The sequence below is a fragment of the Trachemys scripta genome, chromosome 12 (assembly GCF_013100865.1).
Source record: "Trachemys scripta elegans isolate TJP31775 chromosome 12, CAS_Tse_1.0, whole genome shotgun sequence".
Taxonomy (NCBI): Eukaryota; Metazoa; Chordata; order Testudines; family Emydidae; genus Trachemys; species Trachemys scripta.
Genome location: NC_048309.1, coordinates 4,831,481 through 4,975,659, shown reverse-complemented (window position 1 = coordinate 4,975,659; position 144,179 = coordinate 4,831,481). Strand labels below are relative to the sequence as shown.

General features: G+C 45.0%; 2 protein-coding genes across 2 annotated transcripts; one reads left to right on the top strand and one right to left on the bottom strand.

Moving 5' to 3' along the window:
• Nucleotides 1-13,632: 13,632 nt before the first annotated feature.
• Nucleotides 13,633-17,083, top strand: NPBWR2 (neuropeptides B and W receptor 2). Its single transcript, XM_034788038.1, has 2 exons — nucleotides 13,633-14,053; nucleotides 14,579-17,083. The coding sequence occupies exon 2, from the start codon at nucleotides 15,192-15,194 to the stop codon at nucleotides 16,227-16,229; it is 1,038 nt and encodes a 345-aa protein (XP_034643929.1). The 5' UTR covers nucleotides 13,633-14,053; nucleotides 14,579-15,191; the 3' UTR covers nucleotides 16,230-17,083.
• A 26,921-nt stretch (nucleotides 17,084-44,004) lies between these two features.
• Nucleotides 44,005-78,504, bottom strand: OPRL1 (opioid related nociceptin receptor 1). The gene is made up of 4 exons (XM_034787878.1): nucleotides 77,913-78,504; nucleotides 77,087-77,339; nucleotides 47,980-48,335; nucleotides 44,005-45,261 (listed from the first exon to the last, which is right to left on the bottom strand). Exons 2-4 carry the CDS (start codon nucleotides 77,308-77,310, stop codon nucleotides 44,738-44,740), a joined length of 1,104 nt encoding a protein of 367 aa, XP_034643769.1. The 5' UTR covers nucleotides 77,311-77,339; nucleotides 77,913-78,504; the 3' UTR covers nucleotides 44,005-44,737.
• Between the last annotated feature and the right edge of the window lie 65,675 nt (nucleotides 78,505-144,179).

The window sequence follows — 144,179 nt, the reverse complement described above, 5'->3', positions numbered from 1 at the left end:
TAAGTAAAATACCCCGGTTGGGTTCACTGTGCCTGAGTCCTGCCTCTTGTCTGTCACAAGGGGCATGATCATGTGGAAGATTCATTTCAAAACCGTAAGGGCTAGAAACACAATTTGAGAATGGCTTCGTGGTATCACCTAGATTAAGCCTCACTGATTAGGCCCCCATTGTGCTAGATGCTGTACTAACAGTGAGAGACAGTCCCTGCAATCTAAACAGTCCTGACAGACTAAGGTGAGAAGGGAAACAGAGGCACGGGGTGGTGAAGTGACTTGCTTAAGGTCCAACAGCAGGTCAGAGCCAGGAACAGAAACCAGATCTCCAGACGTCCAGCCCAATGCCTTATCCATTAGATTACACTGCCTCCCTTCTAGTCCATTTCTATTTATGGAAAGCCTTGGCTGTGAGCATGAAAACAGCAGGGGAGAAAAAACATGGCAGAAAGGAAATGGGGTTTGATTTAACTCTTCCAGGAGGTTGTCTGAAGAACTATGAAAAGTACATTTCTGACTGCATCCTTTTAATCATAAGTATATTTTGAGACTGTAGCGAGATTGACAACTCTTTGCAGTAAAGACCATGTCTTTTTATGTAAATTACTGGGTACATTTACAGAGCTCTATTAATTAATAACAACATTTTCTGCTTGAAGTGAAATATCTCTGACAACACTCCCTCATTGTTGAGTTGCAGATGGCTGCATACAGAAACTGAATACGTTGAAACACCCAGCATTATCTGGAGTCCAGATTTCTTCTTGACAAATGTTTGGACCAGAGATTAGAAAAATGGTGTAGAATCCCTGGGATTAGCTGGTCAACTGTAGCCACAGAGGTGACCTATAGAATTACAGGCCCGTCTCTTTGCTGCACATGTTGTTAGCAACCCATTCCAGGTCTTGGACTGATCATTCTGCAGCTAAGCGAAATAGAATGAGTAAAGGAATCACTGTCTGATGATATTAATAAGCACTTAGCTTTCTCACAAGAGTTACATGGAGGCCACTGCTCTGTAGACTGCAAATGGACAGGACCAGGCTCACACAGGTCATAATATTGGATGCAGACATTCTCATACCTTGTTTGTATAAAAAGAATAAACAAAGCTAGCCAGCCACCTGTCTATACTTGTATATATCATTTATTTTCAACATGCTAGTCTGAAATACATACCAAAAAGAAATACAGAATTTCTTTTCATAGAATCATAGAATATCAGGGTTGGAAGGGACCTCAGGAGGTCATCTAGTNAGAATCATAGAATATCAGGGTTGGAAGGGACCTCAGGAGGTCATCTAGTCCAACCCCCTGCTCAAAGCAGGACCAATCCCCAACTAAATCATCCCAGCCAGGGCTTTGTCAAGCCTGACCTTAAAAAGCTCTAAGGAAGGAGATTTCACCACCTCCCTAGGTGACCCATTCCAGTGCTTCACCACCCTCCTAGTGAAAAAGTTTTTCCTAAGATCCTTCCCCACCGCAACTTGAGATCATTACTTCTCATTCTGTCATCTGGTACCACTGAGAACAGTCTAGGTCCATCCTCTTTGGATTCCTCTTTCAGGTAGTTGAATGCAGCTATCAAATCCCCCCTCATTCTTCTCTTCTGCAGACTAAATAATCCCAGTTCCCTCAGCCTTTTAATTGTTTGCAGCAGGAAAGATGGGGTCAGCTCTGGCAGAATCAGTTGCCTGACACATGCAAGGCCATGAATCGAGCTGTGTGACTAACAGGTTTTTTGATTCAGTGCCTGAAGTGTAAGATCAAATCATAGAATATCAGGGTTGGAAGGGACCTCAGGAGGTCATCTAGTCCAACCCCCTTGAGTCAGCCTGAAAGAAAATAGTTTTAAATATTTTGGCAAACCAAACAAGTTTAAAACAATAGTTTTGGGGCAAACAAAATATTTTGTTTGACCCAAAATGACAGGTTGCATTTAATTTTTGTGGTCTTTTTACCTTTTTAATTGTATTAAATGCAACCAAAACAAAGTTCAAAATGAAAAGTTATTTCAAATTGAAAAGTCAAATCATTTTGTTTCAAAAATGAAACCTTTCCACTTTTTCTGATTTTATTTTTAACCAAAACAATTCTGCGAATTTGACACAGAAATGTTTCAGTCTACCCGAATCTGCATTTTGGGGGCAAAAAAAGAAGCGTTGTCTGAAAACTTTTGCCCAGCTGTAGCCATGAACAAACGGGTACGCTCCATGACTCAGCTTTTCTTTTAAGTGCCTTCAAACCGAGGCCTTGTCCACTTCGGCTGGTGATTTCAATATAGGATGATTGATTGTGTTCCAGGCTGCTGGGTCTATTACAAAATACCTTTTCCATCTGGAAGCAGTATTTCACCCATAGGGGATTGTTCATCAATTTCTGGATTAAGCATGAAGCCAAACCTCTCTACTGAAGCAATGTGTGATCTAATGGAGTTTCGTCCTTCCTTGTACTTCATTCCCAGTGTGATATTTTATAGACATCACCCTGTTAGGGTGGTGTGGAAACAAACAGCCCCACGGGAAGCTCTGGGAGGCACCATGCCCCAGGAAAACCTATGACTTCCAAGAGCCGCTAGGAAAAGCAACAGCCTTAATGCGGAGCAGCATGCCTCCCCTTGCACCCAGCCATCTTCTCTGGTTGGTAACGATGGGTGGGTTCATGGCCCCACCTCCTTTGGGTAACAGCAGCAGCATGGAGCTGGGCATTCACTCTCAAACCGAAAGCAGTGCAATGCGTGACCAGGCAATGCGTGGGGGCGGGGGCATGCACAGGAATAAAAATGTGGCTGTTTTGGGAAGGGCATTTTCTGTGCCCCCCGCAGCTGAAGGAGCTGGCTCTCCCCTGCCCCCCACGCCTCCATGGCTGGAGGAACTGGCTGTCCCCTACCTCACCCCCCTCCAATGGCCAGAGGAGATGGCTCTTCCCACCGCAGCCCTGGGGCCAATGGAGCTCACTCTCCCACCCCAGCTCCAGAGGAGTTCTCTGCCCCCACTGCTTGGGAGGGGCCATGCCCCTGTTTGCCCACCCTTGCGCACTCCCCTGCGTGGGAGCAAAACAGGGAGGACATGGGCCCACTTAGGGAACAAATCAGGCCCAAAGATGAGGCTCTGCAGAGGGTGGTATAAAACCTGTTTCGATCAAACCCATGTATGACAAGCCCCCTCTTGCCCTCTATCTCATCTCTATTCATCTCACCTGGCGTTAATTCTATAGGACAGATCTGGAGCTAAATCTGAACAGCTAATCCCAATCCATTTTAGGGTATGTCTACACTGTACACTGAGCCCTGGCCTGTGAGACCAAGGTTTGAGGAGTTGGGTGTTTCCAAGCATTGTAAACCTGACCTTACAGTTGCTGGACCCAGGTCTCCCAGTTCTTCTAACATGTCTACAAGTTCACTGCTCCAACATTCTGACTCAGGTCTGCAGTTTGCGTGGTGTCCACACTGCAGAATGTGAAGCAGTGTCCACACTGCTTGGACCTGAGCCCCAGTGGGACTCGGGCCTGACTCACCCCTTGGCAGGGTCCTAGCACCAGGTCTTGAGTGCTTGCTGATTGCTGTGTGTGTGGACGGAAGGGGGATTGGGCTCAAACCAGAATCAGAGCCCAGGCTTAGTTTGCAGTGTAGACATATCCTTCAGTATTTATATGGGCCCCGTGACTATAGTATCTGAGCATCTCTCAAGCTTTTAATGGATTTATCCTGCTGGAGGCAAGGAAGTGCCATTATCCTGATTATACAGATGAGGAATCGAGGCCCAGCAAGGCTAAGTAACTTGTCTAAGTTCACACAAGAAGGCTTTGCCAGAGTAGGGAACCCCCCCCCCACCCTCCCAAATCCCACTGGATCATCTTTGTCATCTGCATCCAGCACTGCAGGTGAGGCAGAGTTCTCCCAGACCCTGGTGAATTGTGGGCACCGAATCCCTGCCCAGGTGACTCACTGCACAACCTAAAGTCTGACTACCAAATATTCCAATTACAAAACAAACCAACAGGTTGAAAATGTTTGGGTGAAACATTTGGCAAATGTTTATACATACACTGGCAGGAATCAGCGCTGGTGTAGGAATAAACCCCTCACTAAGGCAGGGGGCAACATTTCTAATGGCTTGACTGGCCACACTTGGTCCTTTTATTCTGTTTTTCAGGATATAACATTTTCAATCCGTTTGCTAGATCGGTTCTGGATATTAAGCACTGCATGTAAAGATGGCTATTGACACGCCTGGACATCTCCTAGAAATAAATTACCCTGATGGTCTGTGATTGCAAAGTAGCCCTCGGGGTACATTATGTTCAGTGAGAAGAATGTATTGATTGCGTGTCTTGAAACGAGCTTGGCTCTTTGACGTCAATAACAGCCAAATAAACTAGGATTCTCGCACCTAGTTCATTACCTGCAGGATGTTTGGGTCTACGCGGCACTCATCAAAGAGCAGCCAGTTACAAATCTCCCTTTCTGACTATCACTTGGACTTCCAAATCATGGATTGAATCAGTGACATAGACTATTTTGGGCTGGTGCTGCTTAGATTGGCTGATAGAGTGACGTTGACTCCCTTGTCTAGGGAAGCTGCATATACCTTCCTCCAAGACTGGGGAAACGAAGCAGTGGGGACCAGCAGCAGGGGGAAAAATCCCATAATGAATCAGATGGACAAGGAGAGAGTCTCTGAGCATAATCCAGGAAAGCAGGAAACAGTCGTAGAATGAAGGGCATAGGGAGGTCTCTGACGTATGGAGTGTGTGCGGTTGCACAGGATGTTACCACAGGCCATGCCTTACTGTCATGCATACCTGATTAGTGGCTGCTTTCCTGTCAAGCTGGCCCTCCCACTAGGTTGTTTTTTTCAGATCTTCTCATAAATCAGAAGCCCTGCTCTGATGAAGAGTTGAGCAGTCCTAACACACACGCACCGAGGAGCGAAACCTAATGTGGAAAAGTGCAGGGGGGAGGACAAATTATGATCGATGAATCCTTTGGCTGAAAGCCAGTCTGCTCATCTCTCCATAGCCAGAACCAAAGTGAGACTGGCTCTCTGGTACCGACCCCTTAAACAGAGAGGGAGCAACATCCATTTTGCTTTATTTGATGCTCTTCTTGGTATCTCATTAGTCCCTGGAGGAAGGTAAAAAGACAGACATCTCTTTCAAATGGGGAGAAAACTCCCTGATGAGCAGAGTCTGTCGGCACTGTCTAGCCTGCATGTCATTCCTTTCCCTGTCAGAGAATGTCCTTCAAATGCTAAATTATTTCATTGATATAGAAAACTGTGATAAGCTCTGTAATGATGAGCCACTCAGGGGGAACCAGAGGACAGCTTGTTACTACTTGAAAGGGAGATTATGGGTGGGGGGGAGCTATAAATTCCCCACTCGCCTTCTGGAGCTCAGTGATGGCACTGCCTTTGTACATTTCTGAGTAGAGTGGAGCTATTTTATTACTTATTCATTTATTTTTCCATTTTCCTTTAATGATCTGATTTATTGTAATTGGTGAGCTTCTATCAGGCTCTGGTGGCTTTTGCTTACTAGCTGCTTCGTCAAAGTAAGGTGCCCCCCCTTGTGATAAAATGAGGGGACACCCATAGGTGCCAACTCCGTGGGTGCTCCGGGGCTGGAGCACCCATGGGAAAAAATTAGTGGGTGCTCTGCACCCACGGGCAGCCAAGCTCCCTGTCCCGCCACCCCACCTCACCTCCTCCTTCTCCCCTGAGTACGCTGCGTCCCAGCTCCTCCCCACTCCCTCCCAGCGCTTGCCGCCTCCAAACAGCTGTAGCAAGATCCGGGAGGGAGAGAGGAAGAGCGGGAACATGGCACACTCAGGGGAGGAGGGGAGGCCAGGGCGGGGATTTGGGGAAGGAGTCAAATAGGGGCAGGGAGGGGATGGAGTTGAGGCAGGGACTTTGAGGAAAGGGTTGGAATGGGGGCAGGGCAGGGGTGGTCGAGCACCCACCGGCACCATTAGAAGTTGGCACCTATGTGGACACCTGGTAAATGCGCAGCTGGGGCAGGATCTACGGGCTGTGAGCCATTTCTATTGTCTATAGATACTCTGCATTAGAGAAAGGTGTCACACACCGCATGCTTTTGGTGTCAGGTAATGATGACTATCCTGCATCACTGTGCATGGCCTCCCCAGGGGAAAGTGACAAGTAATGTTGGCAGTAGATGATAAGCCCTGGGATACATCACATCATGCCAACCCCAAAATCACACCAGGCATTGCCATGGATGTAGGTTTCATGGAATCATGTAATAGAATATCAAGGTTGGAAGGGGCCTCAGGAGGTCATCTAGTCCAACCCCCTGCTCAAAGCAGGACCAATGCCCAGACAGATTTTTACCCCAGTTCCCTAAATGGCCCCCTCAGGGTCTGAACTCACAAACCCTGGGTTTAACAGGCCAATGCTCAAACCACTGAGCTATTCCCTTCCCCCAAAAGACAGACATTTTAAAGAACTTAGTGAATAGTTTATCACCTGACCAGGCACATGAACCCTGGACCCTCAGATGAAAAGTCTGATGCTCTACCAACTGAGCTAGCCAGTAAAGTGCCCCCCCCCCACCCTTGTGCCAGTTTGTTTTGCCTTTATGCCCTGGTGAACAGTGTGAAACTGATACTTCTTGCCAATCATAGGACTGGTACAGAGCAGTCAGCAACACCCGTGCAAGCTTCCCCAACCCACCCGGTCAATGGTCCCTAGACCCTTGATTTGGCAGAACCACTACAGTTTGGTCTCCATGTCCCATTCAATTCTTGGCCTCACTTCTGAGCCTTCCAATAAGGGTGCAGATTAGTGCCAGTTATCATGATGGTTCCGGGAGCTGTCATCCAAGTGTATTTCTATCAGGGAAGACTGTGGTTCCTTTGCTAACAAATGAACAATTGATATTTCAGCACAAAAGATAGTTTCATGGAATGAAGCCAATCATCTCACAGACTTAGAAAAGCCACACACCTGGAACTTCGCTCAAGCTGTCTTAAACCCTCTGAGACCACTCAGCACATGACATCCCCCTTCACATCTTTAGAGAGAAAAGGGAGTGAAAATAGAGGTGAAAGGGGAAAAAAAGGGTTGCTTAGATTGAAGATGGTGGAGATGAAGAGAGAAGACCAGGAATGAAAAAGGCACGAATACAGAGTTCAATGGATGATTTAATGAGCTATCACTTGAGGAAGCAGATTGCAAGATGACCCTCTGGCCCAAAGGTCAAATTTCTGAAATAGATGTTGGGTTTTCTTTGGCTCACCAGCGGTGAAGTTTCAGAAATGAAGAGGATCCATCAATCTGCTAACTCCTGCCTCCAGTGAACATCCAAGAGGGTTGGAATAAACTGGGTAATCTGGACGTTTAACACGATGATTCTTTCAAAATCTCATTAAGGTGATTGAAAGTTCCTTCAAGAGACAGCCCCACAGCTAACACAGTGGCACTTTACGGTCCGGATTCTCTTAGCACCCATCACAAGATGCAAGAAGGGTGAAGAAAGTGGACACCATCACTGGCCTAAGAGAACATGCTGGCGTAGATATGCTGCTTGTGTGCTATTTCAGCGTGCAGGCTGAGTGCCAGGGTAGCAAGAGTGAGGAGCTGGCACATTGAGGGTCTGCTCAGTTACACCTTTCCTCCATAGGCCCATTAAAGACCCGAAGCCAGCACTGGAATTTAAAGCTGCCTGTCGTGTTGTGTCGTTCTTTGAAAATTTGGCTTTGAATGTTTAACTAAAAGCAACAAAATGCCAGTTTCCCTCCTTATCTCTCTGCATAGGCCCTCCCCTATTGTGTCAAGGTATTGCAAGGCTCTTGGAACATGGCTGATACCACACCGTTTACCCGACGTGGTTATACACAGGCACGGGGGGCTGAGCAGAAGTAGCACTTTCCGCCTTCCATTTGACAGCCTAATTTTCAGAAACCGAACTCCACTTTTGCATGCACGGTTGTGTGCAACCATTTTGTGCACGTGCATGCTCCATTGACAGAGAACCCATTCATTGAAAGAAAGAGAGAGAGAAAAAACAAAGGAAAATGGAGAGCGGGAGAGAGAGAGTAAAAGGAGAGTAAAAAAGGAGAAGTGAATTGAGTTGCAATTTTCTACTGGCACATTCTGCCTGTTTTGAATGCAGTTCTCACACACAGCTTAAATGCAGGCACCAATCAGATGAATTATCCCTCTGCCAATTTAACTGCAAGCACAAGTCAGACAGTTATTTTTGTTCACAATCAATTTTGCTGGAATAAAACCCTTCGTCATTTTGCAGGTGCAGATTGTTCCCAGCAGGAGTCTTTGGAAATTGTAGCCCTTGAAAACTCCATCCTTTCGTGAGCTGTTGGCTGGAGGGCTAGAGGGGAAGCTGTGCAGACATTTGTGGTTTCAGTTCACAGGGGGGCTTGCAAACATTTTCTTTGGTTTTGACCTGTGTGGGATTTGCACCTCCTAAGTTTGGCCCTGAGTTTTGGCTTTGAAAGAACCTGAGATTTACAGCACACCATCATCAGAACGGATTAGTTTTTCACCCCTTCCGTGGGAAGGATAAATCAGTTAATCGGTTCCCTCAAAGCTGGGCCAAAGTCCCCGGGGAAAGTTTGCAAACTTCAGCTGACCTTTCAATGATGCTGCACTATGGTTTACATTTGTAATAAAACCCTAACCCTCCCTGTGCACATTTCACAATGCTCTCCAAATCTAAGCTGTCCCAAGGCAGCTGCTTGGCACCACCATCTTAACCCTTGTCTCTGCTCTAACGATGTCTGTGTTCTTGCTGTGGAACTCGAGTCTGGCCATCTGTCTCGGTTTCAGACTGTCTCCCAGCCAGCCAGCACGGCAAGCAGAACCTTTTGTGTCTGTCTGTCTGGAGCACAGTGCTAGATGGGAGTTGATAGCACACGCCAGGCTTATGGAGGTAATAAAATGCAATTGATTTTGGCATCACAACAGCTTTCCCCTTCCTTAAACAAATGAATTTTGTTTCTTAACCTGAATAAAGCCGAGCTGTACTAGTGTGGGTTGCAGGAAGTAAAACCTGGCTCTGACAAAGGATTTTCCAGGGATAAAATAAGTGTCAAACCTTTATTTTAACTTGTATCACAATAATAACATGGGGTATTCAAAAGAATGGGTCAGAACAGTTTTAAATAGTTTAAAATCAAAACAGTCTGTATGTTTTGTCACATCTGCAGCCTTTCTCCTCCTTCAGTCCCTTCCCTCACTCACTACAAATAAGGCCAGGGTCTTACAGACAAAGTCTCCTTCACAAGACACCCCTGATTCACGCTCTACACTGAATGAGGTCTGTGCTCTGTGGGAAAAATAATCTGTAGTCATGTAATCAATGACCGTGTCATAATGCATACACACAAGAGGGGCAAATTAAAGTTGCACAGGATTTAGTCTAGATTTAGACATTCAATTTCAGCAACACCCAATCTGTCTGTATGTCAGTCTCAGCAGAAGGGTAGATAGAGGGCAATGGAAAACAGGTGCATTTAGTTTATATAGCTGGTATCAGCTTGGCCATGCATACAGGAGAGGTTGGAGGGTTTTTCAATGCACCCCTGTAGAGACCATTTTGCCTCTAGAGCACTGCCACGCTTGACAGTGCTGTCTCAGACCTTCAGGGGCAATGAGCAACATCTATTGTCCCTATACCTCTCCGTGTCACTCTAGAGCAAATGACTCGTTAGGAAAGAGAGATCTTGTTTTAATGCAGAGGTCTTTAGTGATCGGGGAGGAGAAATGCAGAAGGCAAACAATATAAGCATCTGCTTCTAAAGTTCTTCTCCACACTGCCTGCCTGTCTTTACAGAAATGCAGTGAGAAAGAACAAGTAACCAGCTCACACAGAAAGACTTAGACAGTCCTTATTTGATAAAACAGCGGGGCTTAGTACATTTCAGATGCCTCTTAGGCAGGCTCTTTTCCTCTATGATGAACGCACCAACACCAAAGGACACGAATTCAAAATGGTCATGGACAGCTCGCATTGTGGATGAGCTCCCACGTACACATTGCCAGGACCCGGTGTGAACTAGCTACCTGTCAGCCTACAAACTCTCCTCTAACTTTCAGAAACAGCTAATTGGGCTCTCTTCTGCCTTCACTGACAGGGCGAATGTGCTTGGAGAGCAGACAGTGATGTGAGAAAAGCCAGGCTGGAGACGCGTGAAGTATGTAATTTCTATGGACATGGATGCAAATTCGTCCTTGGTGTATTTCCATTCCTACTGATGAAGGATAAATATAATCAAATGGGATTAATTTTCTAAGTGCGTGAGTCTAAATTGCTGCTGACAAGTTTGTGTGCAAATCTGTTGCACCTGCAATCAGGAAGCTGCATGCACAAGTACTGGTATGCATTACTGTTGACCATTTGCATTAACAGTTGTCCATTTGCATGTGCAAAATTGGGATTTGGAGGTTTATCTTGGCTAGTCACATTTCATCGCTCCTTAGATATGTTTTCCATATGAGATTGATCCTTTGAACAGTAAATTCAGTGGTATGTATCTCTGAAATATGCCTTATACTCCATATCTGTTTCTCTGCATCAGATCTAGAAAGTAGTTTCCAAACACCACATTTTCACAAAGCAGTTTAAATCACATAATACATTGCCTGAATCCAGGCTCCTACCTCTAACTGGATCTTGGGTGCAAGCTCTGTTGCCTAAAATGAACACTATTGCAGGTAGTGAATACTATAGCTAATAGAAATAATTATAATTGTTTAGCAAGTAACTGTTATACATTTTTGTCTGTACTTTAACTGGGGGAGGGGGTAAGTAAGGGGACATCATAGAAATGGAAGAAGACAGAAGAGGAGGAGCACAAATAGGTGAATGGAATCACAACAGTGTGAAAAGCGTGTGAGTGAGGTCGTGTCTACACAGGAACATCCAGGAAAGTTAATTGGAATGAACCAAAGGTGGGAATTTGAAGTGGATCGGTTAAACTGCATTAAATCCGAGAGTGAACACCCTCATTCAGAATTAAAGTGACATTAATTCAGTTCACTTTAATTCACTTCCAAAGTGAATTAAGCTAAACCTAATTAAGGCAACTTTATTTCTGAATAACGACGTTCACAGAGGGATTTAATGTGATCTAACTAATACACTTCAAATACACACCTTTAGTTAATTCATATTATCTTTCCTGGATATCCCTGTGTAGACAAGCCCTGAAAGGAGACTCAGGCCTCAAGGCTCCCTTTCTCGTCCTTTTTCTACCACTTGAACCCCCCAAGAAGGTTCAGTTCCTTGTAGGATTGCCAACCCTCCAGGATAGGCCTGGAGTCTCCGGGAATTAAAGTTTAATCTTTCATTAAAGATTATGTCATGTGATGAAATCTCCAGCAATTCAGCCAACCAAAATGGGCAACCCTAGTGCCTTGGGGCAGGAATCAATATTTTAGTCCATGTTTGTACCATGCCTAGCACAATGGGGTACTGGTCCATGACGTGCTATCCTAAAACAAAAAATAAATCATCTTCTTCTTCTTCTTGCCCACTTCTCATCTCTTCTCCTCTTCCTCAGGGCTGGGATGGTCAATTTCCTAGTATGAAGTTTTTCCAGGGAATGCTGATGATCTTCCGAACCCCAGGAAATTATTTTCCAGAAAGTTTAACTGCCCACTGAATACGCAACCTTGTGACTGATACAGGGCTCTCGTTTGCACGTAAACATTTTATGTGGCGCCTCCATGCTTGTCTACACTAAGCACTTTTGCACCACTGTAGATAAATCAGTTTAGCCCTATTGGCGTACGCCCCAAATTTCCAAATTAAAGTAACATTGTAAATCTTTGTATCAGGCTAGAGCATCTATATTAGGGGGTTGAAGAGGTGTAACTACAGCAAGCAATAGTTACACCAGAGTATATTTTTTAACATAGGCAAAGCCCTTGTAAGTTTTCATAGATGATGTGGTTTATAAAGCCAGAAGCAAAAGTATTGTGAGCCTCTAGTCTGAGCTCCTGCATAACACAGGCCAAAAGCCTTCTCCAAATTAATTCCTGTTGAACCAGAGCAAATTTTTTAGGAAAAAAAAATCCAATTGTCAGTCAAAAATTGTGAGTAATGGAGAATCTATTACAGCTCTTGATGAATTGTTCCAATGGTTAATTACACTTACCATTAAAAATTTGTGCTTTTTTTCTAGTCTAAAAAACATCCATTGGATCTTTTTATAGCCATTGGATCTTTTTATACTTTTGTTTCCTAGACAGAAGAGCTCTCTGTTATCAAATTTCAGTTCCCCATGTAGGCTCTTATAGGCTGTGATCCAGTCACCCCTTGGCCTTCTCTTCGACAAGCTAAATAGATTGCGTTTCTTGAGTCTTTTCCTAGCAGGCATGTTTTCCAGTCTGTTAATCATTCTCGCGACTCTTCTCTGTACCCTCTCCAATTTAAGTTCAATTTAGTTCAGTCTCAATGGCTGCCTGGATTGCTGCCCAGAAATGAATCTTCTTTTCCCCCAGTGTACTCTTTATTTGTTTCTTCATGACCTTGAGCTTCAGTGTTCAGCAGAGAAATAAAAAGTTACCTTCAGGATTTCTACATGGTGCATGGAACTTCAATATCAGCCAGAAAGACAATTACCCCTGATGGCCTCAGGGCGTTACCTTCATGTCTACAGTATAACATTGCAATGCACATTCGTGACTCCATTTGTGCTCAGTTACTGGAATGAACTCGAACTTTGTCACGTCAGGAAAGTACAAATTTAAGAAACATGCACAAAAACAGCTGCCCGACTGGGGTTAAACCTGCTCTCTGATACGTGGGGGCGATTCCTGGCTCATGTAAACATGCACGACATTGGTCTGAGCCCAAGTCTGCAAGAAGTGGTGGCATCATCCCACTGCCCACAGGTGTTAGCACACACCTGGCCTCAGAGAATCAAATGATATTTTGACGGGTGATTAAAATACTTTTTGAACTGGCATCAGAAAAAAGGGCAGGCAATTTGGGTCTGGCTGGTCCATTTTTAATAGACTAGAGACCTTTTTCACGCACAGCGGTGTCAATCAGAGGCAATGCCATGCACATCAATGGTGTTACACCAGAATAAAATCAACTGACGGAGAATGAGTCATTGCTTTTAACACAGCTGGCGCCCCCTGGAGGGGAATGGCCCATGTCCCAGCCCCGTGCCAGTCAGTCCCTGTCCCCCACCTGGCCCGGGGCCGATGGGAGCTGGCACCCCCTGGAGGGGAACGGCCCCGTGTCCCAGCCCCGAGCCAGCCAGTCCCCGTCCCCCCCCCGTCCCGGGGCCGATGGGAGCTGGCGCCCCCTGGAGGGGAACGGCCCCGTGTCCCAGCCCCCGAGCCAGCCAGTCCCCCCAGGGGCTGATTGGAGCTGGCGCCAAGTAAAGGGATCGCATATTTTTACATTGAGGGGCAGTTATGCTGCATTCTACACCCAGAAGGGACCCTCCTTCGTTTTGCATTGGCTTGCACCTCTCTCTGATGAAGGATTTCGCTGTGTTTCCGTGCCAAGGCCAGATCCCTAGGTGATGTAAATCAGCTGAGATCCACTGAAGTCAATTTATAGCCGCTGACCATCGGGCAGAGCGCCTCACTGAGAGATCTGTAATGTGTCTATTGCCCTCACATCTGGACGCCTTACCCCAGTGAGAACCACCAAGCGACTGCTTCCGAGTGAGACAGTTAAAATCTCCCACAGTCTAACAGTCGCAGCCTGACAGCTCTGGTGCTGCTTGTGCATTTCAACATCCCCTTCCTTCCTAAAAAGAAGTGCCCTGTTGTATCATCTGTGGGGTTGTTGCTTGTTGTTCTTTTTGTTGTTGTTTTTTGCAGCATCAAGGCTGCTTGTTATTTAAATAGCCCAGTGTGGATATCACCATTTTTTTCCCAATGTGATAAATTTTATTGATCGAACACCACCACCAAATAGATCTGATTGCAAGGACTGGTAACGTCAGCATAGCTTAGAGACCCTCCTCCAACTCAGATTAAAGAGAGAAGAGACTCAACAGTGGAAGGCAGCAAGTGCTGGAGAAAACAGCAAGATCCCCTGTCTTCTGCAGGTAAGAGGAACATACAGCTTTAGCTTTGTATGTTAAAGATTCTAGCTTGGGCAGGTCTTTTATGATGTTTTTGTCCTGGCAAAACGCAGCTGGTGTCTGACACTTTTTTTTTTTTTTTAAAGCCTGCAGACTAGTTGGGGAACCTTTGCTCTTCGTGGTTTTGTTTCTCTGCAGAGGAATTTTTGAAAGTGCCTAGGACAAATCATAGCAACAGAGAAAGCACCAGATAGAAAGATGTAAATAGAAGGAACTGTTCCTGCTATGACTATACGCGGCTCGTTTGTTGGCAGGTGCTTCTTTTTCTTTTGTCTGTATAAATATTGAACTTTTGGGACTAGAAGTTTCATGCATCTCGGTGTGTGCTTAGTGTCACATATTATAAGACTGCTCTTTTTCATAGGGATGTTCTTGCTATTGAATAAGGTCCTAAATGACTCTGGGGCTAAAATTAGTTGCACTTGAGTTCTTTTCCTTTTCAAAAATGCCCATTCAATCACATTGGTTTTTTTTTTTTCCTTTTTGCAGGGGTGATGGGGATGCATGCGATGACCAGACTCCAGCTGGACTGGGCTAGAAAACAGACTCATTATCAGTGAATTCGCTGGTGGGGAAAAGATTCTGGAAGCCCCTTGACCTGGAGGAACACAGTAACTAAAAACTAAAATGCTCCCGCTCTCTGGTGTGGAAAAGTAAGCGGCTGCCTGTGTAAGTAAAGACAAGAGAACTTCCCATGAATCCTCAGCCTGTTGTAAATAGTTTGCTGGGCACAAAACTTGCCCCGTCTGCCGTGTTTTGCTTTCGACTAACCCAAGAGGGATCTTTGCTCCAGCCAATTCATCCGGAACTGCCTGACTTTTCTAGCACCGCAAAGCTCCCACTCAGATTGATGTGCATAAGACTGAAGAGCTCTTGTGTGTTTTATTTCCCTCTCTCGTTTGGTTTCACCAGCAGCGGGATGGTTGAATGGCATTTTTTTCCACTGCAGAGTTAAAATTTTGAACTTTTACAAGGGAACTAGACATCCAATTCCTGCCACGGTTCCCACCTCCCTTCGGAAAATAACCAGTGTCCAGCTGAAATGTGAGCCTCTTTTCACCATCAGTGTGGTGCTCTCCCTGTCAAGCTGTAAAGATCTGCAATGAAATCTGAATACAGTTCGTTATCCCTGAAAGCAGGCATGGAAAATAATTTCAGGGTAAGCTATGTGAATACCACCTACAATGATACAAGCGATGGCAGGTACTTGGACAATGGCACGAGGTCCAACTTCACCTTCCATGAACAGTCTCCTGACTTCTACGTGGTCCTCCCAGTGATTTACTCTGTGATCTGTGCAGTGGGGCTCACAGGCAATACCGCTGTCATCTACGTGATCCTCAAGGCCCCTAAGATGAAGACAGTGACCAACATGTTCATCCTGAACCTAGCTATAGCTGATGACTTGTTCACTTTGGTTCTTCCCATTAACATTGCTGAGCATCTCTTGCACTACTGGCCCTTTGGAGAAATCCTCTGCAAGATCATCCTGTCCATAGACCACTACAACATCTTCTCTAGCATCTATTTCCTCACGGTGATGAGCATAGACAGGTACCTGGTTGTCCTGGCCACTGTCCGGTCCAAAAGGATGCCCCATCGTACCTACCGCGCAGCCAGAATTGTCAGTCTATGCATCTGGGCCCTGGTCACCATCATAGTTCTCCCTTTCATCATCTTTGCCAACGTCTACGTAGATGGCCTGGAGATCAAGAGCTGTGGTCTAAATTTCCCCAAACCTGAGAGGTTTTGGTTCAAGGCCAGCAGAATCTATACTCTAATCCTTGGCTTTGCCATTCCTGTATCCACCATCTGCATTCTCTATACCATGATGCTGTATAAACTGAGGAACATGCACTTGAATTCAAATGCTAAAGCCCTGGACAAAGCCAAGAAGAAGGTCACCATTATGGTCTTCATCGTCCTGGCTGTGTGCCTCTTCTGCTGGACCCCTTTCCACCTGGCCACCATCGTGGCTTTGACCACTGACTTAGCGCAGACCTCTGTGGTCATAGGTATCTCCTACTTCATCACCAGTTTGAGCTATGCCAATTCATGCTTGAATCCTTTCTTGTATGCTTTCTTGGATGACAGTTTTCGGAAAAGTTTCAGAAAGATGCTGGAATGCAGAGCTGCTTAAAAGATGGACCATGCCTCTCTATTCCCTTCCCTCTCATGGCTTTGCAGGGGCAACCTTACAAACTTTTCAGTGTATGACTGAGGAACAGACGAGCTTTATGCTTTCTGTTTAACTAGGCTTCTCGTTTATTTAATTATATGTATGTGTGTATGTATGTATGTGTTTCTTTTGCATTTTTCACAATTCTAATCATAAATCTTTCATGTTCCTTGTATGAATCTCACAATCACTTAAAGTTGCGGGGTTGGTTTGTTGTTTTTTTGCTTGATTGTGTCTTGTTTAGGGGGAAAATCCTGAAATATTAAAGAATGACAACCTTTTCATAAAGTGTATTCTTGTCCTCTCATGGTCTTGCATTGCCACCTGCTGTACAATTACAGAACTGGGTCTCTTAAAGGGTTGACGCTATAATGCTACTGGAAGAGACCAGCCTTTTAAAGATGGATGTAACTAAGTTATTAATCTATATGTTGTGTGCAGAATTGTTATAATGGAGCAGGTTGAGCTACCAGATACAGTTATACATTGTAAAAATGGATTTTAATGATGAGATAAAATGGTGCATTTGAGAAAAAAATTGCATCCCGGTCTGTGTGCGTATGTGTCTTGGATATAGTTTGATTTCTGACGGGAGTCTGTTTTCCCCCAAGATTTCTCCTTTCCTGAATTGCTACCGTGATTCACATTGAAACCAAAATTTTAAAAAGCGTCTGAAAGTTACACTATCCAAACAAGACGATATACAAATATTGTGGTGATTGTAGAAAAAATATTTTTTGTATTATCAATGCCAAGATTTTACTTTTCATTTTTTAATGTTTAAAAAGACAGAGACTTTAAAGTGTTTGATGAAATAAATCACATTGATAAGTGTCTGGCGTTTCTACTAGAAGCAACTTTTATAAGAAACTCTGTAAAAAGAACAGGAGTACTTGTGGCAGTGTTATCCTACTCATCCCAATATCACTGCCCTGTAAATTTCATGTCACCTGATCTATAACGCTGCATTGTTGCTTATAATATAGCAAAGATGTGCTGCCAACCACAAGAAAAGCCCAGAAAAGGTGGCACATAGAGACCTTCATTCAGCCAAGCAAATGCTTAACTTGAAACAGGTGAGTAGTCCTATTAATGGATGATGGTCACGTGAAGTACATGCATATGTATAGAAGGGTATATGTACACTGCAATTAAGCACCTGTGGCTGGCCCACATAAGCTGACTTTGGCTTGCAGAGCTCGGGCTGTGGGGCTATAAAACTGCAGTGTCTATGGGACCTGGTGAGGGCTATGAACCCAAGGTTCAGATAGGTCAGATACATGGGAACTTAGGACTTTCTCTAATGCAATAAACCAATAGTCCCTCAATCCTGGCAGCCCAGACTCAACAGTTCTCAGCACCTGCTTCAGAAGAGGGTGGGGGGGAAGTCCCTAACATGTGCTTAGCATATTGTGCAATGGTGCAGATGGGAAGAAAATCCATCCAGACCTTGACTGGTGCTGCCCTGAAACAAAAGGACTGAGAGCCTGTTAACTGTATTCCACAGGTAGTGCAACTGCGGATGTTCAAGGGATTTGCAGAGGGTGTAAGTCAGGGCAGAATCTGGCCCACTGTTCTCACTATATTTAGCGTTAGATTCCTCAAATGTACCCAATGCAATGTCTTTGGGCAACCGTGTTATGCTCAGGCAAAGCTATAACTGTCAGCAAAGTCAAAATCAAAAGTCTCATGCTCAAAAATTCCCTCAAGTGCTTCCCTGCTCCTTGGGGTTTGGCTACACTTGCGAGTTAGAGCTGCCCCCAGACAGCCACGACACTAGCAACAGAACCAAATATATGGGTGGATTCTTCTTTTCTATCTCACCAATATATTTCCTGCTAAAATATCCTGCAGCAGGAAGTTCTGAAGGTTAACAAAACATTTGTGTAGACTTGTGTCTCCATATATTTTTAAATCCTTTCTATTAAAGGAACTTTAAATATTGTTATTATTTATTATTTGTACTATTGTAGTGGTTACCTCCACGGTGGTAGGCTCTGTGTCATAACTATCCCATAGACAGGGGGAAATGGACTTCAAGTAGTAAAAGAGCTACCAGTTTCCCCATCTCTACGATCAGGATGATGATACTTAAGCCACCTGTGTAAAGTGGTCTGAGCTCTAGGGATAAAGTATTGTCATTATTAGCGCAGGGGAGGAACATAAGAACGGCCAGACTGGGTCAGACCAAAGGTACATCCAGCCCAGTATCCTGTCTGCCGACAGTGGCCAATGCCAGGTGCCCCAGAGGGAGTGAACCTAACAGGCAATGATCAAGTGATCTCTCTCCTGCCATCCATCTCCACCTTCTGACAAACAGAGGCTAGGGACACCATTCCTTACCCATCCTGGCTAATAGCCATTAGTGGACTTAACCAACATGAATTTATCCAGTTCTCTTTTAAACGCTGTTATAGTCCTAGCCTTCACAACCTCCTCAGGTAAGGAGTTCCACGAGTTGACTGTGCGCTGCATGAAGAAGAACTTCCTGGTATTTGTTTTAAACCTGCTGCCTATTAATTTCATTTGGTGACCCCTAGTTCTTGTATTATGGGAATAAGTAAATCACTTTTCCTTATCCACTTTCTCCACATCACTCATGATTTTATATACCTCTATCATATCCCCCCTTAGGCTCCTCTTTTCCAAGCTGAAAAGTCCTAGCCTCTTTAATCTCTCCTCATATGGGACCCGTTCCAAACCCCTAATCATTTTAGTTGCCCTTCTCTGAACCTTTTCAGGAAGATGGCAACCTTGACGCAGTCCTCCCTCTTAAGTGCACGGACACAATCAATGTGGGCAACCAAATGCCAGTTGACGGCCTCACGGTCTAAAAAGCAATTCAAGTGCCAAGACTCCAAGTAGGTGTAACGGGGTGCATGGTGCACCGCTCTGTGCTCAGCCCGTTGGCCCCGCTCCTTACAGCCTCAGGGACACTCCCAGCTGGTGCAACACCCGTGCTCTTTCTTTGTGTCCGTTTCCCACCACTAGTTTCCTGCTGTTTACAGTGGCTTGGCCTAACACAGGCCTGGTCAGCAACAGAGTAACAGGCTCCTACCTCTCCCTCTCAGCCTGCCAACCTGCCTGGTCTCCACCCCCTCTTCATTCACTGCCTCCCTCCCAGCCTTATAGCTCCTCCCTAATGAGGCTGGCAGGTGCGGTCAGTGATTAGGCAAACCCAGGCTATTTACCCAGCCCCAGCCCATTCCCCCTGATTGGGGCTGGGGTGGCAGGCTCTGATTGAGGCTTCCCCAGCTGCGCCCTGCCACACACCTCCCCCCTTAAGCAATCGCCTGGGGAGGCCTGCTCCGGCCCCTTCTCCCCCTGCCCTCTCCTGCCCTCTCTTCTTCACTCTGGCTTTGTTGTCTAGGGATTTTCTCTGTTGGGACCTGGGTCGAGGGGCATAGGGGCTTCCCTTCCCTTCAAGGGGGTCTCAGCCCTTTTTCTGCCGGCGCATTCCCTGCAACGGCCTCCTTTCCCCTTTGGGAAGGGGCCCCAATCTGTCCCCAGTGTCATGGGGTACGGCCACCCCTCTACCACCCCTACCTGTTGCCAGGCAAACCAGCCCCCTACCACAAGGTAGGGCCTCCAATCCCCCTGGATGCACTTAAGCATCATTCTTGCTCCAGGGATCAACCACTGGGGCTTCACTAGCCCCCTTTGAATGAGGGAGCAGGCCAAGGTTGTGTCCACTGAGCCTCTCTGGCAGAGCGGGCTCCAGGAGTTTTGCCGCCCCAAGCGTCGGAGGGGGGAGGGGGGAGGAAAAGCCATGGCACTTCAGCGGCAGCTCCACCGCACCGCTTTCTTCTTCGGCAGCACTTCGATGGCAGGTCCTTCCCTCCGAGAGGACCCGCCGCCGAATTGCCGCCAAAGAGCCGGACGTGCCACCCCTTCCCCTTGGCCGCCCCAAGCACCTGCTTGCTGCGCTGGTGCCTGGAGCCGGCCGTGCTCTCTGGCGCTTCCTCCCCACCCTCACGAGGATGGTGGCCAGTCCTCGCCCCCGCTTCCTCCCTCCACCATTCGTTCAGCCACAGAATTCGACTAGCCCACACTGCTTTTCTGGGCAATCTAGGCTTTTGTGTCCTGGCCACCCACATCGCCAGCAGATCAACTGGCCCTGGCAACTAGGGGCTCCCTTAGCCTTCTCCTTTTTCTCTGGGTTCCTCCCAGGGGAGGGCTGTTCCCTCAGAATTTCTTCCCCGAGTCCAGGTCCCGGCCTATCCACCTGTCCCTTCGAGGCAAGTCCACCTCGGTGTATTCCTCAGTCAGTCTAATCGCGGCGTCCACCGAACTCGGTTGGTGCTGCCGGAGCCAGACTCGCATGTTTTCCAGGAGGCCTCTGCACAAATTGCTCCAGAATCACCCGGTCCATTATCTCCCCCACTGTCTGGGTGTCTGGCCTTAACCACCGCGTGGGCCCGTCTATACGTTTTAGGGCAAAAGCTCGGGGCCACAAACCCCCTGTCCACCGGGCCACCCGAAACTTTTGCCTGTACCTCTCCACAGACAGCCCCATCCAGTCCAGGACTGCCGCCTTCACCACCTCGTAATCTTCGGCCTGTTCATTACTTAGGTCCATGTAGGCCACCTGCGCCGCTCTGGCCAGATAGGGGGCCAGTCGCAGGGCCTCGATTGCCTTGTTCTGCCCGGCACCCATGGCTACCCATTCAAAAGTGCACAGGAAGGCATCAGGGTCGTCGGTGGGGCCCATTTTACAAAGTCCCAGCCCTGGTGCATGTTGGGATATGTAGGGTCAAAGTAAAGACCTGGGGAGACCACTGGTGTGCTGGCATGGTATTAGGGAGTAGGCACAGGCATGCACTATTCCTTCGCTTGATAGATAAAGTGTCATCCTGCCATAAAGTTCCCTTCTGCTCGTTAAGGATTGATAAGCGTTGCAGCTGCGTAAGGAATGTGGGGCTCTAAGGGATACTCTTTGGGTAAAGCAATGTTATCTCCCCCTCCCTTCCTTTCCTTTCCCAGCTACATAAACAAGCTTGGGGTCATGGCCCCTTCCTCCCTTCCCTGTGAACTGCTGATCAAGGGAATTTGTGACTGTAATTATTGCAAAAAAATGTATCTTCAAGGTAAAAATGTCTGTATGATATGCTTAATGCTGTAAACAGGGGTGGGTATGATCAGATTCAGCTTATAGCTGTTAATATTCATTGTATGGGCGTTCATATTACTCACTAAGGGTTGTGGGGGTGTTGTAGTAAATGTGGGTATTTACATAGTAACTTAAAAGAGTTTGAGGTAATTAACTCAGTGCTTACTTGACAATTGGGTCGAGGGGAACAAGTCCTGCCCTAAAGAAGCCTGTCTACTCAATCCGCCTCTCGGGCCTCCTGTTCTTCTGACAGTACGCGGTTGCCATCCCCTCCCGGGGGACTCACCAACTGGTGCAGGAGCGGCTGTTGTACACTGCCCGGCTCCCAGATGAATTCCTGGAGGGTCTTTTGTTGCTCAGCCTGCCAGGCGAGTAAGGCTTGTCTCTGCACCTGGTGGGACTGCTGGAAAGTCTGCAGGGTCTTCTACAGCTCCTCCTGCTGCTTATCCAGCCACTGAGTGCCCTCCTTTCTCGGATTGCCACTCCCTGGTGGTGGCTTCAGATCCCGGACAAGCCCCCATGTGTAACAGGGAGCACAGCAAGCACCTGTGTATTCAGCCCCTTGGCCCCGCTCCTCACAGACTCAGGGACACTCCCAGCTAGTGCAACACCCGTGCACTTTATTTGTGTCCATTTCCCACCACCAGTTTCCTGCTATTTACAATGGCTTGGCCTAACACAGGCCTGGTCAGCAGCAGACTCCTACCTCTCCCTGAACCTCCCTCCCATCCCCCAGCCTTATAGCTCCTCCCTAATGAGGCTGGCAGGTGCAGCCAGTGATGAGGCAAACCTAGGCTATTTACCCAGCCCCAATCCATTTTCCCTGATTGGGGCTGGCATGCAAGGAGCTGACTGAGGCTTCCCCAGCAGCATCTTGCCACACTAGGCCTGTACACCTCTACCTCCATATAACGCTGTCCTCGGGAGCCAAAAAAATCTTACCGTGTTATAGGTGAAATCGCGTTATATCGAACTTGCTTTGATCCACCGGAGTGCGCCGCCCCGGAGCACTGCTTTACCACGTTATATCCGAATTCGTGTTATATCGGGGTAGAGGTGTACTTACATTGGCATGTAGAGTGCACACACTACATGACCAGCTAACGCGGGTATAAGCAGCAGTGTAGACAGCGAGGCATTGCTTAGACAAGCAGAGTAGAGTGCCCAACATGCCTGACCCTGGTGTATATGCCCCACACACGTCCAAGCCGTGCCTCCCATAGCTACACTGCAATTTTTAGCAGTGGTGTCCTGCTGCCGGAGTCTTTCCCCGCTGCCTCCCCTTCCCAGAGCGTTTCCTCGCTGCAGTGTAAGCATAGACATAGCTTAAGAAAGCCTAATGAGAAAAATCTGTTGCCATTCAGTTTCACAGAGTTTTCCTTTGTGCTAGTATCACATTGGCTCAATCGGGATACCTGTTTGTTCTCTATACATCTGTATCATACCTCCCATGGATGGAAGGCACTATTTCAGTGCAGAGTACCGTGGTTACTGTTTGGTGCATGGAAATGCTGAAGTGCACAGCATGGCTTACAATCACACTCTGTCCCTGGCTCGGTCATCAACAGAGGTGGTTGAAAAATGGAATTTTCCTTTCGTGGGAAATTTCCACATTCCAAAATTAAGTCCCGTTTTGAATGGGAATGAAAAGTCGAAATCCCGTTTTTTGTTTTTTGTTTTTTGCACACTGAAAAATTTCAAAAAGTTTTAAATCAGAGATACTGAAACAGCAAATGTAGAGATTTCCAGTCAAAACAAAATGATTTGATGGGTCACAATGACAATTGTCATTTCAGTTCTCCCAGGCAGGAAACTGAAAAAACTGTCAAAACAACATTTTCCATGGCCAAATGACAATTTCAACACTTTTCCGGTGGGAACATTTTGACCAGCTCTAATTATTAACCTGTCACAAAACAGGTGCTGAATCCTCATGCAGAGCTAATTGTGGAAACAGGCCTGAACCGTAATCCCAGATGATTAACTCCCTGAATTTCAGTGTGTAAACTCCAGACCCAATTTTCATGGCTTGGTTCTATTCCCAGATGTGTGACTGGACAAGGAACTGTCTTGTGTTTCATTTCGACAGAATGCTCTTTATTAGAAACCTAAGGAATCTGTCAAAGCAGAGTTTGCTGAGGTCTTGAGTTAGGTAATTTGTGCAAGCATCCCACATTAACTCCAGTGGCCCTCAAAGCACCTGCAGGAGTGGGGGAAGATTTGGCAGATGAGAGACTACAAGTTGCTTTTCAGGAAGTGAATGCCAGAAGTGTTGTGCTAGGAACAAAGAATTAGATAGATAGATGTTGAGCATTTGCTATGGAAGTGAGGAGAGGCTGAAGAAACTGGGCTTATTTAGTCTGCAGAAGAGAAGGGTCGGGGGGGATTTGATAGCAGCCTTCAACTACTCTGAAGGGGGGTTCCAAAGAGGATGGAGCTCGGCTGTTCTCAGTGGTGGCAGATGACAGAACAAGAAGCAATGGTCTCAAGTTGCAGTGAGGGAGGTTTAGGTTGGATATTAGGGAAAACTTTTTCACTAGGAGGGTGGTGAAGCACTGGAATGGGTTCCCTAGGGAAGTGGTGGAATCTCCATCCTTAGAGGTTTTTAAGGCCTGGCTTGACAAAGCCCTGGCTGGGATGATTTAGTTGGGGTTGGTCCTGCTTTGAGCAGGGGGTTGGACTAGATGACCTCCTGAGGTCCCTTTCAACCCTGATATTCTATGATAACATTGCTTACCTTAGAGGCTGGAAAGGGAGTTTGTCACTGGAAGTTTGCGGTCTGTTGACACCCCCCCCCCGGGTTAATCTTCCAAGGTGGTAGACATGGGAGCTTAAGAGTGTTAGCAGCTGTTTGAGGAAGATGCAGGAGCCTTATGCAAGGAAAGTGCTGGCCCTTGGGTGACTACGGTCATTTAGGCCCAGATCTATGAGCAGATTTATTTAACAAATATCTCAGTTGAAGGGAGATGGCATTTTGGAGGGTTTCCTATTCTTTAGCAAGTATGCCCCTGTGACGGGGTTGGGACTCACCACCTGGCGCCTCCTACTGGTTGTCTCGGGAATTAGCTCTGTCCAGTGGAGCGCCCCCTCCTGGTGATGTCCCGTCCATTGTCTTGCCCTCGGTTGGCGTGTCCGGACCCGCGTTGCTCCCAAGCTCACGGCGTCCTCTTCAAGTCACTGCCCTCCGGAAGTGCCCTTTAGTCCATCCTCGCCCCCTTCCAAGGGGTAATCAATCAGCTGCCTCCGATGTGGCCAACTGCACCCTCAAAGTCACTCCCCTCTGGGCAGGGGGTTGGTGCAGCTCTAGATGGCCGCTCCGTCGGCTGGGTGTAAGGCAAGGGGGGGACCCAGGCCCGCCCACTACTCTGGGTCCCAACCCAGGGACCCTCTAGTGGCAACCATCCTGCCCTCCTTCTCTCCCTCCATCTGTCCACGTCCCTGGGCCGCTTCCCCTTCGGCCCATCGCACCTGCGAGGCCCTTCCCTTCAGGGCCTGCAGCCTGACAGACTCTGGGCTGGAGTTACCCTCTGCTCCCCTGGGCGTGCCTAGCACTGTGCTATCCCAGGTGCTAGTCTCCCATCTTGGAGACAGACCTTCCCCTGTCAAAGGCCTGGGACAGACTGACTGCTCCTTTCCAGAGCAGCCTTCTTATAGGGCTGAGCCTGGCCCTGATTGGCTTCTTCCAATCTGGGCCCTGATTGGCTCCCTATAAGGCCTTCCCTGATTGGCTTCCTGTCTGCGCAGGCCCACTGGCCTGCTGCAGCCCAAATTCAGGGAGTGGGGCAGCCACCCCAGTACAGCCCCCTGGTGGGAAATATATATCTATATTCTGTATATTCCCATATAAAAAAGGATCTTCAGTAAGGAAAATTAACCTAAACAAAATGAAGCTTCAGAGATCAAGGGGGAGAAAATTAGCTTGACTCAACCAATGTGTCACAAAGAGAATTCAAGTGCTGTCACTTCAAATAGGATATTGGCCTTTCACCTGCTTTAGTCAAATGTACAAACACTCTAGTAATACTGGTCCTAGAAGGACATCAGCGTCAAGAGGTATGAGCCAAAGACCATTACAATCAGCGGGCCTAGGCCAAAGAGTTATCTTGACACATTGGGTAACATATTGTGTTTTAGCTATTATTGTTGGAAAAAAAACCAATATCGACAAGTATTTTCAATGTGTGTGTGTGACACACCATTTACAATGACTTTTCAAAGAGATATAAGAGAAAAATAATGCAGCTAGGAGCTCTCCCAGCATAACAATGTCCATTTTAGAGGAGAGTGATCAGAAACCATTTAGACTAAGCAAGAAGCTCCAATCTGGGATTCTTGGGCCTGACACAGCTAGAAAATGTTTGCTTGGGATGCCTGACTTCATGTCAGATGTAGAAAGGACTCCTATACGCTGTTCATCCCCTTAGAGCAATTCATTACCAACAGTTCTTCGCTTGGTGCAGTCACGGCTAAATCCCATTCTGGGCTTTCTTGACATATCTACACTACCCGCCTGAATCGGCGGGTAGAAATCGACCTCTCGGGGATCGACGCTCTTACTCCACCAGCGGAGGTGGGAGTAAGCGCCGTCGACGGGAAGCCGCAGAGGTTGATTTTGCCGCCGTCCCTACAGCGGGGTAAGTCGGCTGCGATACGTCGAATTCAGCTACGCTATTCGCGTAGCTGAATTTGCGTATCTTAAATCAACCTCCCCCTGTAGTGTAGATGTAGCCTAAGAGGATTCTCCTTAATTCCGTTGTCCTTTAAACATAACTAGAAAGAGCCTGCTCCAGCACTGAGCTATTCTAGTTTTATGCCGGGGTTGATTTCTCCAGTCAGAATGACATAAAAACAGAGACAGTTCATGGAGAATTGGGCCCAAAATATATCTAAGTAGAATGAATAAAGGCAATATATTTCCCACTTTAATCAGCACAGCCATAGAATAAGCGCCTTTTATTTTCAGCTCTTACATAAAACTTGGGTTTACTTCTGCTACTGCACTGACTCTCCGGAATTCCAGAGTGTGTCACTATTAGTCAGGGATTCTGCAAGCCTCATACTCAGTTTCTGCTTTTGGGTTCCAGACAATGAAGCTCTCTCTGAGCATGCGAGGCCCTTGGTGGCATATTCTATCCCTGCCAAGTCTCATGGGAGATACAAGGATGCAGAATACGCCTTTTTGTCACTGATTTCACATCTGATCATTTTGCTAGCACACTGATTTGTTGCACAAGATCTTTACTGATTTAAACTATTTTGACTTATGCTACCACTTTAAAAGCCTTTGCACAGATTATCATCCAGAATCTTTTGTCAATGTCTTCATCCACTCATGAATATTACATATCATGGGCCTGATCTTACAAACACTTTTTCTACCCACTGGCTCACTCCAGCTTCACTTCTGTCAAGGTCCCTTCTCTGACAACATCTTGCCTCCATCTCTATCCTTTTAAATCCCAGGAGCAGATAGGTCCATCTTGGCAGACTAACATAGTAGTTGTATCACAACTGCATGCCTAAACAGCATACAGATACGGTGAGTGCACATGCAAATGGATCAACTATGCGCACAAATGTCTAATTAATTACAAAGCAGTTACATGGTTTGCTTGCACGTGCTTTTTGCACAGAATTCTGGTGTGAGCGTGTGTGTGACTCCTTTTTTGAAAACCTCTCCCTACATCTTTTTTTCCCCTAAGCCTGTCATAATGCAGCAGGTCACTAGTGGCCCAATAAACAATACTCCACTCTAAATCAGTCTTTTGGAAATCACCATAACAGAACATTGTCACAGATTAAGATTCTCATTTCAAATTAAATGGCTCTTTGCTGTCCCATTGTCCTTACCACTGTGCAGTGGTCAACACAGACACAGAATATAATAATCTAAAGGAATGCCTCTGAACTAAGCATGAAATGCCATTGATTAAGCAAAACCTGGACCTACTACTGCTTTAAAATTAAATGCTGTAAAATCATATCAAGAATGCCAGCACACATCTCTGAAAACGAGCAGTTAATGATATATATTCAAATGATATTCTAATCTGAATAACATGGTCACAGCATTGCCAGCCCCACATTCAAAAATTACAAGTCAGGACCCCTAAAATCAGGAGATTGCTTTAAAAATCATGAAATCTTTAAAAGAATAACCACTTCGAGGTTCTTTTTATTTGATTTCTTTGTTTTCACACCTTTAGAATACACCTGATTCACATTTCCAGGTGTTCCTCTGCAGCCACGAGGCCTGGAATCTGACATTTTAAAAAAATGGAAGCCGAAATTCTTAACTTAAGAAAAACTATAAATTTTGCAAGACTCAGGAGAATTGACAACAGTGTGCTCATTAAAATTCTGAATTTGTGCAGTAATGATCACTATTGTACATTTTTCTAAATATCAGAAAAAATGCAAAAGCAGACTTTGTTGTTAGTTTGTTTATTCTCTAGGTGTCACTATTTTCATAGATTCATATATTTTAAGGTCAGAAGGGACCTTTATGATCATATCATCTGACTTCCTGCATGACAGAAGCCAGAAAATTTCACCCAGTGATTCCTGCATCGTGCCTGCAACTTCTGCTTGAGTTACGGCATGTAGAAATTTCCTGCATTTCACTTTTCTTTCCACTAAGGGGCACTCTCCTTTCAGGTTTTTGAACCTTTAAGGCAGTGGCTCTCAACCTTCCCAGATTCCTGTACCCCTTTCAGGATTCTGATTTGTTTTGTGAGTGTACCCCCAAATTTCACCTCACTTCAAAACTACTTCCTTACAAAACCAGACATAAAAATACAAGTCACAACACACTACTACTGAACAATTACCGACTTTCTCATTTTTACCATATAATTATAAAATAAATCAACTAGAATATAAATATTGTACTTACATTTCAGTGTATAGTCTATAGTCTGTATGAAATTTTAGTTTGTACTGACTTCACTAGTGCTTTTTATGTAGTCTGGTGTAAAAGAGAAGGGGGAGAGATAGCTCAGTGGTTTGAGCATTGGCCTGCTAAACCCAGGGTTGTGAGTTCAATCCTTGAAGGGAGCCACTTAGGAATCTGGGGCAGTACTTGGTCCTGCTAGTGAAGGCAGGGGGCTTCAATGACCTTTCAAGGTCCCTTCCAATTCTAGGAGATAGAATATCTCTTTTAAAAAAAAAAAAAAAAAAAAAAAAAAACTACCTAGGCAAATATCTAGATGAGTTGATGTACCCCCTGGGAGACTTCTGTGTACCCCCAAGGGCACACACACCCCTGGTTGAGAACCACTGCTTTAAGGTTCCCTGTTTACAAGCTTTTCTCCACAACTGTTATGGCTTGATACTTACTTTTGAAACATGTGAATGCTGAGTGTCTCAAATAATCAAATGACTGCAGGAGCTCATAGGAGCTGCTATGTAATACTTAGGGCCCTACCAAATTCAGGGTCAGAGGGTTTTAAAATTGGTCAATTCACAATTTCAGTTGTTTACTTCTGAAATTACCTGTGTCCCAACCCAAAAGGTACCCAGAAGTGTGTCTGATCTCCCCCTGCACCCGCCCCGCCTCAGAGCTGCCATGCAAGGGAAGGACAAGTCCTGTCTCTCCCAAGCCCAGCAGGGGGATATCGGACCCACCTCCACAAGTCTCCTCCAGCTGTAGGAACCTCCAGGGCTGGAGCTTCCTGCAGCAGGGGGAGGCACTCCAAGGTGGGTCTGATCTCCCCTAAGAGCGAGAGTGGCCCTGCAGGGGAAGGACAAGTCTTCTCCCTCCCCAGCCCAGCTGGGACGAGGAGCCCCATGACTGGAGCGCTCGCAGCAGCAAGGGAGAGATCAGATTTCACGGGGAAGGGCTTATTTCACGATCTGTGACACATTTTTCATGGCCGTGAAATTGGTAGGGTGGGGCCCTAGTAATACTGATCTGCAATCATTTCCTGAGTGTTTTGTGTGACCTGGGACTCAGTCACTAGGATGCACAGTGAAATAGTCATTGTATCGTTATATTGGGTTACTGAGGTATGAATCTATTGATCTACTGAATAGGGAGGCTACTGGAAAAACAATCAGGAAGGCAACACAGTGACTCTAGGGACGCAATCTCCCGAAAAAAACATTTGGGGGAAAGTATGAGACAGTGGCTAAGCTATAAGTGGGGAAGAGGCAACTTCCATAGTTGTTTTGCCCAGGCTAGCAACCTAGAGATTAAAAGGACACGAAATGGTTCCGGAGCCTCTGTAGAGAGAGGGAGGTGGGAATTGTCAAGGAGCTGTTCTTGGTGAGAATGAACAGGTAAGATGGAACTGTCTGAAGTAGTTAGGGCCTTTCCCAGCTTCCAGAGAATGGAAAGCCTTAAGGAAAGACAGAATCATAGAATATCAGGGTTGGAAGGGACCTCAAGAGGTCATCTAATCCAACCCCCGGCTCAAACAGCCTGTGAACAGGCTATTTATTGGTGTAAGACCTTTTTCTCTGAAACAATTCTAGATGAATACTACTTCCCTGTAAAAGGCGGTGTGGTCTCTGGATGCCTCTGGTCACTGCTCCTAGAAGGAAATGACCTTGCAGGTATAGCACCTACATTGGATGGCCTGAGGTCATCACAGTTGCCACTTGGGGACTGCAGTCCAAGGCCCAGGCTGAGCGTATCATGTGATTCCACTCCAGGAAAGGGGACAGCCCAAGACCTGAGTGGAGGTGCACTCCAGGAGAGCAGGAAGAGTCAGAGATGCCGTTCCCCTGGTAACTATGACATTCAGGCTTTAAGAAAAACACCAAATATCACAAGACTTGGCACGCATAATAGCCTACAACACTTTCCCCACATCTAAACCAGAGTCAGAGTCACAGTCTGGTAGCAATTCAATAGTCATTAGCATTGACCGTCGACAGATTTAGGGCTCTGAAATCAGTGAAGCTCAAATAGATTTTTTTCTCCATTCAGGAGAAGTTTTCATTCATTTTTCTCTTGTTCTATACATTTTAAGCCTGCAAAACCAGCCAAAGCATTTATATCTAATACACGCTTGTGATTTGTTACTATCAACTATTCTGCTTATTTGAGCACGGCCTTCGTTTTATTTTTAAAAAGAGCGAGGGAGTGAATATTTAAATAAATGCAATACCAGGAACATAACAGTGCTGCAATTAAAAAGCCTTAATCCTTGAACCAAACTATCCTTTCATGCAGAGACAAAACCTTAGTCTCTGCTTTAACATTGGTTAACACTTAGGTAATTCCACGGAAGGCGATGGCATTATATTGGTATAAAACCAACACAACAGAATGCAGTTCCAGCCCAAGGAAGCTAGCTATGTATTTCAGCAGAAAATATCACTTGCCTTTTACTAATTTATTAACACGTGCACACACCTGGGCGGTGTGAATGCAGCCATTGTGTGCATCGAGTCAGAGGTTTAAACACGGGGCTCCTGCTACAGAAGACAGCATGGCCCAGTTGATTGGGATCTGCGAAGACATTGGTGCTCTTCCTGACTCTGCCACTTACCTCCTATGTGTATATGGTTGGGCCACTTCCCCTCCCTATGCCACTGTGTCCCTTCCCACTGTTTCTCTGTCTCGTTTATTTAGAATGTAAGTTCTTCAGGGCTAGGGTAACCAGACAGCAAGTGTGAAAAATCAGGACAAGGGGTCGGGGGTAATAGGAACCTATATAAGAAAAAGACCCAAAAACCGGGACTGTCCCTATAAAATCAGGACATCTGGTTACCCTATTCAGGGCAGGAATTGTCTCCCAGTATGTGCCTGAGCACAGTGGGGCTCAGAACCTGGCTAGGGATTTTAGCCTCACTGTGACATACAAACACTAAAAATGATGACTAATAAGTAACTTTTTACTGCAGCTCCAAAAATGTCTATAACATCTGATGTCCCCCTGCGTTCTTGACAGGAACTTTGAACCAATCAAAGAAGATTCAGCCCACGTTTGACAGTGGGCCAGGGACACTCTGGGACAGGATTCTGGAAGTTAATCAATGTTGTCTGAATACTCAGGCAGTGCTGATAGGATCAGTCTCACTCATAGCTATGCATCAATTCTCAGTGCTATTGTAAGAAGCCACCAGTGACCTAAGACAACAGTCTGCATTTCCCAAAGGGTCTGTAGACAAAACTCTCAAAGGCATACGCTGAGCAAATCTAATAACTAAAACACAGAAATGGGGATTCAACTGTATGGCACTTCTTGTAGTTATTTATTTTTGTGTAATTACCTCTAAAGAGATCAGAGATTGATCGTTAATAAAGTCAGATTTCAGTGTAGTGAAAATGGTCTCAAAAACTCAGCCCTCTGCTGCTTTGTATTTATGTAAATGATTTGGGTAGTTAATTACATTTCCCTTCTTATCAGTGCAATTCAGACAATACTCTCCTTCTGGCTTCTCTCTGACCGAGCTGCAAATTGTGTTCCCATCTGATTCCGTCCAATCTGAACTAGAATTGTGAAAAGAAATTAATACAAAACAGGTGATGAGGTGGCCAGATGGTACAATGGGTCAGACCTAGAGAGAGAGATTTGTGGGGCTGAAATGATGTGAGCTTTGATCTCATGGTAAGTAAAAAATTCTGGGAGAAGAGTGTGGTTTAAACTGTGTTAAAATTATACGCTATTACTTTAACTTTCTGTGGTTTTTCTAGTCCAGCTTGCAGGGTAGGAGGTTCCGTGGGGAAGCTTGAGATCTGGGCCTACCAGCAGTCAGTCAGCAGACAGACAGCCCTGAGTAATGTGGGGTGTATTGTGCCTCTCGGTTTTTAGGGAGCAGCCTGCTTCGTCTCTCTCTGTTTGGGGGTTCTGGTGTGTCACCATTATGGATTCTAAGAAATAAAGTCATGTTACTTTGCAACCTTCCAGTAAGAGTATTTATGGTTTTATCTAAGTTCATTGTTTGTATGCCATGTTTCATATTATTTTGTCCTCATGAATGACTCCAAGAGGCAAAATAATACCTATAAAAATCAAACAAAGACGAAAGCAAAGACATTTTGGACACCAAAGGTTCCTGATTGGATCCCGCTCAAGGTTTGCCAGAAGACGCCACACCATTCAGAGCATGAAACAAATATCAGCTTCATCACTGGCCTCATCCCAAAGCACAAAACAGACAGGAATGGGTCCCCCACCGCTCACAGAGACACTGCCAGCCAGCACATAGCAGGAATCCTGGGGTGGGATGGGGCAACTTGCTGTAAAACAAATGTACTTTGCTGCTTATCTGAGCTGGAGTAACATGTTCATCATCCACCCCCTGCCAGCCAATGTTTGCTACTGACGGCAGCATATGTGTTTGCCCTGCATCTCTAACTATCTCATATCCTCCTGTGGACTCAGACGTGTGAATAGGCCTCAGTTCCCACTGATTTCATATAATTTTTTTTACTTCTCCGACTCCCAGAGACTTCTGTGCACTGTGGGGTGACTACAGTCCCTCCGGGGAAACCTGTCTCTGTGCCGCTCTTGTGCACCACACGGCAGAAGGTCTTATTATTATTATTATTATTTATTATTTGTATTAACATATAGCACCTAGAAGCCCAGACACAGATCAGGACCCCATTGAACTAGGCCCTGGATAAACACAGAACAAGACGACAGTCCCTGTTCCTGGGAGCTTACAAATTAAGCAGCCATTTCATCAGAGTGTGCCATGGCTCTGCATCCCACCAGAGTCTGACTGTCAATCTCAGAGTCAAATCAATGGAGTCGTGCTGCAGATGAAAGCAAGCCTGTCGCCAGTAGAAACCACTGGCCATCAATGGCATGCACCACCCATTAGGGGGCATCTTCTCTGGGCATTCTTAACTTGTGTTGGCTCACATGAGGTAACTCACCTGAGGTAAAATCCAGTTGAGATGAGGCAGTTTGTAGTTTTCACACATATTAGCGGGTCAAGTTTAAAATGATGGGGGAACTTAGAGCTTGCCTTGACCAGCTAAATGATGTGAAAACTAGAACCAGCCTTATCTTCTGAAGGAGTTTACCTCATGTTAGCTAACACGAATTAAGAACACACCTTTTTTCCTCATCAAGACAAGGCCTTAGCATCCTTGTACAGGGCTTTGTAGTGCTTTCATTTCATTGACTCCTGTGAGCCCCCGAAGTATCAACTGAGAGCCACCCCCACCCCACTAGTGCATGCCAGCTATCTGATTTGCATACGACCCTTTGAACTGAGGCAAAGCATAGGTGGCATTTACATTGATTCGGCCTCTGTGTCCTTAATCGGGTGCTATGAGGAGGGTGTGAGGTGGTCTTTGTTAGATTGCAATGATCATAGGGAATGAAGGGTTTGATTCTGATCCGAATAATGATACAATAATCACCACAAACCAATCTTGACAACCGCTACAAGCCAAAAGGCCTCAGTTGCTTCCCTAATACATTCTAATGAAAAATCTAGTGGCGGTTTTCCAGCAAAGCACATTCAGGCTAAGCCATAGTCTGGCAGCTGAAGCAAAATATGGAGGGTATCTCATCATTACAATTTCCATTCCCAGCTTTCCATCTTCTCCAGGAAGAGACGGGGCACAAAAACAATCTCTCTCTGGGTCAGGCTCATTTTCTGCTTTCTTATGCTTATTCCTTGGAGGAGGGTGATTATCTCTCAGAATCCTCTCAGTGGTGAAGCAAATACATTGAAACGGCGAGATTAGAACAAATCCAAAATATCATACAAAGGCATGACATTAAAATGCAGCGGGGCCCTTTTAATGCTTCATGTTAAACAAACATTCAACAGCAAAATCTGCCAGCCGAGTCACCACCCAGGACTGAGTTTTCACACGGACAAAAGTAAGCCGAAAAGCCACTAAGCATGATTACATCTCGGCAGCATTGTTCTGCAGAGTTGAGCCAATCAGTGCATCTGATGCAGTCTCTCCACAGAACTCTTTGCAGAGGATGGAATCTAGAGCCTGTGGAAAGGAAAATGGTCAAGAGCATGGCATTATAACCTGGGGAGAGCAGGGAAATGTTTTTGACAGAACAGTTTTCCACCGGAAAATGCTGGTTGGATAGAGTCACAACATTCCATGAGCACAGGTCAATTCCATCCCATCCCAGGCTTCCTGGCTTATGTAGGGTCACCATATTTGGAGTGTCCAAAAAGAGGACACTCCACGGGGCCCTGGCCCCGCCCCCAGCCCCACCCCAACTCCGCCCCCTCCCCTGTTTCCCGCGAACATTTGATTCACGGGAAGCCTGAAGCAGGTAAGGGGGGGGGTGGGGGAAGGAGGCGCGGCCCAGTCTGGCCCCCCCAGCCTGGATCGGCTCGGGCCCTGGGGTGCCGGCCCCGGCCCCCGGCCCCCGGCTCGGCCCCGCCAGCCCCCGGCTCAGCCCCGCATGTCCCGATTTTCCCGGACACGTCTGGCTTTTTGGGATTTCCCCCCAGACGGGGATTTGAAGCCCAAAAAGCCGGACATGTCCGGGAAAATCCGGACGTATGGTAACCCTAGCTTATGGACTGTTGGGATGCCCTGCGGCCACGCTCGCCGGCTTGTGGCTTGCCCGGCCACCTGGCTTGCAGAACCGATATGTTTTCCGCTGAAAGGTTGGGGGGAATTCCTTTTTTTTTTTTTAATGAAAACACAGAACAGTTAAAAGAACAATTGTAACGAACCAAACCCTTTGTCAGTTTGTTACAGTATTTTTGCAGGAATGAAAAAAACAATGGGTTTCAGCTCTCATCCGCATGTGGGCCTTGCAGCAAAGGTTCTCCAGGCTGCTGACTCGTAAGCTCCCTGCTGGGCTTTCGGACTGTGTGCTCCTATCCCCATTGCACAGAGGGGGAACGAAGGCATGGAGAGGCTGGGACTTGCCTAAGTTCACACAGGAAGCCCATGGGGAGCTGGCAATTGGACCCAGCTCCTCAGCCAGTACCCTAACCACTGGACCATCCTTCCCCCAGCAAGGGCTGGAGCATTGTCCAGTACTGACAGGGAAGGCTTATTGCTCATCGGCAGGCTCCCAGTGGGTGTGAACTATCTTCCTCCTGTCTCTGCCTGTCTTTAGCTACATTCCTTATCAGGCAAATACTGCTGCTTCCTCCACTCCCAGGGAAGACCCTGCTGGGGCTGTGTGAATAGTCCAAGTACTTTGTGGAATCCAGCACTAGGAGGACTTGAGAGGTGAGGCAGGGGAGAGGGCGGGACCGGGGAGATCAATGACTATTCAGAGATACAGCTGTTGGCCCCCCTCACTGTGCAAATGGAGAAGAGGCCCCAGCAGTCCTGTGGCAGCAGGGCCGGTGCTACCATTTAGGCCAACTAAGCGGTTGCCTAGGGCGCCAAGATTTGGGGGCACCAAAAAGCAGCGCCCCCAATTTTTTTTTTTTTTTTAACAGCGGCCGCTGTGCTGGGAGGGAGAGGGAGTCTGAGCCGCTGCTGGCAGCCCACGGGTTCCCCGAGTCAGCGTGCCACCGGCAGCCCAGGGGAACCCCTGGGTCAGAGCTGCCACACGGATCCCCGGGCCGGGGGGTGGGGAGCTGCCGTGGCGGAGGTGCCTCAGGGCGGGGGGGAGCTACCGCATGGCTCCCCGGGCAGGGGGGGAGCTGCCGCGGGGGGGGGGCGCCTCAGGGTGGAGGGGGGGCGGGGAGCTGCCGCAGGGCTGGGGGACGGGGCGCAAAGTAGAAGTTTCGCCTAGGGCTCGAAACTTCCTTGCACCGGCCCTGTGTGGCAGTCACGGCTGAGGGTATCTCCACCCCTTCTCTACATCCTGGGAAGGCCCCTGCTGACTCCCACACCAAGTCCCTGTGTTCTTGCTTGGACCAAAGGACAGGATTTTCCCCTATATGCGAGAGAGGGTCTCTGACTGTGGCTAGCTCCTTTCCCCAGGACACATTAAAAAGCATGTAGCCGTGTTGGTCCCAGGATATTAGAGAGACAAGGCAGGGGAGGTAATATCTTTTATTGGACCAAGACAAGCTTTCAAGAGTTCTTCTTCAGGCCACCTTTTTCAGCTTGTCTCTCTCACCAGCTGAAGTTGGTCCGGTAAAAGATATCACCCCTCCTCCCCCCATCTTGTCACATTAAAAAGGAAGCAGACTTCAGCAGCCCCCTTACGCGGCAGGGCTGTGGGGCAGTCATTACACCAAGGCGTATTGCAGGGGTTCTCAGACTGGAAGGGGTCCCGAGGTTATTACATGGGGGGTCGCGAGCTGTCAACCTCCACCCCAAGCCCCGCTTGCCTCCAACATTTATAATGGTGTTAAATACATTAAAAAGTGTCTTTAGTCTATTGGGGGGGTTGCACTCAGAGGCTTGCTGTGTAAAAGGGGTCGCCAGTAAAAAAGGTTGAGACCCACTGACGTATTGTTCCTGTCAGTGTAAAAACAATTCCTTCCATCCTGAAGCTGTGATTGTAACATCTGCAGAAAGCTATTTGCATCAGGGAGCAATTCCCAGCACGCCTATTACTCAAGCCTAGCAAATTGTGGTCGGAGTGGAATTGCGAGCCAGCTCAGAGAGTAATGAAGTCTGCCGGAACGCGTGGGCGGGTGTCTGGTGCAGAGGCCTGCAAGAGCTACAGCAAGGTAACTCTCCTGATACTGTGAATATGAAGAACCAATAAGCAAGAAGCAGAACATGAGCGAGGTGAATATGATCTCAGTTTGTTTCTGATATTATGGTGCACTTGCTACTCCGGGGTGTGTTTAGAGTTTCCATGGTGCTGAAGCAGGAAGCTCAATGTTTTGCCATCAGAGGGAGAATAATTGCTCTGCAGAAGAGTCTGTGAAAAGGCCATCTGCATTCCCCTGCAGGTCGAGACTCACTGCCAGGTTTTAACACACCCGTATCCAGGAGCTACTCTTTTTAGGTTAAAGATGCGTCACAGTGGGTTGATACAATTCATTAATTAATGTCGTTGCCAAGATTTGTAACGCCTCTTGATGCTATTTCTGTATTAACTATTTCAGGTATATTATGCGACCTACCCAGGAATCAGGGTATTAGAAAAAATGACATGGCAACTATATAGCCAATATTAGCTATCGTTGATTTCTTTAGCCTCAGAATTGTGCACACTGCTGAAAGCCTTTTGGCACATCCCATTTGTATTTGCAATTACTACCCTTGTGTGTACAACAGGGTTTCTCAAACCGGGGTCACCACTTGTGTAGGTAAAGCCCCTGGCGGGCTGGGCCGATTTGTTTATCTGCCCTATCCGCAGGTCTGGCCGATCGTGGCTCCCACTGGCCGCGGTTCGCTGTTCTGGGCCAATGGGAGCTGCTGGAAGCGGCGCAGGCCGAGGGACATACTGGCCGCCGCTTCAGCAGCTCCCATTGGCCTGCAGCGGCGAGCCGCGGCCAGTGGGAGCCACGATCGGCCGGACCTACGGACCGGGCAGGTAAACAAACCAGCCCGGCCCGCCAGGGGCTTTCCCTACACAAGCGGCAACCCCAGTTTGAGAAACACTGATCTATGGTGCACATTTATAGGAATTTCTTTCTTCGTTTTGCTGGTTGTCATAAACACGTGGTTTGGGATAAGGGTTTCCTCTCTGACAGTTCACCGCCTCCCCTTATCATGACACTGACTCTCCTCCCATACTTGTGTATCCTCCTATTATTGACTGGTTAGGACCAGTCCTCTAATCCCCCGCTGAAGTTCACATCCATAACTTCATCTCCTGTCACCTCGCCCATTCTAGTTCCCTTCTCCAAGGTTTCCCCAGCTTCCAGACTTCACTGTGAGCACATTGCCACTGCCCCAGTTCTCATGTGCACAGAAGCAGGATCGGATCACTCCAATCTCCGCACCACACCACTGGCTTCTCAGTCATTTCAGGAGCTTGCTTTCCTGATGAAGCTCTCCTGAGACTCACTTCAGCCTCTCTCATGGACCTCCACCTGTCACCCCTTTTTCTCCTTTTCTTTCACTTATAATAATACCCAGCTCTTACATAGCACTTTTCATCAGTAGGCTTCAAGGCACTTCCAAATCTTCAATGTATTTTTCCTCATAACAGCCCCGTGAGATAGGGAAGTGCTATTGTCCCCATTTTAGAGATATGGCACAGAGGAACAGAGAAGCTCAGTGACTTGCACAAGGTCTCACAAGAAGTTTGTGGCATGGCAAGGAAATAGACTCAGGTCTCTTAACTGCTAGATTAATGCCCTAACCGCTGAACTATTGTTCCCCTCTCAAACATTCTTCCAGCTGTTGATGTGAGAACCTTCCCCTCTGTAGAAGAGAAGAATGAGCAGGGATTTGATAGCTGCTTTCAACTACTTGAAAGGGGGTTCCAAAGAGGATGTTCTCAGTGATCTCTGATGACAGAACAAGGAGTAATGGTCTCAAGTTGCAGTGGGGAAGGTTTAGGTTGGATATTAGGAAAAACTTTTTCACTAGGAGGGTGGTGAAGCACTGGAATGGGTTACCTAGGGAGGTGGTGAAATCTCCTTCCTTAGAGGTTTTTAAGGTCGGGCTAGACAAAGCTCTGGCTGGGATGATTTAGTTGGGAATTGGTCCTGCTTTGAGCAGGGGGTTGGACTAGATGACCTCCTGAGGTCCCTTCCAACGCTGATATTCTATGAGTCTATGCTGCTTTCACCATCTGGAACAAACCTCCAGTTCCTATCTCTTCAATTCTACAGTCAGCTACATTGTCCTTGCTAAGCACAGTATTCATGGAGTGGCACATAGAGAGAGGTAGTGCCTCATGTAGCCTTCAGTCAGGGTTTTGAGAATGAGGACTATAATCTTAAATTGCATGTAAGGAATGAGAAATTAATGCAATGTGCAGAATGTGAAAGTTGTGCTGAATCCTGCAAAGCCATAATGATGAATCTATGCAATCATCAGCATATGCATAGCAACACAGCATGAAGTCGGGAATACACAGAGTTTCAATTCAAGATGCAGCAAAAGTAAAAGCTTCTTTTTGAAGAACAAAGGATCTTTTTTAAACAAATATCGTCAGAAGTATAAGAAGATGTAAATTTAGAAGATGTATACAGCAGGAACAGGACAGATGTGGGAACAGACCATCCACACTCGTGGTAGCTCAATTGGGAATAAAAATAAGAACAAAGAACAGATCTGAACAACAGAGATGGCCACAATATAATACCACAAAGCCAAAACAGATGACAACACAACAGGAGTTTATAATTACACTAGCAAATAAGAACCTAAGAATGGTCACACTGGGTCAGACCAATGGACCATCTAGCCCAGTATCCTATCTTCTGACAGTGGCCAATGCCAGATGCTTCAAAGGGAATGAACAGAACAGGGCATCATCAAGTGATCCATCTCCTGTCGTCTAGTCCCAGCATCTTGAGAATCAACACACAACAAGAAATGTCATTAATGCTTTTTGGGACTGACATAGAAGAGGTCTGATATTTCACATATCTTGGCAGCATTTTAAGCACAACACCGAAAACAAATTAAAGACGTTAAAGCCAGAATAGTGACAATCAGACATGTCTATGTAACTCTAAAGCTGATATGGAGAAACAGAAATCTTGTCCTCCAAACTAAACTTTAAATATTTAACACCATTGTAAAGTCAGTTTTACTATATGATGCTGAAACTTGGAGACTTATTAAGACCTTACTGTCTAAACTCCAAGTTTTCATAAACAGCTGCCTTAGACAAATCCTCAATATCAGATGGCTAGGGAAAAAAACACAAAGAACTCTGGAGGAGGGCAAAACAGAAACCGATAGGACAGGAGATTACAGAACAAAAATTGAGATGGTTAGGGCATACATGGAGGAAAGACCTGATTAACATAACAAGACAGACATTGGACTGGAACTCCTAAGGCAAAAGGCGACATGGTAGACCAAGACTAACAGGGAAATGCAGAACAGAAACAGAACTGAAAGCTATAAAAAAATATGGGTAGATAGCTAAGATTGCAGCAAAGAGGGAAGGTCCTATGTTCGGCATAGACTAGAGAGGCATCAATGAGAGAAAGTTCTTCAGAAATCTATGGGGAAATACAGAAAATTAGTGGGAAAGTTAACGGCTTTTGCGATAGCTGATCTCTCTTTTGTTCCATTTTAAAAAATCCCTTTCTGTTTAATGTGAAATAAAAGGGATTGTAGCTCTAATCTTCTTCTGGAGAAGTCTGTTTCATTAAAATATACAAACAATAGCGATCAACTGCATTCACTTTAAATGTGTAGCTATAAAGCAGAAGTCAGTGAGAAGAATCACAGAGTCTCTCTGCACATATTATCATGTCTAGCAATAATGTATCAGAGACTGGAGTGCAGAGGCGGAGGTGCAGTTCTTTGGGGATTTAACAAATCTTCACCAGGAAATCTGAGACGTTAATGAGTATTTCTGCATTAACATGAAGATCTTTATAGACTTTGTGCTTTGTCTGCATCAGAGGATGTTTTTACTAAGGGCACATCTTCAGTAGAAATATAAATAATAAGCATTCTTCCGTAGATAAGCTGCAGCTGTAGGTTTTCACAGTCAAGTTTTCTTCCAGGTATTATTCCTGTGTCTTTACCTTGGGATTTTGGTTCACTGGAATATTGAGAATTCAGTATGGGGGAGAGGTGGTTGTTACCTTTTTCATGGATTCATTGATTTTTAAGACCAGAAGGGACTATTGGGACTATCTAGTTCAGTGGTTCTCAAACTGGGGCTGCCGCTTGTGAAGGGAAAGCCCCTGGCGGGCCGGGCCGGTTTGTTTACCTGCCGGGTCCGCAGGTTCGGCCGATCGCGGCTCTCACTGGCTGCGGTTCGCCGCTCCAGGCCAATGGGGGCTGCGGGAAGCAGTGCGGGCCGAGGGATGTGCTGACCACCACTTCCCGCAACCCCCACTGGCCTGGAGCGGCAAACCGCGGCCAGTGGAAGCCGCAATCTGCAAACCTGCAGACCCGGCAGGTAAACAAACTGTCCCAGCCCGCCAGGGGCTTTCTCTACACAAGCGGCGGCCCCAGTTTGAAAACCACTGAGCTAAACCAATTACAAATGGCTAATTTTAACAGCACAAGAGCCAGAAGTGATTGGGTGTGACTACATTTTAGTAGCTGGGACTATCTTGCTTATGGAATGGCCATCTGGTTTTGTCTCTAATGACCAATCAGCAGTTGTGGACTCTTTCCCCAATTGTACAATATGGGCCAGATCCCAGTCCATGGGATCCTTTCCATTGTCTTCAACAGGTTTTGGATCAGTCCTGTACTGATTAATTTAATGAACAGATACCGTTGAACTTGGGCTGTTAGCATCTAGCTACCTATTTTCTATCATTTCTATTTTAGCTGTTTCTAGGTTGCCTTGCTTCAAGTGACGTCAACATCAAAAAACTCCCATTGACTTCCGTGGGTGTTGGGATCAACCCCACCAATCTTACTGATTGGGACTGACCCATAAATGGCTACTACCCTATAAATCCTCCTATGTATTAAAGAGCAAATATTCCAGTAGTTCCACTGTGGCAACAACCAGGCAGTTCATAGAATTAAGCCATCACATTCCACATCATTCAAAGTGCAGGAGTTTATTTTCCTTTATTAAAGCACAAGTAACCATGTAGGAAATTGCCAGTTACACTGCAATAGTCATAAGCTCAATCAGACCCACCACAACAATTTCAGAAGATAATTAAAGGGCTTGCATTTCAGCCAGCCATGATTCTTTACTTCCAGAGGCACAGTACAATAAAGCTTCCATTGTTGTTGTAGTTGCTCTTCTTATAACAAATTCCATTGAGCATAAATCAGAATGTATAACACACTCACGGCAAAGGCCACGAATTATCCGAAAGCTGAGTAGGCAGACACTTACTGAGTACATAGTTTCTGTAGGATGGTTGAGCATAGGTTAAGATAACAAAATCATTTCTGTTTAAAAAATGCCACCCAACTTTTACTATATATATAAGTGTGTGTGTCATCTTAAATGATCGAAGAAACCCAAGAGTTTTTCTTAAGGACATAAAAGTATTTAACAATCCAACCAAGAACTAAAAAGGGGTTCATTGAGGTTCTTTGATCAGTCATTAACAGAACCCTCTCCTGTCAAAGACCTCGTTTGCCTGGGTCCCCTAACAGCACTTCAGAAAGTGATTGTGCATCGATTTCAACCTCTTCACACTTTGTGTACAACATGTAAACGACCCTATCAAACGAGGTGATGGCTAATGGTTAAGAAAAATCAAGATTCTTCATTGAATAGTAGTGTTGTCATTACGTGCATTAAAAATAAAAAAAGAAAGAAAAGAAAACTTATTTTTATCTTCCAAGGATATGGATGCAATTGCCAGCAATGGCTTTAAGATACATTGTTTTCAGGTGTTACTTCTCTGCATGCTTGATATTTTATTATGGGTAATCATATCAGTCCTCATTGCTGGTGCAATAGTTTGGGGGTAACTATCCATTGCAAAGTATTTCCTGGGCCTGTCTTTTTTCCCCTCAATTCTTAATAGAAAGTATTTCCTGGGCCTGTCTTTTTTCCCCTCAATTCTTAATAGAAAATATTAATTACAAAGTTTTCTACTGAATCCCTTTAAATCCCATGACAGATGCTTGAGACTCCTTCTGGTTCCCAGAGCATGTACAATTTAGCATAGTTTTCAAGTGGTCTGGTTCCTAGGTGTGTGACTTAGGAATTTTAATTGTTCTCCAAGCCTTGCCAAAAGAGAAAAACTTTACATAGAAATATAACATTGTGTTCTCATCCAGCATATATATATATAAAGAACAGTGCAGCATTAAAATGTCAGCATATCAACACATTAAAAATACATCATTTCGCAGAACAGCGCACAAGAAAATCTGTACAATTGGTATGAAGTGCAAGAGTTGCTGCCTCCTTCATTTTGGAGCCTACCACCCCCAGCTCAAACTGTTTAAAAAAGTCCTGTTGCTTTCAGCCAGTCAGGAAACATTTTTTCCCACTCTTTGCCACCCCCAATGGTCTCCTGGTCTCTTGTGCTACAGAAAGAAAAGGTTCCATTTTCAGAGGCAGCCCGTGGAGGGAGGGTTGAGTGGTTTATTCTTCATAAACACTTTCAGTTTTTAATGACACAACAGGGCAGATGATTTCACTTGAGGTGACAAGTCGGTTGTGTCATAAAAGCGACGCACAGCTGGGTGGGGGTGCCCACTAGCTGATTGGAGCAGCATGCCCAGAACACTTTAGGGGGAAAGGCTCCCTCTTCCAGTATTCTGTCTGCAGCGCCACTCAGCCGATCTGTTTGTAGAACTGTTTGTCCATATTACAGGGAGCAGAAGGGAGGATAGCAGAGGAACTTGGAGTGTTTTCAGATGCCTTGCTGTCAAAATATCAGTACTTTCTTCAGGACATCATAACTAACTTGAAATGTCTTTGCATATTAAGCCACTCCATTGATTTAACCTGTCGTCTTGACTCCATTGGGAAATGCCTCTGAGAAATGTCTGGCAAGTTGAAATATTAATTATATCTCTATATAGACATGTGTGTATATATACATACACAAACACACACAAACACACACACACACACAAAGTACAATCCATTGTTATAATGAAAATGTAGAAAAAGCAATTCCAGCTCTTTCCTCTGAATTTACATTTGTCTCATTTGTCTTGCCTTCTACCCCTTCCAGGCAGTTGTTTGTCATTTTTTACAATCCCTTCACACCCCTCCCGCCCTGCCCCCCACCTCTGTGGCACACGGTTTGATTTTAGTATGTTCCTTCACTGGAAGTTGTCCACTTCTCTTTCAGTGGCTTTGAGTTGAGATATCCAGCCATGCAGTGACACTGTCTAGTCTTCTTTCTTTCTTGGCTGGAGTGTCTGAATTCCCGCACGCGCGCCCGCTCACACACACACACACACCAGTCATAAATAATTCTGGAAATGATCTTTGTTTTGTTTCACTGCTGTCCCTTGCTTTGGAGCCAATGAAGCCTCATTTCAGAGAGATGCGGCTGGCCTAAAATTCCCACATAAGCACACGGCAATCCATATTATTTGATGAGCCACTGAACTAACTCAAGCAAGAAAAGTTATTAGCATTTTGTCTGCTTTCCAGAAACAATGGCAAAATAAACCTCAGGAGCAAAGTCTGAGTTCGACTCTAATTCCTGAATTCTTTAGAACCGTAAGCAAAGTGCATGACCTTAGTGGCTCATAGGACTTAATGGTGGCTGAGTTAAAATATAGTACTTCATAGGGAGAGCAGTGGAATAAGAAAGGTGTCAAAATGGCTCACTTTTCTGCATGCTCTTGCAGTTCTTTTATTTGCCTTGCCCCCAGATTGCTGCCTAGGTTTCCAGTCTCCAATTCTGGGTCAGAAAGCTCCTGTTAAAGAGCTGTTATCTGAGTTAGCTCTGAAGTGGGGGTCGTTGGGCTCTGCTGGCTGACAGCCACCATGGGAATTTCCATGCCTAGTCATGCTGGATTGTTAGTCCCCTCTGAGTTCTTGCAGGCATAAACGACATCTTTTGCGATGCTGCACATCCTGTTGGACATCTGGAGCTCTGTTCTGAAGGCGGTGGGGAAGCAGAACTTTCTGAAGCACGTCTTGAAGTTCTCATCCAAGAAGGCATAGAGGACAGGATTCAAGCTGCTGTTGGCATATCCCAGTGCAGTACAGAAGCATGAGATGGCTAACTCGAGCTCGCTTTCGGCCTTTGCACCCAGGCACTGGACCAGCACGAAAATCTGAATGGGGGTCCAACAAATAATGAAGACAGCAACCACCACCAGGACCATTCGAGTGATGCGCCGCAGATTCCGATCCTTCTCCTTGGAGCCTGAGAGAACACGGACATTCTTAAGACGCCGGATCATAAGACTGTAGCAAATGGTGATGATCAACACAGGGATCATGAAGGAGAAGAGAAAGACACAAATCCCAAATACTGGATCCCAGTAATCCACAGGTTTAGGGAGCTTAATTAGACAATCAATCTCTGCAAAGAAAAGAAAAAGACAACAACTTGTATTGAGAACAACATTGGTACCATCTGTAAATCCGACAATTCTTTGCAGTCACTCTTGTTGCTAATTTCATTTATTTTATTAATGCTCAACAGAGCTCAGGGCCTCGTTGCACTAGGCTCTGTACAAACACAGAGCAGGAATCAGCCCTGCCCCTAAGAGTTTACAATTTAAGCAGACAAAAGGTGGGAGGGAAAACAGAGGCACGGTGAAGTGATTTGCCCTAGGAGACACAGCAGATCAGTTTCAGAGCTGGAATAAAACCCAGGTCTCTGGAATCCCAGTCGAGTGACCTACCTATTAAAGTATGGTGCTTTCTCTGGACGACTAGACACAGAGAGATCGATAAGCGACTTGCCCAAGGTCAAACAGGAAATTTTCATTCCTTCTCTCTTCCAGCACCCTTTGGTCTCCCTGTAAGTGTCTTTAAACTGGAAATATCCATATTCCCAGAGAATGTAAAGGCACTCCGAGTGGAATTCATTAACAAAGTCATGTCTAAAGGCTGACACCCTTTGGGCTAAAACTTTCCGCGTCACACTGAGCATAAATGCACACGTAGGTGATGCAACTGCTCCTGTCCCACAGAAGCTTTAAAAAAAGAGAGATGTCATGTTAAGGAAGAGACCCTTTCACCAAATTAGTGAAAGCATAAGGACAGCTAACAGCTCTAGGCATCTTGCCTTCGTGTTCAGCTTCCCATGTAGCCACACATTAGGACAAGTGCTTAGAAAGAATTTTAGAAAGTCTGTTGATGAAATGTAGAGAGACAACTTGGGGGAGGTAATATGTTTTATTGGACCAACGTGTGCTGGTGTGAGGGACAAGCTTTTGAGCTACACAGAGCTCTTTTTCGGGTCTGGGAAAGGTAGTGAGAGCCTCACAGCTAAATAAAAGATCAAACTGATAGTTTAGCATAAGTAATGAATACATATTCTAAAGAGACCATTCAAGGTTATGAAATGTGTCAGGCTTAATCCACCAGAAGGTCATGAAATATGATTCACTGTGCTTTATGGCATCACAGATACAGTCTCTTCCTTCTTCTCAATTCCAAAAATTGTGCTGATCGTTTGAGTTGCATGCTAAGGATGGCATTAAAGTGAAAGTTAAAACCCTGGAAGCCCAAGATTACCCCGTCTCATTTCAAGCTGGGCAAGCAGTCAGGAAAGCTTATTAGTCCCTTGAGGCTTGTGTGCAAGTGGAGAGAACAGGCGGAAGATAATGTTCTTTTCATCATTCTCAGCCACGTGAAACGAGAATCGGCAAGGGCTTTTCTTTTCTTTTTTTAATTAATTATTTGTTTGCTTAGAAAAAATACTCTGGGTGCCAAGATAAGGATTAATTTCCCTGGCTCAGTAATCTTTACGGCTTCAACACTGTGGACATGGCAACTGCTGGTTGCAGAGATTTTAAAGGGTGGTAGTGTTACCCACACACCTTCTGGATGTGGTGGTCTGTCCCATCTAGTGGCCCCAAGACCATTTACAGAGCGAGCTAAAATGAGTCTGGTCTACAGCCTTAGCTAACAGCCAATTGGCTTTTAGCTCATACCGTAGAGCCGTGGTCCCCAACCTTTTTCATCTGGCGGGCGCCAGACGATGAGCCGCCGAGGCCCGTGGCCAGCGGACAAGCATTCGCCGAAATGCCGCCAAGAAGCGGCAACATCAAGAGGCGTCGCCGCTGAAATGCCGCCGAAAATCAGCAGCATTTCAGCGGTGACACCTCTTGATGACGCTGCTTCTCGGCAGCATTTCGGCGGATGCTTGCCCACCGGCACATAGATGACCCGACAGGCGCCATGGCGCCCGCGGGCACCGCATTGGGGACCACCGCTGTAGAGCCTCATGCACTAAGCTCCACAGGTTCCAGGTTCAGTCCCACCCACCGATGACTGAGGTCTGTCGGTATAATAATAGCTTCTGTGAATACTGTCTATCAATGTCGATTGGCTCTGCAGGGATCCTGCATCCAGCCCCCTTCAACTAGAAAAGCAGTGGCTGTGATAGCAAGCCTTGTAGTGAAAGAGGGGTTAAGATGGGGGAAACCAAGAGGATTTTCAGCATTTCCAAAAAAGGAAAGATTCTAAGGAAATGGGCTAGGAAGACAGAGATAAAGGCACTACATTTCTGACTCATCCAGCAGCGATTGCTTTGAGATTGTCATTACATTTTTTGATTGGTCAGGACCCAACAGCTGAGCTGCCAGAGAATTAATTCCACCATGGTGTATCCGTACATATTATAGGATCACAATTAACACTCTTTTTTAAAGGACTCACTGTTAAGATTGTAAGAGGGACTCTTGCATGCAGGAGGATGGATAACAGATGCATATGAACTGATTAACAGACATTAGGGAAATCAAGTCTCATGCTTCAGATCGTAAACTGAGTGCCACTGGGTAGGAAAGGATTATTTTCCCTAACCAAGTGCAACATTGCTCTTGTCACCAGAGCATAAAAGCCTATTACAGCTACCAACTTATGGAACTACTACTTTATCTCAAGTAACATTTTATATATTGTGGAGATGAAGATTGTGGTTTAAAACATGCTTATAGCCCATGAGGGAAGGGGTGTTACAGTAGCAGACAGACTTAATGAGCTAGTGATATTGGAACCCTGTGCACCTATCACATGGATGCAGAGTCTAGTTTGGAGAATATCCCGTTAGTTCATTTTTACTGACCATTATTTTCATTCTCTGCTGACCCCATCACCATAGCTGGGATACCGAAGACTGAAGCCAGGGCCCAGATGCAGATGTTGACCACTTTGGCCTTGTGGGGGGTACGGATATCCAGCGCCTTGATGGGGTGACAGATGGCGATGTAACGATCCACGCTCATCATGGTCAGGGTGAAAGTGCTGGTGAACATGTTGTAGTAGTCAATGGAGATGGCGATCTTGCAGAGGATGTTTCCAAAGGGCCAGAACCCTAGGAACGTGTCTGTACCCTGGAAGGGTAAGGTTATCAGACACAGGGTATCGGCCAGGGCGAGATTGAAGATGTAAATGTTGGTGGCCGTCTTCATCTTGGTGAATCTAAAACAAAGGAGAGATCGATATACAAATTTCCACTTGATTTCCAGCCCCACTGCTTGTGATAGGACTAGCATCGGCAATGAGTTACACTTATGTGGCACCTTTCTTCCAGAAGGAACACAAGAGCATTTACAAATTGTGATCCGGATCCTGCAATCGAATCCACATAGGCAGAGCCCTGTGCCTGTGTGGATTCCCGCTGGCGTCAATGGGACTGCCCATCCAGATCCATTCCAGGATCAACACTTATACCTAAAATCTCCTTCCAAATGCCCAGCCCAAATAACCCAGCAGGAGACTCTTCTCTTCCTCCCAAAGTCCACTGGCTTCTCCCAAGCACTGTGTTGATTAACACATTTCTAGATTTTTAAATGCCAATGCAACACCAGGTCTGAAGGAGAGGACTTAAGCCCCTACCATGTTTGCAAGCCACAGATGTCAATGTTGTAGTGCAAGAGAACGTGAAGGTAAAACTGACCCATCTATTTTCATTGTCTCCCCAGACTAATTGTAGTGCAAAATGTAAACGGCATAAACGGTCAAAAGCAAATAATATTTTTAAAAATCCATTTTCCGAGTCTAAGGTATTATTATTAAAAGGAGTGAAGAGAAATGTGCTTTTGGGGGGATTGATCCTGTTCCATTGAAGGCAATGCCCAAATCCCCATTAACTTAATGGACAGCAAGATCAGGTCTAAAAATGTTTTCACCTGGGCACCCCACATTTTCGGTTCGACATCTCCATTTTAAATCTCTATTTTCAAATGTATAATTTCTCTGTAAAAATGCACTCATGGCTGAAATAACAGTGAATCACAACTAGCTAAGGACTTGGAAAAAATCAGTTGTTTAATGGAGAAGGCTTTCTAATGAAGGTGCAGTAAATTGTGCTTAACATGTTTGTGGATACTTTGAGGGCAACCTCTTAAGACAGAAGGTTGCCCATTAAGCGGCATCTTCTGTACAAGGGCTTTTAATTCCTTTAGCAGTTTTAGGCTCATTGCAGGTTTCATTAGAGATCTCCAAACACTCCATTCAATGCAAAGCAAATATGAATGATAATAGCTCAAAATACTGCTTACTTGTGGACTAATAACCTACAAGTACCCAACTTGGCCTAAGTGTGGTCTGTGGACAGTTTGTTACCAAACACAAACATCAAATTGTCAGATGTTGGCTTTATGTTTGCATTTTCTACTAATCAACGTCTAATCATATTTATGACTATAGAGGACTTTTTAAAGCAGATGACGTTCTGGAAATAAACCTCTTTCATCTGTTGGCATTTAAATCTTGACGGAGAGATTAAAAATAAAATAAAAACCTTGGCAACCTCTTCTAGAAAGGGAAGAACATGAATATGTGGAGAATTTTGGAAATCAGCGCTGCTCAGTCTTGTTAGCATTTTTTGTGCTTAGTATTTACAGCACTGTATTTTTTAAAAAACGTGGAAATCAGAAATCACCAAGCATACAGATGACTATCTGCTATAATCACTACGGACTGGGGGAGCCAGAGGTCTCATAACTGACAAAAGCCAGGACTTTAAAGCGCCGGAGCCTTTCTAGAATTGGAGGGAAGGGCAAGGCCAAAGTGACCCCTCTCTCTCCTCAACTGGCTGCTCTGTTAGTGAGCCAGCTGCCCTCTTTTCTGGTGCCACAGCAGCCCCTGGTGGGCAAAAGATGTACTTGCAGCACCTCCCCAGCAGAATTTGTTAATCTGCTGGGGGGAAAAAATCTGCGGGGGACATGAATTCTGTGCTTATGTTTCTTTTGTTAAAAAGTGGGGGGAATGGCCCCTGGCCTTCCCATTTCTGGTGCTTGTGCTTTTAAGGTTCCGGAAAGACTTACAGGATTTCCCAGGACAGCTACCTAAAAAAGGGGACAATCCTGGGAAAACTGGGACAGGTAGCAGCCCTAATAGAAATTTATTTGTTCTTTTTGTTTTGGAGCATGTTTAGATCTGACTCTCACACTGATTGTGTGTATGAAAAGTTTAGCAGTTCTTCAAACTAGAGGCAGTGCAAAGCAGCTGAAAGTAAGTTCCCATTGGACCAGTAACATTTCCTTAAGCCTGGAAATCATCTGTAGGTGATGCAGAAATATGAAGGGGCTGGGAACCATGAACCAACACCTGCTAGTGACCTGTCTCATTTTGCTCCCTTGAAAGATAGGTGTAGGTGGCACTTTTAATCATTGTTTTCTAAAGCTGATTGAAAAAAACTGAAAAAATGTCTTGAAATGGTTTTGAAAACTGAAACATTGCACCCAGCTCTAGTCATGTTTAGTGAGGGTGACAGGTGCTGGAATAACAGCTGTATATCTGAAGATCTATTAAAGAGTAAGTGCTGTAATTTTGGGGAGAATAAGCTGTGTTTTTCATATATAACTACAGGTTGACTCCCTCTGCATTGCACAAAACTTAATCTTAACTATGGGGCTGCAACTGGCGCCTCCATAATTAGATACGGGGGCAGTGAATGCACTTTCCTGTAGAATGTCAGCTTCAGGACTGGGAAGACAGCCATTAAAGCCTTGATTGTGCAGAGAGGTATCAATTAATGTTAACTACAATGCAGACTGCTGGCCATGGCTCTGAGACCACCCATCCATTTCACAAAGGCAATCAGTCCTCGATCAAGTGATAACCATTTTTAGTTACTATTGACCTGGGCTGATTTGGGTCTAAAGCTCCAAGATGAGGATGGTGGTTGACACCTTGAGTTCTAGAGCACAATGGAACTTTCTTCCACAAAGGTGAAGCTCATCTGTGCAGGAAACAGAGCTTTCTTGAAGGCTTGTCTGAGACTATGGAACAAACTCCCACAGGAACCAAGGACCGTCATAAACCTCACAATGCCACTCACAAGGCAAGGCATACTTCTGTGACTTGCCTTCTCTCATGTAGACATGGAGCAGCATGGACGTACAAAGAAAAAAACCAAATAACCTACCATAACACTACACTGCTCTCATGATTCTCCCCCTGGGGAGAAAATGAACCACGCATGACAGATGTTAGTCATGTCATTTATACACTACTGGGAAGCTATCAGACGCTATGTTGATGAGGGTGATAAAAGAATGTATGTAGAACAGAATTTGAAGCTAGAAGCCAAATACTTTGCATGGTATTTTCATTCATTCTTCGTTGTATTCAGCCATTCATCCCCCAACATACTTCAATGTATGTCAAGTATGTGTACAATACTGCACAACCTTCATCATCCAGACGGCTCAGGAAATCCCAGAAAACATTGGAAAATAAGGAGTTTGGCTGGCTCTCCAGACCCTGAGGTCTGTGTTTCAAGCTCTCTAATTGATCATAGCCTTAAAGGCTCTGAATATTGATGGCCTTTGCCTACACAGCTAAATGTCCTACTTTATATAGATCTCCTGTCTATATCTGCATGCATGCAGTTAGCATATGACCATGCCTCCCTTGGACTGTCTTACAATTTCTCACCGATGGATTTCTTCACGGGATATTTAACTTGGAGGTGCATGTTACTCCAAAATCAGGAGCCAACAAGCTTCTTGGTCAGACTGATTTTGCATTAAAAAGTAGAATTTTGAGTTCTTCTGCGGACGGTGACAAGATCAACAAATTCATGGACATGTACATCCACTCCAGTGAAGTTACATAAAAAAGCCACAACTGTATGTCTTTCACCATTTTTGCAGTCCACTATAAACAGAATTTAAATGTTTTAAACAATAGCAAGGGGCATGAAGAAATAATTTGCATGGCTTTTTTTTTCTGGTTGTAAAAATTAACTGGAAAATGCTGCGTGAGGTACAGCCCAATACCAACCTCAAATATGACATCATTTTCTCTTCAAGCTCATCTGCTCCCTAATCAACTCCCAATTATTTAGTGGTTTATTTAATAGGAACCTGTGTATGCATCTAAATTATTAAAGCGGTTCTGGAACACTGCAAAGAGGTTATATGAATTCTTTTTATTTAAAAAAAGTGCAATTGTGGGGTGTAATGAGATAACTATAGGTGGGAACATGTTCCCGTAATTTGTAGTAACAAATAGATTTCCATGGAGAGGAATGTTGTTTATAGATTCTCAAGCATCAGGAAAAGCAAAATGACAACAGAGTTTTCATATTTATTTCTGCTTCAAAATTCTTTCAGCTCATTCCTAGGGGACCAGTTTTACTGTCTGACAGCTGTGAAAAGTTGAAACGCCCCCGAAGGTTCTGACTTTTTCATTTTTGACTGAATATTCTAAACGCAACAATAATCATAATAATTAGGACAAAATATTAAATTGTTTTTAATGCCAGTCAGATGAGTCTGGAATTAATATTCTCCCATAATAGAAGCACTTTTAGATGGAACCTCATCAGCTTTTCTAGCTTATGCCCACCAGTGACTGAGGGGGAAACCCACACTAATACTATCAGCCAAATGAGTCATTCTCCCCCTCACAGACAGGTGGAATTAATCTTTCACACTGTTAAGAAGGGGTTGATGGTAAGATTCGGTCACAAGGGAATTTCAGATCATTTGTGGGGCTTGATTTGGGTAAGAATCCCTTATTCAGATCTCATCCAAACTATTCAAAACCTCCTGAGTTTGCAGAAGTGGGCTGGAAATATTGAGAGAGCTATCTCATGGGGTGCCATATATCTCACAGCTGCCCCCAGGCATTCTTTTGCTTTGGGGTTCATCATCAGGGATCCTAGAAAACAATTTGCCCCCGAAAAACCCTGGGATTTGCGTTTTTACAGAGAATCTTTAGTTTTTATATTTTGTGAAAAAATAAAAACATGTACAGCAGAACCCCCGGCCGCCAGCGCGCACACAGGAATATGGGAAATTGACCCAGACGACAGGGCTTGGGCTGATGGCTCTGGGGTCCCAGACAGTGGGGGCTCTTCCAGATGTTGGCCCCAGGTGGCAGGGCTCCAGATGTCAGATTTCATTTTAATTGCGGAAAAACATTGATTTTTATGGTTTTTTATTGGAGAATTTGAGGGGGGGAGGTTATCATGGAAAACTAGGACCCCTGATCATCATGCTCATATATTTATGGTGGGTATCGCCGTGGGTAATGTATGCATCGTTATGGTGTAAGGGTGACAACCAGCTGACTTCACCCCCCCCCCCACGCCCTCTTTCAACTCTCTAATAAGTAGAAAGGAAGGGTGAAGCAGCTCTGGAGACAGACTTGTTCTCTCTAATACACGAGCCAGTTACATGCTGTGAGATGCACTCCACGAACAACACACACACAAACATGAGCCTGCCCCAAGTCTCCCTCAGTCCTACCAAATGTATTCACCGCCAGCATGCCACATTGTACTGATTCAGCAAGCACGTCCCGGCCAATGGTAAACGGGGTTATTACCAGTTGAGAAGGCTCAGATTACTTCTTTTGAAAAATATCTAAGGGCATCTCTACACTTGCCATTTAAAGCGGGGAACATCCCTTTTTGGCGCAAAAACCATGGGAGCATCTACCCGTGCCAATGAGTTTTTGCGGTGAAACTTCTGAGTTTCACCGCAAAAAGAAAACCACCTCCATGAGAGGTGGACGGCTCTTACCAGTGATGCTTTTGTGGTGATGTGCAAGTGAAGACACATTCTTCCTGTTTACACAGCTTTTAGCCTCTGCACGATATCCCACAGTGCCTCGGTGATCACTCTGGCCAGCAGCTCTGCTGCTCTGACGCCAGGTAAACAGACAGACATCCCTCCCCCTGTAAAGCCCAGGGAATTTTGAAACTCCCCTTCCTGTTTTCTTGGCAAGTGCTCACTTATCATCTGGCCAGGTGACAATGCCTGCTCCATGGAGCAAGCGATCTTCTGCTCAGAGCAATGCTGAGCTACTGATCAGTGTTTGGGGAGAGGAGGCTGTGCAGGGACCCAGGATGCCCCGCGATCACCCCCTCCCCTTCCCACAGCGATGGACGTGCTGCAAATATGAACACTCTCTGACGCCTGTGGACGTAAGTGAGAACACAAACCATTGACGGGTTCACTATCACCGTTGAAACGGACAACGCAAAAACTCTGCAAGTGTAGACATAGCCTCAGGAAGGCTTAAGCCAGGAGCGTATCGCATATCACCCAGGTAGGATAACGCTGCTCTGAATTTTACCCGAGCAGCTATCTGCAAGGCAGCAAATGGCTCAGAAGTCAGCAACTTGGCCACTGACTGCGTTGAAATAGCGAAACAAAGCCTATTATTATTTCTAGCGCCACTAGGCAGGCTCTAATCATTTATCACAAAGGCAGGGCGGCATTCCCCTGCAGCCATCCGTTCTGCAGACTTAGATTTGGTTGAATGGCATTCTCAGTAGTGCTGTCCCTAGGTTGCGTTTCCGAGAATGATCTGACAACATTCAGCCAGGCTGAATGGTCAATGCTATCTCCTAGGCATGAGGAGTGACACTTGAAATGGGGGTGGGGGGGTGGGAGCGGCAGTTTTGAAATACATCTTCCTTTGGTTCCACTCATTTTAACAGGCATTGTTCTGGATAACTTCTGTGGGGATTCTTGTATATTAGGGGCTTGATTCAAAGCATGTAGAATTCAGTGGCAATCTTCCCATTGATCTCAATAGCCTTCAGATCAGGCCCTTGGTCAATAGTGAAATGATTAACATAAGAATTTAGTTGATCTAAAGATTACAGGTGTTAAATTCAAATTTTGGGATGAACAAAACCTCAATTTTTGGAGTAACTGATCCTAAACTAAAGATTGCATGTTGGATCTATATGCATGTACCGCCTGCCCCCCCCCTTACCAATTCTCAGCTGGGGTTATATTTACATGTTAAGGGTTGGGGGGAGGGATAGCTCAGTGGTTTGAGCATTAGCCTGCTAAAGCCAGGGTTATGAGTTCAATCCTTGAGGGGGCCACTTAGGGATCTAGGGCAAAATCAGTACTTGGTCCTGCTAGTGAAGGCAGGGGGCTGGACTCAATGACCTTCCAAGGTCCCTTCCAGTTCTAGGAGATAGGATATCTCCATAAACTGCTTTACTTTAAAAGGAAGAGAGGCCAGTATCATGCCATGGAACAAACATCTCCTGGAGATTCCAAACGCCTTGTTTTACGATCCACAGAGCAGAGCAACACATCAGGGTAGAAAGTCTCCTGTTGCAGATGAACGCAGCCTGCTTCTTCCCAACATACTATTTTATTCACAAACAAATATCTCAAAACAAATCGGACAAATGATTTCTTTGCACTTAAAGGGCCATTCCCTCCCCTTTAACAATGGGCAAACACCCCAGCAGCTTTTCTTGTGAAATAAAATCTCCTCAGCCTACTACCACCCAGCACCACTCATGTCATTTAGGAAAAATGATAGCCATCTAGAGAACTGGCCTATTTCTCAAGGTCCTGTACATTGGTTGTTCTTAGACACAGTTAGCCAGATCTTTAAACGGACCAGCGAGTTACCCAGCACAGCTGAGCAGAAAGGGAAGGCAAAAGTACCTTCAAGTCAACTCTGCACTCTCATGATCCCCTAGGCTCTCAGGGGTAGCTTTGGCCTCCAGATACATTTAAAAGAGCCTTGGAACTTTTGTAGAAGGAATCTATGGGATGCCCAGGCATCAGTAGGGCAATCCTCGGCATAAGGCTTTGCCTTCACTTTACATAAGGTCAGGGCCAAGGTAATGGGGTTTTGATCATTTTTAAAGTAAGTTTGGCTCTCCTCTTTGTTCATTGCCCGCTCCCACCTTGAAAACGTGAAACTGATGTTTATTGCTTTGGTGAAATGTGTTTTCGTCCATCAGGTGCACACCCAACAGCCCCGTCCTGTCAGGCATGCACCACTGCCCTCACAGGCGCGATATTGAGGGTTGGGACTGGGTGCTTTGGCATTCATTCTAATTGGCTCCTTTTAGTCTCCTCTTGTAAGATAGATTCTCCAGGCCCCTGAACATCCTAGCAGCCCTTCTCTGTACCTTGTCCCAGTTACATTTATCTTTCCTGAACGTGGGTGACCAGAATTCCAGATGAGGTCTTCCCAGTGCCATGTACAATGGCATTAATACATCCCTAGCTTGACTAGAAATTCCTCGCCTGAAATATCCTATCCCCACACCCTCCTGAACGCAGAACTCCTGAGTGCAGCACCCTAACCACAAAACCAACTTCTCCTTTGCACAGTGACAATCCTAATGTAAGGTTTTAATCCTACCAATCTGTCCTGTCCGGCCATCTGCCACACTAACGGGTGTTTGCTGTATCATTGCCTGTTGGTAACAGACGGAACAATGTGTGTTATTAACCAGCGCATGCTCCTTTTCCCATTTTGTTGATACTGATTAGCACCCCAGACCAATCTCTAGCTTCAAACAGGAAAGGAATGTCAGATGGCAAAGTAATAATATCACGACGAGGGTGCCAGAGATGAGAGTGAATCTGTGTTCCCCTGCGCTCAAGAGGCTTCAAGTAATCAGAAGAGACTAAAGTGATTTACACTTGTCTCTTTTGCTACAACCGGATCAATGTGAATCTGAATTTCCAACAGGCTCTCTATTCTTGTTTTCAGTTACAAATGCCTCGCTTGCCTCCCTGTGTTTGCACAAAGGGAGAAAGCTCTTTGTTACACATGAGTTTGATACATAGAGTGCACTCTGCTAAGTGGCTGTTTGGAAGCTCTTTGACAAACCGGAAAGATTTTTATTATCCTACAGAAAGGAAAAGCTTCCAGCTACCTCAGCGTCAATTGCATTTGGAGCCCTGACTCCGAAGCGTACTCCCTCCAGTCCTGAATCCCATGTGGGAAGGTATATACCGACTTTTAAAAGGGACTGTGTGTGTTTGCTGGGGTGGGGAATAGAGGGTGTAATAAAGTGGTATGCCCATTTAAAGGCCAAGGGGCCTGGCCTGGCCAACCCTGTTTAATTTGCCCAGCCCTGCCACACCTGTGCTGGATATAGGACTTTAAAAAGGGAGAAGCCCAGCAGTTTGGGGCTAGCTATGGAGGGCAGCCAACCCACTGGAGTGGAGCTATCTCCAGGAGCCAGGCTCCAGGGAGGCAGTCCTGTGGCCGGTGTTCTTCGAGAGGGACAGGGAGCGGAGGAGAAGCCTGGAGAGGTGGAAGACCGTGGTGGTTTTGGTTGTACTTGGACACCCAGTGGGAAAAGACCGGGAGATGCATTCTGATGAGAGTGAGAAGAACTGTGAGCTGAGCCCAGAAGGGGCAAAAGAACTTTTGTTCATGTGAATTTGGAACTCTTGTCGAATGTAGTGTTTATTTTGGGACTTTGAGTGCCCCAAAAGGGGAATCTACCCAGGGAGAGATAAAAAACCGTGGGGAGGAGGAAACTGAGGCAGGTAGCGCCTGCAGTGCCACACGTAGCCAGCAGGGGGTGCTCTGTGGGAGCCACACTACATTAAGGGGCTAATGCATGTTGAAGGTAGGACATCCCCCTGCCACATCACTTGGCAGGGGAAGGGAGCAGGAGATATTCCTATATGCCAACAAATGGAAGGGAGGATATGGTTGTATATTCCTAGGGACATTAACACTTGGGAGGGGAAGGATCAGGGCTATTTCCCCACCCCCAAAATGGACACCTGTTCTGGGGACATATGCAGACCAGGGAAGAGGACGTGGCTATTATGGTGTCGCACATGAAAACAGACTCAAGTTTTTAGATCTGTTATTCAATAGACTTTGGCAATGAAAGGAAGTCCTGGAATGGGTGGTAATTCTAGAGTGATATAATAAAAAAGCCTATTGGGGGAGCAAAGAATAGTACCATTCACCCTGAGATACCCCTGTGATATATGTAAGATACATTTCTGAAACACATTTTCCTTTCGAGTGCCTGTCTGTAATGTCTATTGAGATTTTCAGTCTTCAGTCGGAGTTGGACTCAACTGGCAGCAATAGAGATGCCGATTGAACAATCTACTTTTAAAATCTAACCAGAAAGAGTGTGTGCACATGTGTGCACATGTGTACAGAGGGGAAGGGAGGAGCACATGGCATATACAAAGCACCATGCCTGTGGTGCATACCATACTCAGAGTGTAAGCCCTTTCAGGAAGGAACTGTCTTTTTGTTCTATATTTGTATAGCATCTAGTTGAGGACAGTTGTTCCAGCTCATTATATATCTCATCTAAAGCTAAGTTTCTTGCCTTTCTGTCTGCTTGCTTTCCTGTTCGCTTGGAGGCCCTATAGGCAGCAAACTAAAACTATGGCCTCAAAATTAGTAAAGAAAAGACTGAAGTCCTGTGGGTAACTTGTGCAGAACCAAGGCAGATAAAAGTCAACATTGAGGGCCAGCATCTAAATTAGGTTTCTGCTTTTAAATACCATGGGGACTGGTTAGCAGCAAATGGAGAAAGCAACAAAACTGCAAGCAAGTCTGCTGAGCATGGGGGAAGTCTGGTGCAAGATAAGTGGAGTGATTTGTGATAAACAGATGCCCACACAGTCTAAGGGACCACTATACAAAACCATGGTAAGATCAGCTCTTCTGTACTGATCAGAGACATGGGGAACCAAAGAAAGGCACTTGTGAAGACTTGAAGCCCGTGAAAGGAGATGTTTGAGGGCAGTGAGAAGAGGAGAGGAGTGACATTGCTGAATGCTTGTGGAATGATGTTGTCAGGAGTGAGACCAGGGTCAGGGGTATGAGAGAGAAGCGGCAAGAGAAGAAGCTGAGATGGCATGGGCATGTACGAAGTTTAGATTAAGAGAGCCCTGTAAGGGCACCTTTTGAGACTAGCGTTTGCAGGCTGAGAACAAGAGGTTGGCCAAGAAAACAATGGATAGACTGTTTATAGAAGGACAGAGTAGCTATGGAGTGAGCACTGGACTGGCAAGACTGTTCCAGTGACCTGACCCCAGCTAGCTGGGAAAAGGGGAAGAAGTGGTTTTGTATTTCACCTAGGACCTAATAGGGTCCTGGTACAGTACAGATAACAATAATTATCATTATTAAGTAGGGAACTAGCTGGTTAGTTACTAGATTTTCCCATCAGAATGATTTTCCCATGAAAAATGCAGTTTCTACAAAATCAATATTTTCTATGGGATATTTTCTATGGGGGGGACTGGACTAAATGACCTCTCGAGGGCCCTTCCAGTTCTATGATTCTATGAAAACAGAACTTGAAAGGTCAGAATTTCCTGCGGGACAGAAATTCCAGATTTCACTCAGCTTTATTAGTTACAGTTGAATGCTGATGGAAATCAAGGAGCTGACGATGCAGCCCGCAGAAGAATTTTACCCCAGAAAGCTCTGCTAATGCTTCTTAATCTTGACCTGCCACAACGCACTGGTATTCCAGTCCTGGGGAGATATTTCCAGGTATCTGCTACAAGAGATGGAACCGACACCACTACATTCATTTTCCCTTGTGATCTGAATATGTTTTACAACCAGGTGGCCAGAGGGGGAAAGTTGGTGCATTAACCTACTGAGCTCATTTTAATTGGTGATCGCTCTATTGCCCAGGGAAATTTCCTGTTCCTTAAATGTTCCTGCATCCTCCTCCTGTCCTGGGGCTCTCGCCAGTCTATAGCTGTCTCTATGGTTTCTTGTCTACAGAAATTCAGTGAGCCTCCAAGGCTGTGTAACTGTAGGGACTGCCTCCTTAAGGAATGTGGCTGTAATATATTGGTCTCAACAATGCAGTCAGCCAGCATTTGCACACTCCAAAAAAACAAGTCTATTTTTTTTTTGAGAGGGCCCTTAGCGGAGTATTTATTAGATGTCAGAGCTTCATAGACAGCAGGCGCTTGAAAATTACGTTTATGTGACTGTTCCTCCAACAGAAATGCAATTGAATATGAAAAAAAGATCTTTGGCTTTAAAAAGCAAAACGCTATCAGCTTTAATGCTTGACTGTGATTATCAAAGGAATCTGCCAGGGAGAAGATGCATTGGACCATGTTTGGTAATCACAAAACCCCTCTTGGTCCAGAAACAGAAACACCAAGCGAGAAGGTGGATTCTCAAGACTCCAGCTCACTTCAGATAGATCAATATTACTCAAATCTGTTAGGGAAAGAGATTGGTTTCTTTTCTCTCTTGACAGGGAAACAAATAAAGCTGTTACCCCAACATACCTAGGAGGCTGGATGACCCTGTGCAATTTGGAGCTTGATCTGTTTCAGTGCAAGTCTATTTAAAGAAGAATCTAAGAATGGCATCCAACAGGGGGGCAATCAGACCTATGTGTAGGTGTAATTTTTTTTTTTAAGTTGGCATGAATTTTGAAACTAATCACCTTTGGGAACCGGGTTAAATTGGAAAATGGCTATAAAGATCAATGGTTCAGAGCAGGGCTAGTTCAGCATTAACAGAAAATCACTATCATCTGTTGAGCAGTTGTGTTGTCCACATGAAGTAAATTAGCAATCTCAACCTGGGATACAGGAATTTATTTCAATTCTTGATGGCAGTCTCAGCAAAAAAGGTGAGTCTAGCTGCCTGGATTGTTTTTATCGGGCCCTGGAAAGTCTAATAACTTTCAGACAGATAGATCCAAAGGTCAACCTTGTTCAGATCCAGGGTTTTAGTTCAGGCCCCTCTCTACTCAAAGGAAAAATTGTTAAGCATCCATCAAACCCTTGATGCCCAACAAAATGGCACTCCAGCTGACCTGTTAGACAAAGCTTCCACAAACTGTTTTGGCAAACAAATACTTAGCTTAAGATTAACCTTAACCTTGGTATTTAACAGTCAAAAGCTCCTAGAGGGTAATTTCTACTTTGAAATCACCTAAGACAGATTTGTTGTGCATTACAAAGCACGTTGCAAAAAATCAGTGTTCTCTTGTACAATTTGGCCATGATTTTAACCATCCCTGTGCCACTCCATAGAGCAGAGTCACTGTCCTACAGTAGGTCTTCTGTCTGTTCCACTAGACTGTACCAATGCCCCTTGGTCACCCATCCATTGGCTGACCCAAGGCCTGGAAAAGGCTGAAGTAGACTTCTTACATGAACAGACCATGATTCACTATCCCTTGACACCTTAAGCAGTCTCAGGGGGAGGCAAGCTGTTGTGTTCGGGACAGCGGTTTTGACATCTGAAGGATGTACAGTATTAGGAAATAGTCTTGCTGAGTGATAAACCATGAAAGCTCATCCATGTGATCTTTTCAGGGGAGTTTGTATTTGAGGCAATTTGTCAATAGCTTAACCCCTCCCTCCCCCAAATCCTTGGCCTGTTTTGCAAATGTTACCACTTGAAGGAATATTGTTCAGATTCATAACACCTGTATGTTACAACAAAGAAAAACCACTACATCACTGACCGGGGGGGGGGAGCATGTTTTTCTGAGTGCACAGAACAATAATGCACCTCCCCATACTACTAGCTAGACTGGGTCAAAAATCTAGCAGAGGTGGGGTTTGTGTCCCCATGGACTAAGCAAAGCCCCCCAATTCCACCCCTGTCCCAAGACCCACTGAGACATCCTGTGAGTAGCAAAGTGCTTCTATATAGACAGACAGCCAACCCCTCCTTTCTACTCTCTGGTTCCCTTTCCACCTTGCCCAGAATGTTTCCTTCTGCACTTGTGTTGCCAAAGCTGTTCCATCTGCCGCTGGCTCTTGCCCCAGTCCTTCTGAGGGATTGTGCCAGCACAGAGCAGAGAGGGGAACAATCAGCATCCCTTCCTATGGGCGTTTTCCAAAGGGGAGTCTACATAGAGTTGCTTTTCCGCAGCTGTGCCTTTGTCCTGCCCAGCCATGTCAGTAATCCTGCAGCGACCCCCACACACAGAGGGGCAGTCAGAAGGGGATGATACCATGTGGGTTCTCTGCCACCAATTGAATTTTGGGGTCCCTTTAACAGGTTTCCCATACTTTCACCCCTCTGCAACAATGCACAGAGGAGATGGGATGAGGAGAATGAATGATTATCTGGCCCAGCACTTAAAGATAAGTTGGGGAAGCCAAGTGGTTTCTGAGATTGCATTGGCTGTGCTCTTACAAGATGATCAAAAAATAGAATGAATTAATTCCCACTCAGTGGAAACGTGGCTAGTCACTCTCTCTGCTTCCTGACAGCCTCCAAGGAAGCAAACATCAAGCCGACCAATGTTCGCAAACACTTCCAGAATATTCAGCACAAACAAAATCAATTAATCTTCTGTGGATTATTTTTTGCCAGGAACTCAGACCAACAGATCCTTAAATCAGTCCCAACAAAGGCAGAAATTAAATGTAAGATTTAAGAGCTGGAGACAGTTTTCCTTATTAACCCAGTCCCATGCAAACAAGCATATGAACACAGCAGGGGAATGAGCAATCAGTCAGAGCTCCTGCTTTTGCATGAGATTGAACAGGAAATGTACTGAAGGGAGCAGTGTATCCATTGGCCAGAGTGAGTACTGGGAAGTCCCAGCTCTGCTACTGAGTTGCTGGGTCGTTTTGAGCCAGTCATTTACCCCTCCCTGGACCCCATCTTGAAAATGGATGTGATAATCAGGGGATGGTTGAACTTCCTAGTCTACAAACTCTCAAAGTCCACAAATTGCTGTGAGGTGTTTTTGGTTTTTTGGATTTTGGGGGAGGGGCGGGGACAGGGGAAATGTTAATGAAACCCAGCACATTCAGCCACTTGAGAATTCTTCTTATGCAAGGGCATTCTCTGGTAGTATATAGCTACCATAGCAACTCCAATACCACTCTCCTAGTTGCCTGCATAGAGGGCATGGCCAGGGCATCCTTACAGTCTTGCAATCTCCAGCTGCTGGAATTGGAATGGCCCCTTGGCTCAATTGCCTAAGAGGTACAGAGGGACCAACTTTGCCCCATTGGCTCCCAGATTGGTGGAGTGCAAGTTAGTTAACTCAAAACCACGCCCCTCCTGAGCCAGACTTTGTTGTCTCCAGGCTCGAAGAACCACCACAAACCCCACTTTAGCAACCTGCATGGGACCTGAATGGAGGAGCTCAGGTTGCAGGAAGGAAGGGTTTGGAGGCGGCACTAGGAAGTCGGTCTGTGTGCACATGGCTGGAATGCTAGCACCTCAGTAAATCATTCTCTTAATAAAGAGCCAGTCTAGTTTCACAAGTATGAAGTTCTCTGAGGCTATTACCCAGCACAACACCCACCACCCTTTATTCCAAGCGCACTTCTTCAACCTTTTCTTCGACAACACACAGCACCGCATGCATCTGCTACACAATACAGCAATTTATCCCTGGGGAGAGAGAGGGACAAAGAAAGAATCATACCTGGCAGATGCTGGAAGGTGCTCCGGTGCTGCCATGAGGAGGTTGGAATAAGGACCCGAAAGAAGATTCAATCAGGAGCTGGATCTGAGTTTGCCAACCTTGTCTTCCTGCAATTTTGTTTTTAGCAAGGTCATTCAATCACTAATGAGAGGGAAGCTGTGCTATGAGTAAGAGCCCTCATGAGCTCAACCTGATTTGAGGTCAGACCAGGATCCAGTGTATCAACTCTGCCTTTTGCCCTTAGCTTTTCTCTTGTCTCGGCTCCTTGCTTGCTCTCTTTCTCGTTATTTTTCGCCATGTTCCCTGTCCCTTTTCAGCCTATTCTTGCCTTTATTTTTTCTCTCTTCTTGTACTGCTCACCCAACATAACACTCGTACCTAAGCTTTAATTTCCCACTGAGGAGGAAATTAAGATCAGGCTCATGTATTGTTCTCGCCACTGTTTAAATCTAAACGCTCGGAAGTAAAAGCCAGGTGCATTAACCTCCAGCTCTGCTTCAGCCCCCCTCCACCAAGCAAGCCCTGAACAATGTTAGATCAAAGCATGTGCACTGGGTAGAGCCAGGAATGTGCAGCTCGCAAACCGACAGGCAGTGAGAGAAGATGGAAATGTCCCTTCCTGCACCTGTACTTTGAGGTCTTACCACCTTTCACAGAGATGCAGAATGTTTCCTATGGTGCTTTTTAGCCCATCCCCCCAGCATGTTGCAAAGCTTCCCATCTGACGGCATAGCTACATTTCCCCACATTTACCAGACTCGGGGCCTGTGGGCTTAGCAATCAGATCCATAAAGCCCCGTCACTGAACTAACAGCCAGGCTGCAAAAATGAGACTCCTGAACAGATTGTTCACTGACATCACAGTCACAAACTGAATACAAATGTCGGGTGGGGGAGGGGGAAGGGACAGACTGAAACCTCTCGCCCTGGGGAGCCGTTAGCATTACCGTTTGGTTCTGGATACTGACTCTCTTGATTAGGTTATTCATAATCCCGTCTAACTGAGACACAGCCGGTGCCATCCATCTGCACGCAGCTTGTACGCATTCCTTCCCCCACTAGACCTCTAGCTGCAACGACACGCTTCCTCTTCCCCTCCCTGGGCAGACAGTCGGGTTCTGTAAGGGCTGCAGTGGCTGGAATGACAAGGGATATGAAACAGGCAAAAAAGGCCACTGATCTTTCACATCTATCAGCTCCATTGGCATAAGTCAGCATAGCCTCGTGGAAGTCAGTACTCCCATTTAAACCAGCTGAGGGACTGGTCCGTATATTTTAGATCAGATCTTGGAAACCCTTATCACAGGCCATCAGCATTGTCATTGTCCCAGGTCACTAACACTAACTGGTTTTATCCCTGCTGTTACTATATGGCAGCTGTCTGTCGCAGAAGACAATGGTTTAAGTGCCAAAGCTGTTCAGGTACCAAATGTCACGCTGCAGTAAAACATACATGGGTAAAACGTCCAATTCCCGAGCAACAGATAATGAAGGCACAGGGCTAGCGGATGAAGCTGGTGCACTAATAGCGCTTGAAGCCTACTGCTCTTTCCTCTTCACTCGCTTTGCTTCCCTCTCTCTCAACCACTCTGGTGCAGCGCAGCCCTCCAGCGTAGCCTGTTGCTAGCTACATCTCTCCAGCTTGCCACGTCGATGTTGAAAATTTTCAACAAGTCCTTCTGGCAAATGTCCTTGAACTTAAGCCTAGGCCTCGGAGCATCCACAATACAGGGGATCCTTTAGAATGTACCCATCATCTATCCATTGCAAATGGTCAAGCCAACAGAGAAGTCTTTGAGAACAGTGATTGGACACGGCAATTTTTCTTTCTCAAGTATTTCAGTGTCAGGAACTTTGGTTTCTTACTTGATATTTAGAATATGGTAAAGACAGTGGGTGTGGAAGGTGTTTAGCCTTCCTTTGTACCTGCCGTAGGCAGTCCAGGCTTCACCACTATACCGCGGCATGCTCAGAACACACATATGGTAGACCAATATCTTCATGTTCAATGTTAGTTTCCTGTTCTCTCCCATGTGTTTGGTCAGTTGCCTTTCTGATGCAAGAATTAAGCTTATCATCTAGAGATAATACAATTGATCCCACATAGCATTATGTGTGCACAACTTCTAGCACCATCAACACACCTTGTGCCATCATCATTGTCTTCTTTAGAGTGTTGATTGGTCCAAACTCATCACAAGCTAGCGCGGAGCTACTGCAAAGTTGCTGGAGGTCCTCTTCACTGTATGTCACGAGCACTGCACCAGCAATGAAAAGAAGTTCTCTTAGCAGCAGGTATTTGACTTTGCTTTGTGCTCTGAGATGTGCAGTGTTAAAGAGTTTTCCATCTGCTCTTGTCTGGAGATGTACAACCTCAGTGCAAAATGAAAAAGCATGACAGAGCAGCAGAGAAGAATGTACCAAAACATATCCCTGTTTGACACCACTGTGGATTTTTAAGCTGTCACCATCATACCAGACTATAGCCTTCATGGAAGAACTAAATCAGACTGAGGGCAATCAATTCTATCTCATAATTGGAAAAGGTCCTTTCTGCTGACCAGGTCAAAAGCCGTACTAAGATCCATGAAAGCCATGTAGAAAGGTTTTCCTTGTTCTTGACACTTTTCTTGAGTTGCCTTCATGTGAAGAGCATGGGAATCGTTGATTTACCAGCATTGACTCCCTGGATATACATGTTCAGCAAGAAATTGCACTCTTTGGGGAATGACTCATGCAAATACCTGGCCAGAACAGTAAGGAGAGAAGTTCCTCGGTAGGTATTACCATCACTCCAATCTCCTTTGTCTTATCCTGGCTACTACTATCGCATGACTATCCTGTCCCCCAGATTTCCATCCTATTCAGGCCTGCATGGCAGTTCAACAGCACTCTGTTCCCAATGGGTGTATGGATCCCACACAGGGGATTAACCATCCTGGACTAAGCAAACAGATGTCCCAACAGAAATTGCCAACTTTATAGTCAAAAAAGGCCCAATTAATTACCTAGCTGTTTGCAATCTGCTAACGAGGGTTAATGAGCCAGCAGACTCTCCATAGAAGAATGCAAACAAGCACCACTCCTGCACAAGTGTCTTCTTTACGATTAGCTTCAGAAGAGAGGTAAAGGACTGAATGTGCCATGAAGACCTGGCAGTTGACTCTCCCCTCTCTCCATCTCTTGGGGACAGGACTGAAATATGTTAATAGGCCAGTGCACAGGAAAATTTCATTGCTCTTACCTGTGCCCTGCCTGTTCTGTGGATGAGCACAGCACTTTAATCTACAGGCCTGGCAATCAGGCACTTTCAGAAGCATAGACAGATTCATAACCAGCCATGTGGCAGATTATGAGCGACGCTGCTTTGGTTTAAGGAGTATGGATGTTTGAAAATATTCTATAGCAATCTATTCTCCTCCTGATACATTTGCCGGAATTCCACTTCCATCTTGAACTTGACACCTCTGGCCTCTGGAACTTCTTTGCCACTTGACCTGAAAAGTGCTGTGGACTTAGTCCCAATTAAACAGGATTTAGAAACCTCGCCAAAGTTTGTCATTTCAATGTTTTTAACCATATTTGGGTTTTGAGGTGAGATTTGCTAGTCCTACCGTGCTTTTGAGACTCTTGCTCAACCTGTAGTATTATTGACATTGAAAGCAGCTGCTGGTGTACATTAGGCACAGATTTTTAACAGTGTGCATACACTTGTGTGCAACTGACTTGTGCTCACGCACATCCCAAAGCCAGCGTATGGCCAGGATTTGCCTGTGTGACAACCCACCAAGCATGCAATACCACAGAACCCTTCAGCTCCAAAAGCACAGGCCTCTACCTCTTGAGCTAAAGAGTAAATCCATCAGCTGGTAGCAGTGGTGAGCTATTATACTCTCCATGGGCCAGCCACTAGAGGGGAATGTTAGTCATATAGGTATGTGCACAGGCAAGCTGTGAGTTGCGACATGCATATTTCAGCCTTGATCTTGGAAAAATCAAGTTTCCTTTGCCAATGTACCACAGTAATAACCAAAAGACTTCATTTTCCATCCATTTGTATCATTTGTATTTCTTGTTCTTCTGCATTCTTTATGGTATAATAACTTTTGATTACTCCACACAGTACAGACCACTCAATATTAATTTCATTTCTATCCAATCTGCAGCAATTGCCTCTTGCAAAGGGAAAAGAAAAGCAAAGGACATAGAGAGACACAAGGTCTCAAAAGGTTCATTCATGTCCACTGGATTTGTGTTACTTTATATTCCAGCTCTGTTTCATAGCTAAGAAGTACAGCTTGTTAAACCGTTCCCATTAGGGAGCCTTCTCGTAAGACGTCACGTAATTGAAATGTTATAATTTCTCACAACGGGCCTCTGATCCTGATCCGTGCCCTAGGGACTGAGGGCCAGATTTTTAAAAGTGTTTAGGTATCTAAACCTGTAGATAAAAGTCAATGCCTACATATATTTTTAGGGGCCTAAATACTTTTTAAATTCTGCACTTGAGGCAACGTTAATAAGTAAGTAGAATTGAAAGCCCATGAACACGCTATTGAGTTGACTGGCTGCAAAGGAGTCCAATTCACCATAGAAGAAAGAGCACTAGAGACCAATTAGCAGACTTGAGGGCTGGGGAAGAACAAGTATGAGCAAACTGGTGGAAGAATTCAAGGCGTTCAGTCAAATGTCTTTACACGGAGGGTGTGTATGAAACAGGAACCGCATGGAAAGAAAAGAGCCGTGGAAGGAGATCGACGTTCCGGGCTACAAGTCTGAATATTGCTGGAGTTGTGGGAGTAAAAAATGGCACAGGTACTTGTGCCTAAAGCCCCATGACTAAATATGCACATGTGATGGTCACCCTCTTGGCCAAAACATGGGGGACTGACCTGGGGACCTCCAGAGCTAAAACAGTTACAACTCAGAGCCTCTGGCCTGGCACACAGGGGGATTCATAACATGCACTCACCAGTGGGTTGCACACACAACTGGGTATCTGGGAGTAACAGGCAATCGCGGAGGCTGGATGTTGATTCTGAATCTTCTTGCTTTGGAGGCATCATTGGGAACAGGGTTTGTTTTTTTTCCCCTTTAATCAAACTACGGGGAAATAGAAGAATTCAGGAGAGTTTAATATGCCAGCTTTTCCCTTCTCAAATAACCCTTTCCCTCTGCTGCTGCCCAACTGCCTGCTTCAAATTCATTGAAAACTGTAGGGGAAACATATGCATAAAGAACACCTTAAAGGTACCAAGTAGATGGAGAGGTTGGAGGGGGAGAAATTATCTGAATTTGCAGGAAACTCAAACAATGGTCTTGAAGCAGCAAGAGGCAGCCAACTTAAACTGATAGCCCTTTGCTGTCAAGGAAATAGAACTCCTATGGAGAGCCCTTTTCAGTCTTCTCCAATTAGTACTGCTCAGCGGTAGAAGTGAATTTGACAGTCACATGATTACAGGACCAACAAATTAATCACTTCAGCTTTTCAGTCACTCTAAATATAATAGAGATGTAGGCTGGGCCATACGACGGATAGTAAAGCCTAGAGGAAGCTTTGGGATTTTTTTTAAATGGCTCCAGGTGATTTTGGAAACACCAAGAAGTTTTAGAAGCTTCCTTCTGTATCTCAGGAAATTCATTCTCGCCTCCCCTAAAGCGATAAACAGAAAACCTCCCTGTAGCCTTAACATTGCTGAAACGTGAGCATTAAAGCCTCTGTGTTCCACTAACAACTGAAAAATGGGCAAGGAGTATTCTCTGGCTTGTGGTACAGTGGATCTGGGTTCCTTTTATGGGAGATGTGGAGTGGCAGGGGGGTTGTGGCTAACCCCCTGGTATATATTATTTCTCAGGTACCACATGATTTACAGAAGTCTACTGTGCATCTTTAAGAATGGCTCCTTGGATCATAGGCGCCGACTTCTAATGGTGCCGGTGGGTGCCCGACCCCCCTCTATCCCCGGAGCACCCACGGAGTCGGCGCCTATGCCTTGGATCCAGTAGCACAATTATCAAATTGAAAGGCAGGATGCCTGGATTCTATTCCCAGCTCTGCCACAGACTTCCTGTATGATCTTGGGCAAGTCACTACACCTGCCAGTGCCTCAGTTTCCCCTATATGTAGCTAATGATATTTATTCCTCTTCTTGTAAAGCACTTTCATATATAGGGGTGAAAAGTGCTACATTAAGGGCTAAGCATTGCACTGAAAATGGGCATTGGTGTGTGACACAGTCTGGGTCATTGTGAGTGTACAAATCCCCCTCTTCTTATCCCATGTGATCCCCACACACCTCAAGATAAGGTGATCACATTTCAAGCAGTCAGTAGTTTGATAGCGTCTGCATATCAGTGTTATTCGCCAGATTTGAGGTAACACCCAGGCCCCCGCAGTGGCAAAAGAGCTAAGTGTGGGGAGATCCCTCACTGAGCCATGGACGATAAGAGGTGCCTAGAAGCATGAAGAGCAGGTGTACAGAAAGTGTGAGTGGCTGTTCCTGTTACTTTCCTGGGGTGTTTCTCCACAGGGATAGCTATTAGGTGGACTGTGACCAGAAAAGGGTGGCCAAGTGGAAACAGGTTTTCTCATCACTTAGGCTACACATTTGACTTCTTATCTGCCTTAGTGCTCTTTCCCATGGCCTTATGTGAGGGACATCAATAAGCAGACATCAAGATTTACATCATGCCTTTTCATGCATGAGCTCTTGCCAACTAGGCCATCACCATCTATGAGCTTCTTGTGGATGAGTTGCTGGTTCTTGTAAGCGTTGTTCAGACATTGCTGGATGATTCTGCTGCCCCCGTGCAGCTCAACTTTTCTTCCCTGTGCACATGTCATCCACAATGGTCATACCGGGAAACACTTGTGTGCGTTACAAGATAGAGCAGAGAAACTTCAGACACTTGACATTTCAAGGAGAAATGCAAGCAGAATAATCTCATAAAATGTGGCTGTGCCAGCTTGAACGTGAGCACTGGAACAAAGAACTTGCTCTTCCAAAAGCGATCGGGCAAAATGTATTGTTATAATTGACTGGGCTCTTATCTGCCTTTCTGTTGTCCATAACAAGAAAGACTGTGAATGGGGGCTCATGCAAAGCTTATCAAAAGCTGAATCCCAGGTCCACTAGCAAGCACCTGAATTTCAACCTATTAAAGACGAGAGTCGAGTCCTGAAGCTATAAGCATTGACATTCTCTTCTGTCCCAAGGTGAATCACTTTTCTTGTGTCATCACAGCCATTAGCTATCTTAGGAAATGGTACAGAGCCAAACCTCTGCTTGCCAAGGCTGCTAAATCAGAGGCTTCCTTCCTTTTGCTGTAAGCTAATTTGTCACCATAACTCTTTACAGACAAATGGCCAGCTTCCAGAGTTTGTAAATGCTAAGCCGAGTTCATCCCTCGTGTTGGCTTGAGTGGCCTTCTTTGTCTGACCAGCTGAGCAAGCGAATGTAGTGCAAAACATTCCTTCTGTCTAACACTACTGGCTAAGATGCTTATTGAAAAACCAAAGAGACATGATAAGGCCTGAGAAAGTGGGATAGATTCGTGACCAGACATGATAGAAGCAGTTTTATTTACCCACTGGACAAGGAAGCATTCTTCAACTGGACACTATCCATTATTATTAGTTTAAAAACAGAATCCTGGAATACCAGTAGATGTCAAATGAAAAGGATAAATTGGAGACAGCAGCACTGCAGGCAAATGTGCAGACTGATTTATGGTTTTCCTCAACACACACACTATTCGAGAAACCTCGTCAGGGTCATTCCTTGGAAAACCATATGATAATATAGGCAAATCTCAAGAAAGAATGGCCAAGTGTGCCTCTGTCTAAGTGGGAAGGTAGAAGAAACTTTCAAAGGAAGAGGGAAGAATATTGCTTAAAAGATACAGCAGAAAACTTCCTAGAAGTGAGATATGCATAATGCTGTGGGAAAATCTCAAAAGGGAAGAGCTAGAAGCTCCATCTCTTGGAACATTTAAAACTAAACCAAGGAAAACATTAGATTGTACAGAACAATCCTGGGCGAGCAGGAGTTGGACTCACTGATGTGTTTAGGTATTGCTCATTTATTTGTTCTGTGAGTCTTTGTTATGATTCATGGGTAAGACTTTGTGAAATGGATAGGTTACATAGCCACAAATCATGATCACATTTAAATTCTCCCTGTCACTTTCCTAACATAAGCAAACTCTCTGCAACTTTGGCTGAGTTCCTTGCAAGTCTCAGTAAGGGACAATGTTTGTGCATAAAGTTGTTATTGGTCTTGCTGGAAGTTAAGTGTCGGCAGATCATGAACAATCTTGCGTGGCTGCTGTATCTAGAAAGAGCGAGTGCTAGGGAGTTAACGATGTGTTCCATTTGAAAGCTCTTGTCAGAAGTGACAGAGTAGCAAACCACTTATCAGTTTAGTACAAAGGCATGGAAGTATGAGAAATAAACAGCTCCAAGAACAAACACCCTGTAAACATCACAGGTGGCAGAAATGGTTTATTGGGTGCAATTGTCTATCCATTTAGTGGGTGTGAACGAGACTGTAGGAAAGTGGCAGATTTGAGAGTCTTCATAGGGATTCAGGGCTTCTTCCAGTCACCCTCATGCCTAGTCCTTGAACCCTGTACAAAGATGTTGGGTACTTACTGCTGATTCATAGTGCTGAGATATTATATCCAACTAGGATATAAGTGAGGTTGGAGGGAAGCAGGAGTTGGGACAAAAAGGGAGCTGTAAGGAAACCTAGGAATAATCAAGCTTAGGGAGGAAACTGAGGTTTGTATCACCATTATTTGAGTTAAAGCCAATCCTCTGGGAGGGGCTAAGGATGGAATACATACAGTGTGTATATACACTATTTTCAGAGTTACATTTATTTACATGCTACCTCCTCAGAGCAAACATCACCCAGTAGCGAGACCCAAATATCTATGAAAACACAAACGCGGGCAAGCCATGAAACTATTCCATGGACCTCTGGGGCAATTTGGGCTACTGTTCCCTTGTCTAGTGCTCATGGTCTTGTATTCAGTGAAGATGGAAAGGGTCACTATTGGTCAAAATATCCTGTGTCTGTTTTTCCACACCCCGAAACAGAAAAACATCAGTGTGTTTTTTTAAATGCATCATGTCAAAGTTCAAAAGGGATGAGGCTCCCCTGTCTTTTTATAGGTGCTCTTTGCCTCGGAAAAATTTGCATCTGCAATCTTGGATCCACATAGTGAACTTCAGGAGCAAAATGGTGGCCACCATTCTGAAAATTTGGCCTAGTATGTTTATGTTTCAGGTTGATGTTCTTCTGCCTACACTGCCAGTGAGAGATGGATGAATAATGTTCCTGGTTGTCCTCGTAACACTCCTTTCAATCCAGCCAATATCTATTTAGTACCTGCCAGGGCACAGGGATGGTGCTGAGCAAGACTCGCATAATCTCCTCTGCCTTCTCCTTTTCCTTTATGTGACTGGTCGAAACTAGAATGGATTGTTTCCCCCAAACATTTCAGTTTACATTAGGCATGAATTGCTCTATTAGCAAGCAGAGAGAATTAGCTTCATTTGCTCACATTTCCCTAAGACACAAAAATGAACTAGCACTTTGCTTCAGTTAAACACAAGCTGCTCAATGGAAGAGGAGTGCGATGACATCCATGAGACCTTTCCACTGACATTTTTGATACTCAGTCTTATTTATTATTTCCATCACTGTAACACCTACAAACCCCAACCATGGATCAGAGATGGTGCTAGAAACTCTATGGACAAGTCACAACTCACAATACTGGCGGCGTGGGGGGGGAGGGGAGCGGGTTGTTTGTATGTCTGTTTTTAATCACCCTTATAGAAAGGTTCATTAAAATATATATTTTTTTAAATTGCAAGAATCTTAAAGCTAAGAAGAAGTAAAAAGTCCATCAGGAAATGGAAGCAAGGGAGTGAAGATGTCCTGGAAGAGGTCATTTATTTGGTACAAACCGGAGCTGGTCAGAAAAATGGATGCACTTGGGGTTGGAGGGATTCCACTGAAAATTTCAGCTTTATTTTTTCCAAAAACCTAGAAGTCAAAATATTTTCAATTTTCAGATGCCAAAAACTGAATTTTTTGGACCAAAAATTGAAACATTTTTAGTTTTCTACACACAAAAAAGATAAATGATCAAGTAAAGCAAACATTTTCTGTGAATTTTTTTATTTAATCTAAAACCCCACTTTTCACTGAAAAAATGCTTTTATGGAAATTTTTCATCCAGCTTTAGCCCAAACTGAGGCTGTAGGGTGCCTGAGCTGAAGGGATCTATGTATAAAAGCTTCCCATGTACTTTTCCTTGGGAGCACATGACATGTGTCCCTTCGCCAACCAGTTTAGCCAGTTCACTCCCCCGTCCCCTGTACACAGACCCTCCGCACCCCGTATTGGACCTCAGGTTTCCCTGAAGGATCCCATAGGATTTCATGAGAGCTAGACCAAAATGCTGCATCTGGATTCTGAACCTTTAAACTGCAGGGAGGTTAAGATCTAGGGTTTGGGGTTGACCATTTATCAAAACCGGGGCTCTTTGGATGTGGATTTTGAAACCCCTTCTCCAGCTCCCTAGAGTTCAGGGCTGTTCAGATCCAGGCTGGGGTTCAGGCCTGTCTCCCGGTAAGGCAGGAATATCTGGGGTCATAAAACATTCCTACACATATTTTTTTACTGGGAGAAGGGTTAAAACTTCCTAGGCACTTCTTACACAGGGGTGGGGGGGAAGGGTTCCATGTCGGCAGGGAAGGAATACATCTTTCAGGGGCCTAAAAAATCAAATCATAAAGAAATCGCCCGTGCCGCCATTTCAGTCCAGCACTTAGCTTGGCCGGGGAAGTAAGTGCATTGTAGAGTTAGCCACGGCGTGGCACAGAACCCGGGCGGGACCCCTCTTCAGCCCCAGTACTCAGCAGTGCAGGCGAAATGTGGCCAGCTGTACAATATCACAGCCCAGCGCAGTAAACAAGCATCAAATTGCCTACTTCCATTTGTTCCTGCTGTTAGCCCAGAGTGCGGAGTTGTGTGAAATGACTATATCCATTTGCACACCAGGCAGTTCTGTAGGCGCTTCTCCTGAATGTTACCGAGACCAAATTTCATCAACAGTCTGACTCTGTGTGGGGAACTCCATGGGACAGAAACCCCTCCCCACAACCTGCAGGCTGCCTTCAGTCGCTGCTCTTAGAATATTGGAATATTGGCTGCAGCCCCGAGCACATTAGGACACATCCAATGGCCCTAGTTTGCCACACCCCCATGCTCCTCTTCTGAGCCAGACCACTTGGGGCATCTGCAACCCACAACTGTACTACATGCAGGCGCTCTGCAGAGGCAACAGATGAGTGCAGGGCTGGGGGGAGGAACACCCATGTGCCCCATTTGAAATGACGGTCCTGACGTTACAGGATTCTCTTCCTTCTAACTTCAGAAGCTCGCCCAACACTTGTCCCCATTCCCATTTCCGTCACCCGACGGTTCCTCTCCCGGCACCCTCCGCTCAGTCATGCGCGGTGTTTATTATGTCAATGGATGTAGGTCTTGGTTTGCAGACAGGTCATGCAATGAAGGCCCTAGCCTGCACTGGATGAGGTGCGCAGCCAAACGACCCCCGGGGACGCCCCAAGAGGCACAGCCCTTCCCAGTGGAGGGACTGCTCTTGGCATGCTACAGTCTATGCCCCTCTCCGCACCCGGTCAGGGTGGAAAGGGAAAGGGATCACAGCTCTAGCCCTATCTCCTCCCAGGACCCATTGGAGTGGATTAGTCCCAGGAGGGGCCCAGCGGGAGCAATCCCTATGCTCCTGCAAATGCAGACACTTCTTGGTCCTGGGGCTGGCACGGGGAGAGTGGGGAGGGATGCAGAAGGCCTTGCCTGATTGGCTATCGTTAAGCATCATGCAGATGGTACTGAATAATAATACTAATAACAACATAAATGGATCAGAAAGGCAAAGATTAGCTGACCACTGATCCCCTTGCAACAGACCAAGTAAACATGGTGCAGCAGCTGCAGCATGGTCCCCCATGTCTCCACACTCTCCAGGGTCCGCCCCTCCCTGTCCAGGGTCTCCTCCTTCCATCCACCAACTTCTCTGCCGTAAGAGCACTGAAAAACTGCCCGCTCAAAACAGCAAGTCTTGGCCTTTTTCTCGCCGATCCAGACTCATTCGAATGGCTGTGATATTTAGGGCCAGGTTCTGCGACCCTTCCCCCTGCTGAGCCGTACGTACTCACAGTAGTCCCACTGGGATTACTCACAAGAGTAAGGGCTTCTCAGCATGAATGAGAGATGCAGCATCAGGCCCAGAATAAAGAAAATATAATCGTGCAACCCTTTATTTTACTTCAATAAACATTTCCCAGCTTGATGTGCTCAGACCAGTATAAAATAACTCCAGCATTTAGAGCTCCATATTCAAGGCCAGACTGTGAACCCCATCACATTACTGAGCAGTTACTCACCTGAGTGACTCCATTCCCAATAGAAAGGGGGTCACAATCCAGCCCTAAATAAGCAGTGACCTGAGTCAAAAGTGACACACTGGTTCTATCCACAGAGGGTGATGCCCCCTCCCGATGCAAATTTTTATTTTACTTTACAGGAAATGATTTGCTCTGGCTTCATGGGGAGAGGTGATTTAAATCATGGAAGAAAATGAGAGTTTTTACTCCTTTGAGTTTTTCTACGTACAGAATCATCAAAACCATTGATACATTAAATATTAAAGACCAGAAACATGTCACTAAATGCCGAGAGATGGACCCTGGTGGGGACAACATCTGCTCATTCTTCTACCCACCCACCCCAGCCCCCCCCCCCACAAAAGTCTTTCTGCTATAGAAAATCAATCCAATGTATCTAGAGCCGGACGTTCATCTGCAGTTAGAGATGCTGCCCTCATCTCTGGAACATTGCGTTGCATTCTATTTTTATGGTGTTTTTAAAAATAGTGACGCTCAGAACTTTTCAGATTTGTACCCTGCAGAGATAGGAGGCCGCCAAGCACTTCGTTTCCCTTTTGCATAGCACCAAAGGAAGGGATTAGACTCCCTCTCCAGTCTAAACCCAAACCCTAACATGGCACAGGAGCTGCGGTGTGAAATGGGGGTGCCCGTAGTCCCCCAGGGACCTTCACAGACTGCCGGCTGATTATTTCCAAATCCTCGCTCTTCCGGCTGACAGCAAGTGCAGCCCTTACACAACTGGCAGAGTCCACCTTTTGAAATATATTTTACCCCTCTGTTCTGTTCTCTGGGTTAACTCTGCTTCCTTTAGGAGGCACCAGAGGGTTGTTTAATATGAACTGTGGCTGAAAACCTTCATCATCCCTGAGGAACCACAGCGGGGGGGAAAACTCCTTAGCTAAAATGCAAAGGAAATAACTTGGAGAAATGCAAGAGTTTCAAACATGGTCTCTATCACCCAGGGCATCAGTTCACTTCCGCTTGCAGTCTAAGGTTCCCCCCCGCCCTCTGCTCACTCCCCACTCTCAGGAAGAATAGCGAGGGGAGGGGGGTTGGTGAGATGTGTGCATTGCCTACCTGACAATAACATACATGACCGAGCAGTTGCCCACCAGCCCCACTATGCACACGATGGAGTAGACGACCACAATGGTGATCTTGATGCCCAGTGGCAAGAAGCCGTCCCCTGTGCCGTTGTTAAACCAGTTACTGGGAAAACTCAGGTTCAGCATTGAGGAGTCGTTCAGCAGTTTCCTCAGATCAGGGTCTTCCAAAATATGAGCAGGGAAGAGAGGATCCATCCTGAACCTGGCCAGCCTGTGGCAAAGACCTGGGGCACCAACAGAGCAATAATGAAAATGGGATTAATAACAATCAATACTTGTCTAAACCAGCAATCATCATACATTGGGGGCAAACACTTAGGAAAAGAGATTTTGTCAAGCCAGCAGAGCCCTACCTCTGCAACATAGGCACAGTAATCTTATTCATGTTTCTGTGTCACACACACAAATATAGAGATACAACACACAAACACATTGCACTCATTTGGGGGGACTGTATGTCCTTTTCTACTGTAGCATCAGTCCCTTTGCATGCGTACACACAAACACACACACACACACACACACACACACACACACACACGGAGCATCTGTATTGCCCTGCCTGCTTTTTTGCTGCAGAACTGGTTAGATGATCACCCCTGTATTCTGGCAGGTGAGATGACATACAGAAAATACATCATTGTTGTTTGCAATGCCCATTTTCAGCTGCTGTCTGTCATCTCCGTTCATTGCTATGGGAGCCCCAAACTGCCCTTGCCTGCAGTCATATCGTAACAGAAATAATTCAACTGGAATCTTGGACTAGGTAAAGTTAAATAAGCATGCTCGCTCCTTACCTCAATGCACACACTTCCTTTCCCTTCTGTTAGGAAACTAGATCTTCCCCCCCTTTGGCTTCAGCAGGGCTCTGGTCCATCAATTAAATCCAGATGAAAAATGAGAAACAAAGCAAATGCAGGAGAGCTCTGCCAGCCTTCTGTCTCCCTGATTGTGAGCGGCTGCTGCTGCTTTAGCAGGCATTTGAATGTGGTGCTCACAGAGAAGGAAGATATTTCTACAGGGGGAAAATCTCACACCCATGCACACGTTTCCAAGCTCGGGGAGGTGAGGAGAGGTGTGAGCTGAGCAGAGCGGATCTGCTAACCAAAGCTGCTACAGGGCTGTCTGCAGTTCTAGGTCTCCTGGTGCAGAGGGACTGGCGTGCAGTTCCAGGCTAGCTCAGTTGGACTGTGATTTCTCCTAATGTGTAAAACACCTGAGGGGGGTTTTTTCCTCCCCCTTCATTCCCACGTATAACTGTCCACCCCAGCCTGAAAGCCTTCTAGTGGGTCTGGCTAAGCTCGGCTTACATCACCTCGCTACCAGTTGCAGAGCGAAGCAAACTTGGGGGAAGCAGTCTCCTGTTGGCCAGTCGTGCTGCCACTGCACTGTAATCCACCCTCCTTACCCCTCCCTTTGCATAGTGTCAATGCATCTCTTCGCCAGCGAACCACAGACCAGAGCTGGAGCTCAGTGCCAAAGCCACACAATGTACTTGTCTAGGGACAGCCACCTTAAAGAAATACAACAGAGTTTGAGATGGGCTGAAAAACTGGCCAGATACTGAGGGGAGAGCGGGAGACCAAACCGGGCCCCAAATGAAGATTTTGCCAAGAGAAAAGCTTCTACAATGCATCAGACCAATGGAAATGTCCCCATGCTTCTTGCTTTTAAATTCAAATGGAACCTGGGTTATTTTTTCTTTTTAACAAATTAACATTCCCCTGCAGTATTTCCTTGTAATTCACACATTATGCCCCCTGTGCTAGTGCCCAAGAACCGGAAGCAGCATAACAAAGGGGAAGTACAGTGTACTGGGGTTTTTTGGTTGCTGTTGTTTGTTTTGTGGGGGGAGAGAGAGGGGTTATTATTTTTATTCCACTTCAGGTTTTTGTAACACATCTGGGACCGGATTGACAATAGCGCCTGTTTGCACATGAGTGGCCACCTGGAGTTGCCTCACGCAATCCCTAAAATTCACAAAAGTACCCTCTAAAAAATCTGGCCCTAGCATGACCCTGTCCTTTTGAAAACAACCAATGCATAGGCTGATGCTTGTAAATTTGGCATTTCAATGCTGCACGACAACTGAGAGCACCATCTTACAACCTGACTTCAGTGGGAGATACCGCAGCTGGAGTTGGGCAAGCTGCAGGGGCTTGCCACTCAGATCTATGGGCAGGATTGGGATCTTGGGGGGTGGGCCCTTAGTTTTACTTTGATCCTAAACCAGGACAGAAGAGTGGGATGGGCACTCACCTAGGAAGCATAAGGAGCAGGGGTCTGCTACAGACCTTGGTCAGTTACTGTCCCCTCCCCTCCTTTGTTTGTCTTATGTATGTTGTTTGGCGTAGGTGCTGTCTCTCACTTTGCGTTTACAGTCCCCTGCCCTATGTGGCTCTGATCTCCTGGGGCCTCAAAGGATACTAGCATATAAATAATGATTTAGGGCTTAATAGCAACTCCTAGACTCACTTCTCTCAGGACTCAAAAGCAGACATCAAAAGGGGTGGCTCAAACCAGAGTGGAACACATCTGGGTATGTTTTCAGCACATTTTTTTTTTGGTCAGTGCATTAAAAAATGTATGAGATAAATAATGGGCTAGCCATTACTTTAACTGTGAACGGATTGATTTTCCAAACCTGCAGGAAGGACAGCAATATATCAGTGCAAGAAGTAGGAAGAGCAACTGGAGGCAGGATGTTCAGAGAAGAACACTTGTGAATTCTGCTCGGCTCTTTTCTGCTGGCTCCCAATCTGATTAATGTTTTCAAGTCGTCGGATATTCATTTTATGTTAATTTATGCAGCAAATACAGTGTGTTAAAGCTGTTTGTTTTGTCGCAGTTGCTTTGATTTTTTGAACAGAGACTGGAGGCTATGCAGGGGGCTGAGTAAAGGGGGTTGTGTGATCTCCACCCTGCAGTTGGTTGCCTGGAGTTGGGAGCAAATGATTCTTTGTAGATTTGTTTGAAGGCTTGAGTTAAAGTAACTTGAATTTATCAAGGAACACCCCCCCCCCCATTCACCAGCCCCCTTCATCCTGCATACCCAACCTATCTTCCATAATAAACCCAAAAGGACACTTTTAAAAATATATATATATATTTTTAGGAGGGAGGGATAGCTCACTGGGGTTTGAGCATTAGCCTGCTAAACCCAGGGTTGTGCATTCAGTCCCTGAGGGGGGCCACTAATTAACAACAGACATCAGAACCACGTTGTCAGCAAGACGAAATCATTTTATGGGTTTTGCTTGTACATGAATAAATGCTGATATTTGTGGTAAAGTCCAATGCACATGAATAGAATTCCTTACAAACACATACATCCCATGAAAGTATTGAGTGCCCATTGCAACATTCATTGAAATTAATGGAAGACAACCACTGCCCACTTCAATCTGATCCAACATCAGCATTGGCTCAGGCCCGGCATGACATAGATACTCTGATAATATGCAAAACAGTTTGTTGTATAATTTTAGTGCCAAATCCATATTATCTGAGAGTCTGGCAGTTACTTTAACAAATATTTTGGACCCTGATAAAAATAACGTGCTTGAACTGACTTTTTTGGATGTGTTTTGACTTGCTTTGTAAAGTCTCAGATGTTTGCATCATAAAGCATGCTAGAAAAATCACATGTAGGGTAGGATTACGTTTTCTCTTCTACAGAGGTTCTTGAAAAGGAGTGTAAGTGTGTCATTAGCACCCTTTGGCAGACATGCTTACAATGCTTCTGTATGGTTGTGAGACATAGACAACATATTGCTGCCACATTAGGAAGTTTGATCAGTTTCATATACACCATCTTCGGTCTGTTTGGAGGTTCAAATGGGGGAACAAGATTCCCAGTATTGAAATCCGTACTCATTGTCTGAGGTCAAGCATTCAAAGTATGTTCAGGAAAGCTCAGCTGTGTTGGTCTGGACATGTGGCCGACCTAAGAACACCCCAGGCCATATTTTAGGTCAGCTAAAGCCATCCATTCTCATGGGGGTCAGAACAAACAATAGAAAGGCACACTGAAATCAAACTTGAAAGCATGTCAGGTTGACCCTAGGAGTTGGGAAGTAACAGCCAACACCGACCAAGGCGGTGATAGATTGGTCACGTTGCCCTTAACCATGTGAAGCAAGGAGCATTAACGGCTTATGGGAAAAACCTGAACATTGCAAGCAAGGATACAACAGCCTGCAATGGTCGTGAACAGTGCTGGTTGTCCCACATGTAACCATTTTGGTGGTTCTCACATTGGTCTGACCTCTCATATATGTGTTCACCTCTAGTGTTTGCTGAATCCTTGTATGTCGATATCAATGTGGGTCTCCATCATCATGATGTAAATTCTAATAGAGCACTCATCACCTTACTATCTGAGCACCTTCCAGTCATGCCGTAAGCAATGTCACTACTCATCTGTCGCATGTAGTTTGTTCTCTCATCCTGTCCCCAGAGGGAGAAGCATGTGTGGTGGAGTGTCTTCTTTGGGTAGGGTTGTTGGGGAAGGGCTGTATTAATGTTCCCGTTGCTCTGTGTTTATGTTAGTGGAGGCAGGGCAAAGAAACGTGCCTGGCACTTGGAGCAGAAAACAGTAATGTGTGTCAAGTACTGGTTTTTTACCCACGAAAGCTTATGCCCGAATAAATCTGTTAGTCTTTAAGGTGCCACCAGACTCCCGGAAGCTATGTGTGGTGGTTAGTTCTTGGGGGAGTTCATCCAACAGTCTCAGGTCATGCCCGGAGAAGGTTCTGTGTCCTGAACGGACAAGTTTTACTCTTATCTTTGAGAGTTCCATTGTGCCAGGGATGCACAGCTGTCAACCACGGTCTTCAGAGCTTTAAATTAGCTTTTAAATATCCTGGGCCCAGCTACAGAGCACCTTGAAGATAAGGACTGAGACCTTGAACTTGCTGTGAAATTCTATAGGAAGTCAGAGCAGAGAGCAGGGGACAGGTCTGATGTGCTCACAGTAGCCTGTATAAAGCTTTAACCCCAGGTAAATAGTATCACTGAATGAGCACAGGTTTGTATCATCAGGTCCTTAATTTTACAGTGTGTCTGTATCAGACCTATCTCTAAATCACGGGAGTGTCAGTGCATAATCAAAAAAACATCATACCGCCATCTGGGTCCAATGTTTAGCCAGACAAACACTACCCAGAGAAAAAAAATTCATAAGTTTGTAGCTAGTCAAGCAAAATTTGCTGCCAATAACTAAAGAATCTGGCAGTTCTTTAGATTTTTAAATCATAGACAGTATTCCAAAATACAGCGGATGTTTGTTACTTTTGCAGAAAACAGCTCCAACCCCCTGCAATGTACAATGGCAGCAACCTGTAACTTTGTCTTTTTGACCTTGCTTTTGGGAGGTGAAGATGTCTCTGTGTCGTGGCTGTTTTGCCACATTTTGCACAGTTTGCTGAACTGTTAATCAAGGCAACCAGGAGCAGAGAATTAATCTTACAAGGTGTGAAATCATTTTGCACACGGAGATACAAGTGAGTAATCTAGCAAGAGAGGAAAGCTTATTGGGAATGCAAAGTACGTCTGATCGGTTTAAAGGAAAGGTCAGAAAATGCAGCTGTCTCTCTTGGATGATGGGTACCTGCAGTGTGTGTGCAGGTTGCAAATTAGCAACATCTTGCACTGCCTGCTATTGATGGCAGATGATATTCAATCATTTGTCATTAATCATTGCACATTATGCATCCAGCAACTGGTAAATGTTCACATTCATAAAAATATAGACACACCAAAAAATCACTTGTACTGCCACTGCCCACACGCAAATTCCACAGAAGCCCCCAATTACTGTTGAAGTCCTGCTTCCACTGAAATCAACACCAAAAGCCCCATTAATTTTATTGAGTACAAGATTGAGGTCCTTATCCCAGATGTAAAAAATTACTGAATATTCTTATCATTCCAAAATCATTTATATTTCAGTGAAATTAGGTTCATAGTAAACTATAATACTAATCATCTCTATCTGTGATGGCTCATGAATTATTTGTATTACCAGAGCATCTAGGAGGCCTAGTCATAGACCAGGGCCCCATTGTGCCAGGCGCTGTACAAACACAGAACAAAAGACAGCGCCAGTCCCAAGGAGCTTACAATGGAAGTATAAGACAAGACAGTGCATATGGTTACAAATAGACTCATGGGGAAGGCAAGGGAACAATGAGACAATATGGCAATACAAATAATAAATAATAATAGGCCAATATGACCAGCAGCCAAGTTTTGAAGGCATAGTTGAAAAGGAGAGTTTAAAGGCAGATAATAAGAACATAAAAACGGCCACACTGGGTCAGACCAAAGGTCCATATAGCCCAGTATCCTGTCTTCTGACAATGCCCAATGCCAGGTGCCTCAGAGGGAATGAACAGAACAGGGAATCATCAAGTGATCCATCCCCTGTCACCCATTCCCAGCTTCTAGCAAACAGAGGCTAGGGACACCATCCCTGCCCATCCTGGCTAATAGCCATTGATGGATCTATCCTCCAGGAACTTATCTAGTTCTTTTTTGAACCCTGTTATAATCTTGGCCTTCACAACATCCTCTAGCAAAGAGTTCTATAGTTGACTGTGTGTTGTGGGAAGAAATACTTCCTTTTGTTTGTTTTAAACCTGCTGCCTATTCATTTCATTTGGTGACCCCCGGTTCTGGTGTTCTGAGAAGGAGTAAATAACACTTCCTGTAGTGATTCGGTGTGGCTCCCCTCCTGCCCAGCAGAGGGAGAGCCCTTACAGACACCCAAGTGGGCGGAGTCACCGACGCCAGTTCCCGCCCCCCGGAAGTCCAGGGGCGGGACAGGAAGTACAAAAGCCGGCCGCCAGAGCTCAGTGAGAGCCCAGCCACTGCAGGGAGCAGACGTGCGGCCGGGAGCTCCCGGCCGGGAGACCCCCGAGGCCGTTGCCCTAGCTGGCCGGAGCTGCCCCGAGCCCACTACGAGGAGCAGCCGCCGGAGCCCGTCCGCTCCCGTCGTTGGGAGGAGCTGTTGGAACTCCCCCACACCAACCCCGAAGGCGAGACGGCACCAGAGCTCCTCTGCCCCTGCTGTTACCTGGAGGAGCCGCCCGAGTGCAATTGGCCGGATTTCCCTGAGGAGCTGCTGGACCTGCCACCAAGCCCCAGCCGAGAGGAGCCCATGCTGGTGGACTGGACTGGGCCCAGGGCCACGGAAGAAGTAGGCCCTGAGGGGGAACCTGGAAGCAGCCCAGGGGTAGCCGACCCCGGTCAGGCTGTGGACGGCTGTGAGCCGATGTCAGTGTGTTTCGGTCAGGACACCCCAGTGACCAGCAGCAACATGAGCCGCTGCTAGGGCCCTGGGCTGGGATGCAGTGGACTGGGTGGGCCTGCGTCCCCCCCTGTCACCGCGCTCATGGGTGGCAGGTTTCCCCCTCACCCAACGCTCCGGTGTAGGAACCTGAGTCTACCTAACTGATTGTTTGCTCAGCCCCTGCCTTAGGGCCTGAGCCCCTGAATTAGCTGGTTGTTTGTTCCACCAGTAGTGAGTTGGTGTGGCTCCCCTCCCGCCCAGGAGGGTCGAGCCCCGGCACGAACCTTCCACACTTCCTTATTTACTTTCTCCACACCAGTCATGATTTTACAAACCTCTATCCTATACCCCCTTAGGCATCTCTTTTCCAAGCTGACGTGCTAGTTTGGCGGATGTTTATGGGAAGCACCTCCCAAGATGTGAAGGGCGATATGAGAGGAAGAACATAATCAAAGCGGTGAGCTAGAAAAATGATCTTTGCAGCAGTATTCTGAATGGATATGAGTAGGACAAGATTGCATTTGACAAGACCGGGGAGAAAGATGGTAATCAAGACATGATAGGATGAAGACCTGGATGAGAGTTTTAGCTGTGTGGATGGATAAGAAAGGCCACATCTTAAAGTTGTTACACAGAAAGAATCAGCAAGATTTTGATATAACCTGGATGTGGGAACCTAGAGAGAGACGAAGATGATACCCAGGTTACAGGCCTGAGTGCCAGACATGATGGTGATGTTGTCAACCATGCTCGAGGAAAGCCTTCTCTGTTCCATCCTAAGAGCTCTGTTTCAGCCATGTTTGAGCTTCAGCTGATGGCTAGATCTCCATGAGGAACTGTCAGAGGGACAGGCTTGGATTTTAGTTTGGACAGAAGGGGACAGGTCTGGAGTACAGAGGCAGATCTGTGAGTTGTCAAGCATGGAGATGGTAGCTGAAATCGTGTCTGCTGATGAGAGAATGTGTAGTGGGAGAAGAGAAGGGAGCTGTCACAGATTCTAGCGGGTGCTCTTGCCTGGCCAACCACTAGGACTGCTGTGAGGGAAATCCAAGTCTTGTGCTATGTACCCCTTGGGGTATGTTACGTTTCTGGAGCCTGAACGGAGTTCAGACACTGCCCCAATCTTGGGGTCCCTAGGCACACTCTCAGGGCCCAGACCTTCTGTCTGGCACCCCCTCTGAGTGTTGGGGCCCGCTCACCAGCCGCCTAGCCTCTTTGGACACTGCGCTGACCCTTCAGATTCCCCAGTACTTAAACACACGGCTCTCCCAGAACTCCACCCCAAAGGTGTGACGCTTCTGGTTCAAAATCTAACCCTCTCAGAGGCACAGGGCAATTGTGAAGCAGTCAATGTGCACACACTTTGCCCAATCAAACACCTTTATGCTCTTTTATCCTAAATCATGTGAAGTACAGGAGAGTACAGATCATACAAAAGAACAAATATCTGAAACCCAAATATCCCTTTCTTCCCATCTCACCCATCCCTCATGAGCCTTTGGGAAACCACCCAGGTCCAGGAAGGCAGGCTGTCACATGGTGAGTGGTCTCTCCCTCATGACTGGAGAAAATGGCCCCCATGCTGACCAGCCTCTGCTCTTTTAAAACCTTCACCCCCTGTGGCAGGTGACACCCTTGCCAGCTTTCCCACATGAGCACAGACCCAGGTCAGGCAACTTTGCTGCCAAGATGATTTCCCCCTCCGGTAAACCAGTTCTTCTGGGCAGGGACCAGTCTTTTGTCCAGAGTGAATGGATTTCCAAAGACTGGGCACTTAACAGTCAGCTACCTTCTATTGTTATTCTTTTGCCATCAGTCTTTGGAATTTCCAACCCACAATGCAGGCAAACAGAGTAGAACATAGAAAAGACAAAAGACTGCACATTCAGAATGGGGTTTGCAGCCTTACACAGACACCTAGGGTCCAGAATCTCACTCAGAATTCATAAATTATACAGACATATTTCCAGTTCATCACAGGGACCCAGGAGAGAGCCCTGTGGAACCCCCACAGAAAGCAGAGCTCTCCAAAGAAAGACAACTCTGTGTCATGGAAACTTTTGTGGTTTTGAAGAGATGTCCGTTTCTCCCAGGCTCCTCGTGAATAATTTACAGCTGCGATGCGCTTAGCAGAATACTTACACCATAACCTGGCAGAAGGTAATGCGAGGTAATCCGCTGTGCGAGCACGGTCTCCTGGCACCAACGTACAGCCCCTCGCAGAACAAACCAAGCTCTGCGAATCCCTCAAGAGCCACCAGAGCAATTTCAAAGGAGGCTGAGACCAGGCAAGCATCTGGAAGCCACATACTACCCAAAGCAACCCAAGGGAAGGCAGTGAGGGGCTTGGAACTCCACAAGGTTCCAGTCCAAAGTTAAACGACTCCCCACACATTAATCAGATTGGGAGCCAGCAGAAGTACTGCCCCATGGTAGGGCTGGATAATAATTAAAAAAAAACCTGTCACTCATATATTCATGAATAAAGAGCTCAAATTCTATCTGCCGCTATTCATGGGATCATATCCCCTGCTAATTGCTAATATCTGGATGACCATCTGCTTTTCAGCTTCACTCTTTCCTTGTTCTTCTCTTAGGGGATGGGTAACGTGGACACACATGACTCCTCGGAAGGACAGTGTTGTCCCATGATAAGAACATGGATAGGAGAACCAGGGAATTGAGCTCCTGGGTGCATAGAGGTGTGGCCTCTGGAGCGCACAGGCTCATACAGAGCAGAGAGGTAGGTTGCGGATGTATTTTGTACACGGGTACTGGATTGCAGCCATGGTGAGGACAGTGCTGAGGATTTGGTCACACCTGGGATGCTTGACAGACGGAGGGTAAAACAATAGCAACGTTTCATCCCCTGAGCTCTGCATAAGCTTCCCACAAGACTCCCAACTCCTTTCTATTCAGAAGCTAGCATTACACACAACGCTCAGGACAGCAGTACAAGAAGGGGTACATGAAGAGACGTATTAAAAAATGGCTCATATGGGATGCTTTGCCCTCACCCCCAATGGAGCTAACACTCGTGCATCCAGACCTTCGAATGACAATGCTTTCAAGAGACACTGGAGTCAGTTAAAAGGTCTAAGAATACATGACAGGAGGCCGTGCAATCTGGTAAAGTCGTGTAGACAGTCATGTTACCAGATGGATTCATTCCACCCCTCCCTTATCGCGGACGCCCCTTTGGCCCCACCGGTGAGCCAATATTTGGGCCTTGCAGGGTGGTTTCTGATAGGATCTGAAATCAATAATATGAATCAGGTTTATTCTTAGGTGTGATCTTAGTTACAAAAACGATGTGCTCAGACTCCTATTGCCCTGAACACAGCAGAAGCAAACAACAGCAGGCAATCTGCTTTGCTTAGAAATCCCCCCAGCCTGCCACTCCAGTGAGTTCTGTGCCCAAGAAACCTTGTCTTTTTACTTCCTCTCAAGGTCAAGCTCACTACTGCTTCGCTAGGCTCTCTCCTGGCTTTCTCCAGGCTTTCAGTCTCTAACACATACAGGCTGCAAAACCAATGTCCTGTTGCCTGTGTTTGCAATCTGGGAAACCCCTCCGCTCACATGACTTAGCTCAGACCTACCATGTGCCTTGGGCAGTAACCTCCATTCTCTGTAGCTATTACATAAGAGGGCTTAATTGCTCCTTCCATTTAACTAGGATCAAAGACTCTCCTAATGGCAGTCATTGATACCATTAGGTATCAATGAAAAAACCTTTTTGCATGTCCTACAGCCCGATAACAAGAGTAACACCACGTGCAGATATTTAATTTTTCAGTCCTATTCGTCATTTACCACGTTTCGTTCTTTTATCCCAGGTCAGATTTTGTTTTCCAATGTGTAATAAAAACCTCAGCATTCAAATAATACCTTCCTTCATTATAAAATAATCCTCATCCCTCATCTCCTCCTCACTCACCCATGTCCCACAGTCCTCCACCTCCATGCAGGCTTTTTACCCCACTTCCTCAGCACACACTCCGTTCACATCTTTTTTTCCAACTTCTCTCTTCTTTTGTCTCCATTTTATTTCTTCCTTCTCCTTTGATCATTTCCCCTTTTCTCTCCTGCCTTTTCCCATTTGCTTGTTTCTGATGTTTCTTTATTTGCTGTGTCTTTTTTCCTGACACTTTTTAGTGATCTCCTCCCCTGTCTTCTGTCCTGTTTGCCTCCTCTCTTCCCCGCTTCACTTTCTGGCTGATTTCTTTCCCCATCCTCCATGTCCCCTGGTTTCTTCTGTCCCCTAGTTTCTGATGATTCCTCTTCTCTTTATTATGTTTGGATCTTAAATAAATGAAAGACACGTCGGCTGCTGGCGAGCAGCAAACTCTCTTTCATTATCTCATTTCTTGCTACGGTACACGGGCTTGAGAGGGTGTCTGCAGATCAAAGAACCCATATTCAATCCCCCTTTGGGGTTTAGCACAAGCATAGCCATGTGTGTTCAGAACTGGGCCCTAAATAATCTCCACCATGCTGGGAACGGCTCTTTTGCACAGTCTGGTATCCATGAGGTTTGTTATCATTTTTCACTTGTATTATTGTAATGCACAGAGGCCCCAGTCAAGATCAGCGGTATATAATGTATAAAACACTTAGTAAGAGGCAGTCCTCACCCTGCAATCTAGACGGACAAGACAAAGGGTGAAAGACCAGACGTTCTAGCTCCATTCTGAAGATAGGGAATTGAGGCCAAGAGTCATTCAGGGCCTTACCCATGTTCACACAGGAAGTCAGTGGCAAAGGAGGGAACTGAAGCAAGAGTTTTTGCATCCCAATCTGCACAGGTACCAATACAGACTCCATCACCCTAGTAATGGAACATCTCATAGTTATTAATTGATTTTGTCTTCATTACAGCCCTGCAAGGTATCCCCATTGTATTTAGTAAACGACTTCTCCAGTAGCAGAGGTTTGCTATAACAGAAAACTGCTCGTCATCATGAAACAAAACCATTTAGGACTTTCTACTTCACTCTAGCTAGGTTCAGTTCCTCCAGACATCGTGGGTGTACATCAACTCTCTAGCTGTATGGTTTGGTGGCTAAAGTTATGTGAACAGAGATTCCTAGATTCCAAGGCTAAAAGGGACCATTGTGACCAGCTGCTCTGACCTCTTGTACGACACAGACCACAGGACGTCCCTGACTTCCCATTTGAACTAAAGCAGATCTTTAAAAACAAATCCAGTCTTGATTTAAAAATTGCCTGTGATGGAGAATCCACCACAACCCTTGGTAAATTATTCCAGTGGCTAATTACCCTCACTTAAAAATTTACACCCTTCGTTCCAGTCTGAATTTGTCTAGCTTCAGCTTCCAGCCATTGGAGCTTGTTATATCTTTGTCGGCTAGACTGACAAGCCCTTTATCAAATATTTGTCCCCCATATAGATACTTACAGACTTAAGTCACCCCTTAACTTTCTCTCGGTTAAGCTAAATAGAGTGAGCTCCTTAAGTCTATCACTGTAAGGCAGGTTTTCTAATCGTGGAATCATTCTCCCGGCTCTTCTCTGAACCCTCTCTAATCTATTAATATCCTTCCTGAACTGTGGACACCAGAACTGCACACTGGATTCCAGTAGTGGTTGCACCAGAGCCAAATACAAAGGTAAAAACATCTCTCTACTTCTGCTTGATATTCCCCTGTTTATGCATCCAGGGATTGCTTTAGTGCTTTTGGCCACAGTATTGCACATGTTCAGCTAATCATCCACCATGACCCCCAAATTTTTTTCAGTCATTTTGAGATATGGATCAGTAGCTACAGATGTTTGACAGTCTGCTTTTGGTCAATTTGTTTCACAATTTTGACCAATTTAAATGTAATTTTTTAATCTACAACTATTTTCTTGGATTTGATTCTTTATGTTTATGGAAGGAAAGGGGGGGAGAGGGAACTTTTAAATTACGAAGAAAATCCAAATTTGTTTCCTATGGTTTCCATCATGGAAATATGCAGCCGTGTGTGGAAAAATGTAATCCATTTGCTTTTTATTTATTCAAGAGATTTGAACACCTGTTTTGAAACAATTCAAGTCTCCCTAGAAAATCTATCATTAGGAAAGGGAAAACTGCATATAATTCAACTTTGAAACCCTGACTGGATACAGAATATTTATATAATGGGTACGCTGTCTGTAACTATCTTCTTATGTGTTGCAATCACAGTTAAGATGCTCACCATGAAGTGCATAAATCATTGGGGAAATTATGTGAAATACATTTAATATTCCTGCAGTCAATATTTTTAAATGTTGACATGTAATCTATTATTTATAAATATAAAAATATCTAGTTCCCTATATTGTTAAGTGGAATTTAGCATCAAATTCTTTGCTGGCATAAATCAACTCCAATACACCTCTGCCACTTTTTAACCAGACAACAAAATGCTTCCAAATCTAGCTAAATGTAATGTATGCTGATGTTTGTATAGATGCACACATTCATTGTGTGTGTGTGTGCATACATAGATTTACATATGGAGCAGAAAGGCAGCCAGTGTGTATGTGCAAACTTGCTTTTAACCTGCCTGGCCAGATTTTATATCTGAGTTACACACATCTTTGAAAACAGGGTCATATTTTTAATTATATTAGCTATAATACACCGAGCCCTTTACTCACAACATCACCTAGATTAACAATCCTAACCTCAAATGGGAAATGGCTGTCTTTCCAGTCCCACTCCTTTTCAATTCATTTCCCTAGCCTGCCACACGACACCAAAATCCAAAATCATTTCTTCAAAGAACTGAATAATTTTAAATGAGACTACAGTGTTTTCAATTTTTCTTTTATTAAAACTGATAGCTCCCAGTAAGGGATGACCTGAGAACCAGTCTCTCTTCCTCACTCCACATTTGAGAGAAGCTGCATTTCTTGAACGCTGCAGTACTAGTTAGTAACACAAGGGGATAGATTTACTCCTTGAGTGAAAAGATCTGTCGGAGCAGACTGCGGCAGTGCTGGGGCGACGCAGTGAACAACAATCAAAAGGGAGAATTAAGTACCGAGCGCTCTCACTGCAGGAGTGGCAGTATAAACAGAAGCATACTTTTCAGAGCATGTCTCTCCCTGGGTCATTGCATCCTATTATTCCCTTAAATGGCCTACTGTCTTCCTGAAATAAACAACGTATAAATCCTGATATTGCTACGTTTACCCTTTTCCTCATGTGTGGAGGAACAATGTGAATTTAACAGGGTGCCCAGAAAGTGAAATCTGTTGTGTGTGTGACGGAGCCCAGACCACAGTTTAGGCTCTGCTGATGCCTCAGTTTCCCCTTTCTCCCTAGTAAGACTGTTCTATATTGCAGGTGTTTCTCCCACTTTAGGAATGTGGCTGATTAACATAAAGTTCAGAACTCCCATACAGCTTCCCTATCTCATAGAGCTGGAAGGGACCCTGAAAGGTCATTGAGTCAAGTCCAGCCCCCTGCCTTCACTAGCAGGACCAAGTACTGATTTTGCCCCATCCCTAAGTGGCCCTCTCAAGAATTGAACTTACAACCCTGGGTTTAGCAGACCAATGCTCAAACCACTGAGCTATTCCTGCAAAACCCAGGCCTGTGAGTTCAATCCTCAAGGGGGCCATTTAGGGATCTGGGGTAAAAATCTGTCTGGGGATTGGTCCTATTTTGAGCAGCAGGTTCAACTAGATGACCTCCTGAGGTCCCTTCCAACCCTGGTATTCTATGATTCCCTAATGGTTCACACCCTTGAGGCAGGGTTTGGGCCTGTTCTTATAGCGCTCCTAGCTAGCTCCTGCTCGCTGTAAGGCCTTTCACCTGGAAGCTAAGTCTCTCTATATATAAGCTCACCCACACAAGCATTCCTTTCCACGGAGAGTTACCCACCCTGAGCTCATCCTGCCTTTTATAATTTCCAACAGGCCTGGTTCTGAGTCACATGGTCTCATCGCACTCTCTGGACTCATTCTGTGGAGGCGAGTTACCCCTGGCACAGGTGAGACTCAGCCCTAGCCCTCTTAAAGGGCCAGCTCCATTTATGAGAGCGCCCAGTACGATGCCTTTTTAGTGAGGGGTGAACTTTAAGGGCTTCAGAGTTCCAATCTGATTCAGAGAAGTCTGATCGTTCTCTGAAGCTTATATGAACTAGCCACACCCCTCGTGTGTGCAAAATTGAGCAAGAAATCTCTCGGGAACAGGCATTCCTGTTTCTGAGACTTCCAGTCTCTGCTTGAGCCAACATATTGATGCTTCTCCGACTGGGTGCAGAAGGACAAAGACACACTTCCTAGGGTGGTAGGCATCACGTTCACGGGGGCATGTCAGAACATTGCAGAAGGGTTGATTACGTTTGGTCCTAAAAATGGGTGAAGGTCCAGGTGGGCTGCAGATTTTCCAAGCCTTGTACCCACCCACAATGCCTGCACGGATACATAGTTCTTCTGGCAGTACTTTGGCATATAGTCTCCTACCAAAGCTGAAAGACTCGCCTGGGTAGCTGCCCTTAGGGCAGCCATATAAGAACCTATGTTCCCTGGCACAGTGCAGCACAGAAGGCTGTTGAAGAAACCATGGCATTTCCACTGAGGGTGACTGCACCGAGTATTCCCTGCTCCACAGAGCAGAGAGACCTGGTAGGGAATCAGGGTGTGACCAGAGAACAGAGGGAGGGAGCCACAGACACCCTCTTTCCACAGAATGTCCCCTCTGTTCCATCACCCCACAGCCATGTGCAGAAGAGTGACTGAATGAATACCCCAGCTGTCGAGGACATCCAGGGTCAGAGCAGTAATCAGGATCACCTCCCTCTGCTGCTACTGCGGAGTGCATTGATTTAGCCTGCTCTTCCAGTCCTGTGACCGTCAATTTAAGGATCTATGTGCTATTAGTTTCTGCCTGGGAGAGGCTCAAATACCAACAAGAGGGAATTGTTGCAATCAACAGCCCAGCTGTCCAAGAGACGCTTCCACACGCTGCATGGCTTTAAAGCAGAGTTATCAGCATCTCACCGTCCTAAATGCTAGCTCCAGTCCTGAAATGTGTGTGTAAGGGGGGGCAGATCCTCAAGGTGGTGTGGCAGGAAGTCAACTGGCACCGAGTCAGGGTCTGGCTCCAATTCCTTGGAGATGGAGCTTTGCAAACACCTTGTGCAAATAAATAAATCAATCAAATCCTTTGCGCCCCAGATCTTGCTGCAATGGACAGTGAGAGGGATGGGGGCCAGGCCTGTTCTCAGGGACTCCATTGTCACTCCACTGACTTCCGTGGGATTTATGCTGAGCCACCCAGGAGGAGTGGAATTTGGCCCAAGGGCTGGGATCAGCTGTAAACGAACAACAGGCCAAAACAGCTGCCCAGGAAAATGAAGCAGGGCATGAAAGTCACTGCTCCAGCCGCTCAACCGTGGAATAAGTCGGCCCTTTTAAAAGAAACCTACTTATTTCACGGTAAGTCAATTAGAGCCTTTTTTTTTAGGTATTTAGGCACCTAACACTGCAGACAGGCACCTATCTCCCAGTGAAACCAAAGGGAGTTAGGCACCTAGGCGTTTTTGAAAATTCGATTAGGTCTCAGCGCATCTTTAAGCACTTAGGCCCAGATCCACAAAGGTCTTTAGGCATTTCAATCAGTGGAAGTTAGGTGCCTAAAGACCTTGGCGGACCTGGCCCCAAACACCTTTGAAAATCTGGCTCTTAGCCCTGGTCACGTTCCTGGCACGGAGAGAATCCTGGAGACACTGCCTGGTGCTTGATGGGGATGGACGAGAACAGCAGCTGCAAGTGAGAAGAGGCTGGGTATGATAAAGGAGGAAATTTCGAAGGAGATGAGACGCACTGAGGAAGCAGGCTTCGTAGCACATTAGCCCTTTAATGGCAGTGAACGGGTGGCGCTGCAGAACAACGCAGAGGCTCGGAAAGGTTCCCAGTCAGCTTCTGAGTCGTTGGGAGTTTATTTGAGAGAGACCATGCAGCAAGGGAATGAATCTTTATTGATTAGATACATGCACAGAGATGTCCCCCGGCAGATTAACAGAGGGACAGGCAGGGGTGCTGCAATCACACGGCGGCAGCAGGAGGGGCGGGGGATAGATCCTTGCAATCATACGGTAGCAGAGAGACAAAGTCAGATCCTCAGATCACAACACCAGCAGGGGAAAGAACAAAGACAGAAACTGCAGAGGTGGCTGCAGCAGGTGATGCAATCTCTGCAGCAGCAGAAGGGGCAGGGGTTGATCCTTCCGTCAGAGCAACAGGAGGAGGAGCAGGGCAAAGATGCATCCATGGTGACGGAGTCGAAAGCGCATCCTACTCTTCTAACAGCATCGGCCTTGTCCCACACCGCTCTTCCCAGGGGACACTGCCAGAGGGGGGTTCAGCAGATTCACTTGAGCAGAAGCAGCCTGCATATGAAAGAGAGGGAGTTTCTGGCAGGGGCTTTTCCTTCTGACACCCCCAGCTTTGATATCCTCTCCCCCACTCTGAATGAGCAAGTGCAGATATATTGGTTCCTGCTGTAGTGGGAGCAACAGGAGTGACAGGCAAAGGACAGGAGCTGAGATGGCAACTAGTGGGCAATGCATCTCCTTCTCTCTCCCCTCACAGCTACCGGTGGCACCTAATCCTCTCTCTGCAATCTGAGTCTCATTCCAGCCCCAGCAGCAGCTCTGTCTCCTTCCCCTGTTAATCTCCAGCTTATGAGCTGGCATTGTAGGGACACAAATTGCCCATGGAGATCGTTTTTTATTAGTATCTTCTGCTTATTCATCAATCCCCTTCTGAGTCTGCATCAGCTGTAGCCCCTCTGAGGATATCGCAGGCTAGTAACACAGGCCCAAACTGCTGGCTATACAAATAAGAAAAATAAGGGCTAACATTTATGCCAGGCTTTTCCTGCCGAGATCCAAAAAGGCCCTGCAAACTTTGCACGCTGGGTGAGAGGGGAAACATATTTACTTCCAGGGCCTGATTCTGAGCCAATCGGTGTGAATCAAGAGTAACCCTGTTGGTGTCCGCAGAGCTGTACTTGTGTCCAGCCAGCACAAGTGAGAGCAGAATGAGAAGGTGGAAGGGGACAGCTACTTAGTACCCAGATCCTCCTTATCTAGAGTGACAGAACCTGGTCCCAAGGTGGTGTGACAGGTCTACCTCCATCACCTGGTAAGTAGGCCATGGAGGGTACAAGATTACTCAGTCCCGTCATTTCTTATAGCTTCCCCTCCCCCCGCCACCTTGGATCATCAGTGGTCATCTTGTCCATTTCTATACCACTCCCCATTCCAACCACCAGGGTAATGGGCATGGGCGTGGGGAAAGGAGGCATAACCTGAGCACTGCTGAGGTCCAGAGGTCCTCTTGGGGCCATAGCTAGTGTAGTTTAAAGCAGTCCTGAGGCTGCTCTAAAGTATGCCAGGGACAAGGTCAGCATAGATTGGCCCCAGGAGTGGGAGGAGCACCCACTCTCCAGCGGAGCCCAGTCCATACAGGATGCAGCTGAAAAGCTGGCCCATGAAGTTTGAATGACCCCAAACCCTCAAAGTGAGACCCTGGGTATGTCTACACAGACAGTCTGACTGGCTGAATTTCATCTAGTTTTCCATAAAATCCTTACAAGAAATTTTACAGGGTGTGTTCTGTCCATGAAAAAGGGCCAAATTTCCTCTGGAAACTCTCCCACGTTCACTCAGAAGATTCACGAACATCAGCCAACCTTTCCAAAACTCGCCTTCTGATACCACGAAGATGCCCAGGTGCCATGCTGCTCAGCAGTCTAAACACTCATGACTACATGAGACTGGCAGACGTTTGTGAAATGAAAACCTGGCACATTTCATTGGCTTTCAAAAGTCATTGCACACGTTTCATATTGTTCCATGAATTAAAAGTGGGGAAGATGGCCAATTCCTTTTCACTCCCCATAGTCCACTGGTTTAAAAGGAGTGTGTGCGGGAAATCGAATCAAACATACATAAAGTCAAAACCATTGGCTGCTCAACACTCTCATAATTTATTTTCCCCTGAGCATAGCAGTTTTCATCCATTTTCTTAGCTGCTTCTCCATCAATCTGCCTAGCTGGTGTGTAGGGGAGTTGGCCCATTCCTCTGCCGTTGCCACGATATGCATGCTCCCTTCACCTCCTTGTTATTCTCTCCACCAGCTTCATCTCCAACAGCAGCAAGTTGGTATCCCCGTCAGGCACTGCATAGAAAGACATTAAGACAACAGCTGAGATGTGAGCAGATAATTAAAATGACAGGTACATGGCAAAACATTAATCTGATGCTTAAAAGAAAAAGACAATGGGAATATTTCTATTTAAATATGGTGAATTGTTCCTTAGGCTGCACAGAGGATTCCACTTCGACTATGAAAACTCAGCTGATTTCTACTGTGTGGGGGTAGCTTCAAAAATTGTTTCCTAGCCACTCAATGAGCAAAAGGGACATGGTCTAGTGGACGGAGCACTACCCTGATAGCCAGGATCTCTGGCATTCTAATCCTGATTGAAGTATGGACTCTGGCCTGTGGCTTTAGACAGGTCATTAACCTCCCTGCCTCAGTTTCTCCACAAGTAAAACAGGGATAATCATGGTGTTATGTGACTTCGCGAGCTGATTTTGCAAACCACATTGGAGATGAAAAGTGTTCTTACAAGAGTGGGATAGAAAACCCTTTTCAGTTCATCTCCTGCTGGCAGCAACAGAAATTAATTGGGAAAAACAAAGAAGAAGAAAGAAATCCAGGGTGAGATATAAAAAGTATCCAGAAAATTCACAGTTAGAATGTACTATAAATACAAGAGAAAACTGTCCATTTTCTCTGCCAGTCTAGTTCATTCTCCATCCATTGCACAGCCCCTCCCAGTCACTTCACCTTTTGGAGTGAAACTGTATTCTTCCAATTACTCAGTCACAAGATTATCTCATATATGTCCATAGAAAATTTAATGCTGGGGGAGTTAAGTGCCTTTTACTTTGGAAGCTCTTTCTTATTATATGTGTAAAGCACCTAGGCACAGTAGGGTCCTGATCCCTAACTGAAGCCCACAACCATTACCAAAATACTACTACTACTAATCCATAGACCAGGTACAGACCAAGAAGTAGCCAGTTCAACATTCTCCGACTGTCCTGCTAGTGTATGTCTCAGAACCTATGGGACCATCTGGAGCTACCTTCATGCAGTCAATCTTTGGCATTTCTCCAAGGGTGCCCAGTGTGAAGGTGTCACTGCCTTCCCCAATCTAATCTATTCTATCCAATCGATTCTATTCCTTCATCCTTTGGAGTAAAAATTTACACCTGACCATGTGTCTCTAGATATAGAGATAGATATTCAAATTCCAATACATTGTAGAGTTATATATCCAGAATTAGAAACACAACACAAAATGAGGCTGGGAGATATTTACGTCAGAGACTTGGGCCAGAGCAGAAAGTGACAATACAACATATGAAAGATGAGCTTAGCCGAGAAGTTTTCAGAAAAGGCGGCTAATTCATACATGTGTTCGTAATACTACAAATTCAATCTGTATCTTTGCAAAGTTTCTTCACGGGGGAAAGTTCTGTTACTGTGGCCGGTCTAGCTTTTGCTATCCCATGGAGGAAGGTGTAGGCCAGGATTCTGGTTTGTTGCTGAATCAGTGCTAAGATTCAGATTCAAAGGCTCCAAAATTTTATGGCAGAGGATGTAATAAAAAACTAGCCAAACTGTGGAAATCTCTTCAGATCATCTGTTTGTGTATGTTTTCTGACAGGTCAGGCCAAAATCTCATGGGCTCAACTATTCGTATGAGAATTTGACTCCATGAGGACTGGAGGAGGGGGGTAGCCCTTTTGATACCTAACTTGGAACCAAAGCCCTGGGGGCAGTTATAGTTCTGGAAGTTTGACTCAGTACCTCCCCCCTAAATTTTAAAGGGAGTTGTGTTTAAGATTTTGGTATAAACCCACCTCTCATTTTACATTACACAAATGGAATACCAAATGCTGCATTTTATCTCTTCCTGAGATTCCTCCTCTGTAATATTACATGGAGAATGAGCCCTCAACTAATTTTCATTCATTTTCAGACTTTGATTGTGAGGAATCGGTAGACTGGATTTCACAAAGTGCCTGAAGTTACTTCTACATACCTTACACTCCAGAATTGCCTGGTGTGAAAGGATGTACCAGACATAAACACAGACAATGAGGCTTAAAGATTCGCCTAGGGAAGGTTTTATCTCATCTTCATCACAATTCTTGGAGTACATTTGCTATTTTTAAATGATTAAGTAAATCCTGCCATTATGCCTGCCTTCCCTGGCCTGAATTTTTCCGATTATGTCAATCAGGCCTACCGGAAGAGGAGCCATTACCAAATAGTATATCGGCAGCCCATTAAAAATCCCACATTCTGAGAAATGGATTGTGTATAATTTCTACCTGTCTCCTGCATAACACATCCTGAAATCACTACCCAGTTTGCCAGTCCCATTAAGCCCAGCAGGTGATGCTGGTGCAGAAAACTTGGAGTTCATCTCCTTTTCCCTTAGGCCCTCCTCACAGAAAACATGCAAATGAAAGAGCGCAAGATACCAGAATGTTAATAAAAAAAAAAAAAACCTACATGGTGACAACTATCATATGGCTTTGTTCTTACTGTCGAGCCAGCTCTTCAGTCCCAGCTAGTCTCCAGTGAACCTTCTGCAAGGCTAGAATAATGCACGGAAGAGTGAGAAAACAGGAAGGTTTCTCTGATGGATGGTTGGTGCTTTCGGAGCTGTTCCTTTTGCTCAGCTAACTGCAACGCTTACAAAGCCAGACAGTGGTGTTCTCCTGGCCTCTTCCTATCAATCATGGTGTGAAAAAAGGAGGCTGAAGAATGGGTTTGAAAGATGTATAGATTATGCATATTTTCGTCACTCAAGTCACAGTAGAAAAGCACGCTCTGTGTATGAGTGGCCAGTCTATGGGAGGAACATTCTGGTAGATCCAGATGATTTATTAGGACTAAATAGATTAATATCACTGATGAAACTGAAAGATGCATGGCTGGGATAGCTTGACAGAGAAAACATAACAGTGGTTTATGAATGCTTATGCCAACATGAATGATGAGGAGAGACGGGCTGTAATATCTAATCCAAGAAACCATACGCTCTGCTATTTTCCTCATTGAATTAAAGGAAGGTGCCATCATGCAAAATCTCAGCATCTTTATTGCAGTGGAGTAGAAAGTTCTCATGGGGTCTGGGCTTCAGCCAGGCCTAAATAATGAATGGTCACTTTAAAGAATGCCTGTTGTAGCTAGTGTCTCAAGGGAGGCTTTCCTCTGCGCCATCTTTTATTTATGAATGGAGAGGTTCTATAGGACCCCAAAATAACCAATCCTGGCTGTGCAACCTTAATTCAGTCCCCTGGTGCATATACATTATGATACGGTCTCTATTTCCATGATCGTATACTATTTTTTTCCATAAGCAACCTTAATTCTGACATTTCCTAACTTTTGAGTGCTTGATCTTGCAACCCTAATAATGTTCTTTTAACATAGTTTGTGTGTGTGTGTGTGTGTGTGTGTGTTTCTAAATTAGCCCTTGCAGCATCATTGCTCTGTTCTGTTAATGACACCCACATAGGGGCGCTGGATTCTCTGCTGATGCACCTCTCAGCTGATGTCACTGGGGACGTGCTCAGGTTGTTGTTATACATAGCGCAGTAAGTGGCTGTGTTGAGTATATTGAAGACTAACGTTCAGTGTCTTACTAACTTCTGGCAGAATCGCAGGTGGAGGTAGGATAACAAAGTAAATGCCCCAATCTAGAGAAAGTTGAGCTGTCTTTCAAAAGATGTGTGCTCTCGGCAATTTACAGGGGTCAGCTTGCTCTTGAGAGACTGCACAGTAAATTACTTGGATGGTCTTCTCTACTTGTAACGCAAGACATGCAAGGAGATCACAGGGCTACAAATAGATTTTTATATTTCTTTGCTGCTAGAGTTATTTCTGCATCTCCAGGATTTCGGTTTAAATCCCAGCCCCTGAGGTGAAAAGAGGAGGGCAAAAGTATGCAGTCCGGGCCAATCTACTCCTCAGACAAAATCCTGTGTAAAGTTAAGGTTGTTCAAGTGTAAGTCTCCTTGACATCATCACTTAACATCAGAGAAAGCAGCAGATAAGCCAACCTTCACTCACACACCTTACTGTCCAAACATCTTGCTGCAGTACTCTACCTCTCTCTTTGCCATAAAATCTCCCTTGCACTTCTAACAGATAACTAACCGCAATGCACACAGCCAATCCATTCAAATCACACTGAAATATACAACCTTTACTCCAATCTACTTTTTCATGTAGAAACACCACTTTATACACTTTTCCGGCATACACATCTCTAGAGAATAGATCTTAATTTGTTCATTGATATTTGTCTACAAATCAGATGTTGATATTTTATGATAGGCATCTGTCATTTCCAATGTGAATGCTGTTCTTTTCTCCTATTGTCTGTGTTTTCCTCCAGACATTCGAATCTATATGCATCACAAGGTCATTGATTCTGATTTTTTAAAAAGTGAAACTCCTCTGTTACATAGATTGTTTCAAGAAAGCTACCCCTGTATTTGAACCTCCATTAAAGCGGGCACCCTTAAAAAGATCAGCTGTGTTATACAGTTCTTATCTATTCCAATGATATGCCTTATTCCTAAAATGGGGATACCCCCAGGGTCAGTCAGATCTTTAGAAGAGAGATGAGTGTGTTCACTATATGTGAAGCTCGGTCTTGTCTTTGCTAAGGTCCACAGCTGAGTGGCATGACGGAAGCGAACTACATAGCGTTCCCAAGTCAGACCCATTGCTGTCTTTGTGCTGTGAAAGGCAGGATCTTTACTCAGATTTGCACCCGTCAATGACTTATGAGCACAAAAATTGAGGGGTAAATACCAAAGGGCCAGATTCAGCCACTCTTACTCACAGTGCGTACTGTGTTACTACTTGAGCAGTCCCATGGAATTCAGTGTCAATCTGATTTCAGAGGAGCTACTCTCAGATTAAAACCACTCAGTGTAAAGGTGTGATGGAGCAAGTTCATTTTTAGAGGCAACGTTTAAACTGTAGCCCTCAGGAACTCCCCAAAACAACTTAATTCCCTAAAAGGAGAAGGAAACCTTCATAAAGCAGGGTCCCATTTTCAGCATCATGTTAAGCACTTGCCCTCACTAAACACTGAGTGGTCAGGAATATGCCAATATCTGAATCTTCAGAGATCAGATTCTGATTCTTCCGGGTCAGCTTTGCTACAATTAAGCACCAATTAACCCAAATACCCACTGCAAGAAAAGCCTTCTTTATGTAGCAAAATACATTCTATGCCTTTGCTGAAAGACAAAAGCCATCCAGCTGATCATTACCAAAACACTGTACCATTGTATATGTTTTTCAGATTCCGCATTGCTACGTTGTCTGCACTTGCAGTTGCTAGGTTACCTGGATATGTAATGAAATTATAGCAGTGCAAAAAAATTTGCCAAAGACAAGCCAGCAGTGGCAGAATTTACTATAGGGAAAGCATGACATTTCACATGGTTACGTGTGCTTTCATTCAAGTTTCACACCAAGGCAGTGTTATGTAGCGATTAAAGCAGGAGAATGGAATTCAGGACTCCTGGGTTCTCTTCCTAATTGTCTGACATAGCCATGGGTTAGCCACTTAACCATTGTGTGGCTCACTTGCCCCATCTGTAAAATGGGAGTAAATAAATGAGTAGGTCAGGTCATTTGGCAAGTACTTGGAGCACATTAGCCCAGCTAAATGTGCTACTGGCCTCCATAGGTGCATCTTTCTGCAGGAATTCAAGTTAATTACCCCCTGCAAGACAGGGATACATTGAAGTAACCACAAAACTGAGACTCATCCTAAATGTATGGCAGTGAATACCATCTTTCAGATTCCATAGGATTTCCATTAGAGACTCCATTTTCCAATCCTTCCTTTCCCCCCTTCCCCCTCCAAAAAAATCACCCTTCAAGCCTGGAAACTTTCGATATGTGAGGATGCCACAAAAGATGGACTGAGAACTTGGCTGGAGCAGGATAAGGGAGAGAGATAGGGCTGGGGCAACTTGCACAAGTCAAGGGCTGTGTGAGATTCAACACCGTTTTGAAAGTGTGTTCCAAGATCCTTAGAAGGAGAGAACTGAATTTCAAAGGAGGGAGTGTTTAAGCACAGAGAAAGGGCTCCATTTCAAAGGTGCGACTCTCTGCCCATCAGCTATTCTCAGCTATTCAGTGGAGAATAGAGTGAAAAAGAGCCAGTCTTTGCCCTGACTTACATTCCATGGAAATTCACGGATTCCCAGCTGTTCCCTGGGGGAGGTGCTACTGAGCTATGATTTAATGACAGAGGCCTCTCAACCCTACCATAGCTGGGTAGGATCTGACCAACGTATAAAGTGAAACATTTGTAATGAAATCACACAAAACTAGTGACAGACCCTGTTCATTGACCCAGAACCCTGCGGCCGTGCAATGGCTCAGTGTAATTGCTTGGCATATGAAAATCATGTGATCTTCACCTTTTCCATCTAAAACCAGAGATGAGCAAAGGAGACTGAAGACGCAGCAGCATGGACGCTGGCGTGAGCTGTACAAGCCCGCCCGGAGCCCGCCCGAGCATGTACTGCCACATCTTCACGGCCGTGTTTAGCTGTGTTAACTGGATCAAAGCTCGAGCGGGTGGCCTGCTTAAGCTGCAATCACAGTTCCGATGCTCTTTGGGTTCTGGGCCTTCTTTTTGTTCTGTGTTTACACAGTGCCTAGCACACTGGGGTCCTGCTCCAGGACTGGGCCTCCTGGGCAGGAGGGTAATAGAAATAAATATAACTTAGAGAATTTTTTTTCACTTGACCAGAGCTCAGAGAGCCGGGAAGCGATTACTACTACTAATATTAACTACTGCTACTACTAAGTAGCCATACCGGTTTCAATGGCATTTTGCAGTGGGATTTTGTGACGAGAAACCAGAGCTAATATTGAACTGAGCCGTTGCAAAGGGACGGGCTGAGCGTCAGACAGCTGTCCCACTGCACTGGGTAACCTGGCTGCATAAACTGTGGAATTGAAAGCCCAATGGCATAATCCCAAGGTTGAAAACAGTTGAACGCCTTGGTGGGAACCAGCGAAAGAGAAGAGCTTCTCCGCGGGAAGGCAGTCGTCTACAATCTGCTCTCAAAAAATCACTTTACATTTAGGTGGGAGGGGAGGAGTGAGCTTGTTCACCTCAACAAGAGGATTGTTATTTCCCTGCTGGAAAGCTGCTCCTCTCTGCAGCCGCCCAAACCTAACAAGGAGAAGTGGAACAGAACCAAACGCTTGGAGGACTCTCCAAACTCCGCTAAGCCAGGAGGAGACAGCTGGAGCGCTTTTCCGCTCCGTTTCTGAAAAGCAAGGCAGAGCAGCTGTCCACTCTCCAACTAGAACACAGGGCTGCGCTGTGCAGTGGAGAGCTCTTGAGAGCAAGCAATACAACTCAGTATTGCTGGAAATGTTTATTGCTGCTCCAGAAGCCAGCAATAAAACACACTCTTCTATAAAATGAGTATTAATAGCACTGTAATAAACATGCACAGCAGTGAGTTCCAACCTCTTCCCTCCCTACATTCAGTGGGTTCGTCCTCCTGCAACCCAAGATCGGGTTTTTTTCTCCCAGCAGGCTCCCAGCTCTCTGATGAGGGGCTCAGCATCATGATTTCTCCCCTCCCTCAAGGCCAAATCCCACAGCCCCAGCCCCACAGCCCCCATTTCCCACCGCTTCGATTCTACACTGGGTGCAGTAAAATACTGATCCTATCTCTGCCTCTTTGCATTGCTTCTTGACTGGATGCATTTAACCTGCTGCAAAGGCCTGGGGGAAAGTATTTACAAAGCCACGTTTGAAAGGTCATCCATAATTCCATACCAATTCTGCAAACATTACAAGAATGGCTGAGGAACGTTACAGACGCGGCGATTAACGAAAGGCGCATATTAGACATGTGCCACATGCCCTTTCAGGAGCTGAGCGCGCTAGTGTTTTACGAGCCATGCAGCACACCTGCCAAATGAGCTCCAGACAGTGTTTGCTGCATTGATAGAATTAGCCGTGCTGTGCTGAGGAGCTTTGAGGCTGGGGGAGGTCACTGCTACACTTGTGCCACTGCCACAGGGCATCAGAGCCTAGAAGGGCTGCACGGGGGTGCTACAAGTGCTAATGCCTGTGCAAGAGGAGACGTCCCCGCAGAGCCTAGAACTCCAGCCAATTCTGATTGAGTTCCCTGGTGTTCTCGCTGCTTGCCTTGCAAAGAAATGCATTTTAAACCAGACCCCTTGTAGCGATGTGGCGACTCACCGGCACAGCGCCTCCTGCTCTCGTCCTGGAAATTAGCTTTTCCAGCCTTTGGAGCGCCCTCTGCAGGCCGGAGTCCCATTCACCGCAGGCCCTGTGTCCCTCCTGGACCCCAGTGCCCCTTTACGTTGGGGCTGCCCCCTGGCAGTACCCCCACAGATCTGGGTCTCCCCTCCCCAGTGAACCCCCTATCCCACCTCACCTCAGTATATGGCTACTGCCAGTCACCATCTAGCCCCCACTCACTGGGGCAGATTGCAGAGTACACACCAGTCATCACTGGCAAAGGGGGGTTTGGACCTGCTGCCTTTGCCTACCCCACGCTACCCCCAGTACCTGTCCTGGCCTTTATCAAGGCCTGCAGCCTGGGGGTTCTCCAGGCTGGAGCTCCCCAGCTCCTTTAGCCTTTCTCCAGCCCTGCGCCACTCTAGGTACCTTCCTCAACTTCTAGGCAGCCAGGCCCTTCTCCCTCAAGAGCGAGAGCTTTATCAGGCCAGCTATGGTCTGATAGGGGCGTGGCCCCAGCTGTGGCTGTTTCCCCAATCAGCTGAGGCTCGCTGCTATCCCTAGCAGCAGCCCTCACACAGCCTCAGCCCTGTCCCCGGGCTGATTTCAAGCCCTTCAAGGCAGGAGCGTGTGACCGCACCGCTACACCCCTGCATCAGTATGCTGGCTCACAATGCCTCGGCGTGAACCAAGGACCTTCAACACTTCTATCACTCGATATAAAAAAGTAACTCCATTCGGTGCTAGAAGTAGTAGGCTATTATCCTCCGTGGATCAGTAACTAGAGAGAGACAAGACACACTGTACAAGCATGTTACACAGCATACTAGTTTGACACATCAATTGTGGTGGCCTTAGCACCCGTGGACGTGAGGGACCCATTCCACAGCACGTCCCTAGGCCAAGGTAGAGCCCAGCAGGCGTGCTGAAGCTCAACAAACCACTCAGCCTTAGCCTTTCAGCCCTGACCTGGCACCATTTTGTATCCCAGTCCCAGCCCTCTCCACAGAAGAGAATACCAGTTCCTGAATTATGCAGTGCACTTTTAATGCACTCAAAGAGAGATGGAGATGACCAGGATGACTTTTACGTGTGGCCATGAGTCATCTTTGAACCTAGGACTCAGCCAGCAAAAAGCCAGAGCCCTGACTCCTTGTGCTAACCACCCTGCATCCCCAAGAGTGTTACAGGTTTAAAATCTGCCACCCTGACTTTTTTCCCCCTCGTTAACTTCAGATTTGGCTCCTTTATGAGTAATTGAATCTCAAGCAGTAGTAACTCACATATTTCTGTGCTCTCTTCTAAAGTCCTATGCTTCAGCAAGATCAGTTCGCCTGTCTCAAGGTTACTCATTAAAACATGTATTCGTTTGGCTTTGGGCTTAATATTCAGCTAGCCTGCTGGGTGCATTTCATCCTCTGAAGGTAACGTGCCACTGTCTCAGGGAGAGCTACTAATATTTCAGCTGAAAGACTTTTTAATTTCTGGAGAGGATTGTTTTCCCCAGGCAGTCCTTTGGGATCCTCCTGACCCGTTTTATCTGAGTGCAGTGTGACTTTTCGTTCTTGTTGTTTTTGTCTCTCTCTGCAGTAGGTGTTTCCTGAGATAACATAGTAGATCAATCCTGACCCATTATGCACACTGCACATTTTTAGCCATGCTTATAAATATTGCATTTGTGATACTGTTCAACCCTGTTTGCGTGAAAAGTTTCAGGAACTTCTAACACAGATAAATGGGGAAGATCTTTGTTGGGGACGATCGGTGGTGGGGGGAGAGGACAAGACAATCGGTGGGAATTGGAACCCCCAATTTGAGTAAGGAGGAGTTTGGGGTAAGCAGCAGTAGGATGAAAGGACTGTACATACAGACACCAGATGCATGTTCCTTTCATGCTTTCCAGTACACGGCACAGTGGATATGTCCCCATATAACATCCACTGGAATGCAGACACCTTCGTTTGTGCAAGGCTTGTGCATGAGTTAATGCCTTGTAATGCCTCGGCTCCCACTCAGTGTAGCACACGTTAAAGGCAGTGTGCCTTGTCCACACTCACCTTTCGGAATGTGCTAGCTTTTGTTAGCGTCACCCCCTAAATCCGAGTCTAGACAAGGCCACTCTTGGCCACTATGGCAAAGCTCTTTATGCACAGTGCAATCCAACTCCCATTACAGTCCAGGAGAGTCTTTTCACTGATTGCAATGAAAGCTGGATCAGGCCCCTGCAGCCTGCAGTTTTGAGCCATATCATAAGATAAGAACAGCCAAACTGGATCAGAGCAATGGTCCTTCTAGCCCAGTACCCTGTCTCTGACAGTGGCCAGTGTCAGGTGCTTACAGGGAATGACCAGAACAGGGTAAATGCCAAACTGGCAACTGCCAGCTTCTGTCAGTCAGAGATTATGGGGTAGTCAGAGCCTGGGTTGCATCCCTGACTCTCTTGGCTAATGGCCATTGAGGGACCGATCCTCCAAGTCTTAAACCCCAAGTCAGCTGTTCTGCTTTTGATGTGTTTGTTGGCATCATGAGAAGAAAATCTTATAGGCAACTCACTGTAATGGTCCAGCTAACCATCCCAGAACCTCCTGGCTGACTATTAATGGATCCACCACCAACCCTATGAACAGGATCTGGGTCGGTTGAAGGCTCTTCTCTCATTTTGTTTCCCATGGAATGTGTTTCCAGCCAGGTGCCGTAGAACACCCCGGTGTGTTTCCCTAGCCCCTATACAATGTCGCTCTGTGTGGGGGGTGGGAATATTTTCTTCTGCCGGGGGGGTTATATGTTTTCCTCCAGTTTCCACACATCAGCATTCACGGCACCGCTGGCACTCAGATCCAGGGCACAGCTGCCGGCAGCTGAAGAGCACTCTGCCATTTTGGTTACTGCTGTTCGCCTAAATGATGGGGTTGAATAAAAATTAAAGCCCCATGTTGGATCTTTTACTCTGCAAGCTGACCGGAGAAAGTCAGCGCGGCAATCACAGTCTATTCCAATAAAAGCTCTTCTTTTATTCTTAAAGTCCCTTTAAAAAGTAGTTCTCAGTCCATTAAAAGCCTCTTGACGTTCCAAGCTGATGGAGGGATAGCCGTAAAAGCCTCCCTCCGCTCTCTAGTATTTCAGGGCCATGGCTAAAAACTCTTTATTGAATTTCTTGCATGTGGCTATTGAGAGACGATATATGGAGAGCGTTATTGTCAAGCTACACAGCAATTGTGTTTAACTTGGGAAGTTAATTAAAATGAATTCCCCAGAAATTGCCTTCTTGTGCACCTGCACACAGAGAGATGGTTTAAGCCTTGTGTTCTACGCCCGACTCTGCCATTGAATCAGTGACCTGGGGAAGGTCACTTACCCGCTCTGCAGCTGGCTTTCCCAGTCTGTAATATCCAGATAGGAAATACTTCCCTGCTCCTCGGGGGTATTGTGAGGTTTCATTGACAGTTGTACAAGGTCCTAGATAATAGAAAAGGATTTTTATTGTTATTGCAACATTGAATTTCCTCTGTAGCACAGAGTGAGGGTCACTTGCTGGGATCAGCCGGATACACCTCACATAATTAACTCCCTATCATTTCAGGGACCTCGGGCAGTGGGGCACCTCAGTTCCTCCTATTCTCTGCCTGTGGCACATAATAGTTTGGTTTCCTATGGGCGGTAGCATTTTGGTCTAATTTCAGTTGCTGGGTTTAGCATGGGGTGTTGGGTGTGTCAGTGACCTGTGATGTACAAGAGTCCCAACTAGATATTTTGGTGGTCCCTTCTGGCCTTAAACTCTATGACTCTCTGAGCTCCTATGCCAAGTACAAGATCTGACATTGGGTCCGGGGAAAAGGAATTTTTGAATTGCAGGTGGCACAAACATTCAACTAGAATGTCATCAGCTCAACAAGAAAGGAAGAGGCTGTCAACAGTATTGGGGTAACTGAATCTCTGACCCACTCTGTGGTCTGCTCAAAGGATGACCCCTTAGGTCACAGGCCTACCATACTCTCTTGGAAGTCCCTCTCCCCCCGACTAGGTTTTGGCTGCAGCCCCCTGTCATTCACTGTGATTATCCCAGCAGGTCTGACCTTAGCTAAGAGCCTGCAATTCCAGTCTCTCACAGGGACTAAGACTGTGGTTTACCAGAGACCAGGCAGCCTTACATAGAGCACAGTAAATGTATTTTAGGACAAAAGGATTACAGAGAAAACATCATATAAAACAATCAAAGATCTAAAGGCACACTTAAGCTTACCAGAGGTACCACATCTTTCCTTTGGAGAATCTGGCAGGATCCTGTCCTTCAAACCCTTCAGCAGGGTTGGTCAAAGATTCTTGTCCATTTGATAGATCAAAATGAGGGCCTTCCAGTCATCCAGGCTGAGTCAAAGGCCAGGTATCCGCATAACCAGCAGTGGGACTTTGCATTAATAATTTCTTAGTGATTCCAGATACCACAGAAAACCCATCCAACACCCAGGAGCACAAAATACATGTAACACATAATGATACAAAGATCTCAGAATGTTCTAAGGGCCCACATCATCTGGCACATCTCAATATAATCATCTTTGATGTTTTCAGGTTCCAAGGTCTGGCTCAGAAAAATGCAGATAACATTTACGAAGTTGATACAATAGTCACAAAGATATGCCTGTGTTCATCATATCTGTCACAGGAACTTCCTCTAGGAGCAGACCACCCACCTTTCCCCAGGCTGCAGAAGGAGTGACTCAGCCAGCGATAGCCAAGTGACAACACTCTCATCCAATAAATGCATTGCTTATCATTACAACAAATCCTTATTGGTTGATCATACCTTCAGGGCACGAGACAGTTAGTAGTGACTCCTCAGTAGAGCTGAGTGAAAATCTTTAGGCAAATAGTTAATTCACCAACATTTTTCAGGGCGCCAAAACTATTCTCAAATTCAAGTTGAATTTGGTGAATAGTTTCGACCAAAAAAAATAAATGGGGAAAATATTGGAAAAAAAGTTGAAATGGTTCATTTCAGTCATTTCAAAATGCAACTTTCGGACTCTGCATTTTAAAGCAGCATTTCATTTAGAAATGTAGTGAATTGAAAACAAACAAACAAAAGGTTAAAAAACACCCAACACGCACCTAAAACAACACTAAAAACAGAAAAAAAATTGTTTGAATCGAACAAAATGTGTCATTTGACCCCAAGCAAACATTTTTCATTGGTTTCATTTCGGCAAGAAAAATTGAAAAAATTCAGTTTTGGTTCAAACTGAACTGATTTTTTTCCTGGATTTTTTGGTTCGGCACCCAAACTGGAAAATGAATTATTCCTTCAGCTCTATTCCTGAGAGAAAGGTGACCAGACAGCAAGTGTGAAAAATGGGGGCAGGAGGTGGAGGGTAATAGGAGCCTATATAAGAAAAAGTCCCAAAAATCAGGACTGTCCCTATAAAGTCGGGACATCTGGTCACCCTACCTGAGAGACTCTGGTTTTACAAAATAACTCTTCTGTGTGTCACCTGCAGCATGATGTTGTGTTATTTTAAATGAGTATTAAAACATATTTACAAATCCGTTTAGCAAGAGTATAGCAATATAAACATAGGGAAAGTTAATGGGCCAGATCCTCTGCTGGTGTGAATCACAGTAGCCCCCTATGTTTTCCTTGAATAGTTTGAGGCTCTCTGATCTCCTGGGAGATACTGCAAGGAATGCAAAGATTCAGTCAACATTCATCTCTGTCAGCTGAGCAGCTCCCAGCTAGGGAATGGTCCTTTGATGAGAGTTATCTGTGCGGAACTGGTTTTGAGCCAGATCTTTAATCGGGGACTCAGATTGGTTTTGCTTTTGCAAACCCCACTATCAAATAAAATCAAAGGGACCTCTAAGAAGATTTTGTGTTTTGTTTGGTTTTTCTTTCTCAAACACAAACATCAAAAAAAAGGATTAAGGGGGAGGGGGGAGGAAATGACCCCCTTGCAAAACACATGCAATCTGGAATAAGCCACCAAATGGGAACTGATAGTGTTCTGTTCCAGTCAATAGGTGCGTGCGTGGCATATCAATCCACACAGCACTGCTGGACCGGGTAGGACGGAATTGCCTAGGCATGTCTGATGATACACAAATGCCGTCCTCGAGGTCACGGTCAGCAAATGGCTAGATGAGATGAGAAGCAAAACAAACAAACACCTTGTCATTCTAAACACGTCTCCCTGCAAGCTGCTGCTCACTGGCTTTTATTCATCCCATGGATCACTATGTTTGGACAGCTGGGAAGCTCAGACCCTTCTGCCCACAGGCCCCTGGAGCTTTTCTGCTGAGAAGTAGGTCCTACGGCGGCAGCGCTAGCATTGCTGAAATATGGAACCAGCAGCAACTTTGGCAAGGCTGGGAGATAAGACTCCTGCCTCCCTGCTAAGGAAAATGCCAAAACCCAGCCCTTCTCTGGCCTTTGCGTATACGGGTGGCCATGCACAGTACATCTGGTTCTGTCGTGTTTGTATTTAGGTTAACTCGATAAGCTTCATAGGAATCTGACCCATCACAATTCCAGGGAGAAAACTTATTTCTATAATAAACAATCCAAAGGAAATTCAGTCATCCAAAGAGACTGGGAAATACCCACACCTCGAAACCAGTGACACAAGAATCACATCAGGGAAGGCTGGCTAGCTCAGGGAACTATTAATGAGATATGGAGATTTTCACCTCTAGGTTGCTGCTTTAATTCCAGCCCTGTTGAGTTTTCACTAAAAGTTATTATCCAACAGCTGCAGAGTTGTTTATCTGAAAGGAGTTGGTTGGTTGTAGTGCCGTTCCCAGTGGGCAGATGTGTTCACTATGCTCAGACTCCTTGGTTGATAATCTCAGTGCAGAGGCCAAGGTTTAAATGGATTAGTTTGTAGAGGAGGAATTTCCCGCTGGCCCTGAGGGTTGATCTCTCCAGTTCAGGATTGGGGCTTATTGGCAGTGACACGGAAGAACATCAAGTTACCCTAATGTCCAGGTTTACTTTTTTCTATTACATTTAGGTAATTTTACAAAATTTCTGATAGTAGTTGGTGCTCCCTGGGCTCCCACACCTGCGTGCCAATCTCAAGCCACATTTTTTGTGTGTGTTAGAAATTATGTTTGAATAGAAAACTTCCAAGTGGAAAACAAGATCCTTTTTCCTACGGACATTTCTTTTTTCTTGTTTTGCTAATTTAAGACAAATGAATATATGGAGTTTTTATCACCTGGGCCCTGATTTTCCCAAGCTTGCTTGTGGTTATCGTTGGCCAGATAATTACAGGCAGCTCAGATGAAGAGAAGTCTCAAAAGAAAATGAAAAAATTGTTTAAAATAACAGATAAAAGCAGAGGGGGTCTCAAACACATACGCAACCCAACCTTCTCAGCAAAGATTTTAAAGGATCTGAAAGCTAACTCTGTACAGACAGCCAAACGGTAGTGGCCAAGGCTGTCGATTAATAATCATGGAGAATTTTTTCTTAAGCATCTGCATTGTGAGATCCACAGTGTAACTCTGAGAGAACGATGCCCTTAAATATAATATAGTCATACCAGGCGGTGAACTGAAAAATTGCCCAGTTTTAGTACATGGCTGCTACTCCACCAGCCATTTTGAGATTCCTTCCATTTTCCCTCTTTGGGCAGAGGGGTATCTGGAAATCCCACTACTGGTACCAAATATGAACAGCCAGAGTCCCAACCCCACCCTCAACACGGCACACACACAAACTAGTGGTGTGGGCAAAAACTTACCCCCATCCCGGGGTTTTCTTAGTCTCCGTTTAAGAATAATTGAATGTAAAGGAGATCTTGAGATTTCTAAGGGTTTCCCCCGCAAGACCTATTGTCTCTCCCCTTAGTTCCTCTTTCCCCCTAGAAAGGGACACAAACCCTTTCACAGCCCAGCTAATCAGACCTACCTGGCTTTACTGACAGCACCAAGTTAGTGGTGGTCACTAGAACAGTGATGTCCCTGCTGTCTGGGTCCAACCACTGACAGCCCATCACGTTGTTCCTTCGTGTTAAAAATAGGGTCGTATGGTAAGTTCCTTAGAAAGAGGGGACACTTTAGGGACCAGTCTCCTGAATGTACTGCAACACGATATGCATACCAGGCACTAGGGATGTAAAATGTGAATCAGTTACAATTGCTGCATGCTTTGAAGCCATCAGTAGCTAAACAAGACTAGGCAGAATTCTAACCCACTGGCAACAGATTACTTTATGGACAGCATATTGTTATGGAAGGTAAATAGATCTGCCATCTCACTAGGGTCCCTGTCTGAGCTATACCCAAGAGTAACCCACTGGCAGTGAAAACACGGTATGTTCACTAAAACTTCGATCAGCACGCAATACAAAAGATTCCAGACGTGTTTCCTTTGGTAAATATCTTTTTCAGGCCTACCGAAACAAAGCCTCATTATCCACTAACGAATGAAGAGGCAGCTCTGGTCATGCCTTCCCAGTTAGGGGCCAGTGCCTGAAGTCCTTTTTCCGTCAATACTCCCACTGGCTTTGTTTAGAACTACAGGATCTGGCGCCGAAGAATGCTCAGGCAGTACTTCTGAGTGCTTTCCGTCTATTACAGCAGAGTGAATGATGACACACAAAAGCTGCCCATTTGGAAGAGAAAAGCACCCAGGAATGTAATGCACTGATTTTGGCAGACACATATTTATCTAAAGAGAGACTGATGCTAACACAGAGGAGATTTCATTTTCTTTCAGCATGTTGAGTGAAGGTGAAATTAAATAATACAGAGAGAGAGAAGCAAAGGGAGGGTTTCGAGTCTTTGAGAGGCCGGTCCCTTTTTCTTTGCCAGGGATAATGAAAGGCTTACAAGAGCCTTCACATGTTACTATCACTAGGTTTCTGCAGCTCCTTATCAAAAATGGCCCTGCTCCTGATACCATCAAACCCCTATGTTTTATAACGCTGCTCAGAGCGTGGTTTGTTTCTCCACTAATAGGGCTGAGGAAATGTTCTGGGGAACTAATCCCGACTAATTCCAAATAAGTGTGTTTCAAATGGAAGCTAATACGGATCCGCTTTGGATTTGCTGTTTCAGCCATTCCCCCAAGCCAGTCATTACAGGGGGAAATGTTTTATGCTAAGGATTGCCAGACAAAAGGAATCATTGAACTCTGCAGAGCAGCTAGATGTGTCCACTTTCATGGGACCGCTCATCAGAGCATCTTGGTGGTACCTTGATCTCTCCTGTTCTCTATTTGTAGCACACAACTGTTCAGTCTAATGCACGTTATTGGGCTCAATATAGGGGTATCCGGGTGAAATTGAATGGCTTGTGATTGCAGGAGGTCAGACTTCATGATCCCTTCCGACCTTAAACTCTATGAAATGATGCAGAGGGGCCTCAAAAGGATGGTGGTCCTGATGCTGCCATCATTGAAGTCAATGGACATATTAGCATGGATTTCTGTGGGTGCTGGGTTGAGCCCATAGGCCCCAATTCAGCAAAAAGTTTAAACACATGCTTAATTCCATCCATACCTAGCAAAGAACCTGAATGGGATTTAACCATGGGCTTAAAATTAAGCAGGTGCTTGCACACTCTGCTGCATATGGATGGGCTGCTGAATCAGGGTCTAGCCAATAGCTAGCAAACTGCACAGTCCGTAGCTAGGTGATGCCACATTGAGAAGTGTCTTCGAAATCCCTAACCGAGGGATATAGCCAGATGAGGGAATAGCCACGTTTTAGTCCAAAGCTCAAATATTTTTTGTTGCTGCTGCTGCACCCTATTTCTTCGCTTTCCAGGGATACCAGGTAAAATTGTGTGCTTGCCTCTGTGAGCTAGTGCAAAACGGATCCGTCTCCTTTGGACCCATTATTCTTCTGGTTTTATCGCTAAAGAGTTCCTATAATCTGAATGCAAGCCTGGAGGGACTTCATTAGGTTCAAAAAAGTAAATCAATTAAAGGCTGCTTCAGGTCTGGGTCATTTGATAGCAACAGTTGCTTTGTCATTTCTTCTCCGCTCCCTTGCAGAGAACTGAACAGGTCCTGGAATCAATTAGACCAATGCACAGGAAAGAATAATAACAGCTGCACTAGGCAAAATACAGAGAGAGCAGGGGAGTGTCAGACGGAGAGGAAAAAATGAACATGAAGCAAAACTCCCTTAACTCTCAGAATGAGCAGACAAAATCTCCATCATTAAAGAAGGAAACGTGGTCTGGGATCCTAGCCTCGTGCGGTAGTTTCAGCAATGGTGCAGAATTAGGACGGAGTGGAATTGTTAGACAGTTCCCTGCTCTCAACCTGGTGGGGAGACGGTAGTCTTTTGCAAATAGAAAGATGGGGCTATTGCATTTCTACCAGGGTCAGGGCTATGTCTATTTTCATTATCAAGCCGCGGAGATTCACAAAGGAAGGCTCCCAACTGTTGCTTTGATCGGATAATGTTACAGTAGGAAAGTCCATGAACTGCTTCCACACATGTATAGTGGAACTGCTATGGAGAAAAGGATTGGCAGAGTACAATGACACTAGGATGCCCTACAATTTTAACATTGTCCGCGTGGCCCAAAAAAATAAAAATCAGAAGAAATGACATTGTTTCCCTTTGGCTCCATCTTTATTACATTTTAAAATTCCCTTTGGAGTTTGATGATTTCCCCTCCATTGACTTTCTCTGCTAAACTCTCTGTAATATTAATAAAAAATGGCAATCAGCTTCAGCTTCATATATATTCTCCTTTTGTAAGATTAAAAAGTGTATTGGTAATAAATTTAGTAGCAGGCCGGTTTGAATTGATTGAAAACTGACCTGTTGCAGATTATTCTGTACAATCAATTTTAAACAAAAGTCAAGTAACTTTAGATAGATAGATAGATAGATAGATAGATAGATAGATAGATATTTTCAGGTTACCATAAAAGGTACATAACAATACCAGGATTGTATAGTGAGTGATAAATACATATTACATAACAATGTACATATACATCTATGTACATCAATTTTACATATAAAGGGATTCTGATTTAAAACCAAGACCTTGTAATCAAACCCATGGGGAAAAATTCACCCTTTGCCCCAAAAATCTGTTAAACTGCTACTTTTTCCTACTTAGTCCTGCCTCAGTGCAAAGGGGCTGGACTTGATGACTTCTTGAGGTCCCTTCCAGCCCTACATTTCTATGATTTATCCTTCTCCAATTCTCTCCTCTGCCTTGGACTGAGGCTTGGAAAACCACTTAAGGCATTTGGATGCCCAGTAAATGGGACTGGGACTTCCAGTTGTGAAAATACCAGCCTTGGTGCCTACACAGCACAGCCAGCTGGCAATGGCTGGGCACGTAGGGAGCTGAGACGACTGTTATCATACAAAACAGGCTTGTTTTACTGTCACCTCCTCCTCTTCCTCTCCAGCCTGTTTGCAATTTTCATGCACCTTTCCCAGCGTCTCATAAGCATGACTGTAAATCCTCTGGGAAAGGGATTGGGACTATCTTTTTTCCTACATGTTTGTACAGGACTGTATCACACTGGGGCCCTGATCCTTGTTTGGCCCTCAGGCATATTACTACAACATGAACAACTGGATTCCCCTCTGCCCGTGGCAGCCATGCCATCTAGCATAACTTCTCTAATTGATATGGTGTTAAAAATGGCTGCAACAGCTGGGGACCATCTACACTGGGGCTCCCAGCGCCACTAACGCCAGTCGCGCTCTTGCTAGCAACTGTGGGAAATAATTTGAAGTGTGGATAAGGCCCTGAAGAGCAATGTTAGCATACAGCACGCACTTTGGTTCCCTTTGCCTTTGATGCTCCCAAGGACGGCTAGCACCGGACTGCATGGGCACATCAAAGAGGGAAAGACCCAAGGAAGTCCTGACAGGTGGAACTGTGGGACCATTTTTGAGGTCTAATAAATCCAGAAATGTATTTGTATCCCTTTTTGGCAAACCTGCCTTTCTTTTGCCTAGTGGAATCGAACGCCAACAAGTAGCTGAAGTACATACTAATAACACAAAGCATTTAGGGAAAGCACATAGCCACACAAGCACCAGACAAGTACTGCTTGAGTGTTAAAAGCAAATTACAAAAGATTTTTGATGACTATCATTTTAAGAAAAATCTCTCAATTATCAGAGCGAACCGATCATTCAAGTCCACCCATTTGGCCCAGCGCAAAGACGCATGCTTCAGACAAAAGCTTCTTTTCAAAATATAATTCCAACCTAGGGAAAACAGAGCTCCTTTGTGAGAAGCATCCTTGACTTTGCAAGTGCAACTCACCAGTGAGCGTGTGTTACAGGTCCCTCTCTGTGCTGATCCACAGAAGATATGAACTATTACAGTCCCAGATATCTGACCTTAATTCTGGCTCAAGCCACAGCCGCTCCTGCTTTTTATCTCTGAATGGCCCTGGTTCATTCACGGTACATCAGCCAAGACAGCGGCTATCACATAATTGGGGATTCATCTGGGATTTGAAGGGCAACGGATCTCAGATGCTCGGGACAAGCTTCCTTTGAGCAGAGGAAGTATGTAAACCACTCATGACTGTGTTGTTACGGGTCCCAGTCTGTGCCAGTCCACAGAGGATATGAGTTGTTGCAGCCCCATTTACATAAACACCTGACATAGGTGGTTGAAACTGGAAGGCTTCCTTTGTGTTTTATGTACCAGCATGATGCATAATGGATGAAATAGGCTATCCGCTTGTTTTGCTCCCCTCTGATTTTAGGCCTCTGAATTTTAAAGTTCTCTCAATTCGGGCACAGAAATTTGCATGCCTAATCACTTACACATCACTTATTCAAACTAATTTTAAATGTCTCAAGTGAGGGTGAGGTTCCCTGAGGTAACCGTTCCACAGTCTAAAATCTCTCCGTTTGCAAGAATTTTCTAGTATTTCATCTATGTTGTTCTTTTTTTTCATTACATCCCATTATCGCCAGTTACTTTAATTTCTTTTACCTGCTTAAACAATTTGTTTCCTTTCCTTATGAAGCCACATGGCAATTTCAGCAAATGTGTATGCTTCATTTATTTATTTTTTCTTTTCAGCTAGTCCCCAAAGTTACTACCTTCCCCTATCCCCAGTTGTACTGAGGTCTCCCAGAACGCACCAGACTAATGACTTCAGGAACATGAGGGCTGACCTGTAGAGCTGATCAAATAATGAAAGAAGGTACTTGATGAGTAATTTATTTGCCAAGTTTTGCCATTCTCTGATGAATAAGTTCTTTGTTCAGAATGTTCAAGCAGCTGGTTGAACAATACAAAGGATTATTTCATGAATAATTTATTCAGAGCGTTGCCAGCTCTCCCGATTTCATTGCAGTCTCATGTTTAGCATTTTTAAAGCCCTTGCTGCTGGAGTCATGTGATTACACGAGAACCTCAATTTTCATTAAAAACAAAAATAAGTTTCTAGCCCAAGTGGTTGCAGAGAAAAATTGAAAATGTTACCAAAGTGTCCCTAGAAGTTCAAAACCCAGAAAGCAAACAAAAAAATCAAAAATGTATTCTTTTAAAAAAAAACCTAATCATTTTAAGCCAATCTCATGATTTTGGGGGGCCTCATTCATACATTTTTAAAACTTGGGGCTAGCAATACTGTATTCACCAAACAACAAAATTCACTGATTACATTATTCATGGAATAACCTTCATCTCGCTCTAAGCAAGTGTTTTGCAAGAGCAGTTTCCTACTGCAAGGTGACAAGGTAAAGCCAGTTCTAGTCCATGCTAACAAAATGTCTGAGGTTTTCGATCCTCTTGTTTAGATCAGTATTAATCATGAAACCTTTGAGATCCAAATGAGCCTTGTCAATTACATGTCTGTTGAGTTTCAGGCCAGCATCTCCGATGGCCCCAAATCGTATTACATTTAAACACCTAGGAGGAAATCCTGCTGGCCCCATCGATGTCAGGATTTTTACCTCTACTCCTGAGGGCTAAGACCAACTCCTCCCTTCTCATGCTGCTTCAAATGAGAAGGAAGCAGTGTGGGGAGCATTTTTGTTCCTGGGGTGGGGCAAACCATTGGTGTCTCATTTCTTAATTTTTCATTCCCTTTGAGGGAGCAACCAGCTGTCGATCCCTGACACCATCATATGGCCAGAGTCATATCCCCTTAAACTGAAAAGTACTTAGTCCTTGAGCAGCTCCACTGATTTTAAAAGCACCACTCATGCGGTAAGATACTAGTCATTGTCAAAGAAGGGTATCAGAATCTGGCCCATAATTATCAGAACAATAACATGAATTGTGAAATCACTATAACTGAGCATTGTCTTTATCAATCCTGACAGGTCTCTGCATTATGCAAATAGATACAGTAAAGGCTTTGTTGACTTGTATTGAATCAATTAGAGTTTGCTCATTTTTAATTGCAAGGCAACTGCTAAAAGCAAACCTTTTATTCTTCTCATTGCAGTAACCAAAGCTGTATCATGAAGGGCTAGACAACCTCAGACTTATCCAGCCTTCACGTCAAGAGGAACACGTGCTTGAGACATGAATAGATTCACAGATTCCAAGGCCAGAAGGGACTATTGTGATCATCTAGTCTGACATCCTGCATAGCAAAATAATTCCTAGAGCAGAGGTTTTCGAAAAACATCCAGTCTTGATTTAGAAATTGCCAGTGAGGGAGAATCCGCCATGACTCATGGTAAGTTGTTCCAGTGGTTAATTACCCTCAGTGTTAAAAATGTACGCCCTCTTTCCGGTCTGAATTTTTCTAGGTTCAACTTCCAGGCACTTTATAGTTTTGTCTCTGCTGTGCAAACCAAGACTTTTCATCAGTCTAAAGAAACAGGCCTGATAAACATAAAAAGCACATTCATTTTGTAATATTCTAGATGTTACTATTTTGTAGTAAATAGATCAACTGACACAGAAGAAGGAAGGTAAGGAAAGGGAATCTTGTGTATAATAAAAAGGCATATCAAGAACCCATGATTGGAGGTTGAAGGTAGATAAATTCAAACTGGAAATAAGATGTGTTGGAGTAATTTACCATTGGAACAAATTACCAGGGGCTGTGGTGGATTCTCCAACACCTGAAATCATTAAATCAAGACTGGGTGTCTTGCTAAAAGATATGTTCTAGTTCAACCAAAAGTTACTGGGTTCGATGCAGGAACCTACTGGGTGAAATTCTCTGGCCTGCGCTATGCAGGAGATCAGACTCTCATAATGGCCTCTTCTGACTTTAAAAAAAAAGACTCTCTGAATCTATGTAGGTAGAACTCAGTTATATACATAGATTCCGATAAATGAAAACATTCCATCTTTTGATTTGCTGTGAGGTAAAACTACTACTATTCCCTAGGACAGGTATTGCACTACACATGTTCATGACATTTAACAAACATTAAAATTAAACCTCGTAACACCTTTGGGAGGCAAGGAAGTGTTACCCACTTTTCCCAGAGGGGGAAACTGAGGCACAGATCGGTCACGTGTGTAATCACGGCACTACCAGCATGTACATTTGTGGGAGCACCAACGCACATGCACTTTTCTGAAAACCAGGTGTGTGTCACATGTCTTCCAGAAAGACAGTGCTGCCTCTTAGGGGTGAGCTACCCTGGCGAGTGCCCCAGCATTTCAGTTATAGTTATGTGAAGGTGATAGGGAGGGTAATCACAGGGGGGAGGGGCTGCTTATAATAGTATCCATGATGTGTAGGTTGAATAGTGGGGGGATGATCTCATTTCCACACCATTCCATTTTACAAGCAGGACACTGAGCGATTGTCAATATGGGGGGATATTTGTATTTATTTATTCCATTTGTGAGCACTTATTGTGATAGATGGATCCTTCAGTTATGGTCATGGAGCATAAAAAAAGAACATTGAATCAAAGGCTAAACACAAGAATCAAGCTCTGTATATTGGCCCCAGGTTGCTAAGTTAGGCAGCCAAGGGGTGTGCATTCCAAAAAGGGGGAGCTTTGTTTACTGAAGAGGGTTCTAGTTTCTTGGGTTTAGAAGGCATTGCCCAGTGCAAAGGGGTGGCTAGCCTGTGTGGGCCCCTGTGACTAGCATTAACTTCCTCTATGGTTGGGCAGCTCAGCAGATCTGAGGCGATGCAGAGAGGCCTGTTTGATGCAGTCTTTATTGCATGCACTGCAGCGAAATGCATTATTATCGATGCAAACGAAGCAAGGAATACTCAAGTGTCCTGACAGCAAGGATGCACATCGACACCTGGTCCCATACTTTGTGGTGCAAATTCCTCTAGAAAACTCATTCTGCATTCCGTGTGTGTGTGTGTTCTCTATTACAACCCTGCTGTCACGCACACTGTCTCCCAGTATCTATCTCGGCATGTCTCACGCGCATTGCTGCTGGGCGCTCCCCACTGCTCCCAGCAATGTTGTTTCAAGGCAGGGATGACCGAGCCATGTCGAATCCACAGCCTCCTCAGGTTTAAATCTGGGGTGGAGCCACCAGTCTGGGTCCAAATTGAGATCAGGCCTCTGAACCAAACTGGCAGGGCACTGGCGCACTCGTTGTTCATTTTGCATCAGTAGTAATGCGTGGGCCTGACCCAGCCACTCAAGTAGAGACAAACACAGTATTGGCGGGCCCCTCTCCTACCCATGCTGTCTAATGTGAGAGGGGAAGTGCCAGCTCACGCTGCTGCCTTTAACGCCCAGTTAAGGCGATCCAGGACCCTTGGCACACCATAACTCTAGCCCAGTCCCACTCAAGAAAGGCAGAAACAGAAACATGGGGGCCTCTTTCCTCTCAGAAGCAGCGTCGCTTCTCTTTTTGGTCCTCAGAGAGGCCAGGGTAGCAGGAGAGGGGCCCTCCAGCACTAGAGCTCCACTACCAGATTGTCTCTATTTGGGGGGATGATTCAGGCCCTCTGCATCCTCCTTTTTCTCCTGTCGCATCGAGGCCTCTGCTGGAGAGGTATTGGCAAGGGCCAGGAGCCGTGGGTCTTGAAGTTAATTCCCCATTAAGATGCACAGGGCAGTTCACATCTCTCTGAGCTATTGTTTCAGGCCCTCTGCTGACTCAGGCAGAGGCTACTGCATTGGTTATATGATGGTCACCTTTCCAGGCTTTTCTTCACAGCCATGAAGGCTAGAAACTTATTCTTCTTTCTTTTTTTTCTTTTTTTTTTTTTTTTTAGATGAGATCAGGATGTTATCCCATGTCTCCGGGAGCTGAGGCTTTGGGACTGGTACCTAGAGTATCTCTGCCTTAATCCTCCCTGGCTGTCTACCAGTTCAGCTGGGGGTTCCTGGCTGGCCTGACCCCCCCACAAACACACACACTAAGTAGTGGGGTGTCACAAAGTCCACTCGCTGGTGCTAGCGCCATCCACCTAAACTACATATCCAGGGCCAGCTCTAGGCACCAGCGCTCCAAGCATGTGCTTGAGAGGGCACTTTCCAAGGGGTGGCCTCCAGCTCCTTGGGCCGCAAAAAGCCGGGAGCCGGCCCTGAGCGGAGGTGAGCTGCGGCGTTGGGGGGGCATGGGGAGGGCCGCAGGAAGTAATCTGGGGGGGGGGCAGAGGAACTGTTCCCCCGCCAAGCTCACCTCTGCTCCACTCCTGCCTGCTCCCTCGAGCATGCCACCGCTCTGCTTCTCCTCCCCTCCCTCCCAGGCTTGCCGCGTGAATCAGCTGTTTGGGGACAAGCCTGGGAGGGAGGGGTAGGAGGGGAAATGCGGCACGCCCGGGGGAGGAGGCGGGGCTGAGGATTTGGGGAAGGGGTTGGAATGGGGTGGGGAAGGGGCGGAGTTGGGAGGGGGGGTTGGGGGGGGGGGCATGGGAAAATTTTTTTGCTTGGGGCGGCAAAAAACTTGGAGCCGGCCCTGTCCATATCCCAGAAGCCCTGACACTGTCCTGAACTTTGGAACTGTGAATTGGCCCTTTCTCGTGATTTCGATTCAGCTGAATCCAAAACCTGGGAAATGGATTCTGATCCAGGGTTCCAGATCCAAACACGCTAAAGCATTGGGCTGTTCAAATCAGGGGGCTCTGGCTGGGTCTCTCTGTCAAAGGCTCTTCATGGGCCACAAGCTCTCAGAATAAATCAGGATTCCTTCAGCCAGCCAAAAATTAGTATTAAACAATCTTCATTTGTGGATGTTATTTATACTAAACTGAAGGGCTTTCCATCATCTTTATGCTCCTGTCTCCCCTGAATCTGACTTCAGCAAAATTCCAGTCAGAGCTTCCCAGAAGTGATTATTCTTGTGGGATAATTATATTTGTGTTAAACTCATCAATCACCTAAGTGCTTGGCAAACTTTTAATAGAAGCAACTGAAAGTGCTTCATCATGCTGGTGCGTCTAGCCAGTCCCTCGTTTTAAATGATAAACTGCGCTGCAGTACCAGCGACCCCCTCATTCTCTGTTTAAAATGTGTTGCTCTCCACAGTTTATTCTTTAATATGCCAACCAGAGCAGGGTTTTGTTTATTGGCAGGAGCGTTTCTGACATTCTGTCAGTAGCAAGGAGCCGGAGCACAGCTCTAGGGCCTAGTGAATTTGAACAAGCAGGTTGTCAATTTCCATGAAAGAAATAATAGAGATGAAGGTAGTCTTGGCTGCATTCACACCCACACATACACCTCTTTCCTCTCCCCTGTAAGATCAGCTGGGTAAAATTAGACTCCTGAACCACTGTGCTTTGATGTCACACACATGGATTTTCAGTATTGAACAGTTGCTCCTGAAGATATTGGATGCTAATAGTGACAATTCTGAGAGATAGTAGCTGGGAACACGGCCAGGCAGAAAGCCAAGTTACCCAAGGCACAGCTGATACCCTCACCCATAATCTAGACAGGATGCCTCTTCACTAATTCAATCCTTGGATGTATAAATGGAGGAATCTCAAGGAGGAAGGCTATATTACCTGTGTATTTGACACTGGCGCGATCATCACTGGAATACCGGGTCCAATTCTGATGTCCACACTTGAAGAGGGATGTTGATAAATTGGAGAGAGTCATGAGAATAACAGAAGGACAGGAGAACGTGCTGTTTGGTGATAGACTCAAGGAGCTCAACCCACTTAGCTTAACACAGAGACGGGCAAGAAGCGACTTGGTCACAATCTGTAAATACCTACACGAGGAACAAAAATTTTGATAATGGGCTCGTCAGTCGAGCAGAGAAAAGTATGTCAAGAGCCAGTGTCTGGAAGCTGAAGCGAGATACATTCAGACTGGAAATGAGGCATAAGTTTTTAACAATTAGGGTAATTAAACATTAGAACAATTTCCCAAGGGTTGAGATGGATTTTCCATCACTGGCAATTTTAACATCAAAATCGGATGGTTTTCTAAAAGTTCAACCAGGCTATAATACAAGAAAGTCCTGTGGTCTGTGTTACGCAGGACATCAATCTGTTCTTTTTATCCATCAGCCATCCGTCCAGGGTAGAGATAGTCAGGGCACCCATCGCCAGAGCGCCTAACAGTAATAAAAATAATACACAATGAACCAACCATAGCAGATCTTCTCTTCACCACTCATAGGTTGAGCCATTTACACTTGGTAGGACAGAGCTGCAGCTACAGAGAAACAATGTAGCTCCACTGAAGTGAGTGGGACCATGCTGATATTGCCCAGGTGAGGATATGGCCCAGTGATAGGTAGGCTGGATTTTTTAATTGATTTCTTCTTGATTTCAGCTATTGCGAGAACAAATTGACCCAAAAGAGTCAAGTGTTGCACTGTGTCATGATCACAGTCTGGCTCAATCTTCCCTCTCTTAGGTTACTTGGTTCAATATTCCCCGTGACATGAGCTGATGGCATCAGATCATTTTCTAATGGACAGATGACCTCTGTAGTTCTCTTCCATGGGGTTAGTCCCTGTAGAGAGGTTAGGAATGGAATGTGCATGGAGACTGAAGACCAGATTTTCAAAAGGGAGTAGGGAGTTGCAAATGCATGTATTGCAATTGCTTGCAAAAATTGTACGCATGCAATTGGAGGGCTCAAGCCTTTGAAAAATCTCACCCTGTGTTAGCCTCTCCTATTTAAAGATGTTCCTCTCTCTCCAGGTCAAGTATATTCATTGTGGAGTGCAGGGAAATGTGCATGGTCAGTGTAATATACGTGTTCTCTGAATTAAACAAGAGCAACTTTTACTGGCACTGAGGAGATAATGTTTCTGATGATTATGTTCATGATGATAAAAAAAAAACTTTCTTTAACCTGAAATGAGCTTTTTGAAATCTAGTCAATTTAAAACAATAGCTACAAAGTAAGTTCAAAGGTGCAACGCCTGCTTCTTGGTCCCTGTGTCAACTTTTCATGGATTTTCTACCATATCCTCCTGTTTTTAAAATGTCTTTCTCCTCTCATTTTTTGTGTGTGAAAGACCCACACAAAGAACAGCTGCAACTGACTAACTGATTCGACGGGAAACAATGAAACTAACTTCACACAAAGTGCTACTAAAGTGAAGACAATGGAAAAAACAGAGAATATTTTTCTCTCTAATTTCTCTCAGTGATATTGAGGTTTGGTGTTACATGTAATAATGGTAGATAAAATATCTCTGTTTGGAAAATGTTTAAGTGTCCATTTCAATTTCAGCAGCAAAACTCTTGTTTTAGTAGAAATTCTTAAAGGGAAGAGACTGGGGCGGGGAGGTTCATCTACTTATCTCTTTATTGTGTATATGAGAGGCATTTTTCATACCTTGTAATTTACAGATTTCTTATTGTCACAATGGAAATAAAGACCTCTCTGTTACTGTGTTGGTCCTAACCACTGTACCTCCAGCAGCATTATTGATGACTCAATTTTCTTCACTAGTTAACTCTCCTATCCAGAAGGAATAAAACCAATTTGCCGTCATTTTGCCTTTTTATTTTAGGCTCCTTTGTATGGCTTTGTACTTGCTTTTCACTGTACCTGACAATTTCGTGATGGTTCTTAGTCAATAGTGATTTCTCAGACAAGGAATGCTAACCACTTCTGGAGGCTACTTGCTGTGGGGATAATAGATAATATATATATGATTTCCTTCAGACAGAAATTAGCACACATCTTGAGATCCATTGAGATCCCTGCCTGGGAAGCATAGGTTCTGTTCCCTTATCCTTCTGACTTATCTCCAACAAAGGAGCTTGTTCACTTGTATAGAGATAGCAAGTAGGACTAGTTTGGGATGCAACAACTTTCTGATTTGGTTGTGTCTAAAAATGAAGGTTTTCATTCACACATGTTTTTTGGACAACTTTTAAAAAAAATTGAAATGAATTTTCTTGAAAAAAAATCAGTGTTTTTCATTTCAAAATTGTGGGGAAATTCTTAGTTTCGCTATGGTTTTTATATTTTCTCTCTTTTTTCCCACTACAACTCTCTCTCCCTTATTTTCTTTTTTCCCCAGTGGAAAAAATTGGAAGAAAATTAAAAAGTGGAAGAAAGTGGGAAGGAGGAACATACTTTCTGGCACTTTTTAACACTGTAAAAGTGGGACTCTCACACTTTTTAATCTTTTTTTAAACTTATTTTGCCCTTTTTCAAGTGGAATAATGCCAGAGAAGGTAAAAAAAAAAGTAAAGGAAAGGAGAGACAAACAAATTCAAAACAAAACAAAAATTTTGCTTCTATTTTTTTTTCCTCAAAAAGACCCCCCAAAAAAGTGAAAGTTTTTAAACAAAATGAAGTTTGGTTCATCAATTTAAAACATTTCTTCATGAAAAACTCTCCAAATTTTGACCAGGTCTAACTGTAATTGCTACCAAGACCTGGCTGCATTACTGAGATGTGATTTGCAATGTACTTGTCAACATGCTGTATGTGTAGGCTACCCATCCCGGCCAAAGTGCATGAATCTTGCAATACGATGCAAAGATCCTGAATGGAATATGCAGGAGTGCCCTTAAATAAGCACGAAGCTTGCATGATCTTTGCATTCAACTTTAAATAATTGAGGGCTGTGTTCTTTGCATCGCCCTGGGCCATCATTGAAATGTTTGTCTTTGTGACCAGAGGACAAGGCAGTGAGGAGGATGATTGCTCTGGGTTCAAAATGCATTCAGCTGAGTGTGAACGTGAGGTATATTTGGTTGTGAGTGTGTGCGCATGCGTATCAGCCTTATTAGCGTGGAGCTGAGAATCTGCACCGGAAGGGGAATAAATCAGGAAATGTTATCTAGTGGCTAAGAGGAGGGTGCTGGCATTTGAGTATTTATCTACCTGCATTTGTTTGGTGCTCCTCACGATGGTATCTTGGTGCTTTATAAGCATCAAAGAGTTTAGCTTCACAGCATCCTTACGAGGTAGAGAAATAGATCTATATTTTACAGGTGGGGAAACTGAGGCACAAATCATAGCAGGGACTTGCCTATGTACACACAGCAGAGGAGAAAAGAACAGAACTGAAGTCTGCTGGCTCCCAGTGTGCTCAGCCTTATACCTTGCATTGTCTAAAACATTCTGACACACGCAGCCCACAGTTACCATGATCAAAAGCTTTAAGATCTCTGCTTTGCTTCTTCCTCTCTCTCTGTCCATATAAGAGATTGAGCTCCCAGTGATAGGACCGGGTGCTAAGAGAAATGACCCTCTGCAGGGAACACTGGCTTTGGAGATTCTCTATAAGCTGTCAAAGGAGAAGACAGGGCAGGCACACGGAACCAGCGTTTTACTTCACAAAGCCATGTCGCTGGCTTTGTTGTCCAATCTCCTCTGCAAAATTCTGTACTCGAGCTTCAGAAACTAATTCCAAATTAAACTTGAGCAATCCACGCTCTCTTGCACCTCTTTCAGTTTGAGGAGCCTAAATCAGAAGTTTTCTGTGGGTGTGAACATGTGTTTTGTTTCTGTCTGTGTAAGAATCAGGCAGGCCTCCTACTTTACAGTTTAAGACCTATATGAAACAACTCGGAAGCAATGCTGTCACTTGGAAGACCAAAGGGCCCTTCGAGGGGCATTTTCCCATTCTCTTTTCTAATTTCTCTCTCTTTTTTAACATTGAGAACCAAAGGAACAAAAGCCTGCAAATCCTGGAAGATGCAGCCATTTTAATTTCCAAAGTGTTGGATGCTGTAGCCCTTCAAAGGAAGAAGCAGAGATCTCGACTAGGTGTTATCTTATTGCATGCACAGGACTCCATTGTGGTAGGTGCTGTACAAACACAGAACAAAAAGATTGTCCCTTCCCAATGTAAGTAAACCGTTCTAAGGCATAACATATTTTGGGAGGAGGAGGGGCAGGACCCTTCCTGTCCCACATCTTCCATTTAGGATGTGGGCGGAAGGGAAGGATGGTATTTTCCCCTCATTTCCCACAATGGAAGATATTACAATCAGTCATCTAAGAACATTGCAAAACTGCCGTGCAAGAGAAATTCTATTGCCCCAGAAGTCCAGCCCCAGTACAAGAGCTGTCTTAGCAAGTCTCAGGTTCCCTGCCCTCTCGATGAGGACACAACCGAGGAGGCGAAGGGTGGGTTGAGTGAAATCAGGTGCTGGAGCACTGGTGTGCCAAGCATAGGCACGACAGCCATCTGGCCGGAGCAGGAGTGAAGCCAAGAGACTCAGTTACCTGTGAGGGGAGGAGAAGGGATGAGCAGAGCGGACGAACTGAGCTACCCACCAGAGGGGAACGGAGGAAGGAGGAGGAGCACATGTCCAAAAGCACTGGGGCACCAGTAGCCCTGCAGGTAGATAAAAGACTAGGAAAACCAGTTGCAGCTGCTAGGCTAGTTGCTGATCTCTTCTACATCAAGGACAATCTGGATTCGCTCCTATGCCATCAAGGAAGTGGCTCTGGATTTAGCATAACTGGGAGCAGGCTACGGCTCATTGTTCAACCTCAGAAGTCAGCAAGTTCTCCCGCCCACTTCCCTCATGTTAAGAGGGTGGAGCGCTGGGATGTATTTGTGAATGCTATAAAGAAACCACTGGTTTCACTTTCTTTTAAATAAGTAACAACAAAGACATTGAATGGGAGTAAAAGTCAAAGCCACATCCCAGGAAGTTTGCCTTAAAGCACAGCATCAAATGCCCCGAGACGCACAAATTGCCAAATATCCAAACTTGCGGAGGTGGAGGGCACAGCACTGCCACTCTGAGCCTTTTTCTCCTCTGATGCTGTGTTTGCAACAGGTGGCTCCCATCTGTTCATGCTCTCTGTATGTGTGTATATATATCTCCTCAATATATGTTCCATTCTATATGCATCCGAAGAAGTGGGCTGTAGTCCACGAAAGCTTATGCTCTAATAAATTTGTTAGTCTCTAAGGTGCCACAAGTACTCCTGTTCTTTTTGCCTTAAGTCCGTCTCCCAAGAGTAAATGACATGAAAGTAACACCCCCAGGGATTGATTTATGGGTGTCCATATACAGGAAGACCTGACTATTTCATATAGAGGAATAAGTCCCAACTAGGGAAAGTCCAACTTTTCCACTCAACAAGGCTCATCAGAAGAACATCCTGCTGTAGTAAATGATGCATTTGCTACGGATTTGCCTCTTTCTGTAGATTTGTTATTTTGGGTCTGTGTTCACCTCTAGCTTGGATCTGTCCTTGGCCAACATTTCAAAATGATTCTCCACTGTGGCGAGTGCACCTGTGCAGTGGTTATTAGTGCAGCCAAATGAAGACATGAGGTCACCCAGTTCCCCTAGCGAGGCACTGTCCTGCATCCAAAGATCACTTGGCTGCTTTCTTGGCCTCGCATGTGCTGGCACTCAGCGCTTTTTGTGAAATCAATGAGAAGCCATCTGCTGAGCCAGACTACCCCGTTCCCAGAGTTCCTGCATCCGGGCAAGCTGCTCCAGCAGGACACAGAGGGTGGAAGCAGGCAGGGCCACTGAGAACGGGTTCCGGCCCCCGTGAAAAAAATGTTTTGGGCCCCCCAGCAAGGGTGGACCAGCTAAACAGGGCCGACGAGAGGGGGGGAAAGCCGGGGAAGCCGGGCCTGGAATTTTTTCGGGCTCCCCAGCAAGGGCGGACTGGCTAAACAGGGCCAATGAGGGGGGGTAAACCAGGGAAGCTGGGCCCCCTTCCAGACCACCGGGCCCCGGTAATTTATACCGGCTTTCCCCACCTCTCGTCAGCCCTGGAAGCAGGTGCCAGAAGGAAACTGAAAGCAGGAGGAAGAGAGCAATAAAAGAGGGGAGAGACAGCAGGGTAAGGAAGAGACAATGAGGGAAAGTTGGAAAGACATGAGGGAGAATAGACAAATGAAGGAAACGGGGAAACAAATGAGCAGAGGAAAAAAAGAGACAATGGGAAACCGGGGTTAAGAAAAGCAGAAAAGGATGGACCAACAGCATCCACAAAACTGCCTGTCAGAGCTTCGGACAGGAAAGGCCTCTTTCAGCAAGACCCGTCCACACCCCAGGAATCAGCAGAAGAGACCCAAGTGACAGCCCTAATCATTTGCCCTGTGGCGAGTGAACTAAAGAGAAGTGACAAAGGGAGTCACATTTCATTTGGTAGCAAACTGCTTCCAGATTGCTTTCTTTCCAGCCCCTTTCACTCAACTAAAGCCATGTGTCCTCGATCTGCAGCCAGAAGCAGCGCTCCCAAAAAGGGCTCCACCAGCAATGCCTACAGTAACAAAGGACATTTCAGTTAATTAATTCCCTCGGGGATCTATGTACTCTCTCTTGGGAATAACAAATCGCTGCTGCTTTCCTGCGTAGTTAAAAATAACCTGCCACGGACCTTCAGAGAGTGTAGACAAGATTCCGAGTGACATGTCGCTGACTATGTGTTGCCTTCCAAGCCAGAGACAAAACTGTCTCGAAATCCACCCCTACCCTGCTGAGATCTCTCCTTTCCAACGTGCTACTTATCCCAGCTTCAAATGGGACTAACACTTTGCCCGCACAAAATTCACTTGGGAGGAGGTGGTTTATTATTTTATGAAAGCAAAAAGCTTTGTAATACCCAGCAGGAAGGTGGCATTACCTATGGGACTACAATGACATGACATCATTCTCATTTAAACCTAGCCTGCTTTTCCATAGGTTTAATGGATCTTTATAGATCGGCCAATTAAACAGAGATGCTGCAGATCTGCATCATTGACATTTACAACCTCACTTGCGGCTTGATCCTGTGAAGGTCTGAACACTCTCAGCTTCCATTCATTTCAATGGTGGCTCTAGGCACTCAGCACCTTGCAGGATTGAGCCCCAAGGCAGCATTTGTCTCAAACAGCCATTTGCCTCATCACTTCTTCAGCTCTATTCAAATCTCCTCTGAAAACATCTCTGATCTATATCACTCCCTCCTGCTGCTCTAGTTTAATTCTCTAGCTATGTCATTTGATGCTGAAAAGTGTTTTGGGACCCCTTTGTGTGCATGATGCTACAGAAAATAAAGCTGCATTGTGTTCCCATCTATTGAATGGGGAGGTTATGCCAGGCAAAGCATAACAGCCCTATTATGCAGAACAACCTGATCATGTTTAAGATGCATAAGGGCTAGATTCAATTTTATGAAAGGCCTGGTTAGAAGTAGGGTGAAATGCACCACTGATCCTAACAAGCTGTATTTGTAAAGCCTTGGTTTTCATTTAAATTAATAATCCTTGGCACTACAACAGAATCTTTCATCCAAAGGCTTCAAACTGCTGTGTAAACATTAGTTAATTAGGTTTCACAAGACCAGAGGTAGGTCACTGTCATTAACCCCATTTTACAGATTTTACAAAGTGACATGCCCAAGATCGCTCAGCAGGTCAGCTGACAGAGATGGAATAGAACCCTGGTCTGTTAAATTCAGCCGAAGCTGTCCAGAGTGGAGCTAAGGTAAATATTTTCAAACCCCATTGGATTTTTATAGCATGTTGCGGGAGATGGGGCTCCAGGAAATACTCTATGACAATTTAAGCCCAGCTCTTGAATCATTCCTGGCTTTATGTTAATTACTAAACAATGCCCCCCTGCAGTTGATTTCTATGTAGTAAGGTCCATAAACCAAGAATTCTCAGCATTTAGCTCCATCCTTTAGTCTTTGCACATATCAGTGGTTTTTTCAACATCTTTCTCCAGACCAGATTCATTTTGTTTATTCAATTTTCCTAAAACAAATCTATATCACAAGAGCTGGTGCTGTAATGACTGAATCACTTGAATATTAATCATGGCTTAATTAGTTTGTAGCTTTTGTTCAGTACTAAGTTTCTCAGCTGGTAATAATTCTTATCACTAATGTACAAAATGTATGTGATATAATTCTAATATCTTAAAATTTTCCCTTTATCTCTAAATAATGCACAGCGTCATATATGCAGAATAGCTATCAGGGTAGAAATTAAAGATGTTAGAATACTAAATGTTCTATTCAAAGATAAAAGTATAACTTCAAATGGCACTAAGGAACCAAGAAATTCAGAGTTGAGTCTTAAATCACCCTTAAAGCATCCGAAGAAGTGGGCTGTAGTCCACGAAAGCTTATGCTCTAATAAATTTGTTAGTCTCTAAGGTGCCACAAGTACTCCTGTTCTTCTTTTTTTAAATCACCCTGGAATTCCAAGAGTCTTCATATACAGGGTTATTTTACATATCATTAGGCTTCAAAGGATTAGAGTTTTATCAGTAAATGTTGGTAAACATAAATTTCACCATACACACACAAACCGATGAAAAGATTTTTCCCATCGATGTAATAAAAATGTACAGAGAAGCAAAATGAGAAAAATGCTAGTTGAGAACTTGTTCGAGTTTGATTTAAATATATTCACTTTGAATATCTTGACATGTGACTCTGACTGTTTGTGGTTTAATGGTGATAAAGCTTTAATGTTTTGAATCTCAATGTTTACAGTCATTAAATAATTATTGTGTCCGACAACCCCCTTCACTGTCTGTCCACCCCTTAATTTCCTTCAACTGTGAAAATGTAAATCAATAAAAACAGGAAAGAAAGTTTAAACCTCTTAATTTTGTGCAACAGTGAAAATTTAAATTGATTAAAATTAGAAAAAAGGCTTAAAAATTAACATCAATATTATGTCAAAATTATACAAAAAAAAAATCAGATTCCATCAAGTCTACATATCATCCACGCCAAACAGCATAGATACCTATACATACAGGCATCATCTACCCAGATGTGCATATTGGAACTGCCAGCCTGGATCAGAACCGTAATCTATCTAGTCCAGTATTCTGTCTCTGCAACTAGCTAGTACCAGCTGATTAAAAGGAAGATGCAGGAAACCCTACATATGAAACATACTATATCTATGAAGTTTCATAGCACCATAAAATATATAGGCAGAAACTAAAGAAATTTAAATTGCAATATCTATTAATAATCTGAACACTGTTTAGTATTCAGTAATCAGCAAAGCGTAGCACTTTGAGCAGGTATAGTGAATGCTAAACATGCCTCAGGGGTATTGTGAGTCATAAAGTCAAATGTCAAGTAATTTCAATTACCCCAAGAAGAGCCGTTATCTATTTGCTTCAATTTATTTTGATATAATGCCTTTCCTACACTGCCCCGCAGAACAATTTACAGCAAGAGAGAAAACAACATGAGGCTTCACCAAATTGAGTCTAACTGGGTTTCTAGCTTGCTTTTTGCAATATATTGTTTGCACTTTTATAGTGTTTGGCTAATGAATCTCGACCCATGTGGTTGCATGGGATAGTATACGACTGCAGAGTCAGAAATTTGCCACTTTGATCAGCCAGTCAGATTCTTCATTTCGTAAAGCCCACTTTATAAATCAGTTTTAAAATAGAGTGGTAATTAATTATTTTATGTGGGCATTTCTATTGAGCTTATCACCAGTGTATCTAAGCAGGAGTCTTATACATAATATTATCCCTTCTGATTTTTGTACTATGAAATTTGAAGACAGTCAGTTACAGGCATGTATAAAATATGAGCTCATGTCAGATGCATCTTTCTATTCAAGTGTATGAACAATAATGTCCATAAATGAAAACAAACAGCAGTTTTTTGATACACAAACAAAGAGATCGGCCAACGGCCAACAAAGCCTTTGAGTATTATTACAAAACATGTGGTCACTGGTAACAAGACGCTGTAGTGCTGTAACACGTAATAAGGCAGTGTTTATATGGCTGCAGAAATCTGTAGGACAATGCTACAGACAGTATAACCGCTCTAAATCTCCAGGGGAAATTATAGCAGGGTAGGATGCAGAAGTATGACTCACAGGTCAGGGACACATGGCTCCAGGGATAGCCTCCACCTTTCTGCGCATTGTCAAGAGTCCATTTCTTTTCAGTGTATAACTTGTGCCTTTGTGGTGCTCATGGACCATGACGTTTTCCCCTTCAGTGGGGACAGAATGCTAAGCAAAGGCGTAAGGTGCAATGGTGTATCCTGCAAAGAGTAGCTGCACGGCTGTGCACACAGGAAAATACTCATAAGTTCCCATTGTGGGTGGGTGGAGACATAAAATCTGGTCTGTAACCAACCTGCAGGTAAGCCATGAGACTGGCATGGTGTGATTTAGCTGTATAATATCGCCACAGGTGGCATGCACTCGCCAGGCATAATCCCAAAGCCACAATTGGCCAACTAAGTGGCTGTGGAGGCTGGCTATGCAGTCTCACCCCACACCGGAGTACGGTACCGTTACTAGTAAACACAGAACAAATCACTAGTGCTGTGTTTTGGGGGGAAAGACTCCTGAAGATTTTCCCATTGAATGTCAAGAATCCAAGCAATGGAGGAGACACTTTGTGCCCCAGATCCTCAACTGATGCAAATCAGTGCAGTTGGTTTGGGTGTCTTGAAGCTCTAGTTCACCTTCTCAGAACTCCATCCCCTGGAGCAATCATGTTCTGAACAAAGGCATGCGAGCTGCCTGCTTGTTTTGGTCACTTTAAGATCTTACTCTATAACTTTGGTGGTTCTCGCTATATATAAATAATCCTGGCCTGGCGCTTATCATTCCCTTCCCCGAGCAATCAGCAGTGGCTCTCTTATCAGAGAGTTTGCCCGGGCTCTGCCGTCAGTGACTTTCAATAGCATTTTCAGTGATTTGTTCCCAAGAGATCATGATAAAAAAAAAAGAAAAAGAAAAGTGTGGAAAAAAGCAAAGCAAACGCCCCGTACACTGGCCTTTTACATTGCTTAATAACTCCAGAGAGGGAAAGACACTGCAGAGAAGGAGTGTGATAAAGCACCACCAATAAAGTTCTATCTTTTTAATATATCAGAAAAATGAGGGCATTTCTGGCAGCCGCCTGTAAACAACCCTAATGGCTTTTTCCTTTGGTTACTTTTATTTATTTTAAGAACATAAGAACAGCCATACTGGGTCAGCCCAAAGATCCATCTAGCCCAGTATCTGGTCTTCCGACAGTGGCCAATGCCAGGTGCTCCAGAGGGAATGAACAGAACAGGGAATCATCAAGTGATCCATCCCCTGTCACTCATTCCTTGCTTCTAGCAAACAGAGGCTAGGGACACTATTCCTGCCCATCTTGGCTAATAGCCATTGATGGATCTATCCTCCAGGAACTTATCTAGTTCTTTTTTTAATCCTGTTATAGTCTTGGCCTTCACAACATCCTCTGGCAAGGAGTTCCACAGGTTGTGTGAAAAAAATACTTCCTTTTGTTTATTTTAAATATGCTGCCTATTAATTTCATTTGGCGACCCCTAGTTCTTGTGTTATGAGAAGGAGTAAATAACACTTCCTTATTTATGTTCTCCACATTGGTCATGATTTTATAGACCTCTATCATATCCCTCTTTAGTTGTCTCTTTTCCAAGCTGAAAAGTCCCAGATTTATTAATCTCTTCTCATATGGCAGCCATTCCATACTCCTAACCATTTTTGTTGCCCTTTTCTGAATCTTTTCCAATTCCAATATATCTTTTTTGAAATGAGGCGACCACATCTGCATGCTGTATTCAAGATGTGGGCGCACCATAGATTTATATAGAGGCAATATGATATTTTCTGTCTTATTATCTACCCCTTTCTTAATGATTCCCACCATTGTATTCGCTTTTTTGACTGCCGCTGCACATTGAGTCGATGTTTTCAGAGAACTATCCACAATGACTTCAAGATCTCTTTTTTGAATGGTAACAGCTAATTTAGACCCCATCATTTTATATATATAGTTGGGATTATGTTTTCCAATGTGCATTACTTTGCATTTATCAACATGGAATTTCATCTGCCATTTTGTTGCTCAGTCACCCAGTTTTGAGAGATCCTTTTGCAGATCTTCACAGTCTGCCTGGGACTTAACCATCTTGAGTATTTTTGTATCATTTGCAAATTTTGCCACCTCACTGTTTACCCCTTTTTCCAGATCATTTATGAATATGTTGAGTAGGACTGGGCCCAATACAGACCCCTGGGGGACATCACTATTTATCTCTCTCCATTCTGAAAACTGACCATTTATACCTACCCTTTGTTTCTTTTCTTTTTTTACCAGTTACCAATCCATGAGAGAACTTTCCCTCTTATCCCATGACAGCTTACTTTGCTTAAGAGCCTTTGGTGAGGGACCTTGTCAAAGGCTTTCTGAAAATCTAAATACACTATATCCACTGGATCCCTCTTGTCCACATGCTTGTTGACCCCTCAAAGAATTCTAGTAGATTGGTGAGGCATGATTTCCCTTTACAAAAACCATGTTGATTTTTCCCCAACAAATTATGTTCATCCATGTGTCTGACAACTTTGTTCTTTCCTATAGTTTCAACCAGTTTGCCCAGTACTGAAGTTAGGCTTACTGGCCTGTAATTACAGGGGGCTCCTCTGGAGCCCTTTTTAAAAATTGACATTACATTAGCTATCCTTAGTTTTATATATAAACACAGGTTCCAGTAATTCGGGAGCAACAATTAGATGAAGCACAAAAAGGCTAATAACTCCCATAATGCACTTTTCATTTGGCTTTTCTATCCCTTCTGCTAAAAGATCAATGCAAGGAATAATCCCTCGTGAGTCGCACTTCCAAAGGGGGCTGGAGATGGAATGTTGGATGGGGCGGGCCAGGGCTCTGAGGTGGCACCAAGCAGTCTCTCTCTCTCGCAGGTGCTTGGCTGGCTGGTTCTTGCTCACACTCTCAGGGCTTAACTGGTTGCCATATGTGGGATTGGGAAGGATTTTTTCCTCAGACCAAATTGGCGGTGATTTTGGGGGGTTCTTTGCCTTCCTCTGCAGCATGTGGACGCAGGTAACTTGCCAGGATTATCCAGGTATATCTCTGTCACGTTCTGGGGTGCAATCCAGACCAATAAGGGGTTGTGTCACTGCCTGCCCTGTAACTCTAAATGCTTCAAAGGCTCTGCTGCTGTGTTTCTATTGTCTTGATGCTCCCAGCCAGTGTATAGACTTGCACTGTGTGTGGGTTAAGCAGCTCTGATTGCAGCAGCCTGTTTGTTTCCCTCCCTCCCCCCAGGGCACACTCTGCTTACACCTGACAAGAGGACCTCAACACAAGCCCTGTCCTAAGTTTTCCCCAAAACAAATGTCCAGCCCTCTCCTGGAACACTCAGGGAAATGATAAGGTTCATTTGCTCCTTTAAAGAGACAAAAGCACATCACAGCTTATTAACTTAACTGGGGTAAATACACCCTTCCCTTCAAGCACAGCACTCAGTTGGTTTATTATTAAAAAAAGCAATTTTATGAACAAAAGGACATAGTTAAAGTGATACCAAGTAGAAGGAATGAAGTTTGAAAGGATTACAAGCAAACAAAAGTAAAAATACCCTTGCTAATGGCTAAGACCTAAGTTAATAAGCTATAGTCTTTGTTCAAGATAGTTTCCTTACCAGTCTCCCATTCCCAGAGACTTCAGCCCCCTTGGTTGAAGGACCCATCTTTCTCAGCTTGCAAGAGTTCTGGTCCCTTGTGTCACCAAGTGCTGGATGCCAAAGATGGCTTCTGTCCTTGCTTATATCTTCCAAAGTTCAATGAACTTGTTTCAAGAGACCTCATACAGTTCTTCCCTTCCTGTGGACTTCCCATTCCTCTGCTGATTTTTGATGTAAATGAAGCTTCCATGTGAGACTGCTTTTGAGGAATGCAGCATGAAAAGGTTGAAAAGGTCTTGAGAGGGCAGTGTGTCACTAGTTCATGGAAAGTTCAACACAAGAATCCTATAGAAATATCTCACTGCTAGGGCTCTTTTTTAAGACACCCAATGGTCATCCATCAACAAAACCAAAAATAAATTCAAACATGAGCCATCCATCATGCCCAGTTTCTTCTCTGCTAATCTAAGGATCTTTCTGGAACTGGGCTCTAGGTCAAAGAACTTATCTTCTGACCTCTTCATCTTGATAGAGAAAAGTTACTTTACACTCATCAAGATGAAGCCCATAAACATTTAATGTTTATATAAGGGCTGTCTTCCCAAATGTGCCATTTCTCTCACAACTGCCAGGAGGAGTGATGTTTAACTCAAAAACAGCTTGAGTGGGATATCATTAGCCATAATCTACCAGTGCTATACTAATATCCATTTCATGTTGCTGATGGGGGAAGAAACAGTTTGCCACAGAGATGTTGCTTATAGTAAATCCATGGCCACAGTAATATTCAGTGATTAATGGTGCTCTCTGGCAAACTCGGCATACTGAAAATACCCCAGTCTGAATTCTATTTGTCTAAGTATATACCTAGCACTTGTCTCCATATCATCACATCACTTTATGTTAACTGACTGTAGACATTCCATCTATCTAGTTATTTACCCAGCCTCACAGTCACCAGAGCATCTGATCACCTCAAAATCACTAATGAATTTATTCTCACGACCCCCCCATGAGGCAGAGAAAGTACAATGCTAGTCACATCAAAGGTTAAGGCCCTTCGCTCAAGATCACATAGGAAGTGTGTGGCGGAGATGGGGACTGAAATCTGACGTCCCCATCCGACCCCACTGCCTTAGCCACAAGACCTTCCTGTATCCCGCCCCGCCTCCACTTGCATCCATTTGGATCTATCACAAATTGTTCTTCTTGCACCTCCTCCCTCTTTCTCCAGGACAATTATGTGAAAGTTCACCTTGGGCTGCATTAGTACAATATGGCCCCTTCCCTTCTGTTCCATGAGCTCAGAGAGCCATCATACGAAGGAGGAAAGAGCAGTGGCTTCACAGTGCTCTGTGATGCTGTGACCTGTTGTGAGTTGAATGCAGCTTTCTAGGCAGAGGAATGTCGGGAATTTAACAGGCTGAGGACACAACAGGAGGTGGACAGTGTTTAATCTCTGCTGCTGAGATGAAGACGACATTTCCTGACAGAACCAAGGCAGAGAGCGCAATAAGCTATGGAATGCACATTATATCTTGTTTATTGCTACAAAGATGGGTCCAGCCAGATGGCAGGCTCTGAAATCAGCGACAAACAAGCAGGAGGAAAGATACATTCTTAGCACCTGTGGCGAGGGATTCATCTCTCATGAAAGCAACTTTCCCTCCTGGAGCTCATACGGCTGGGAATTTTTCAACAAAACCTTTTTTCATAGGAAAATGCCAATTTGTTGGACACAAAATGTAAGAAAGGGTTGGGGGTCAAGCAATGTGTCAACTCAAAAATGTTTTGGGGAAAAAAGTTTCAAAGTTGTCAAAACATATTTTAAAAATGAAAAATTCCTATTTTCGGATTTTAAATGTCTTTCTGTTTAGAAATGTAAACTAATTATAGTAAAAAAAAAAAGATACAAAATGGCCAAAATTGAAACAAAACTTTTTGATTGACCCCAACCAACTTTTCTTTTGATTTATGAAAATGTTTGAGATTTTGACTTTTCATCCCGGTTCAGGAAGGAACATTTCTTTGATGTCTCAAAAGTTTTGGTGGGGGGGGGGGGAAATCTATTTCCCACCTACTTCAATTTCTAAATCAATGGTCCTCAGATGGATTTCTGCCTATTTGTCCCACCCTCAGGAGATGGGGTGCACACTAGAAGGAAATCTCTGGTGATTTCTCAGACAGTTTGGCATCACCTTCCTCTCAGTTCAATCCAATCCAGCCAGGTCAGTGTTGTGAATGTCTCTGTACCATTAGGGAATTTTGTGACATCTAGCAGAATCTTCTGATACTGCAGTGGCAAAGAGCCAGTGGCTCACAGGATTGTCACCCTTTATATCAAGGAAGGAGTGGCACCTCACAGCCAGCCCAAATTTCAGAGCAGGGAATGTTCCCAGGAAGCAGCATAGAAACCAGTGGCCAATGAGAACTGCCCTTCTCCTGACTAAGAGAGCTGGATGGGCCAAACGCTAACTAGGCTGCCGACAAGCCTCATTATGGGTTATTGTTTGGGGAGGATGAATTCACCTTATATAGTGCTAGTGACCTGAGATCCTAACGCAAGTATCTTTTTTTCAGGGTTCATTCTTGTGGAAGAATTTGTAGAGAGGATCTTAGCTCTTATGGGAGATATATTTGGGGTTTGTACATAGGATCTATTGAAGAGGCCTTTGTTACTCTGTTGCTCATTAGAAACTCAGTCTTTCAAACAACTGTAGTTTTGTCAGGCAATCACCAAAGGCATTCTGTGCTTCCGGATTCACTTGGGTTCTGGTTCACAGGAAATTCCTGTAATGTGTGCACTGCTTTCTGGGGTATATTTTAAGTGGATATGCCACAGCCGGTGCCACAAGGTTTCTTTTCACAAACAATATTAACACCTAAAGGTTTCCACTAATAAAGAAATCTGCATCCGTGCATCACATTAATGTCCTTCTGTCTCGATTCTCCAATGCAGGAGCAGCAAATGAAGCTCACAGTCTCTCTCCCCAAACTGGGCATACATGTTGTGACAGCTTCATCTGCGAGAGAACGATCACATTTGCCCACACGTGCTCTGAGAACAGTGTGTGTTCTCACCTCTGCTGCCATGGAGGAACAAAGGGAAACATTACAGTCTCTGACTGACCCCGAAGCAATGACTGCATCTTTTCCAGCTGCCCATCATTGTAAGTGTTGCACATGTGAATACTCCAAATAAACACGCACCGCACACCAAAACCTGCACCCGTCATGGCTGAGGCACTGAGTAAGAGCTGAGTTTTTCCTCTGTTCTTCATTCCTCTCTCAGTAATTGGCCTGATTCTAACTCAGCCCAGCTCCTGGATGTAAAATCCCACAGGAAGCACACAGCACTAAGAATTGCACCATTTCATCCCCAGGGTTTGAGGACAGAGACATACCTACTTCCCTCAATGCCTCAGCATCAAGCAGAAGAGCGATTTACTGCTTTTTACTATGTGCCTGTGGCAACGCGTTCAGTGTCTTGTGGAAAGAGACCTGGGATTCCGAGGAGGCACCAGTGATTTCTGTAGCTAGGTGGGAACCTGCACGATTCTTTTCCGACTGCTCGGGCAAGAAGATAACGTGAATTCCAAAATGAACTTCCCCGCCCCAGCCTTCCCTGAGCAGCTCTTACCAATAAATATTTTCTAGTTCACCTACTAGATGAGACTCACTCGCTGCACTGACAGGTCACCAGTTTTGCCTTCAATGAGATTTACCCTGCAGCACTAGCAACTATTTGGCTAGGCAGCATGGGCCAGGGGATAGGGCACTGGATGAGGATAAAGACCTGGGTTCTAATCCCAGCTCTGCATGAGTTTGGACAATTGGTTTGCGCATTGGCCTCCTAAACCCAGGGTTGTGAGTTCAATCCTTGAGGGGGCCATTTAGGGAACTGGGGCAAAAATCTGTCTGGGGATTAGTCCTGCTTTGAGCAGGGGGTTAGACTAGATGACTTCCTGAGGTCCCTTCCAACCCTAATATTCTATGATTTCTATCCTCTCTACCCTTCTGTTTCCCCACCTGCTCTTTGTCTCTGTAGCCTCTTTATAGGGTAAGCTTATCGAGGCAGGGGCCGTCTCTCATGCAGGATATGTTTACATTTTGAGCTGGGGGTGTGATACCCAGCTCAAGGCGATGTACCCACGCTAGCTCTGACCTAGCATGCTTAAAATACAGGGTCGCCATGGTGGTGAAGATGGCACGAAGGGTTAGCTGTCCTGTGTACGTGCCTAGCATCTTGTGCTGCTGCAGCTATATTTAGCATGCTAATTTGATCAGAGCTAGCACAAGTATGTCTCCGTGAGCTGGGAATTACGCCCCCAGCTCAATGTGTAGACATCCTTTGTGTGTATGGACAGCCCTTAGCACAAGGGAGTCTTGGCCTCATTTGGGACCGTTAAGTGCTACTGTAATATAAACACTTGCATGTGCAGGGTAGGGATTTTGATTTTTGCAAATTGCTTTGTAGAGTAGATAGTAGTGGGCACGGCTGTGAACACAGTAGGGAGAGATTGTTTGGAAATATTTGTTAACATTCTAAAGTACATTCTGATTGGGTCATTTTTGCAACAATTTGGGGGGGCTGACTTTCCATTATCTTTCAAGTGCCCAAGTTTTAATACTGGGAATGCTCACAGACAGCGAATATTCAGGTCGAATGTTTGACTCTTTGCCAGAGCAAAGTTTGATGGTAAAATTTACAACCCATACTGTCAGCAGGGATCTGAAACAGCAGCATGAGACTTATGCAACTAACCAACGCAGCAGGGATTACTAATATTTGCAACATACTGTTCACCCACAATCAGCACAGCAAAGATTATTTTGGAAGAGATTTGCAAAAAGAAATCGATTTATGAAAATATCACTATCTGTTGGCCTACACTTGCATGTTGGTATCTGACTGCTGCAACACTCAGCCATAAACTGAGAGAAATCAAGCATCTAGTCCTTTCAATTGCTTGTCTCAGGCCAGAAATGAACAGGAATCAAATGAACAGAGGAAGAATATATGAGTGTTTTCATAATGAATGTTTACAGGCTTGTGGGTTTTGTTTGTGTCTTTCTGTGATCCTCTTGAATTTCACTTCATGAGCATGAGTCCCTTTCATACTTTTATCTACTAGTCTGACCCTCCTTTAGTCCCAATCTTAAGAATTTAGAGAATATATTTGTATTTTAACTGGAAACTCAGCAAGAAGAAGGTCAACAGCATCAGAAGCCTTCCTGCCCTCCCTCCTTAGTCACTCGTTATGCTTCCATGCGGCCAACAAAATTAGCTCTTCTTTTTTTCGAGGCAGCACGTCAGAGCCTTATGTGATGTGCATTTAAAACAGAGACACTGTGAGAGCGGATGGAGAAATAAAGGGATATAGATTACCAGAGAATCAACCAGACGGGAGTTAAGGGGTAGGCCTGGGTAGTGGGAAAGAGGGAATGACCACCCCGCAAGGTCTGATTCTTATCCTAAAAGGTTTTGGGGGCTTAGCTGCAATTCCTTCAGGTCCAGTCCTAGGATGACCTAAATCTTCTGTACAATGTTGCCATATCATGGGGAGGAGAGGAGCAATTTTGCAGGCATTTCAGCTGTAAGCAGTCAAGTTTGCGGCCCAGCACTCAGTCACTGCAATATGTGAGTGCATTCAGTTTTGTACCAAATGGTCTTGATTTTTAAGAGGACCTCAAACTGGCCTTGGTTTTTGTGGGTTCAAGTCCCATGCTGGAGGAATCCTCTTCTGCCTCTTTACGGTAGCTTCCTGGACTTTTCGCTCAATTGGATTGACACAAAGTGGTTGTATTGAAGGCTAGGCTCCAGCCCTAGGTTTAAAAAATGCAATACCCTGAAAATTCCATTTCATTTTCTCATATTTGAAACCAAACCAAAGTGGATATGAGCCAACAAGAGCATAGTACAGCACGCCAAGTATCCGATTAGATAGACCGATATTGACTAATCATGAAGACACATAGCAGCATGCTGATGAGGCCAGGGATAGGAATGATCAAACCAGGAACAAATGGGCAAGGTCAAAGGTGTGTTTTGCTCACTCAAAAGAGGTGCTTGCGTGCTTCTTTAGATGCACTCAGTTGCAAAGGGTACAAAGCTGGAGACCGGCTTGAGGGTAGTCGAGGATACTCCAAAGTTAGAAATTATTCCTAGTGTCCTTTCTCTTCCAAATCCAAACCCACACCCAGCCTCATCCAGTAGAACTAGTCAGGAGTTTATCGATGAAACATTTTTTAAATTGAAAAATGCCAATTTGTCAAAACCTAAACTTTTTGTGGGAAAGGGTCGGTTTTGACAAATTTCTTGACTCAAATATATTTGGAAAAAAGTTACAAAACATCCAGTTTCACCATTTTCTAAATGAAAAACGTTGGTTTTCAGGTTCAAAATGACGTTTCATTTAGAAACAAACTAATCATTGCACTTTGTTTTAAATGGTCAAAATCAAAATCAAAATGTTTCAAGATGATTGAAATGAAACATTTCAATTGATCTGAACCAATTTTTATTCCATGAAAATATTTGAAATGTTGACTCTGACCCAATTTGGACAGGGAAAATGTCTGAAATCTCAAAAATGTTCACAGAACAAGAAAACCATTTCCTTCCCAGCTCTGACCATCTTTGTTTTGAAACAGCTAGGATCACTATGAATAAACATATCAAAAGCTGCCAGAAATTTACAAGGAAAATCACAT

Bases quoted from the DNA above. Each gene is read 5' to 3' on its own strand.
- NPBWR2 (XM_034788038.1), top strand. From the start codon at position 15,192: ATGAAATCTGAATACAGTTCGTTATCCCTGAAAGCAGGCATGGAAAAT.
- OPRL1 (XM_034787878.1), bottom strand. From the start codon at position 77,310: ATGGATCCTCTCTTCCCTGCTCATATTTTGGAAGACCCTGATCTGAGG. The intron at 48,336-77,086 runs GTAGGCAATGCA...CCTTTGTTTTAG, and splicing joins GTCATGTATGTTATTGTCAG to ATTCACCAAGATGAAGACGG. The intron at 45,262-47,979 runs GTCAGTAAAAAT...TTTTCTTTGCAG, and splicing joins AGCAGAGAATGAAAATAATG to AGATTGATTGTCTAATTAAG.